Below are 143434 nucleotides of genomic sequence, written 5' to 3'. Positions count from 1 at the left end.
TCGCATGTTCTCCCACTAACTGAAGGCTTACCTCAAATAACTTCGCTTCTCGGACTCCTTCCGTAGCGTAGAAAAGCATCCTCAGCTGTCCCTGTCATCTTTAAAGAGGCGAGTCTTACTTTCCCCCCTTATAAGTTGATATTCCTTTTTTTTTCTCATAAAGAGTTGGCACCTAAGCCCATTAAGTACGCTAATCAGTCCTAATTAATCGATAATGATCCCAATTAGGCTACTGTCAACGGATGTGCTGATGACGTTAATGAGTAACGTTATTTTATTTTATTTTTTTTATAACTACCCTTTCAATCTTATTTTTTTTTTTATTACAAAGTATACTGTATACCTCTAAGTCTGTGATTTTTTTCTCTCCTTGAAAAGTGTTTATCTACTCCAAACATTTTTTTTATTCATAGATGTAAGACTTTTCTTAAAGTCCAGCGCGATTACAACATGAAAAGATACAGAAATATTCGTCTTGCTTATTACGCAATTCCTTACTTCCGAGACAGCGGAGACAAGCTTGCTCCTCGCTGTAGGTCAGTTCAACGTGGAGCATTTTGACTCCTAATACTTGACTCACCGTACTCATCATGTCTTCCCCTTGACAAACTTACTCCTCGTTGTAGGTCAGTTCAGCGTGGAGCATTTTGACTCCTAATACTTGACTCACCGTACTTATCATGTCTTCCCCCTTGACAAGCTTGCTCCTCGTTGTAGGTCAGTTCAGCGTGGAGCATTTTGACTCCTAATACTTGACTCACCGTACTCATCATGTCTTCCCCTTGACAAGCCTGCTCCTCGCTGTAGGTCAGTTCAGCGTGGAGCATTTTGACTCCTAATACTTGACTCACCGTATCATCATCAACCTGTGTCCTGTACTTTGTGTGTCAGCTTTCACATCTTTGAGTCGTGCATCTGATACACTCTTCAGTATTCACCTGCACCCATTCAACCTCGCTACATCCATGCAGGACAGAACAAAACGAAGCCTGTCCATTTTCTGTGTTCATTCTTTAATATAGGCACTGTACAAGATGCACTGTTATGTAATGCTCTGTGTGTGTGTGTGTGAGGGGCTGTGGGGAGTCACTGTGGGTTTGTAAACATGCTGTGGGGGACATGCTGTGGGGCTGTGGAGAGAGAGAGAGAGAGAGAGAGAGAGAGAGAGAGAGAGAGAGAGAGGCTTGAATGAATGTGTGAAGAGAAGCAGATGTTGCTGAGTGTTGCTCATCACAGGAGAGGTGTTGCTGAGTGTTGCTGATGCAGGGGAGAGGTGTTACTCAGTGTTGCTCATCACAGGAGAGGTGTTGTTCATTGCAGGTGTGGGAAGACAGCATGTTGAAGCAAGACGGTCACTGTGGAGTGGACAGCTGCACCACCACCACCACCACCACCAATGGATTCTTTCACTACTGCTGCTGTTCGTCTCCTCCCAGCACAGCACCTGACTCTGGGGTCCTGCCACGGTGGTGCTGCCTCCTGTGGTGTGAAGGGAGACATTTCTACCCTCCTTACATCCCAGACACATGCATGGACTTCTGTCTTGGTAATTCACTACAGCAAACCCAACATTACCCAATTTAAATCTTATCGGAAGATTTAAGATATTTTAACGGCTGAAAATCTGCTCTTGAATTTTGTGTCCAACTCCAACCGGGTCCTTTAAGTGGACGGGTCTCCAGTCTGTAGTGAGAATGCCACTCCACCCAGATCTGTGAAGGAGAGGAGGAGTCAGTTGGTGATGAGAAGAACAACACTAGTAACAAGATGTAGTGATGCAAGCCACTTTGATATTAATGAGAGAAAACAAGGCAGTATTTTTTTTATATATGTAGGAGTGACACTGGCCAAGGACAACAAAAATCCAATAAAAAAAATGTCCACTGAAATGGCAGTCCCATAAAAGGGTAAAAGCAGTGGTCAAAAATTGATGAATAAGTGTCTTGAAACCTCCCTCTTGAAGGAGTTCAAGTCATAGGAAGTGGAAATACAGAAGCAGGCAGGGAGTTCCAGAGTTTACCAGAGAAAGAGATGAATGATTGAGAATACTGGTTAACTCTTGCGTTAGAGAGGTGGACAGAATAGGGGCGAGATAAAGAAGAAAGTGTTGTGCAGCGAGGCATGCAGTTAGCAAGATCAGAAGAGCAGTTAGCATGAAAATAGCAGTAGAAGACAGCTAGAGATGCAACACTGCGGCGGTGAGAGAGAGGCTAAAGACAGTTAGAGGAGAGGAGTTGATGAGATGAAAAGCTTTTCATTCCACCCTGATGATGAGAGTAAGATGATGTAAAAATAGGGTGAGCTAAGAAGTAGTGGATTCATTGTAGAAAGGGTTTGCTGTAGTAATTCATGAGCGTTCCAGTCTCTTCGTTAAGTTGTGTCTACAGTTTGCACAGTTATTATCTCACTTTGAACTATTTCCTAACACGTGTATTGAATGTTGTCTCTCTAATACAACCAGAACATCGCTCGGCCAGCCTTGTCGCCCATGACAGTGTGACGCTCTGTTGGGTCATGGCTTGGTAACAGGCGACAGAGAGTGCTAATAAACGGCTCGAAATCCGAGTGGGGTCATGTCATTAGTGGGGTGCCACAGGGATCAGTATTAGGGCCATTATTATTTCTTTTATATATCAATGACTTGGATAGTGGAATTAGTAGCGATGTTAGTAAATTTGCGGATGACACAAAGATAGGTAGATTAATTAGGTCAGAAGCGGATGCCATCGCCTTGCAGACAGACTTAGATAGAATGAATGAATGGACGGATAGATGGCAAATGCAATTTAATATCAATAAATGCAAAGTGCTTAGCGTAGGTAGAGGAAACCCACACAATAGGTACACATTAAACACCCAAACTCTGGTAGGTACAGGGTACGAGAAAGATTTAGGAGTTATAGTTAGCTCTGAACTCCGTCTAGGGAAACAATGCATAGAAGCCAGAAACAAGACAAATAGGGTACTAGGATTCATTTTTAGGAGTGCTAAAAGTAGAAGGCCGGAAGTAATATTAAAGTTATACTTGGCGCTGGTCAGACCTCATCTAGACTACGCTGTGCAGTTCTGGTCCCCACATTACAGGAAAGATATAGGTCTATTAGAATCAGTACAGAGGAGAATGACTAAAAGGATACAGGGGATGAGGAGTATTCCTTACGAAGCGAGGTTGAAGCGGTTAAATTTACATTCTCTAGAGAGACGTAGGTTAAGAGGGGACCTGATAGAAGTCTTTAAGTGGTATAAGGGTTATAACAAAGGAGATGTAAGCAAAATTCTTAGGATCAGCAACCAGGGTAGAACAAGAAATAACGGGTTCAAGCTTGAAAAATTTAGGTTTAGGAAGGAGATAGGAAAAAATTGGTTCTCAAATAGAGTGGTAGATGAGTGGAACGGACTCAGTAATCATGTAGTTAGTGCTAGGACACTAGAGAGCTTTAAGAGAAGATTAGACAAGTTTATGGATGGGGATAACAGATGGAAATAGGTAGGAGTGTTTCATACAGGGACTGCCACGTGTAAGCCTGGTCGCTTCTTGCAGCTTCCCTTATTTCTTATGTTCTTATGTTCTTATGAATCGACACTGGCATTGTATAATTTTTTGTAGTGTCGAGTACAATAATTTCGGATTAGTGATGATTATAGATAGAGTTTCTTTATAGCGGTAAGTTCGATAATTACAGAATAGTTTACCACTTCCAACGTAATCGCAGAATAATTCCTCTTGGAAGTTGATAATCTGCGTATAGTGTCGTACAATAATCACACACCAGTTCCTTTAGGTAAACTATTTGTTATATTGGCTAATATGATAATTATAGAATGGTCACTCAACAATGTTTCCACTAGGACGAACAACCCCACTCGCTTATGAAACCTCAGTTCCATGGTATAGCAGGTCGACGTTTTACTTAAAGAATATCCACACCTTTCCAGTTTTGGATGCTAACCGGGGTAACTCAATCATTTTTTAAGACTGAATAACATTATGCTTGTGGCGCTTCCTGGCTTTCCACTTTCCCTTACATATCCAGTCACGCGGCAATTTCAAAATACACGTTAGAATATTTTCGCGAACGGTGAGTTTATTTGACGGTTTAAAATTGTTTGGATTTCTCTCTTACTTGAATCACGGTTGGTAAAATAAAGTGAGGATGTTGTGAAAGAACAAGAAAAGAATGTTCACTCGTGCAATTGTGGGGCGTGTGGAGGCACCTGGCAGCTCCCCTACTCCCCTTCCTTTAGTCTCCACCTCACGTAGTCACTGCTGCAGACGATGGGAGACGGCAGAGTTCATGCTTACAAACCACAATGTAGTTTTATAACATGCTTTCAATATGAACCGTACTGTTTTCAGTAAAGTAAAGGAGCAAATGATAGTATACTAAATAATATAGTACGTGTTCACTAACAAACTTAGGTACCTTATTCCCATCACACACACACACACACACACACACGATTGTTAGCATACATCATATGGAAGAACATCTAAGGGCCGTATTGTTAAATCTCTTCGTATCACCACTACCTAATCTACTCACCAAAACACCAGTACATGTTCCTCGCTTGGCACCACCCAGATGGATCACCGGGCAGTGTTGGTGTCCTTCAGCTGACACACACGAGCGTTCACTGGGGCTGAGCTCTCCCAACTAACCCTGCCATGACCCTCAGCCTGCACCTCGCCTGTCACCTTTCCCCCCCTCCCCCCCGCCAGCCATTCTATTCGGGTAAGGCACATGACAAGAATAGCAAGGAGATGAAGTATCAAGAGACTTGTAAGGTCCAGCACCCAGGCCGAGAAATCTTAAGTCATCATGAATTGGCGGATGTATTTACTTATCAATTCACTTAATATTATTATTATTATTATTATTATTATTATTATTATTATCATTATTATTATTATTATCATTATTATTACTTCGAGGGATGGAACACCGTATGAGGAGGTAAAGCCTACCTTAATGATATCGAAATACCTCTATCGTATCACCACGCACCCTACACCATTCCAGTGACTAGCTTTTTTTTTTTTTTTTCAGTCCCTGGATCATCCTAGTCACTCTTTTTTGCACAGCCACAACTGTACACCGTAATGTAAGAGAGGCCTTATCAAAGCACTAAATGCACTGTTTTATAGGCCGCAGACTTGTAGTATCACTTTGTTTTCTCTCTCTCGAAGATTTAGCTATCTCCCTGGCCTTTAAGCTGCTGTTATATATTGTGCATCCCTCTCTCTCTCTCTCTCTCTCTCTCTCTCTCTCTCTCTCTTACTTCTTACGTAGAGAACGCTACCTCATTGATATCGAATTTCATTTCACACTTTTCTGTCCAATCATACTTTCTATCCAGTCCTGTCTTATCTTCGTAATTTGGTGTCATTCGCAAATTTACTGACGTCACTACTTACTAGTAATTCCGGAATATAATGATGCTAATAATGGAGGAGGAGGTGAGAAGAAACACAAGTGCTGGGAGGATAGTTTATTCCCGACTAGCTTCGCACAAGCTTCTTCAGGGGAACTAGTCGGGAATAAACTCACCTCCCAACACTTGTATTTCTTCTCACCTCCTCCTCCAGCTTGTCGGAATGTCTGAACAACAACAACAATAATAATAATAATAATAACAACAACAATAATAATAATAATAATAATAACAATAATTATAATAATAATAATAAGAAGAAGAACAATAATAATAATAATAATAATAACAATAATTATAATAATAATAATAATAAGAAGAAGAAGAAGAAGCAGAAGAATAATAATAAGAAGAAGAAAAAAAAAGAAAAAGAAGAAGAAGCAGAAGAATAAGAATAATAAGAAGAAGAAAAAGAAAAAAAAGAAAAAAAAGAAGCAGAATAATAATAATAATAAGAAGAAGAAGAAAAAAAAAGAAAAAAAAGAAGAAGCAGAAGAAGAAGAAGAAGAAGAAGAAAAAGAAGAAGCGGAAGAACAAAAAACAAGAAGAAGAAGAAGAAAAAAAAAAAAAAGAAGAAAAAGAAGAAAAAGAAGATGATGATGAAGAAGAAAAAAATAAATAAATAAATAAACAAATGAAAATAACAATGAATTCAAGGACATTAGTTACTCATATAACTTCTAAGATTTGTTCTAGAGCAAACATAAAGTGACCTGAAAAAAATAAATAAATGCAGCAGCTCAGTGATCCAAGACGGAGGGCAGTCCGATGTGCTACTGACAGACTGCGAAATTACTTCCACACACGAGCAGACAAAATGTGAACAAACTTGTAACTTTAAAACTTTTTTCCCTAAACCCTTGAAACAGCTATTCTTTGTCAAATGAACGGTTGCCACTCAACACTGAAGAACCAGTGCCAGGACCTGCTGAAGCTGTCGGTGGTGTTCCCAGTTTTTACAAGTCTATCAAGACGGCTGCCATTCCTACGATGCTCACTCTGAGCCTGAAAGAAAGAAAAGGAACAAACGCAGAAGGAAAACCTTGGAAGTAATATAAAGCGATATATGGAAGAAACAAAGATGTAAATATTTGCCATCATGCTTACCACGTCATCAATATTCTCCTAATTATTATAAATTCTTGTTATAGTTAGAATAATGCTGGAAGAGAGATTTATAGTTACAATAATGCTGGAAGAGAGAATTAATAAGAAGCAGCTACAAGGAGCCAGTAGGCTAGTAGTAGTAGTGACAATGTGCATATAAAGTATACACACTACAATCAATTTCCAATTATTTATTTTATTTATTTTTTCTTAAGCCCCAGTTAAATCTGCACACACACGTGCACTCTCTTTTTTTATGCTGCTGCTGCTTCACTTTCTTCTTCTTCTTAAAGCCACACCTTCCTGTTATGGCAAAACAGCCCCTCCAAACAAACCTTCCACACACCGTGCCTTCTCTCTCCTCACCCTTCACGCCCCAAACCTGCGATCCCTTCCTCACCATCTCTCTTCACTCAATCTACAAATGTCTTGTCGCACCGATGAGGATCACAATAAGGATTTAATTTTAAAATCGTTTTATACGATAAAAAGTTTGTTTACCCCAACGTCCAGCTCTCGTAGCAGGAGGGGGTGAGGATCGCACAGACCAGGGCGAGGTTCCCCAAGTGGGACTCAGCCCAGCAGTATGCCTGCACCAGGGCAGAGTCGGCCGCTGCCAGGGACGACTGATAGTTTAGGGACTAAATTATCAGTTCAGGGAGTCACGAGGCAAGCCACCAGGGAACAGCAAAACTAGAATAAACTAAGAGAAAATCTGACGCATCCTCACACAATAGACACGATGGACGTCATCCACTTCGTGAAGGGCGTCCTTCAGTGAAAACACAGAACATTGGAAAGGAGACCGTCAAATGAAAAGAAGGAGTACTCCTGAACCACAGCACCTCAGTGGAGGGAGAATGATATTGGAAGTCAATTCTGCGGAACGGGCCGGTGTCCACCACCACCACCTGTCCTGCAGGATAGGTATCCACCGCCACGACCATCACCTGTCCTGCAGGGCGGGTATACACCGCCACCACCTGTCCTGTAGGACGGATATCCACCGCCATGACCATCACCTGTCCTGCAGGACGGGTATCCACCGCCACCACCTGTCCTGTAGGACGGGTATCCACCGCCACCACCTGTCCTGTAGGACGGGTATCCACCGCCACCACCTGACCTGTAGGACGGGTATCCACCGCCATCACTTGTCCTGTAGGACGGGTATAAACCGCGACGACCATCACCTGTCGTGCTGCACGAGTATCCACCGCCATGAACATCACCTGTACTGCAGGACGGGTATCCACCGCCACCATCTGTCCTTGTAGGACGTGTATTCACCGCCACCACCTGTCCTGTACGAAGGGTATCTAGCGCCACCACTGTCCTGCAGAGCGGGTATCCACCGCCACCGCCTGCCCTGCAGGACGAGTATCCACCGCCACCACCTGTCATGCTGGACGGGTATTCACCGCCACTACCTGTCATGCTGGAAGGTTATCCACGGCCACCACCTGTCCTGCGGGACGGGTATTCACTGCCATCACCTGCCCTGCTGGACTGGTATTCAATGCCATCACCTGTCCTGCTAGACGGGTATCCACCGCCATGACCACCACCTGTCCAGCTGGACGGGCATCCACCGCCACGACCTGTCCTGCTGGATGGGTATCCACTGCCACCACCTGTCCTGCTGGACGGGTATCTATTGCCACCATCTGTCCTGCAGGGCGGCGGGTACCCACCATACCCGCCGCCATGACCATCACCTATCCTGCTGGACGGATATCCACCGCCATGACTGCCACCTGTCCTGCTTGATGGGTATCCCCCGCCACCACTTGTCCTACTAGACGGGTATCCACCGCCATGACCATCACCTGTCGTGCTGGACGGGTATCCACCGCCACCACTTGTCCTGCTGGACGAGTGTCCACCGCCAGACCATCACCTGTCCTGCTGGATGGGTATCTACCGCCATAAACATCACCTGTCCCGCTGAACGGGTATCCACCGCCACCACCTGTCCTGCAGGGCGGGTATCCACCGCCGTGACTATCACCTGTCCTGCTGGACGGATATCCACAGCGACCACCTGTCCTGAAGGCCGGGTATCCACCGCTATGACCATCACCTGTCCTGCTGGACGGGTATCCACCGCCACCACCTGTCCTGCAGGGCGGGTATCCATTACCACCACCTATCCTGCTGGACAGGAATCCACCGCCACCACCTGTCTTGCTGGACGGGTATCCACCGCCACCACCTGTCCTGCTGGATGGGTATTCACCGCCACTACCTGTCATGCTGGAAGGTTATTCACGGCCACCACCTGTCCTGCGGGACGGGTATTCACTGCCATCACCTGTCCTGCTGGACTGGTATTCCATGCCATCAACTGTCCTGCTAGACGGGTATCCACCGCCATGACCACCACCTGTCCAGCTGGACGGGCATCCACCGCCACCACCTGTCCTGCTGGACGGGTATCCACTGCCACCACCTGTCCTGCTGGACGGGTATCTATTGCCACCATCTGTCCTGCAGGGCGGGTATCCACCATACCCGCCGCCATGACCATCACCTATCCTGCTGGACGGGTACCCACCGCCATGACTGCCACCTGTCCTGCTGGACGGGTATCCACCGCCATGACTACCACTTGTCCTGCTGGACGGGTATCCACCGCCACCACCTGTCCTGCAGGGCGGGTATCCACCGCCACGACAATCATCTATCTTGCTGGAAGGGTATTCACCGCCAAGACTACCACCTGTCCTGCTGGATGGCTATCCACCGCCACCACCTGTCCTACTGGATGGTTGTGCAAAGCCACCACCTGTCTTGCTTGACGGGTATCCACCGCCATGACTACCACCTGTCCTGCTAAACGGGTATCCGCCGCCACCACTTGTCCTTCTAGACGGGTATCCACCGCCATGACCACCACCTGTCCAGCTGGACGGGCATCCACCGCCACCACCTGTCCTGCTGGACGGGTATCCACTGCCACCACCTGTCCTGCTGGACGGGTATCTATTGCCACCATCTGTCCTGCAGGGTGGGTATCCACCATACCCACCGCCATGACCATCACCTATCCTGCTGGACGGGTATCCACCGCCATGACTGCCACCTGTCCTGCTGGACGGGTATCCACCGCCATGACTACCACTTGTCCTGCTGGACGGGTATCCACCGCCACCACCTGTCCTGCAGGGCGGGTATCCACCGCCACGACAATCATCTATCTTGCTGGAAGGGTATTCACTGCCATGACTACCACCTGTCCTGCTGGATGGGTATCCACCGCCACCACCTGTCCTACTGGATGGTTGTGCAAAGCCACCACCTGTCTTGCTTGACGGGTATCCACCGCCATGACTACCACCTGTCCTGCTAAACGGGTATCCGCCGCCACCACTTGTCCTTCTGGACGAGTATCCACCGCCATGACCATCACCTGTCCTGCTGGACGGGTATCCACCGCCATGACTACCACTTGTCCTGCTGGACGGGTATCTACTGCCACCACCTGTCCTGCAGGGCGGGTATCCACCGCCACGACAATCATCTATCTTGCTGGAAGGGTATTCACCGTCATGACTACCACCTGTCCTGCTGGATGGGTATCCACCGCCACCACCTGTCCTACTGGATGGTTGTGCAAAGCCACCACCTGTCTTGCTTGACGGGTATCCACCGCCATGACTACCACCTGTCCTGCTAAACGGGTATCCGCCGCCACCACTTGTCCTTCTGGACGGGTATCCACCGCCATGACCATCACCTGTCCTGCTGGATGGGTATCCACCGCCATGACCATCACCCGTCCTGCTGAACTGGTATCCACCGCCACGACCTGTCCTGCAGGGCGGGTATCCACCGCCATGACCATCACCTGTCCTGCTGGACAGGAATCCACCGCCACCACCTGTCCTGCTGGATGGGTATCCATCGCCATGACCATCACCTGTCCTCCTGGACAGTCATCCACCGCCACCACCTGTCCTGCTGGACGGGTATCCACTGCCACCACCTGTCCTGCTGGACGGGTATCCTTTGCCACCACCTGTCCTGCAGACCGGGTATCCACCGCCATGACCATCAACTGTCCTGCTGGACAGGAATCCACCGCCACCACCTGTCCTGCTGGACGGGTATCCACCGCCACCGCCTGTCCTGCAGGACGAGTATCCACCGCCACCACCTGTCCTGCTGGACGGGTATTCACCGCCACCACCTGTCCTGCTTGACGGGTATTCACAGCCACCACCTGTCTTGCTGGACGTGTATCCACCGCCATGACCATCACCTGTCGTGCTGGACGGGTATCCACCGCTACCACCTGTCCTGCAGGGCCGGTATCCATTACCACCACCTATCCTGCTGGACAGGAATCCAACGCCACCACCTGTCTTGCTGGACGGGTATCCACCGCCACCACCTGCCCTGCTGGATGGGTATTCACCGCCACTACCTGTCATGCTGGAAGGTTATTCACGGCCACCACCTGTCCTGCGGGACGGGTATTCACTGCCATCACCTGTCCTGCTGGACTGGTATTCAATGCCATCACCTGTCCTACTGGGCTGGTATTCAATGCCATCACCTGTCCTGCTAGACGGGTATCCACCGCCATAACCACCATCTGTCCAGCTGGACGGGCATCCACCGCCACCACCTGTCCTGCTGGACGGGTATCCACTGCCACCACCTGTCCTGCTGGACGGGTATCTATTGCCACCATGTGTCATTCAGGGCGGGTATCCACCATACCCGCCGCGATGACCATCACCTATCCTGCTGGACGGGTATCCACGGCCATGACTGCCACCTGTCCTGCTGGACGGATATCCACCGCCATGACTACCACCTGTCCTGCTGGACGGGAATCCACCGCCACCACCTGTTCTGCAGGGCGGGTATCCACCGCCACGACCATCATCTATCTTGCTGGAAGGGTATTCACCGCCATGACTACCACCTATCCTTCTGGATGGGTATCCCCCGCCACCACCTGTCCTGCTGGATGGTTATGCAGAGCCACCACTTGTCTTGCTGGACGGGTATCCACCGCCATGACTACCACTTGTCCTGCTGAACAGGTATCCGCCGCCACCACTTGTCCTTCTGGACGGGTAGCCACCGCCATGACCATCACCTGTCGTGCTGGACGGTTATCCACCGCCACCACTTGTCCTGCTGGACGAGTGTCCACCGCCATGACCATCACCTGTCCTGCTGGATGGGTATCCACCGCCATGACCATCACCTGTCTTGCTGAACGGGTATCCACCGCCACGACCTGTCCTACAGGGCGGGTATCCATCGTCATGACCATCACGTGTCCTGCTGGACGGGTATCCACCGCCACCACCTGTCCTGCAGGGCTGGTATCCATTACCACCACCTATCCTGCTGGACAGGAATCCACCGCCACCACCTGTCTTGCTGGATGGGTATCCACCGCCATGACCATCACCTGTCCTCCTGGACAGTCATCCACCGTCCTGCTGGACGGGTATCCACTGCCACCACCTGTCCTGCTGGACGGGTATCCTCTGCCACCACCTGTCCTGCAGGCCGGGTATCCACCGCCATGACCATCACCTGTCCTGCTGGACGGATATCCACCGCCACCGCCTGTCCTGCAGGACGAGTATCCACCGCCACCACCTGTCCTGCTGGACGGGTATTCACCTCCACTACCTGTCCTGCGGGAAGGTTATCCACGGCCACCACCTGTCCTGCGGTACAGGTATTCACTGCCATCGCCTGGACGAGTATTCACTGTCATCACCTGGACGGGTATCCACCGCCATGACCATCACCTGTCCTGCTGGACGGGCATCCACCGCTACCACCTGTCCTGCTGGACGGGTATTCACTGCCACCACCTGTCCTGCTGGACGGGTATCCACTGCCACCACCTGTCCTGCTGGACGGGTATCCATTGCCACCACCTGTCCTGCAGGCCGGGTATCCACCGCCATGACCATCACCTATCCTGCTGGACGGGTATCCACCGCCACCACCTGTCCTGCTTGACGGGTATTCACCGCCACCACCTGTCCTGCTTGACGGGTATTCACAGCCACCTCCTGTCTTGCTGGACGGGTATCCACCGCCATGACTACCACCTGTCCTGCTGGACGGGTATCCGCCGCCACCGCTTTTCCTGCTGGACGAGTATCCACCGCCATGATCATCACCTGTCCTGCTGGACGGGTATCAACCGCCATGACCATCACATGTCCTGCTGAACGGGTATCCACCGCCACCACCTGTCCTGCAGGGCGGGTATCTAGCGCCTTGACCATCACCTGTCATGCTGGACGGGTATCCACCGCCACCACCTGTCCTGCTGGACGTGTATCCACCACCATGACCATCACCTGTCCTGCTGGACGGTTATCTACCGCCACCACTGTCCTGCAGAGCGGGTATCCACCGCCACCGCCTGTCCTGCAGGACGAGTATTCACCGCAACCATCTGTTCTGCAGGGCGGGTATCCACCGCTATGACTATCACTTGTCTTGTTGAACGGGTATCCACCGCCACCACCTGTCCTGCTGGACGGGTATCCACCGCCATTACCATCACCTGTCCTGCTGGACGGGTATCCACCGCCACCACCTGTCCTGCTGGACGGGTATCCACCGCCATTACCATCACCTGTCCTGCTGGACGGGTATCCACCGCCACCACCTGTCCTGCTGGACGGGTATCTACTACCACCACCTGTCCTGTGGACGGGTATCTACTGCCACCACCTGCCCTGCTGGATGGGTATCCACTGCCACCACCTGTCCTTCAGGACAGGTATCCACCGCCATGACTACCACCTTTTCTGCAGGACCGGTATCCATCACCATCAATACATCCCAACACCACACCGCCACGCTACCTCCCACCCAGTCCAGTCACGATTGAACCGAAATATTTCTAGAATTCCGAGTGATAAAAAAAAGTCTATTGCAATATTTTTCTTGTATAGTTTAAATCATCATTCTCTCTCTCTCTCTCTCTCTCTCTCTCTCTCTCTCTCTCTCTCTCTCTCTCTCTCTCTCTCTCTCTCTCTCTCTCTCTCTCTCTCTCTCTCTCTTTCTCTCTTGCTTTGAACTTTCGCTTCTCAGGCTCCGGTTCACTCACGGTTCAAGTTCCAGCCAAGGCGAGGACAGAATGCCAGGTGTGTGCGCTGCAGGATCCGAATCCAGCGTCCTCCGTCAGATGAGACTATGCGTGCGGTGCGTGGAGGGAGATAAAGGGAGGGTGTCGTGAGGTACAGGTAAGTAAACAACTCAAGTACACTACTGTGGCACTGATGAAATAGTGACGCGACCGACAAAAAATATTAGAACAGTACTATCCAAATAGTTATGATTTCAAAAGGTATAGCGAACAACCTTTTTTAATTATAAATTCTTATTTGCAAGAAATCAAGTATATAAAAAGACCTGAATAAAAGGACTTACTAACATCATAAGAAACGTATCATTAAATTTTGCCTTAATAGTCAAATTTCGTTCTACATGAAGTGTGGACGTACTTACCGTAAGTCTTCATGTTGGAAGAAAGGCTGAAAACCCGGGAAGTTAATTTTTGTGTAGTCTCTTGAACAGCGTCACTTGACACTGACTCTTCCGGTCCATCACACTCCGCTTTCCTGGAACATTCTTCGTCTACATTTACCATTACGGAATCATGATCATTTTGCTTTAAGTCTTCTGATTTAGGATCTCGACCACTACAAACTTCATTCTGGTCTACTGTCTGTTCTTTTCTTAAATCTGAGTCGCAATCACTGTCGACGTGGTGCCGCGACTTGGCTTTTGGCTCCTTGACATTGCCGTCCCCACAACCTTCAGCATCACACCTGCCAGCCTCACCTCTGTCATCCGTGACCTGAGTCTCCTCGTCCTGCTTCTCCTGCTTGAAGTGAACGAATTCTAACGATATGTCAGATTTGGTAGACTTGACTTCCCCATTAACTTCCCAATGTTGCTTGCCCTGATTTTTCCAGAGCTTCGTCTCCCACTCGAGGGCTGTAGAGATAATTGGCACATGTAGGCTCACCTGCCAGTGTTTTCTGAAAGTTAAGAGAGGACTCATGGTTATAAACAATTGTCTAATGTAATCTATCAGTGCTTGAAAAGACATTTTACAGAAAACTTTTTTTCGAAACAAATGAAGTATTGGCACCTTCAAACACATGACTGCAAACCTACCCAGTGTGTGGCGTGACGGTGAGGTTCAGGAGACGCCGACGCTTCCCCGGCATCAGCGAGTCCACAGATACGCCAAAGATGGATTCAGAGAACTGAGTGCGCACCACCACGCCCCGTCCTGCCTCGGTTCCGGCTGCGTCTCGCTCTATACGAGGTATAAACAATCCTTTTAATTCGTTGCCTCAAGGTATATCATAGACTCCTTTATAAAGAAATCTATGGTTGCATCTTTTAGAAAGGAAAATTACGACTCCGACTATAGCAATGCCTTTCATATTTTATGCAATTTTTATTTCTTCCTTTTTCTTTTTCTTTTTTTTCCCATCCTAACATTAAATTTAACCGAAAAAATCTTAACTAACGGTCATATCTTGCGCAGTGCTATTTAATTTTGATTTGAGATAATGAAAAGCAATATAGGTTTGCAGAGGATCTAAACCACCAAATAATAATAATAATAATAATAATAATAATAATAATAATAATGATAATAATAGTAATAATAATAATAATAATAATAACAATAATTCCCTGTTTAATAAAAATGTATACGTACACTCAATACACTGCGAGGCCCATCAGCTCCACCTCTTCACACACACACACACACACACACACACACACACACACTTACACACCTTGGTCAAGCTGAGGCGGCGCGGGGTCACCACTGGAGGCCTTGCCGCGCTCTTCCTCACCGCCTCTCAACCACAGCCGCCACCACTGCCCCGCCTGGCCCTCATGCCCGCTGGCCAGGCTGAGGGTGGTCCTGGGAGCCGCCATGAACAGCATCTAGAGGAAGGAATAGTGTGACCTCATCTCTTTTATTTCAAAGTGGCATGACAAGAATTTTGTATGTTTTTTTTTTTCTATAGGAATGATGAAGCAATGGTAGTATGTAATATATGAAGATAATAATGAGATGCAAATGTTAAAGATCAGATTTCTATTGCTGTGGTACTTTGTAAGCAGAAACTATGGATATTTAAATAGTTTTTTTTTTTTTTTTGCCTTTTGCAAGTCTTCCTCACGCATACGCATTAAAAGAAAATAATGAATAAATATATTAATAAACTACCAAATAAAAATAAATATAGGAAGACAAGGCAACAGATAAAACTAAACATGACATACAGGAAAAATAAAAAAAAATAAAGACAAAACAATATATATATATATATATATATATATATATATATATATATATATATATATATATATATATATATATATATATATATATATATATATATATATATATATATATATATATATATATATATATATATATATATATATATATATATATATATATATATATATATATATATATATATATATATATATATATATATATATATATATATATATATATATATATATATATATATATATATATATATATATATATGTATATATATATACTCGTATTTGAGTACGACCCGGAGACCAAACGCCAGAGCCTTCAATGGAAGAGTCCGGCGTCGCCACGGCCGAAGAAAGCAAGGCAGTCCAGGTCCAGCTTCAAGGTCATGTTGATCGCTTTCTTCGATGTGAGGGGCATCGTCCACTGCGAGTTCTTGCCACAGGGCCAGACAGTCAACCAACATGTGTACAAAGAAGTACTGCGGCGTCTGCTTCGTGCAGTGCGCGAGAAGAGGCGGGAGTTGTGGCAGGGCAACTCGTGGCTGCTTCACCACGACAATGCGCCTGCTCACAATGCCCTGAGCATCAGAGAGTTCTTGGCCAAGAAGAACATCGCCGTGCTGGAGCAACCGCCCTACTCACCTGACCTCGCTCCGTGCGACTTCTTCCTCTTCCCCAAGCTCAAGGAGGTCATGAAGGGGACCCGTTTTGATGATGCGGACGACATCAAAAAGGCCGTGACGACGGAGCTGAGGAGCATCCCGCAAGAATCCTTCCAGCAGTGCATGCAAGCCTGGCAGAGAAGGATGGACAAGTGCATGCGGTGCCAGCGGGATTACTTCGAAGGAGATAACCTATAGTTTGTAGCCTGGATGTGAAATAAAACTTGTGTGGCACCAGTCCTGGAACTTTAATGACACACCTCGTATATATATATATATATATATATATATATATATATATATATATATATATATATATATATATATATATATATATATATATATATATATATATATATATATATATATATATATATATATATATATATATATATATATATATATATATATATATATATATATATATATATATATATATATATATATATATATATATATATATATATATATATATATATATATATATATATATATATATATATATATATATATATATATATATATATATATATATATATATATATATATATATATATATATATATATATATATATATATATATATATATATATATATATATATATATATATATATATATATATAATAATAAAAATATAACAAGAAAATCTATAAGGTAATATTCTCACGCTCTCTCACCTCTTCCTCGGGGTGCCACGCTACGCTCACCAACTCCTCAGCTGATCCAACGCCCCCCACATGCTGGTACCTCTGCGCCACGACTTTGAGCGCATCACCTGTGTAGCCACCTGTCACCTGGAGGACGCGACCTGAGTAATTCCCGGTGACATTGCATCCACAGTTAGTCAGGTCAGTCTGTGAACAACGACATCTTACATTAGGCGAGTGAGAGGAGGTGTGTGTGTGTGTGTGTGTGTGTGTGTGTGTGTGTGATGTATTCCAGCAGGTGTTCATCTTGAGTCTTAATTTGAAAAAAACGTCATTAAATTTAGTTAGTGTGATTGTTGGGTCCGAAACATAATGATACGTTGGTGGGTTTATTCGGGGTTCAATTGAGTTACTCAGATGTTCGGGGTTTTGGGGTTTCACACTGTGTATTTTTAATCTGTGTCGAAGCCAATGAAATAAATAGCAGGTGTGGTACACTTTAGTTCTGCTCCAGCTGTCTTAGGACTCACACGTTTTATTCCCTGTCCTACTCGCCTAATACACATTGCTAGCAAGGATGGCTCAGAGTTTAACAGGTTATGGGCCCAGGAACAGACTGTATTTTGACGGTGATGAGCGCAAGTACGAGTTATGGGAAGTGAAGTTTTTGGGCTACATGCGGCTACAGAAACTGCATAATGTGATTGATCCTCCTGCATCAAGTACGACTGCTGCAGACGTTACCAAAAATGCCGAGGCATTTGCGGAGTTGATTCAGTTCCTGGATGACCGTAGTCTATCCCTTGTGATGCGTGATGCGAAGGACGATGGACGTGAGGCACTGAGGATTTTACGGGAACACTACTTATCGAAAGGTAAACCCAAGGTCATATCACTGTACACGGAGCTCACAACGTTGCTTAAGGGAGAAAACGAGAGTGTTACAGACTATGTGATTCGAGCCGAGACGGCGGCAACTGCACTTAAAACGTCTGGTGAAACTACTCGTATTAGTGACAGCTTGTTGGTGGCAATGGTGCTTAAGGGTTTACCTACGGAATTCAAGCCATTTATGACTGTAATTACACAAAGAGAAAAGGCATTGACATTTGCTGAGTTCAAGGTGTCTCTCAGAAGTTTCGAGGAGACAGAAGTCGTGCGGCGACAAAAGTGACAGTGACAGAGTGATGAGGATAGAGTCTCGTAAATTCAGTGGTACGTGTTTCAAGTGCGGTCTTCAGGGTCACAAATCGGTCGACTGCCGTGTCTCTAGACCGAACCAGACTTTAAGAAGATGGTGTGAGAACTGCAGGAATAACTCCCACGATACGAAGTTTTGTTGGAAGAGTTCGGGGGGTAACAGTGGTAAAGACTCTGCCAGGAACGTAAAAGATTATAGTGATGATTATGACAGTCAGAGCCACAGTTTTGTGTTTAAAGTGGGGCTTCGGAGATCAGAGACTGAATCATGTGTTGTGGTTAACAAGTTAATGGTGGACTGTGGTGCAACTACTCATATAATCAATGATGACTCCAAATTTGTGTGTTTTGACAAGCAATTTGATCCTGAGAGACATTTTATTGAACTAGCTGATGGTAGTAGAACAAATAATCTGGCTAAAAAGAAGGGTGATGCCTGTGTTACCCTTGTAGACTCTTGTGGTAATGTTCATACAGCAATTCTGGAAAATGCTCTCTATGTACCTTCCTTCAAGCAAGATATTTTCTCGGTTCAAGCTGCCACTGAGAAGGGTGCATCAATCGAGTTTAAACCAAATTCTGCAGAGTTAACATCTACAAACGGTACAAAGTTTGACATAGTTAAGCATGGTAGACTGTATTTCTTAAACAATACTGTGTGTTCAAATAGGGCGTCCTATACATTGAGACAGTGGCATGAAATTCTCGGTCATTGTAATGTGAGTGATATTTTGAAACTTGAAGGTGTAGTGAACGGGATGAAAATTAGTGACAAAAAGGACTTTGATTGTGGCATTTGTGTTAAAGGGAAAATGACTCAGTTTTCTAAACTGACAAGCTGATGAGCGTTCAAAAGCTAAACTAGATATGGTACACTGTGACCTAGCTGGTCCCATTGATCCTGTTGCCAAGGACGGTTTTAAGTATGCACTCAGTTTTGTTGATGATTACTCCGGTCTTATCATGATATACTTCCTCAAATATAAGTGTGACACCTTACAGGCAACTAAGCATTTCATAGCAGACATTTCTCCCTATGGCTCAGTGAAATGTCTCAGAAGTGATGAAGGTACGGAATTTACTTCTAATGCATTCGCAGATTTACTCGTGGAAAATAAAATCAAGCATGAAATGTCTTCTCCCTACTCACCTCACCAAAATGGTACCGCTGAAAGAGGCTGGCGTACTCTTTTTGAAATGGCCAGATGTTTACTAATAGAGTCTGGTCTGCCAAAGTTTCTGTGGACGTATGCCGTTATGGCCTCTGCTTACATTAGAAACAGATGTTATAACCTTAGGATTAAGAAGACTCCATTCGAGGCTTTTGCAGGTAAAAAGCCAAATATTAGTAATATGCACATTTTTGGTTCTGTATGTTATGCCTATGTACAACAGAAGAAAAAACTTGGTGCCCCGAGTGAGGATGGAATTTTTGTAGGCTATGATAAGTCTAGTCCAGCATACCTTGTATATTTTCCAAAGACTGGTACAGTAAGGAAAGTTGGATGTGTCAAATTTACCAGGCCTAGCGTAGATGTAAGTTCAGATGTAGCATGGGGTAGTGAATGTGACTGGACTACAACACGTAGTACTGACACTGAAGCTAGCCCAGAAGTTGGTAACCAAACAGAGGACAGTGTGTGTTTAAGGCGGTCAGAAAGAGTAAAACGTAAACCCATATATTTTGGTGACTGTATTGTTGGTGATGAAATGGATGAGGCTTTGGATAGTATTGTGAATTGTACTGTTGACTATTGCTATAAACTAGCCAGTGTACCTTATACATATCAAGATGCTATTGCATCTCCTGATTCTGATAAATGGCGAGAAGCTATGGAATTGGAAATGAAAGCTCTAAAGGATAATGAGACTTTTGAGCTTACTACTTTGCCTGAAGGTAGAAAAGCTGTGGGAAGTAGGTGGGTATATGACCTGAAGTTTAACCCTAACAATGAGACAAAGTACAAGGCTCGTTTTGTTGCTAAGGGTTACTCTCAGGAGGCAGGTATAGATTATCACGAAACATTTTCCCCAACTACTAGGCTGTACAACATGACCTGGTTGTTCATCAAATGGATGTAAAAACTGCCTACTTAAATGCACCTATTGATTGTGAAATTTATGTTGAACAACCCAAGGGTTTCTGTGTGGAGGGTAATGGTGGCGAGAAGTTGGTGTACAAATTAAAGAAATCCTTGTATGGTCTCAAACAAAGTGGTAGAAATTGGAGTTCACTGTTGCACTCATATTTGGTTGACCTAAGTTTAACTCAGTCATTTGCTGACCCATGTCTTTATACCAGAATTACTGATGATGAGGTAACCAATATATTAGTTTGGGTTGATGACATAATAATTGCGGCCAGCAGTGATGCAAAATTGAAGAACATGAAGGAAAGTCTGGGTGATAAATTTAGGATGAAAGATCTAGGCAAAATTTCCTGGTATCTAGGTATACAGTTTGTGTGTGATGATAATGTAATTAAAATGAATCAAACTAAATATGTGGAAAAGATCCTTGAGAAATTTGGTATGCAACATTGTAAACCTGCCTATACTCCTTGTAACATGGATGTGAACAAAGTATGTATTAGTTCTAGTGAATCAAAACTGGCTGATATCAATATGTATAGAGGATTAGTTGGAAGTCTGATCTATGTAATGACATGTACTATACACTGTGATAACCAAGGTGCCATAAAATTAGTTGAAAACCCTGTCCAGCATCAGAGATCAAAGCACATAGATATTAGATACCATTTTATTAGGATAGAGGTTCAGAGAGGTGTAGTGCAACTTAACTATGTACCATCTGATCAAAATATTGCTGATATGTTCACTAAACCTGTACCTAAAGTAAAGCTTTGTGATTTCAGTAAAGTTATTATGGGTGTGTAGATAGTTAAAACAGGAGTGTGTATTGATTTAATGTGTGTTGTATTGTATATACCCATCATTAGTTTCAGTGGGGGTGTTGGGTCCGAAACATAATGATACATTGGTGGGTTTATTCGGGGTTCAATTGAGTTACTCAGATGTTCGGGGTTTTGGGGTTTCACACTGTGTATTTTTAATCTGTGTCGAAGCCAATGAAATAAATAGCAGGTGTGGTACACTTTAGTTCTGCTCCAGCTGTCTTAGGACTCACACGTTTTATTCCCTGTCCTACTCGCCTAATACACATTGCTAGCAAGGATGGCTCAGAATTTAACAGTATGTCTATACCACCCACAGTCACGCAGGTAGAGGTTGGAGGACAGCTAGGTAACAGTGATCATAGGGAAATCAGGTACAATTTAAAATGGGAAGAAACTTTTAGAAGCAAAAACACTAGTAAAATACTTGACTTTAGGAGAGCAGATTTCGAGGAATTAAAAAGGTACCTCCAAGGAGTGGACTGGCAACGGATGCAGGGTGAGTTCAGGTCCGGAATGGAGTTGAGAGAGAGAAGGCAAGATGAGAGAGGTGAGGTGAGGTGTGAGAGTGTAGGACAAGAGGAGGGAAGATGTGTCCGCAAGGGGCGGAGGAGAGAGGGAGGGGGAGATAGGTGTGAGCATGTTGGAAGGTCAGGTTATGCTGAAATGAGAAAGGTGAGGTCGAGACGAGTAGATGAGGGAGTGGGGAGGATGGTAAGGGCCGAGATGAGGGGATTAGGTGAGGTAAATGTAGATAAATTGTGTAGATATTTCGTAGATAAAGTTCATACAGGTCAGTTAGCAAATATCCCTGTAGGGCAATAAGATCACAGAAGAATGACTCAAAATGGATGACTGCTAGGTTAAAACATTATATAGGGCGTAAGAGAAGTATAATATAAGAGATTAAGGGCAGGTGAAGAAGTTTTAAGGTCACAGTATAATGAATTAGTTAAAACAGTCAGGAAGTTAACGAGGAAAGCTAAGAGCAGTTATGAATTAAAGGTAGCCAGCCAGGCGAAGACGGATCCCAAGGTACTTTATCAGGTATACAGGACGAAGAATAAGGATACAGTAGGTCCATTAAAGGCAGCAGATGGGGAGCTGGTTATTTCTGGGGAGGAGATTAGTAAACTTCTGAATGAGTATCTATTAACTATCTTCACCCAGGAAAACATGCAGGATATGCCAGATAGTGAACAGATGTTTAGAGCAGATGAGAATGAGAACCTGACAGATATTTCCATAACTAGGGAGATAGTGGAACAGGAGATAGATAGGCTAAAAAGTTCAAGACACCAGGACCTGATGAAATATATCCCAGAGTACTTAAGGAATGCAAAGAGGTTATTAGTGAGCCGTTAGTTTGTCTTTAGGAAATCACTGAGTCAGGTGAGCTACCAGTAATGTGGAGGCAGGCTAATGTAGTACCCATCTTTAAATAAATAATAAATGATTGGCACCTCGAGGCACCGTGGGAAAGAAAATGGGAATAATTTACTCGATTTAGTGAGGCTCCCCCTTAAAACTCCCGGGACGGAAAGAAAAACGTCAGCTATTTCAGAGTATTAGAAGGGAAACTCGCGTAAAATATCTTCTATTGAAATGTAATGCATTATTATGTTCAATATTGGTAGGGAGAATTATTATAATTTACTTACCCTTAAAACTTCCCTGTAAAACCAATGGAGGGTTAATTTTCCGCCTAAAATAGATAATTAATTTATTTGGATTCCTTTTGAGCTATCGCAGTCGAGAAAATGGATGGATATTTGAATAATTATAAGGAACCTTACAGGAATGTCAGCCGTAGTCTTCTGTTTGGTGAATTTAGATTGCAGATCGTGGGGTGTCGCGCCAGCCACAGCCAGGAGGCGCAAATCGGGGCAGAGAGAGGTGGTGTATTGCGAACGGGTCCTCTTCCCCATCCATGCTCCGTGTACACCTACAGCAATACTAAACAATTTAGACTGTTTGATCGCAGCATTGAAGGAAAAAAGTTAGTGCTATGAAGGTGCATGTGTGTCAGCTCGTGCCACCACCCATGACTCAGGAAGTACAAGCAAAAACACTTGACTGAAACGAGCATTTAATGAAATGGGGTGAAGCTAATGGAATAAATACCATTAAAACTGCCCCTGCATTCATACTTAGCACAGGTGAGGTTGATGATGTGTGCTTTGACATGGAAAAAAATTCCCACCAGAACTGAATAGGCTGGGTGTAATCAAGCTACTGAGCACCATTAAAAAGCAACACCCACACTTCTGTCTTTGCACACACTGGGAAGAAGTCAAGAAAAATATTAATGAAAAAAATATTAACACACATAAAGCACAACGAAAGGAAAAAAAAGGTCCGTGGATTGCGACAACTCCACACTGGGAACCAGAGCACCTGCTGAGAACGCTGAGCACCGCCCATTATCCCAAGAACGTCAGGCTGCCTCACGCATTCACATCAGGCCAAGTCAACAAGGCAGATCATACGCCCGCAACGCCTCGACTCACAGAGCTCCCCAGAGCTCCCTCACTACCTCCCAGCCCCGCCCTGCATTCCAACGACGAGCCCCTTTCTATTATAAACCCAGCAGGCCAGCGACAAAGGGAGCAAGACATGATGGGGTAACGAGGAGGGCGCCCCTACTACCAGTACATACACACACAGCGGCGGCGAGGCGGTGTATGTATCTATGTATTTATGTATGTGTATGTATCTATGTAAAGAATGTCTTAACACTCAATATCATTAACTTGAACGTCCCCAAACAAGTGGACATTGAAGATTTCTGGAAGCAGCCAGCCATAATAATTGGTTGCATGTACCCACACTGTAAAGCCTCTGCCACTGCTTTTGAATGCATACAAGACATGTTTAGATTAATTAGTACGAAGAATAAGACATTCTTTATAATGTGTGATTTCAATGACAACTTACTTGTTGGTAATAGCAAGATATCTAAGATCATAAAGAGCAACAAGTTAACTCAAGTAAATGATAAACCAACGAGGGTTACGCCAACATCTTCAACTCTTTATCAGATCTTGCTATTACTAACAAGCCCGACACTGTATGCTCCTGTGATGCTGTGCCACAACAGACTGCTGATCATCACCTCACAAGTATTATGACAGATATCAGCAAACCTAAGAGATCGCCAGCTATTCCAACATTTCCACACGTTGGTCATCATACCAAAGAGAAATTTTGTTTTAGGCTTCTTCAGAAGACGCACAATTTTCATATGGTTTTAAGTACAGACGACGTAAATACGCATGTAGATATTTTTAACGCAAATTTTATTAACTGTTTAAACGAATGTGCCCCTTGTTACTAAAGAAATCACAAGACCATTTGCACCATGGACGAGCAACTCAATCCAGGAAGCTATGAATATTGGAAATATTACTCGAGCAAAACTAAAATACGATGGGCATAACGCTCATCTGCAACAACAATACAAACAGGAAAACAAACCAGTTAAAACCCTCATTGGTGAGTGCAAAGCAAAATATTATCACGATGACTTTCTCAACAATAAAGGCAGCATTTAAAAAAAAAACATGGAAAACTATTACAGAAACAGTCCCTAACACTAAAAACATTTCCATTACCTCTAATTTTGATAATGTACTCGACAAAGCCAAGAAATTTAATTCTTATTTTGCTAATGTTGGTAATAATTCATATACTAAAACTCAGGAACTCATCCACTGTGAAAATGTGCAATATTCTATCTGTGAGAATGTAGCCTCTGGGATGAGTGGTGAGGACAGCACCTTCAGGCCTCAACCAGCAGACACTGACACTGTTATCCTCATGATAAAAGACATGAACGAAACCAGTTCTGTTTGCAGTGATGGCATTCCCAAGAAATTTATAAAGGATGCTCTTTCTATAATAGCCTCGCATATTCCTTGAATAATCACTACCTCAGTAGTTAAAGACGTCTTTCCCACAGCCTGGAAACATGACCTTATAATCCCCATTTTTAAGAGCGGAGACTCGAGCGACCCAAGCAATTTTCGGTTAATTTCACTCTTATCCATTGTCTCTAAAATATTAGAAAAAGTACTTGCTAATCAGGTAATTAAATTTCTGGAACTTAATCACTTGATATCTAACACACAACACGGATTTTGGCCAAAACTATCAACAGAAACTGCTCTCTCTACTATCACTGATAAAATATGTGGCAACATGGACCAAAAGAAAGTAATAATTTTGACTTTGTGTGATCTGTCGAAAGCCTTTGACAGTGTTAGCCACGAGATTCTACTAAGTAAATGCATTAAACTCAATACAGACAACGTCTGGTTTAAGTTACATGAAAGACAGAACACAGTCGGTACGCTTGAGCAACACAGTCTAATAATCTAAATGTAGACTACGAGATTCCACAAGGCTCAGTGCTTGGCCACATTCTGTTCTCGATTTACGTTAATTACCTGGACGACAAATTAAACGTGTGCTCACTAATCCAGTGTGCTGATGATACCCAGTTTGTACAGGCTGACACTGTCAATAATCTCAGGGATCTCATCTCTAAAACTGAAGACACACTACACAATGTGAAGCAATATTTTCTTAGTAATGGTCTTATGCTAAATCTAAAGAAAACACAATGTATCTTTATTGGCAATAGGCAAATTCTATTACGTATTCCCACAAACACATTCATTAACTGTGAAGGCAACCATATCCACCCGGTGACGCATGTGAAGAACCTGGCCGTTTTTTCCACAGATACATGCTTCTCCATGTACACATCACCGAGCTTTATAAGAAAATCATTGGAATACTGATGTATAGCAACAGAATGAGTGACAATTTTCATAAACCAAGTATGGCATTAATTGTAGAGTCTGTGGTGCTCAGCCTAATAAATTATTGCATTAGTATATGGGACTCCACAAATAAAACTGCTTCTAAACATACAAAAACTGCAAAATTTAGCAGCTAAAGTAGCTACTGGGGGGCGCAGAAAATATGATTACGTCACTCCCGTATTTAAAGATCTACAATGCATGACAGTAAAAGACAAGCACACTTTTGAAAAATGTACAACAATGTATAAAGTTGTATATGGATTATATCCTGAATGGCACATGAAATTTCCCAGTGTCATGGAAAAAACAAGCAGCACAACAAGGCAGCTCAGTGACTTGCACACACCCAAAGCCAGCACTGACTCAGGGGCGAGGGCCACTGCTGTGTCAGGGCACAAACTTTGAAACAATCTGCCCTCTTCTATCAACAACTCGGGAGCCTGCAAACCTTTAAATCTAAATTGAATTTTTTTTTTTTTTTATCTTAGATCATCTTTTATCTTAGGTAGGTCTTTTTATTTTAGGCACCTCATTCTTTTCTTTCTTTTTTTATTTGTTTTATTTTGCACCTTATGTAAGAATAACAAAGAATAACCATGTTACATGAAAATATAGAATTATTATTATTATTATTATTATTATTATTATTATTATTATTATTATCATCATTATTATTATTATTATTTCTCTCTCTCTCTCTCTCTCTCTCTCTCTCTCTCTCTCTCTCTCTCTCTCTCTCTCTCTCTCTCTCTCTCTCTCTCTCTCTCTCTCTCGTAGTAGTAGTAGTAGTAGTAGCAAATAAATAAATAAATAGATATATTGGCAGACAAACAGACTGATGAGAGAGAGAGAGAGAGAGAGAGAGAGAGAGAGAGAGAGAGAGAGAGAGAGAGAGAGAGAGAGAGAGAGAGAGAGAGAGAGCACACCGTACTTTCATCACTATTTTAACATTTAATGGGAAGACCAATAAAGGCAAAATAAAGTAAGATAAAATAAAAAAAAAAAACTTCCCACCGTCATGTACTGTACTTGAAAACTTCAGTGCCTTTGTTTCTCTCATAAACTTTGATATGAAGCATTAAGTTAATTCCTTTGAAAACTGCAATTGTTCTTCACTCAACTTAACTTCATTTGAATAGAAACTTTAAAACTCACGAAGGTACAGAGAGAGAGAGAGAGAGAGAGAGAGAGAGAGAGAGAGAGAGAGAGAGAGAATCTTCCTCTGCTCTTCCTTCACCAGATGTTGCGTGAAACGTAGCGAGAGGGAAAGAGGAGGAGGAGGAGGAGGAGGAGGAGAAAACACGGGAAAGAAGGAGAAAGAGGAAAGTGGAGGTAGAAATGAAGGAAGGAAAGAAGATGGAGGGCAGGAACGAAGGAAGGAAGGGAAATGAAGGAAGTAATTAGGGAAGGATGAAGGAATGAGAGAGAAATGAAAAGTCAGTTGGAAAGGAATGGAGGAAAGAAAAAAAAAGGCAAATGAAAGAAAGGAGGAAAGGAGAGAATGAGACGGAGGGAAAAGAAAGAAGGCAATAAGGAAAAGAATTAGTGATGAGAACAAAGGCCGGAAGGAGGAAGAGAAAGATGGAGAGAGGAATGGAAGAAAAGTTAAAAAGGTAGGAGGAAAAAGAGGTGAATAAAAGAAAGGAGGGAAGGAGGGAATGACACAGAGGGGAGACGAAGGAAAATAATCAGTGAAAAGAAAGGACGGATGGAAGAAGAGAAGGATTTAGAGGAGAGGAAGTGAGTGAGAGAGAGAGAGAGAGAGAGAGAGAGAGAGAGAGAGAGAGAGAGAGAGAGAGAGAGAGAGAGAGAGAGAGAGAGAGAGAGAGAGAGAGAGAGAGGGAGGGAGGGGGAGGGAGAGGGGAAGGTTTCAACACTAAGGAAACAAACATGAATTGCAATGAGGGTTCCTTTGCTAATCGGTAAAACAGGATTCGTGTTTCCTTAATTTCTCATTTAATTTCATAATGGTCGGCTTTTGCTTCGCCTTGCCGCTCACGACACGCGATCAGCGAGACTCAGGCGTGCCGAGTGAAGATTTGTGTTCAGTTTATCGATGACGTTTTTAAATTAACTTAACCTGAACTGAACAAAACTAAACTATCCTGATCTAATCTAACTTAATATAAACTAAACTAATCCAAACTATCCTGATTAACCCAACCTAACCTAACAAACCTGACCTGAGCTGACCTGACCTCACCTTAATTAACTTAACCTAACCAACCTAACTTAACCTAACCTAACCTAACTTATCTTAATCTAACTTAACCTACCTGACCTTAGTTAACGTAACCTAACCTAACCAACCTAATTTAACCTAACCTAAAATATCCTAACTTAACTTGACCTACCTGACCTTAATTAACCTAACCTAACCTAATCATCCTAACTTAATCTAGCCTAGCCTAACGTATCCTAATCTAATCTAACTTAACCTACCCATCATTATGACTTGTTGCTTGTTGTTACTCAGATTTTTATGATACTTTCTCTTTTCATTTCCTTTTATTTGATTTGCTTCTTATTTAGGCTGAGGTGCATTAATTCACGCCGGAACGCATGAGGCACGGAATGTTTTGCTGGCCTGGAGCGTGGCAGCGGGAGTGCCAGAGGGCCAGTGGACGCAGCCACGGGTGCCAATACCTTCCCTCACAAGTATCGCTGGCGCTGACAACATCGGAGCATTGTACGAGTTTTTATCTTGCATTTCTTCCCCTCGCTTCTGTCCGTACCAGCCACAGCGCTCCCCTCAGTCCTTCCTCTCTCCCGATCACCCTCTTCCCCTCACCTCGCCGCCTTACCACTGTCCACGACTCAGCTCTCCCCTCACCTCTCTCCAACTTCAGCTCTCCCCTCCCCTGTGTCCCCTGTCACTGTTCCTGCCTACCCCTCTCCTCTCCCATGTCCCCTCCCCACTTCTCGTACTACCTACATTCTCCCGTATCCAGCTCTTCCCCTCATCTCTCTCCCATAGCCTCCCCTATCCTGCTACTAACCTTTTCTACCCATCTCTCCCCTCACCTCTCTTCCTACTACCTACCTCTTCCCATTTCCAGCTCTCCCCTCTCCCCTCAAAGGACAAAAAATGGAAAAACAGTGTCCCACGCAATATATCTGTCTATAATTGGATCGAACACTTTTCCCTCTCTTTCGAATTTCTGTTCTTTAAATCCTTTACCTACCGGCGCTCTTAAATACACAACGATTTTATGATTGTATTTAGGAGATATCTAATGTTTCTCTCTCTCTCTCTCTCTCTCTCTCTCTCTCTCTCCCTTGACGTGCCACTGAAGTAGGAACAAAGTCGACAAACATCCGGAAATTGCCTCAATCCCGGGCCACGCCACGCCACTCGCCCTTAAAGAAATGGGAGAAAAATACCTACGTGTCGATATGATTTCCATTTAGTTTTTTGGCATTTGGCATGCTGATGATATGAGTGACTGAACTAAGGTAGAGTTTAAAAGTAAATATTCTTGAAGGGAAATGTGGAGTGTAATGAAAACTTTAGAATATCGAAAAAAAAATATATCGATACTTGGTTTAACGAGGAGAGATAAGAAAAAAAAATGGATTATGCAGCAAGTGAAGTTGGGGAGATTGTATAAATGAGATGAAAGTAAAATGGAGATGGACAGGACAATTACAGTAAGAGAGTTGCAGACTAGAGATGTTCAAACAAAACAGGACTGACAAGGAACTCGATGACATGTCATTATTATTATTATCATTATTATAATCATTATTATTATTATTATTATTATTATTATTATTATTATTATTTTATTATTATTATTATTATTTATATTATTATTATGATTATTATTATTATTATTATTATTATTATCATTATTATTATTATTATTATTATTTATAATATTATTATCATTATTATTATTATTATTATTATTATTATTATTATTATTATTATTATTATTATTATTATTATTATTATTTATATAATTATATAAATATTTATTTATTTATTTCACGAGCAGAGCGAGGGGGTTCTAATTTTGTTATCACATATCTCCATGACCCACCGCTCCGCCTGGCCCCTGGAGAATCTGGCCAGGAGCACCTTTTGGTGTCCATCGCATACAAAAATTGCGATTTCAGTCTCGGAAACACCTCCCATTAGGAAACTTTTGACGGCGCATCTTTCATATGACATTTCTTCATCAGACTCACTGCTTTGCCGTGTTTTGCACATTTCAAGTTATCGTGCGCGCAAAATGTGTGAATTATATGCTATAATTCACTGCATATACTTCCTCTCCCTTCACTGACCATCCTGGTGAACTAGCCTACAACTTTGCTATCCTCCATGACCTAGAGCAATTGGTGCAACACCCTACTCGTATTCCTGACCGTCTTGGAGATACGCCCAACATTCTTGACCTTTTCCTGACCTCTAATCCTTCTGCTTATGCTGTCACCCTTTCTTCTCCGTTGGGCTCCTCCGATCACAATCTCATATCTTTATCTTGTCCTATCACTCCAATCCCTCCTCAGGATCCCCCTAAGCGAAGGTGCCTCTGGCGTTTTGCCTCTGCTAGTTGGGGGGACCTGAGGCGGTATTTTGCTGATTTTCCTTGGAATGACTACTGCTTCCGTGTCAGAGACCCGTCTTTGTGTGCTGAGCGCATAACAGAGGTGATAGTGTCTGGCATGGAGGCGTACATTCCTCACTCTTTTTCTCGTCCTAAACCTTCTAAACCTTGGTTTAACACAGCTTGTTCTCGTGCTATACATGATAGAGAGGTGGCCCACAAAAGGTACTTAAACCTTCCTTCACCAGAATCTCATGCACTTTATATTTCTGCCCGGAACCATGCCAAGTCTGTTCTCCAACTAGCCAAAAACTCCTTCATTAACAGAAAATGTCAAAACCTTTCAAGATCTAACTCCCCTCGTGATTTCTGGCATCTAGCCAAAAATATCTCTAATAACTTTGCTTCTTCTTCTTTCCCTCCTCTACTTCAACCAGATGGCACCACTGCTATCACATCTATTTCTAAAGCTGAACTCTTTGCTCAAACCTTTGCTAAAAACTCTACCTTGGACGATTCTGGGCTTGTTCCTCCCTCTCCTCCACCCTCTGACTACTTCATGCCTCGTATTAAAATTCTTCGTAATGATGTTTTCCATGCCCTCGCTGGCCTAAACCCTCAGAAGGCTTATGGACCTGATGGGGTCCCTCCTATTGTTCTCCGAAACTGTGCCTCCGTGCTTGCACCTTGCCTAGTCAAACTCTTTCAGCTCTGTCTGTCAACATCTACCTTTCCTTCTTGCTGGAAGTTTGCCTACATTCAACCTGTTCCTAAAAAGGGTGACCGCTCTAATCCCTCAAACTACCGTCCTATTGCTTTAATTTCCTGCTTATCTAAAGTTTTTGAATCTATCCTCAACAGGAAGATTCTTAAACATCTATCACTTCACAACCTTCTATCTGATCGCCAGTATGGGTTCCGTCAAGGCCGCTCTACTGGTGATCTTCTGGCTTTCCTTACTGAGTCTTGGTCATCCTCTTTTAGAGACTTTGGTGAAACTTTTGCTGTTGCCTTGGACATATCAAAAGCCTTTGATAGAGTCTGGCACAAAGCTTTGATATCCAAACTACCCTCCTACGGTTTCTATCCTTCTCTCTGTAACTTCATCTCAAGTTTCCTTTCTGACCGTTCTATTGCTGCTGTGGTAGACGGTCACTGTTCTTCTCCTAAATCTATTAACAGTGGTGTTCCTCAGGGTTCTGTCCTGTCACCCACTCTCTTCTTATTATTCATTAATGATCTTCTAAACCAAACTTCTTGTCCTATCCACTCCTATGCTGATGATACCACCCTGCACTTTTCCACGTCTTTTCATAGACGTCCAACCCTTCAGGAGGTAAACATATCACGCAGGGAAGCCACAGAACGCCTGACTTCTGATCTTTCTAAAATTTCTGATTGGGGCAGAGCAAACTTGGTATTGTTCAATGCCTCAAAAACTCAATTCCTCCATCTATCAACTCGACACAATCTTCCAGACAACTATCCCCTCTTCTTCAAACTGTCCCCCTCTTCTACACTGAACATCCTCGGTCTGTCCTTTACTTATAATCTGAACTGGAAACTTCACATCTCATCTCTAGCTAAAACAGCTTCTATGAAGTTAGGTGTTCTGAGACGTCTCCGCCAGTTTTTCTCACCCCCCCAGCTGCTAACTCTGTACAAGGGCCTTATCCGTCCATGTATGGAGTATGCTTCACATGTCTGGGGGGGTTCCACTCATACTGCTGTTCTAGACAGGGTGGAATCAAAAGCTTTTCGTCTCATCAACTCCTCTCCTCTAACTGACTGTCTTCAGCCTCTCTCTCACCGCCGCAATGTTGCATCTCTAGCTGTCTTCTACCGCTATTTTCATGCTAACTGCTCTTCTGATCTTGCTAACTGCATGCCTCCCCTCCTTCCGCGGCCTCGCTGCACAAGACTTTCTTCTTTCTCTCACTCCTATTCTGTCCACCTCTCTAACGCAAGAGTTAACCAGTATTCTCAATCATTCATCCCTTTCTCTGGTAAACTCTGGAACTCCTTGCCTGCTTCTGTATTTCCACCTTCCTATGACTTGAATTCCTTCAAGAGGGAGGTTTCAAGACACTTATCCACCAATTTTTGACCACTGCTTTGACCCTTTTAGGGACTGGCATTTCAGTGGGCATTTTTTTTTATTAGATTTTTGTTGCCCTTGGCCAGTATCCTTCCTACATAAAAAAAAAAAAATATATATATACTGGATAACCAGCTTTGGTGGACACCACCAGACTCACCAGTGAACATAAAATCAAAATGTATGATAAAAAAAAAAAATAACAAAACAAAAAGGAAAATGGTATTACGATGAGTTGAACTGTGAAGATTTATGTGTTTTAAGTATGCTCGCTATTTTCAACAATTTAGCATTGAATGCTGAAATATATTATTACACTTAAGTAGAAAAAATACTCTCGTGAACATGATAGCGCGATCAGAATGAAGATAAAACTCCACATATTGAAAACACAGAGTCATTTATAGCAACATATCACTCGCCGCAACCATCACGACGGCGCGACTGTTGGCGTGGCGTGTGGAGGCGAGCTCCGTATGACCAAGTCTGCGACGCGTTTAATAATCAGATGCCCCCCGCCGCTCCGCAGCTTAGAGCATCTATTATTTATTTATTTATTTATATATTTTATTTATTTATTTTATTTATTTTTTTTTTTGTGGTGTGAAATAGACAGACAGCCGACAAAAAAATGAACACAGCGGTAACATAGATCAGGATGATGATGATGATGACTTGTAGATCTTGAGGAAGAAGAGACTAGCGGCATATCAGCGTCCATGGCTGGAGACAGTTGGGTCTAGGAGGTGGAGTTTGTGGCTTAACTCGCCCGAAAACTCTTATTTAAATATTTATGTGCACAAAATAACTTTTCTTTTTATTATTATTTACAAGCTTTATCACCAAGAAAGTATGGTTTTGTGATGCATAAAGTGAAATCTTGCATGGAACACTGAAAACGAAGCATGAAAAGGAAGAGGCTGATTTGCCCCACACGTGCGCGCTCCCCATTCCGCCTCGCAGCAATAAGTTTGTATTGTGATTAAGTATTGTTTTCGTCGCTTCTCCTGCATATATTGGATATTTTCTTTGCATACTTCCACGTTCGTGCCTTGAGGCGAGAAAGGCGCTTTTGGAATCGCCTTGATTCCTTGGCATTGAGTGATAATGAGCTGATGCTCAAATACCACTTCCCTAGGCAGTTGCCAGTGGGTCCTTCCAAAACGTCATTGGAGACACTGCAGGTAAGATGATACTGGTGTTGCATGCTTCATTCAGCACAGGGGCTGGCTGTTGTGGAAATTGTCAGGGAGCCCTTTCCCTGACCTCATTACTGGTCTATTCTCTTACATTCTTCGCATATACCTTTAGGTACACAAAACATAACTTTAAGGCGAGGAAGAAGTGACCCTGTTCTTCAGGGGGTTCAGGGGATGGGCGAAGGCCACCCAGAGGTTAACAGTGGTTAGGTTAGTCACCGTACACTTTTATATGAAACATTACCTAATCTAACGTAACCACGGGGGCTAGACCCACCCTTAAGGACACTAATATAAGTTAGTATAACTTCTGGAACACCCCTAAAGGATGGGGACACATCTCCCCCAACCTTATACTATATTTCAGGTTTATCAAGAGGTATATGCGAAAGAATGGAAGAGGATAGACGTGTAATAAGGACAAGAGGGGACTCTAAACAATTACTACTATTTTTTTTTTTTTTTTTTTTTTTTTTACAAATTGCACAATATCCCATTAATAACTTTTGTAGGTGAATAAACTGATGTTCAGTATGGTGAATAATATTTAAGTGTGGCTGACTTTCAAGGGTAAAAGGCATAAAAGTCAATCTACTGCATGCCACGGTTTATAAAGTTGTAATCCAGTGTTAGGAATATGTCAAGATTAGTTCCTAGTGTCAAAATATGTGAATGTATAATCAATAAGGAGGGATGAGGGATGATGCTAACCTTACCAAACGTGCCATCAAGTACACCTGGGTGTACTTGAACGGTGCACTACATATAGAGGGATCATTGAATTTATGTTGCTGATTTTTTTTTTTTCTTTTTCTTTTTTCTTTTTTTTTTTTTTTTTTTGCTTACAGCAGAAAGATGTATCTTATTTAAAATAAATAAAATGAAAACTAATGGCTTATAATCTGCTTTCAGGACTTACGTAAGTGTCAGCAGGGTCTTCGAGTGTGTGTGCATTGTGTTGAGTGATAAGTCGGTGCAGGAAATCAAGATGCCTTCAACACACCTTGATCAAAGGAGAACTGCACAGCAGTTCTTCAGGATCAAAAATTTCTTAAGAGTTATTGGGACCATTGATGGTAAGATTAACAATAATATATTTTGTTTAAAATTTATTGCTATTGTTATAATCTATCACTTCATCGGTGTTTACTTTGAGTGAAAGGTATCTCACAGCCTCAAGTTCTTGTTAAGCATTAAAAAGTTTTCATATCTTATGTATATTGTGTGCATATCCAGTGCAGGGATGCTATATATATATATATATATATATATATATATATATATATATATATATATATATATATATATATATATATATATATATATATATATATATATATATATTAATGGTAGATATATGTAGCTACTGTGTATCATGATCATCCAATACATTCTTTTGTGTGCACAGGCACCCACATTGCCATCAAGGCCCGAAGAGTGGACGAGGCCCTCTACTTTAACTGGAAAAGCTATCACTCCCTCTGAAAATCCAACTTGTTTGTGATGTGAATGGAGTGATCCTCAGCTACTGCTTCAGATTCCCAGGTATATAGTATTATTGCATTACATGTTTACCCAACCATGTATTTTATTGATTTTCATGTGACTGCAATTGGTTACTGGTATTACATAAGAAAACAGTGTGACAAACCTTGACATTAGTTATAGAAGGAGGCAGTAGACACCTGCCAAAACGATAATTACTCCCAGTGAGGTCTAAAGCACTATTCAGGGTGTGCTGTGAACTTATCATTAAACCCAGCTGTGACCTCACTGAACGTTTCCCTTTGTGTCTCACAACACAAGGAGGCAGTCACAGCCTGCCCTCTAAAGACAACTCTCTTCCTCCACACAAAACTACAAGCACCTAAAAACACACACACCCTTCACTCAAAAATTTCAAAATCATCATGGCGACTCCTACACCAGCCTCCGAGTCCCCATCTGGGGAGGGGACCATAAATGTGCCTAGGTCGGACTGCCTTTCTGTTAACGACCTTAAGTGTCTTGACACCCCCCTCAACGTTCTCTTCATTAACTTCTGCAACATTCGCAGTCTAAGATCTAATTTTCAATCTGTAGAACACCACCTCTCCTCTTCTAAACCTCATCTTCTTTTCCTCCCTGAAAATCAGGTGTCTGAGACAACTGACAGTAGCCCCTTTTCTGTTCCCTCCTACTTTCTCTATCCTCATTTTCGATCCAAAGCTGGATGTTGCCTTTATGTGTGTAATGACTTAACATGCTTTTGTGCCCACGCTCTTGAATCTTCCGAGTTTTCCACCATCTGGCTACGAATACAGAGTCACTCTCAAACTAAATTTATCTGTGCTGTATATCTCTCACCTAACTCCTCTGACTATAAGAAATTCTTTGACTGCTTAACTTCCAAAGTGGAGCACATTCTGACCCTCTTCCCTTTTGCAGAGATCTCCATTCTTGGAGACTTTCATGGACTCTCCCCAATCACTGTTCACCTCAGCCCCCTTGTGTCAGCACTAGAGGCCATCCATACAATTAATACAACAGACCTGCTCATCTCAGCCACTACTGTCAGCACTAGAGGCCATCCATACAAATTAATGCAACAGACTTGTACACCTCAGCCACTACTGTCAGCACTAGAGGCCATCCATACAATTAATGCAACAGACTTGTTCATCTCAGCCACTTCTGTCAGCACTAGAGGCCATCCATACAATTAATGCAACAGACTTGTTCATCTCAGCCACTTCTGTCAGCACTAGAGGCCATCCATACAATTAATGCAACAGACTTGTACACCTCGGCCACTGCTGTCAGCACTAGAGGCCATCCATACAAATTAATGCAACAGACTTGTACACCTCAGCCACTACTGTCAGCACTAGAGGCCATCCATGCAAATTAATGCAACAGACTTGTACACCTCGGCCACTGCTGTCAGCACTAGAGGCCATACATACAGTTAATGCAGCAGACCTGTTCATCTGAGCCACTTCTGTCAGCATTCCTTATAGTTGTTGTGATGCCAGACACACATTTTTCTCAGAGTGATGAAAATCTGGAATTTTCTTGCTAACAGTGTGCCTGAATCTAATTCTGTTGATGGTTTTAGGTACAGTTTGTCCAACTTCTCAGGTGTACATCTGTTTGATTCTTGCTGGTGACATATACGCTGTGCTGCTAGTCAGATTTATTATTTATCTTGGGCTGATGGCACACTTGCCAGGCAGTTAGATAAGCATGTACAGACTTTGGTGTCTTTTTGATAGTGGTGGTGAGCTGACCCTGAACTGGCCCTGAAGGGGTTCTCTCTTGTGAGACCAGCCAGGTAAAAAATATGTTGAAATGTAGCCACATTTACTATTGTGAAGTGTTTACTATTCTTTTCATTTCTTCTCTGTTCACAGGTGCTCTGGAAAATCAATTCAAGGCTAATTATTATTTTTTCTTTATTCATTATCCACAGTTGCCTTGGAAAGTGCATTCCTGGCTGAGTGTGGTGCGTGTGCCTGCTATTCGTGTGGTGGTGCTGCTGCTGCGTGAAGCCTCTGCCGTGGGAACCCACCACAAATAGCTAATGGATTCTGTATGACGGGATCAGCAGCAGACAGAATTGCAGTGATGTATTAACATGCCTAGGTTTGGTCCTAAAGGATTGATTTGATGTTGTATTTACTACTCATTTGTCTGTAGTCTATATAGTTTTACTACTACTGGAGTAGTAGTAAAACTGGGGCTTTTTTTCTTTTTTTATTCAAAATTTTTGTTGCCCCTGGCCAGTGGCCCTCTTACAGGAGAAAAGTAGTAGTAGTAATATTTATTTTTGTATGTGTTTGTGTCTATTATAGTATACTGCACTGTAGGAAAAGTTTTGTGAGGAACACATGTTAATCTTGACAGTCATTGGTTTGAACCTGAAGCACAACTTTCCAGAAACAAGACCTTGCATTTAGTATACAACAAACTAACTTACCAGCTTCCTGTGTTAGCTTAATTCTATCTTGTTTGTATTCTTAATGCTTTGCTTTCTCATTAAAAAAACATTTTCAAAGGCCATACAGATGATCACCAAAATTCTCATGGGGCATTTTCTTTTTCTCTTGCAAAATCCTTGCATTGTCAGTCATGAAAATGCCCCTGGAGACCACAACAACACCACCTGAGTAAAGATAAAGGTGAAAATAATGATAGTGGTTGTGGCAGTGGTGGTGGTGGTGGTGGTGGTGGTGGTGGTGGTGGTGGCGGCGGCGGCTCTGAGGAGAATTAAGTACTAATATCAGAAGGATGTGGTTTTCATGTTGCAGAAGAAACCAGATGGAAAAAAAGTGTGTGTGTGTGTGTGTGTGTGTGTGTGTGTGTGGGAGAGAGAGAGAGAGAGAGAGAGAGAGAGAGAGAGAGAGAGAGAGAGAGAGAGAGAGAGAGAGAGAGAGAGAGAGAGAGAGAGTGGCTGGGTTAGGGAGAGAGAAGAGAAAGAGGTAAGTGGAGATATGGAGGCAAGGGAGAAGGAAGAAAAAGCAGAGGAGTTATGGGAGAGATGGAAGAAAGGGAGGAGGAGGGAGGGAGGGTAGATGAGCAGTATGTAAGTGAGTGTGAGTGGAGTCAGCATATAAAAGGGAGAGAAATGAATACTCTAAGGAGGGAAGAAATAAAGAATTCATGAAAAGACATTATAGACATATGTAAGGATGAACCAAGGATGTTCTATAGAATGGTAAAATGAAGAATAAGAATGGGTTCAACAAACTGAAAATAAATGGCAAACATGTTGAAGAAGAAGCACAAATTGCAGAGGTTTTGAATGACTTCTTTCAGTGTCTTCACTGGAGAGGGAACATTTGGTAGACCGGTGACAGAAGATGTGAGAGTAGAAGAGTGAGTGAGATTGAGGTAACAGTGGATGAGGTAAGAATAATGATGGAAGACTTGGATGTGAGGAAGGCACAGGGACCTGATGGAGTGTCTGATTGGGTGGTGAAGGAATGCAGAGATCAACCTGCACACATGATTTACAAACTCATCATAACTTCATTAAGGGAAGGAGTGGTGCCCAGCATTGGAAAAAAGCATGTATAGTCCCCATATATAAGAGTGGAAGCAAAGAAGAACCATTTAATTATAGACCAGCATCATTAACAAGTGTAGTGGCAAAATTGTGCCAAAGAATAGTGAAGCAAAGATGGAGTGAATATCTGGAAAAGAGAGAAATATTAACAGACAGACAATTCAGATTTAGGAAAGGAAGGTCATGTATAACAAATTTAAGGTGTTTCTACTCCAGTCATAGATATGGTACAAGAAAGAGAGGGATGGGCAGATTGTGTTTATTTTGATAAGGTGCCTCACAGCAGACTGTTGTGGAAATGAGAAATGTCTGGTGGGCTGAGAGGAGCACTCCTACATTGGATCAGTGACTTTCTGAGAGGAAGGGAAATGAGAACAGTGGTCAAAGATAAAAAGTCATCATGGAGAGAGGTAGTTAGTGGTGTTCTGCAGGGTTCAGTACTACCACCAGTCATGTTTGCTACCTGTGTGAATGATGTGATGGAAGGGGTGAATAGTTACATGAGTCTATTTGCTGATGATGCAGAATTGATGGGAAAAGTGGAGAGGACAGAGGATTGTGAAGCTCTACAGTGAGATCTGAATGTGATTTGGGATTGGAGTGACACTTGGAAAATGGAGTTTAACATAAAAAGATGAGGAGTGTTGAAGTTTGGGCATAGTTGTGTGATGCCAGTCTTCAGTTATAAATTGGGTAATGAGGAAATAAAAGTGAAGAGTGAAGAGAAAGACCCTGGAATTACTGTCACTGATAAGTTGTCCTCAGAGGTACATGTAAGAAGAAAGACAGGGGAAACATATAATCTGGTGAGAAACATAAGAACAACATTCAACTACCTGGATGAAGAGATGATTAGGGATGTAACTGACAATGATAAGACCTAGTTTGAAATATGCAGCAGCGATGTGGTCTCCCAGCACTAAAAGGGACATAAAGAAATTAGAAAGAATACAATGAGCAGCGACAAAGTTGCCTCTGACCCTATCAGACTTATCATATGAAGAGAGACTAAAACTAAACCTACCCACCCTTGGAAGAGAGAAGAGAGAGAGGTGATCTGATGGCCTTATATTGGATTTTGTCAGACTGTGAAAAATTGGACCAGAGTAATTTGGTGGTGAGAGACTTTAGAAGCACGAGAGGGCATGAGAAGATGAAGAAGAAGGGTGTGTGTAGGATGATATTAAGAAAACCATTTGAATCACAAAAACATCCTTGCAAACCCTGACAGCATCCACTAAAACCTGTTAAACTGTCACTAGCCTTATCAAACCATTACTTGATCATGAAAACACCCTTGAAAAACCTGGTAACATCCATTAAAGTCTGTTGAACTATTACTGACCTTATTAAACCATTACTTGAATCATGAAAATGCCCTTGAAAACCCTGATAACATCCACTAAAGCCTTTTAAACTATCATTTCAATCAGGGGAGCTCCAAACACCATTAGAGCCAGTTAATAAAGAAAAGGCACTGAGATATTAGGGATTGCACATTTCAAGCTGTAGCCTTACCTCACATCCTTAACTCCCATAACAGGGCCTTTGTTGGAAGCATCCCCTGTGATATAGTGGACGAGAACCTGGAGCTCTATGACACACTGACAAGGGAGAAGGTTACTTGTCGCTCCAAGGCTAAGCTGGTTGGCCCCATGAACGCCACTGTCTACGTTACTGGAAGAGGGGCATCTGAAGTGACCAAGACAGGAATGTATGTGGACTCCCAGGACAGATTGTACCAGTTCCATACATATGCTGGTGTGTACATATAGTATGCCTGCACATGTATGCATGTGGATCTAGTCTTACCTTATGTGATCAGTGACTTTATCCTGACTATTGGAAATAACTGTATAGGAATTAAGCTTATAATGCCCTGTGTTTTAGTAGTAGATTGTTGTGTTTTTCTTAGTTTTTACATGGTGTCCTCCAAGTTTAGGTACACTTTGGGATTTGATAGTTCAAGTAATTCTAAATTGAAAATACTCTATACACATATGCTGTGTTTTGCTTTATTTTGTGAGAAATTAATGTGTAGCTAAGTTGTGAATTGCGGGAGCTGCTTGCCTGGGTGTGCCTCCGTCTCTTTCCTCCCTCCTTGGCTCATTACGTGGCTCATTACGTACTCACATGGTGCTGCACAGCATTAAGTGATATTTTTTTGTGTTCAACATATGCAGTCAAATCCTTACAGGAAATAACAAATGACATTAAATTTTTGTATGTGTCTGAAGAAAATGTGCAGGTAACACAGCAATACAGTGGTTATTCAGTGCTGCTTTTTAAAACATACATGGCAGTTCACTGCAAATGTCATCCCCTTTGACAGTCATCATCTTGACATTTAAATGGTAAGCCTTGTCAATCAAGTGACTGCCTAAGTGCATCATTTCGCTCCTTTCATTCCTTATCTGCTCTGCTGCTTCCTCGGTGGGGTGAATCAGCTCCACTCTGTAACATGATTTGTTCTTGTACACCAAGGATTTCATGAGTCCCCAAAGGAAAGAAATCCGTTGGTGTTAGGTGAGGGGATCTTGCTGGCCATTCCTGTGGGCCTCCATGACCTATCCATCATCAGGAAACTGATCCCAGGCAAGCAGCTCCCACAACACACAACTTACATGTTAATTTCTCACAAAATAAAGCAAACAGCGTGTGTGTGTATAGAGTATTTTTGACCCAGGATTACTTGAACTATCATATCCCAAGGTATGTACCTTAATTTATGGGACACCCTGTATTGTTAGTACACACACACACACACACACACACACACACACACACACACACACACACACACACACACACACACACACACACACACACACACACTGTGCCGCCCAGCTAATTGGACACATCCACAGCAGCTCTAAGGAGTTACCTAGGTTTTGGTTGTACAGGGGAGCTGAGCTTGAGTCCTGTCTCCATAATAGGGAATTGTGTGATGTGTGAGTGCAGGGGAAGTGAAGTGTAAATTGGGAAGTGGCCGAAAAGGTGATTGGGAGAGTAGTGTACAGGTAAACATTGTCTTACCAGGGAATATTAAGAAGGAAGATGTCAGTGGACATGGCAAATATTTTTGAGGGTTTCAAGGAAGAAGACCTCAGTGTAGCTCATACAAATAAACGAATGTGGAAAATTGAAGAAAATGTCAAAATACAAAAAGAAATACGTAACTTAGCAGTGATAATAAAGACATGAAAGGAAGAGAGAGGGAGGTGGGTGGTGACAATGTAAAAAAGATATCCAGTGATATAATAGAGATGAAGAAGAAGATGGAAAAAGAAAGGAAAACAAAGAACTTAGAGAAGAGGTGACAAAAATAGTGACTTAAACAAGAAGTACTATAAAGAAATCAAGAAACTCAAGGAAGAGAACAAGGTGTTAAAGAAAGCTTTACAAAAGAGAGAGAGAGAGAGAGAGATTAAGGATGGGAAAGTGAAAGGGTAGTGACAGCAGAAGTCAAAAGTTGAAAAGAAGAGAGAGAACAACAACAAAAGGCAGATATGGAAGAGATAATAAGGCAACAGCAACAGGAACACAATAAGGACATGGAAAAGCAAGTGATTAAGATAATAAAGGAAAAAAGTAATCTTGTGAGAGACATGGTACAGAGAAAGATGAATGTGATGGTATTTGAGGCCAAGGAGAACCTACTCATGAAAATAGCTACAGAGAAAAAAAAAAGAGGCAAAAAGGGTTAAGGAGATTATAGCAGAAGTGGCAGAGGAAGGAGAGGAGATAGTTGAACAAATTGAAGAGGTTTACAGGATTGAAAAAGTACAACAAAAATGGAACAAGACCAATGAAAATAAGATTCATGTCACAAACAGCAGCAAAACATGTCTTGCAAAGAACAGGAAAATTGGTAAAAGTAGAAGAAATTAAGGAAATGTGGATAAAAATGAGACATGAACAAAGGAGAGAGAAGTAAACTGAAAGAGTTGAGAGTAGAGGCCCAGTCAAAAAACAAGGAGAGAACACAAGAACAAGCGAGGAGATTCATTTTGAAAGTTCTGGACATGAAAGTGAGGAAATGGTGCCACAAAGATGCCACACAAGATCACCAGGCAGAAGTTTAAAGATTATGTATACTAATATAGATGGTTTGGTGTTGAGCCTATTGGAACTTAAAGAATACCTAAAGAACAATAAATCAGATGTGGTATGTTTAATGGAAAACAAACTAAAACAGGAAATAGAGTTGGGATTTGCAAAGGAAGGTTATAGTGCATGGAGGAGAGATAGAAAAGGAAAGGAAGGAGCAGGAGCAATGATATTGGTAAAAGAGGATATTGTTGTTGATGAAGTTGAATATGGTGATGAAATGGCAGAAACTTTGAGTGTTGTGATTAGGATGAAATGAAGTGAAAAAAAAGGAAAGTTACTGTGATGTACATACCACCGAAAACTAATGCATGGGAGACCAATAGATATAAAACTATAAAACTAGAAACAAGAAATAGCACAGAGGAAATGATAAGAAAAAGTAACAAAGTGCTCTTAGTAGGCAGCTTCAACACTAAAGGAATTAAACTGGAGGAGATGGAAGTGAAAGAAAATGTCAGGTCATGGAGTGAAGAACTTATTTTTTTTATATATTTACTTATTTATTTATTTTTTTATGTAGGAGGGACACCAGCCAAGGGCAACAAAAATCCAGTAAAAGAAAAGCCCACTGAGATGCCAGTCCCCAAATATGGTCAGAAGTGGTAGTCAAGAATTGAAGGATAGGTGTCTTGAAACCTTCCTCTTGAAGGAGTTCAAGTCATAGGAAGGTGGAAATACAGAAGCAGGCAGGCAGTTCCAGAGTTTATCAGAGAAAGGGATGAATGACTGACTGAGAATACTGGTTAACTCTTGCAGTAGAGAGGTGGACAAAGGGGTGAGAGAAAGAAGAGAGTCTTGTGCAGCGAGGCCATGGTAGGAGGGAGACATGCAGTTAGCAAGATCAGAAGAGCAGTTAGCATGAAAATAGTGATAGAAGATAACAAGAGATGCAACATTACAGCAATGAGAAAGAGAATGAAGACAGTTAGTTACAGGAGAGTTGATGAGATGAAGAGCTTTTGATTCTACCCTGTCTAGAAGAGTGGTATGAGTGGAACCCTCCCAGACATGTGAAATATACTCCATACACAGACAGATAAGGCCCTTCCACAGAGTTAGCAGCTGGGGCGGGTGAGAAAAACTGGCGGAGATGTCTCAGAACACTTAACTTCATAAAAGATGATTTAGCTAGAGATGATATGTGAAGTTTCCAGTTTAGATTATAAGTAAAGGACAGACCGAGGATGTTCAGTGTAGAAGAGGGGAACAGTTGAGTGTCAATGAAGAAGAGGGGATAGTTGTCTGGAATGTTGTGTTGAGTTGATAGATGGAGGAATTGAGTTTTTGAGGTATTGAACAATACCAAGTTTGCTCTGCCCCAATCAAAAATTCTAGAGACATCAGAAGTCAGGTGTTCTGTGGCATCCCTGTGTGAACTGTTTACTTTCTGAAGGGTTGGATGTCTACAAAAAGACGTAGAAAAGTGCAGGGTGGTATCATCAACATACCATGCATACCATGATAGTCAATACAATCAGACAGTGGGTGAATGAACCTACAAGATACAGAGAAGAACCATCACAGCTGTACTTAGTTTCTACAAAAATCCCAGAAAGTAGACCAAGTATTCATTGAGTCCACTGGAAAGAAATGATCATGTGACAATAGAAATAGTACCATAGTAGGAAAAAGTGCTGCACAGGAATTAACAATTTAGAATGGGAGACAGAACTATGCTAAGGCAAACTTTGCAGAACCTAATAAAATTTATGGAAAAAAGAACTGGAAAGAGCTATTTAAAGGTGAAGTAGTGCAAGAAAAATATGAGATACATTTGAGCAAGTATAGAGAGGGGGTGCAACAGTTTGTGCCAAGTTATAAAGTGAAAATTTGGAAGCATGAATGGTATAATGGCAGGTGAGTAGAAGCAAAAAAGAAAAAGGACAGGGCATGGAGGAAAATTATGAGAAAACTGAACACAAATACTAGGGGAGAATGCAGAAAGGCAAGGAATGAATATGGTATAATAAGAAGAAAAGAAGAAAGAAATTTTGAAAGTGAGATAATAAGAAAATGCAAGGAAGAGCCCAAACTCTTTTACAGTTACATAAATGGGAAAATGAAACAGGGATGACATAAACAAATTAAGAAGAGAAGGAAGAATTTATGAAACTACTGAGATGAGTGACCTAATGAATGAGAGTTTTCAGTCTGCATTTAGAAAGGAAACTGATTTTATGATATTGAAAATAGTATCACAGAATGAGGGAATACAGGAGATACAAGTAAAGGGGCAAGAAATCAAGAAACTGCTGGAAGAGCTGGATTTTAGAAGAGCTATGTGACCAGATCAAGTAACAATCAAGTAACAATCAAGTAACAATCAAGTAATGATAATTACTCCCAGTGAGGTCTAAAGCACTGTTCAGGGGGTGCTGTGAACTTATCATTAAACCCAGCTGTGACCTCACTGAACATTTCCCTTTGTGTCTCGCAACACAAGGGGGCAGTCACAGCCTGCCGTCTAAAGACAACTCTCTTCCTCCACACAAAACTACAAGCACCTAATAACACACACATCCTTCCCTCAAAAATTTCAAAATCATCATGGCGACTCCTACACCAGCCTTGGAGTCCCCATCTGGGGAGGGGACCATAAATGTCCTCAGGTCGGACTGCCTTTCTGTCGACGACCCTAAGTGTCTTGACACCCCCCCCCCTCAACTTTTTCTTCTTTAACTTCTGCAACATTCGCAGTCTAAGATCTAATTTTCAATCTGTAGAACACCACCTCTCCTCTTCTAAACCTTATCTTCTTTTCCTCACTGAAACTCAGGTGTCTGAGGCAACTGACAGTAGCCCCTTTTCTGTTCCCTCCTACTTTCTCTATCCTCATTTTCGATCCAAAGCTGGATGTTGCGTTTATGTGCGCAATGACTTAACCTGCTCTCATGCCCACACTCTTGAATCTTCCGAGTTTTCCACCATCTGGCTACGACTACAGAGTCACTCTCAAACTAAATTTGTCTGTGCTGTATACCTTTCACCAAACTACTCTATAAGAAATTCTTTGACTACTTAACTTCCAAAGTGGAGCACATTCTGACCCTCTTCCCTTTTGCAGAGATCTCCATTCTCGGAGACTTCAGTGCTCACCACCAGCTTTGGCTTTCCTCTCCCTTCACTGACCATCTTGGTGAACTAGCCTACGGTTTAGTATCCTCCACGACCTAGAGCAATTGGTGTAGCACCCTACTCGTACTCCTGACCGTCTTGGAGATACGCCCAACATTCTTGACCTTTTCCTGACCTCTAATCCTTCTGCTTATACTGTCACCCTTTCTTCTCCGTTGGGCTCCTCCGATCACAATCTCATATCTGTATCTTGTCCTATTGCTCCAATTCCTCCTCAGGATCCCCCTAAGCGAAGGTGCCTCTGGCGTTTTGCCTCTGCTAGTTGGGGGGACCTGAGGAGGTATTTTGCTGATTTTCCTTGGAATGACTACTGCTTCCGTATCAGAGACCTATCTTTGTGTGCTGAGCGCATAACGGAGGTGATAGAGTCTGGCATGGAGGCGTACATTCCTCACTCTTTTTCTCGACCTAAACCTTCCAAACCTTGGTTTAACACATATTGTTCTCGTGTTATACATGATAGAGAGGTGGCCCACAAAAGGTATTTAAGCCTTCCATCACCAGAATCTCATGCACTTTATATTTCTGCCTGGAACCATGCCAAGTCTCTTCTCCAACTAGCCAAAAATTCCTTCATTAACAGAAAGTGTCAAAACCTTTCAAGATCTAACTCCCCTCGTGACTTCTGGCATCTAGCCAAAAAATATCTCCAATAACTTTGCTTCTTCTTCCTTCCCTCCTTTATTTCAACCAGATGGCACCACTGCTATCACATCTGTTTCTAAAGCTGAACTCCTCGCTCAGACCTTTGCTAAAAACTCTACCTTGGACGATTCAGGACTTGTTCCTTCCTCTCTTCCATCCTCTGATTTCATCATGCTACCTATTAAAATTCTTCGCAATGATGTTTTCCATGCCCTTGCTGGCCTAAACCCTCGGAAGGCTTATGGACCTGATGGGATCCCTCCTTTTGTTCTCCGAAACTGTGCCTCCGTGCTTGCACCTTGCCTAGTCAAACTCTTTCAGCTCTCTCTGTCAACATCTACCTTTCCTTCTTGCTGGAAATTTGCCTACATTCAGCTTGTTCCTAAAAAAGGTGACCGTTCCAATCCCTCAAACTACCGTCCTATTGCTTTAATTTCCTGCCTATCTAAAGTTTTTTAATCTATCCTCAACAGGAAGATTCTTAAACATCTCCCACTTCACAACCTTCCAAACTACCCTCCTACGGCTTCTCTCCTTCTCTCTGTAACTTCATCTCAAGTTTCCTTTCTGACTGTTCTATTGCTGGTGTGGTAGACGGTCACTGTTCTTCTCCTAAATCTATTAAAAGTGCTGTTCCTCGGAGTTCTGTCCTGTCACCCACTCTCTTATTATTCATTAATGATCTTCTAAACCAAACTTCTTGTCCTATCCACTCCTACGCTGATGATACCACCCTGCACTTTTCCACGTCTTTTCATAGACATCCAGCCCTACAGGAGGTAAACATTTTACGCAGGGGAGCCACAGAATGCTTGTCTTCTGATCTTTCTAAAATTTCTGTTTGGGGCAGAGCAAACTTGGTATTGTTCAATGCCTCAAGAACTCAATTCCTCTATTTATCAACTCGACACAACCTTCCAGACAACTATCCCCTCTTCTTCAATGCCACTCAACTGTCCCCCTCTTCTACACTGAACATCCTCGGTCTGTCCTTTACTTATAATCTGAACTGGAAACTTGACATCAAATCTCTAGCTAAAACAGCTTCTATGAAGTTAGGCATTCTGACACGTCTCCGCCAGTTTTTCTCACCCCCCAAGCTGGTAACTCTGTAGAAGGGCCTTATCCGTCCATGTATGGAGTATGCTTCACATGTCTGGGTGAGTTCCACTCATACTGCTCTTCTAGACAGGGTGGAATCAAAAGCTTTTTTGTCTCATCAACTCCTGTCCTCTAATTGACTGTCTTCAGCCTCTCACCACTGCAATGTTGCATCTCTTGTTATTTTCTATCGCTATTTTCATGCTAACTGCTCTTCTGATCTTGCTAACTGCATGCCTCCCCTCCTCCTGCAGCCTCGCTGCACAAGACTTTCTTCTTTCTCTCACCCCTATTCTGTCCACCTCTCTAACACAAGAGTTAACCAGTATTCTCAATCATTCATCCCTTTCTCTGGTAAACTCTGGAACTTCCTGCCTGCTTCTGTATTTCCACCTTCCTATAACTTGAATTCCTTCAAGAGGGAGGTTTCAAGACACTTATCCATCATTTTTTTACTACTGCTTTGACCCTTTTATGGGACTGGCATTTCAGTGTTTTTTTTTTTTATTGGATTTTTGTTGCCCTTTGCCAGTGCCCCTCCTACATAAAAAAAAAAGGATGGATATTAAAAGAATGCAGAGAACAAATGGAAGACCCCATATGGGATATAATTAACAGCTTGTTGAGAGAAGGAAATGTAGCAAGGGAATGGAAAAAAGCTAACATAGTGCCAGTATACAAAGGGGGAAATAAAATGGAACCATTTAAATACAAACCAGTGTCTTTAACAAGTATTGTAAGCAAGCTTTTTCAAATAGTAATTAAAGACAGATGGGTGCAGTATTTAGAAGATGAAAAGATAATTACAGAAAAGCAATTTGGATTCAGAAAAGGAAGATCCTGTGTCACAAATCTACTGAGCTTCTATACAAAAGTAATAGATGGAGTGCAAGAGAGGGACTGATGGGTTTGTACGGTACACCTGGATCTCTAAAAAGCATTTGATAAAGTTCCCCACAAAAGTCTTATGTGGAAATCAGAGAATGGAGGAGGGCTAAAGGGAGCAACATTAAGATGGATGAAGGATTATTTACAAGGGAGGGAAGTGACAACAGTGATCAGAGACAATAATTCAAGTTAGCGCAAAGTGACAAGTGGGGTACCGCAAGGATCTGTGTTGGCACCTATTATGTTTCAAATATATGTAAATGATATGACAGAGGATCTAAATAGTTATATAAACCTTTTTGTTGATGATGGAAAAATAATGAAAATAATAAAGGATGAAAATGACTGCAAGGAGTTACAAAAGGATATTGACAAGATACTCGTACATGCATGAAGCCAAAGATGGAAACTAGAATTTAATGCTTTCTAGTATTAAATTCTAAATTCCATGTGTTGGAAATAAGAAAAAGTAAAAAGAGACCTTCATGGAATTACAAAATGGGATGAAAAATAATAAAAAGTAATGAAGAAAAGATTTGGGAGTAATGATTCAGGACACACTATCACCTGAAAGCCACATAAACAGAATATTTGGCTCTATATACAGCTTGTTAAGACATTAGGGTGGTGTTTAACTATTTAGATAAAGAAATTATGAAGAAAATTATAACAAGCATGATACAACCTAAATTAGAACATGTAGTTTAGGCTGCGCATAGAAAAAAAAAAAAAAGATATACAGAAACTGGAAAGAACACAGAGGATAGCAACAAATTTAGTACTATAATTGAAAGACTTAAGCTATGAAGAAAGACTTGAAGAGATGGGATTACCAACACTACAAGAGAGAAGAGAAAGAGGAGACCTGATTACAATGTACAAATTAGTAATAGTAAACAATATAGAAAGAATAGACAGAAATGACTTGGTACCACAGATGGAGGAAGGAGAGAGACAGATGAGGCAGCATGGGAAGAAAATAAAGAAGAGTGAATCTTAAGCAACATCAAAGAATACTGCTTCTCATATTGAACTATTGAAATCTGGAATGATTTGAAGGAAGAGGTGGTTGTGGTAAACAATGTACACATGTTTAAAGAGAAACTGGATAAATATGGTTATTGAGACAAGGCAAAATGAGCTTTCGTTCGTGCCCTGGACAATACAACTAGGTAGACACGCATACACACACACACACACACACACACACGATCAGCATGAGTGTTTATGTAGATGCAAGGGACAAAAAAAAACAACAACTGAAGGAGACTTGTCCATGACACCAACCCCTCATTCTAGGCAAACAGCAAAAGAAGTGTGTATGTAGTAGTGCAGTGTGGAGTGGCTAGCGGAGTGACGTGGTGTGTCTCCATGCAGGTATGCGCAATGTGAGTCCTCTCAGGGGGTCCTCTCAGGGCGGCACGCTGTTCACTATTGATGGTGCTGGCTTTGACCCATACAAGGAGCAGACCAAGGTACAGCAACAGTGGTGCTGGCTACTCCTTCACTACCCTGTGTTTCTGTATTGCAATGCACCTGTGGGAGTGCCATGAGTGATGAGGTGTGATGTTCTTGGCTTTGACTCATACAAGGAGAGAGTGCTGTGAGTAATGAGGTTTATGCTGCAGGTGTTGGTGGGGGGTGCTCAGTGTGCCATCCAGGACATCACTGATGAGCAAATTCGGTGCCTCACTCCAACCCAAGGGAAGGCCTCGGCCGGCTCAGGTCAGTTCACTGTCTTGCTGGTCATCACTGTACAGGGAGTCCTCAGTTTACAGTGATCTCAGTTTCTGCCGTTTTGGGGGTGCGATGCAGGCAGTTCTTCCCCCCCCCTTTTTTTTTTTTTTACTGATTTATTTCATTATTTTTATTTATTGTATGTCCTTCATGTGTTTTCTTTACAGGTACAGTAGTTATGTTTAAAAAGTCTTGATTAAGTTATTTAGGTTTTTTCAAAGGGGAACAGTGGTAGTTTGAAAGGTTCTAGTGTTAGTTATTTAGGTTCTTCAAGAGGGCACAGTGGTAGTTTGAAAGGCTCTAGTGTAAGTTATTTAGGTTTTTCACGGGGGCGGACTGCTAGTGTAAAAGGCTCTAGTGTAAGTTTTTTTTTTTCAAGTATTTTATAATTCTGATGGTAGATTAAGAAGGGCAGTAGTAATTTAACAGACTCTATTGGAAGTTATTGCGGTTTTCGAGGGTGTTCTGTCATGACTTACTGTAGGTACTTACTACTTAGGCTGGTTCAGACCTACACTCAAAACTAGTTTATGACATGGCATAGGAACTGAACTCCATCTTAACTCAAGGACCTCCTGTATTTTGAAATGCTGTCCATTCATTAGGGTTGTTTTTACAGGCCATAGAGAGGATTGATCAAGTTCTCATTTTTTTTTTTTTTTACCAAATGATGCAGAATCTGTTGAAGTATTACTAGAATCATGAAAACACACATGGAAACCCTTATAACTTGTGCTGGAATCTGTTAAATTATCACTAGCCTTGTTTAACTATCAAGAAAATCACAAGTAGTCTTGAAAACCACACTGGAGCCTGCTAAACTATCACTACAATCACACACGCACACACACACACACACACTTCATCCTTTCCATGTACAGGTGAGCACAGGTTACTTGTTGAGCTGTACCAAGGAGAATACTTTGAGTCCAACTTCCTGGAGGAGACAAGCTGGGCAGCCCTGTCTCCCTCCCATGCTGGCTACAAGGCTTTTGTCCCTCAAGATGCTGAGCTCAAGTTTCCCATTGAGGTGACCCGGGATACTGTGGGCACTCTGAAAGGTGGGACTCCTGCTTATGTGTGTTATAGTGATAGAGGAAGTGTGTGTCTGTGTTCCCTTATGACTCAATGCAAGATAAGTGATGTATTAGTTCTTCCTGATGGTATTGTGTGCATTTGAGTTAGTGTGTGTCCCCTGCATTCTCTCAGAACTCAGTGCAAGTCTTGTTTTGCCTGTAAGAAAGATAATATATTTAATCTTCATGATGATGAAGAAGAAATATAAAAGTGACACACACACACACATAGACACACACACATACAGACATTCAACCATAATATTTTCAGTTCTTTTTAATGCTGAAGAAGGGATACAAAGGTAATACACAGACATACAAGCATAATATTTTCAGTTCTTTTTAATGGTGAAGAAGGAATGCAGAGGTGACACAGACATGCAACCATAATATTTTCAGTTCTTTTTAATGGTAAAGAAAGAATACAAAGGTGATGCACCGACATACAAGCATAATATTTTTAGTTCTTTCTAATGCTTAAAAAGGAATACAAAGGTGACACTCAAACATACAACCCCATGATCTTCCTGCACAGGGTACCTACATCCACCACATGATGGGACCTACTCTCTATCAGTTCAGGTTGGTGAGCGGATGCTTGTGATGCTGGCAGCCAATGGAGATTCAGACAGCGAAGTAAGACAGACAGAAACACTACTTATTCCATGTCTTGATGAGTTTTTTCACATTGCTTGTCTTTATTTTGAGAAGTTTTAAGAAGAAAAAATAAAAATGTGATCTTTTTTTTTCTTTGTATAAGTGATTGACATGATTTATTTTGTTGCTCATTTGCATTTTGAGAAGCTGGGAAGCTTCTGAGAAAAGTAGAAATATAAGCTTTATTATTATTATTTTTTTTTGTGTATGTAAATGATACACATGATTTATTTGATTTAATCTATACATGGCCTCCCTATCTGTATGTATGTGTGTGTGTGTGTGTGTGTGTGTGTGTGTGTGTGTGTGTGTGTGTGTGTGTCTAGTGTTTTACTTCCACAGTTTGAAGTTATGCAGTGGCAAGAATTTGAACTTAAGAAGGGAACACCTGCTTATTTAGAGATACGGTTCCAGACTAGAGGTTGTTATTGTTACTATTATTATCATTACTATTATTATTATTATTATTATTGTTGTTGTTGTTGTTGTTGTTGTTGTTGTTGTTGTTGTTGTTCACATTCTGTGCATCTTTTTTTCAGCTATACCAGAATTTTTTTTTTTTCTTATGTAGGAAGGACACTGGCCAAGGGCAACAAAAATCCAATAAAAAAATATGCCCACTGAAGTGGGCCTATTTTCCCATAAAAGGGTCAAAGCAATGGGCAAAAACTGATGAATAAGTGTCTTGAAACCTCCATCTTGAAGGAATTCAAGTCATAGGAAGGTGGAAATACAGAAGCAGGCAGGGAGTTCCAGAGTTTACCAGAGAAAGGGATGAATGATTGAAAATACTGGTTAACTCTTGCATTAGAGAGGTGGACAGAATAGGGGTGAGAGAAAGAAGAAAGTCTTGTGCAGTGAGACTGCGGGAGGAGGGGAGGCATGCAGTTAGCAAGTTCAGAAGAGCAGTTAGCACGAAAATAGCAGTAGAAGACAGTTAGATATGCAACATTGTGGTGGTGAGAGAAAGGCTGAAGACCGTCAGTTAGAGGAGAGGAGTTGATGAGACAAAAAGCTTTTGATTCCACCCTGTCTAGAAGAGCAGTATGAGTGGAACCCACAACGACATGTGAAGCATACTCCATACATGGACGGATAAGGCCCTTGTACAGAGTTACCAGCTTGGGGGGTGAGAAAAACTGGTGGAGATGTCTCAGAACGCCTAACTTCATAGAACCTGTTTTAGCTAGAGATGAGATGTGAAGTTTCCAGTTCAGATTATAAGTAAAGGACAGACCCACGCTCTTGAATCTTCTGAGTTTTCCACCATCTGGCTACGACTACAGAGTCACTCTCAAACTAAATTTATCTGTGCTGTATACCTCTCACCTAACTCCTCTGACTAAAACAAATTCTTTGACTACTTAACTTCCAAAGTGGAGCACATTCTGACCCTCTTCCCTTTTGCAGAGATCTCCATTCTTGGAGACTTCAGTGTTCACCACCAGCTTTGGCTTTCCTCTCCCTTCACTGACCATCCTGGTGAACTAGCCTACAACTTTGCTATCCTCCATGATCTAGAGCAATTGGTGCAACACCCTACTGGTATTCCTGACCGTCTTAGAGATACGCCCAACATTCTTGACCTTTTCCTGACCTCAAATCCTACTGCTTATGGTGTCACCCTTTCTTCTCCGTTGGGCTCCTCCGATCACAATCTCATATCTTTGTCTTGTCCTATCATTCCAATCTCTCCTCAGGATCCCCCTAAGCGAAGGTGCCTCTGGCATTTTGCCTCTGCTAGTTGGGGGGACCTGAGGAGGTTTTTTGCTGATTTTCCTTGGAATGACTACTGCTTCCGTGTCAGAGACCCGTCTTTGTGTGACGAGCACATAACAGAGGTGATAGTGTCTGGCATGGAGGCGTACATTCCTCACTCTTTTTCTCATCCTAAACCTTCTAAACCTTGGTTTAACACAGCTTGTTCTTGTGCTATACATGATAGAGAGGTGGCCCACAAAGGTACTTAAGCCATCACCAGAATCTCATGCACTTTATATTTCTGCCTGGAACCATGCCAAGTCTGTTCTCCAACTAGTCAAAAACTCCTTCATTAACAGAAAATGTCAAAACCTTTCAAGATCTAACTCCCCTCGTGACTTCTGGCATCTAGCCAAAAATATCTCCAATAACTTTGCTTCTTCCTCTTTCCCTCCTCTATTTCAACCAGAGGGCACCACTGCTATCACATCTATTTCTAAAGCTGAACTCTTCACTCAAACCTTTGCTAGAAACTTTACCTTGGATGATTCTGGGCTTGTTCCTCCCTCTCCTCCACCCTCTGACTACTTCATGCCACCTATTGAAATTCTTTGCAATGATGTTTATGGAGCTGATGGTCTCCCTCCTATTGTTCTCCGAAACTGTGCCTCCGTGCTTGCACCTTGCCTAGTCAAACTCTTTCAGCTCTGTCTGTCAACATCTACCTTTCCTTCTTGCTGGAAGTTTGCCTACATTCAACCTGTTCCTAAAAAGGGTGACCGTTCTAATCCCTCAAACTACCGTCCTATTGCTTTACTTTCCTGCCTATCTAAAGTTTTTGAATTTATCCTCAACAGGAAGATTCTTAAACATCTATCACTTCACAACCTTTTATCTGATCGCCAGTATGGGTTCCGTCAAGGCCACTCTACTGGTGAACTTCTGGCTTTCCTTACTGAGTCATGGTCATCCTCTTTTAGAGATTTTGGTGAAACTTTTGCTGTTGCCTTGGGCATATCAAAAGCTTTTGATAGAGTCTGGCACAAAGCTTTGATTTCCCAACTACCCTCCTACGGTTTCTATTTTTCTCTCTGTAACTTCATCTCAAGTTTCCTTTCTGATCGTTCTATTGCTGCTGTGGTAGACGGTCACTGTCCTTCTTCTAAATCTATTAACAGTGGTGTTCCTCAGGGTTCTGTCCTGTCACCCACTCTCTTCTTATTATTCATTAATGATATAATCCAAACTTCTTGTCCTATCCACTCCTACGCTGATGATACCACCCTGCACTTTTCCACATCTTTTCATAGACGTCTAACCCTTCAGGAGGTAAACATATCACGCAGGGAAGCCACAGAACGCCTGACTTCTGATCTTTCTAAAATTTCTGATTGGGGCAGAGCAAACTTGGTATTGTTCAATGCCTCAAAAACTCAATTCCTCCATCTATCAACTCGACACAACCTTCCAGACAACTATTCCCTCTTCTTCAATGACACTCAACTGTCCCCCTCTTCTACACTGAACATCCTCGGTCTGTCCTTTACTTATAATCTGAACTGGAAACTTCACATCTCATCTCTAGCTAAAACAGCTTCTATGAAGTTAGGTGTTCTGAGACGTCTCCGCCAATTTTTCTCACCCCCCCAGCTGCTAACTCTGTACAAGGGCCTTATCCGTCCATGTATGGAGTATGCTTCACATGTCTCGGGGGGTTCCACTCATACTGCTCTTCTAGACAGGGTGGAATCAAAAGCTTTTCGTCTCATCAACTCCTCTCCTCTAACTGACTGTCTTCAGCCTCTCTCTCACCGCCGCAATGTTGCATATCTAACTGTCTTCTACCACTATTTTCATGCTAACTGCTCTTTTGATCTTGCTAACTGCATGCCTCCCCTCCTTCCGCGGCCTCGCTGCACAAGACTTTCTTCTTTCTCTCACCCCTATTCTGTCCACCTCTCTAACGCAAGAGTTAACCAGTATTCTCAATCATTCATCCCTTTCTCTGGTAAACTCTGGAACTCCCTGCCTGCTTCTGTATTTCCACCTTCCTATGACTTGAATTCCTTCAAGAGGGAGGTTTCAAGACACTTATCCACCAATTTTTGACCACTGCTTTGACCCGTTTATGGGACTGGCATCTCAGTGGGCATTTTTTTTTTATTAGATTTTTGTTGCCCTTGGCCAGTATCCTTCCTACATAAAAAAAAAAAAAAACCTATAGATATGTGAGTAGTAGTAGTAGTAGTAGTAGTAGTAGTAGTAGTAGTAGTAGTTGTTGTTGTTGTTGTTGTTGTTGTTGTTGTTGTTGTTGTTGTTGTTGTTGTTGTTGTTGTCATCATTGTTGCTTACTGACACAAGTAATACAAAAGTTACAATATCATTTTTTTTTGTCCAGCTGAAATAGAAATTAAAATAATCTCTTGTGGATGTGTAATAGCAGAGTCAAACCAGGCATAACACACACACACACACACACACACACACACACACACACACACACACACACACACACACACACACACACACACACACACATGGAGCATTCATGGCTTTAAAGATGAATATGACAAATTAACTTTAAAAGACAGAACATTACAAGGTTGACTCAATCATATAAAATTGTAATTAGTTAAGAACAACACACACACACACACACACACACACACACACACACACACACACACACACACACACACACACACACACACACACACACACACACACACACACACACACACACTTTTTTGTATATTCTAAGCAAGATATATACATGAGAGACACAGATGGAGAACAAAACTACTAACATTACTTTCTCTTACACACTTTTTATATTCTCAGCAAGGTACAGCAGAGAGAGAGAGAGAAAGAGAGAGAGAGAGAGAGAGAGAGAGAGAGAGAGAGAGAGAGAGAGAGAGAGAGAGAGAGAGAGAGAGAGAGAGAGAGAGAGAGAGTAACATAACTAAAGCCACATTCTCATATACACTTCTGTGATTTAAGTAAAACATGTTTATGAGAGAGAGAGAGAGAGAGAGAGAGAGAGAGAGAGAGAGAGAGAGAGAGAGAGAGAGAGAGAGAGAGAGAGAGAGAGAGAGAGAGAGAAAGCCAGAAATATAATCAACACGACACTCTGTCCTCAGGTTTGCTTTGCTGTGAGGGGCAACATGCAGGGCTCCATGTCAGTCCAGTACCTGGTGAGGGACAAGGAGGGCAATGAGGAGGAGGAGACTGTGCTACTGGAGCGTTCTTTTCCAGCCAACCGGTAGGATGTTAGAATGAAAAGTGTTCTGTGTAGCTCTGTCCATGCTGAGTGTTCTGTAGCATGAAGAAAAGGAATACAAAAGTGAGGAGGTAAAGGTATCAGTTGATGAAGATATCATATCTGCTTCCTTCTTCTTGTCTTTTTAACCATTAATATATGGTGATTGTCCATGAATGACTGTATCGTGGGACGATGATCATTCTGGAAATCATGAGAAATCATGATTTTTCATGCCACACGTTTGTATTTTCCTCCTGCTTACTCAAATCGGAAGGCTGTTGTAAGTATCTAGCAACTCTCTTCACTAGCTGAGTTGCCGCTGTGACTATTTCAGTTTGGTCTCACTAAGCTTTTTTTCCCTCCTGGAGATAACATCTGGTAACTCCCATGACACTGAGGGTGGAACACACCCACTGAGTGAAGGGAGCAATGTGGATAGTGACCTAAACATGTCATCTGGGAGTGATGCGGATATTACTAATGAGAGTGAAGACAGTTTATGTTTACAGTAAAATCCCTCTCATCTGGCATTCAAGTATCTGGCAGCTTCAAGTATCCGGCACATTTTTCCCCGAGCCTTAAAATCAATAAAAAATCAATGTGTACTCATAAAATCGATTAAAGTTCCCACGCGAGGCATACTTTGTCCCCTCGCCACCAGAGCGCACTGCTTCGCGCCACCCACGGCCCACTGCACTGTGTTTATTCAGTGGCTCAGTCCCGCGTGTGCACTGTTTATCGCCTGACACCTTCATCATGCCTAAAGTTGTAGAAAAGAGTAAGCGTGTTGTGCTCACACTTAAGCAGCTGATCAGATCAGCTGCTGATTAAGATCAGCTGATCTTTGTTATGGTAAGATGCGTGAGTGTAGGGTGGTGATAGTGGATATAATTTCACTTCTATTCAAGTATCCGGCAATATTCAAGTATCCGGCATGTCGGTGGTCCCGTTGATGCCAGATAAGAGGGATTTTACTGCACTAGCCAAGTAAAAAAAATTTACAAGCTACCTTTGTGTATGAGAGAGAGAGAGAGAGAGAGAGAGAGAGAGAGAGAGAGAGAGAGAGAGAGAGAGAGAGAGAGAGAGAGAGAGAGAGGGATGGGTTGGAGGAAAAGGGGAGGGCTTATCAAGTGATGTTTGACATGACAAGCCTAGTCTCTGTACACCTTATAGCTGAGAATTCCAATTGCATGTGCGCACACACACGTGTGTGTGTGTGCGTGTGATAAGACCCTCTCGTATCACTCACGCTATTTATTTGAAATTGGAGATGGAGGAAGGGTAAAAAGGCACCACTTCCCTCCTCTGACAGTCACAGTGGACCTCTGTGGCCACCTCTCAAACTTCCATCTCTCTCTCTCTCTCTCTCTCTCTCTCTCTCTCTCTCTCTCTCTCTCTCTCTCTCTCTCTCTCTCTCTCTCTCTCTCTCTCTCTCTCTCTCTCTCTCTCTCTCTCTCTCTCTCTCATTGGAAGTACAATTTTTCAACCCAAATGAAATGCCCAAAAGGAGAGAGAGAGAGAGAGAGAGAGAGAGAGAGAGAGAGAGAGAGAGAGAGAGAGAGAGAGAGAGAGAGAGAGAGAGAGAGAGAGAGAGAGAGAGAATTTGCGCAATGTTATCGCACTTCAAGTTATTTCTGCTCGGCGGGTTACACCGCGCGTCAGGGAAGGAACTTTTGATATGCTTTAACTTTACTTTCAAGGGTCATAGTGTGATGGAAAGTACATCATTGCATTCAGAATTACAAAGAGAAATTAATTTTTAAAATAAAATTATCTTCTGGCATTTTCTAAGTTTGCCATATTTACCCAGAGATGGAGATGGAAATTAACTTAAGGGGTTAAAGTTTCTATACAACTTGCTTCTATTGAACATGCAATGTGATATTAAAGGAAAGAAAACAGAAGGTAAAACAGGTCAATAAAAGAGATAAAAGATAGGAAAAAAGTGCCTTATTTTGTTTTTTTGATCTTCAGGTGTTTTTTTCCCACAAATGATGGTTACACCTCACTTCTACACTGCAGATCAATAGTTACACCTTTCTCTTCTTTTATAGAGCAAATAGTCTTCCAGCATGACCTCACCAACAAGCAGTTTAACCTTTCCCTGCAAAGAATAACACCTGTACACACCTTCCTCCTCCACATTATACAATACCTAGCCAGCTTCTCTCTCAGTCTATCCATCTACCATCCATCCCACATGGGTTGGACCAGATGAAGCTCCACACACTCAACATGCCCTGCCAACCACTGGTGGAAAGAGACAGTCTTGTGGACCACCTTATTACATCCCAGGAGCTTCAGCATAGCACAGCTGGCCATGTACATCCATAGCAAGGCCTGGCACCATACATTGGATAAGTACTTTTGAATCATGTAATAATAAAACCAAAAAACTTTTATAGGAGTTAAAAACAAGTATTGCTGTTTTCATTCTGTTCATTAATGCCCACAGCTGGACGTACCACTGTGAGGATCTGATGGAGGCAATGGTCAGTTCGGAAAGATCCATTTACAAGACAGGAGACACATTGCTGGTGAAGAGTGTGAGTCTCCCAAAGCCTGCAGGAGTGACTGATGATGTGTATGTTGATGAGGTGGCCTTCCTCACCACCCCAACTTCTGGTAAGTGTGAGGGAATCCATACATCTGCTGTTCATACTCTCTAATAGTAAAACGCACACACACACACACACACACACACACACGTTGAGAGCAGACGTGTCAGGAGCAGCTGCGCAGACTTGCCTATTTGTGGGTACAGGGTCCGAGGTATTTTCTTAGCCTGGCTCCATACAAAAGTATAAGAAAGTGCACAGTGTGGGGTGGAGTTTTTATGGAAGTAGAAAAAGATCGGAGATGGAATAGATGAAGTGAAAATTGTGGGTGAAAGCACCGAATCCAAATTGGTTGTAAACAAAGCGTGATGGCGGCCGCCGCCGCGTCGCCGTCGCCCAGAGGCACACCAAAATTTGAAGGATTTAGTGAAAAGGATATACAGGTAGGCAAGTTAAATGCAAGATTATGGAAATTAGAAGAAGAGAATGAAAAGATAAGAGAGGAAATAAGAGGATTGGTGACATTAGTCAGAGGAAAGGAGATAAGGAGAAGGGACTTAAAGACACGAACGACATTGTTGAAGAGCTGGAAGAGTTGAAAGGAAGGGAGTTAAAAAGAGAAAGGGAAAACAAGAAACTGAGAGAGGAAGTGGAAAAGATAGTGGATTTAAATGTAAAGTACAGTGAAGAAATACAAGAACTCAAAAAAGAAAATGGAAAGTTAAGGAGCATGGTGGAGAAGGAAGAAGTTAGGATAGATGAAGGCAAAATCCAGAGTGAAGTAAAAGGCTTAGTTGAAAAGGAAGTGAAAAGTTGGAAAGAAGAGAGAGAACAAGAGAAGATAGATATGACAGAAATAATAAGAAAACAGCAAGAAGAACATGATAAAGAGATGGCGAAAAAAGTAGTGAAAATCATTAAGGAAAAAGATAACATAGTAAGGGATACGGTACAAAAAAAGATGTGCCTGATGGTGTTTGGGGATAAAGAGAAGACCATATCAAATAAAGTTCTAAGAGAAAGAGAAGAATTACAAAGAGCAAAAGAAATCATTGGGAAAATTGTAGAAGAAGGAGATGAAACGGATATACAAATAGAAGTGTACAGGATTGGGAAATATTCAGAAGGGGGGAAACGTCCCATGAAAATAAGACTTAATACCCAAGCGGCAGCCGAACACATCTTGAAAAGAACGAGTTTGTTAAGAAAGATAGAGGGTATGAAGGATATATATATATATATATATATATATATATATATATATATATATATATATATATATATATATATATATATATATAAGAAGAGAAATGAATGAGGAGGAAAGAAACAAGGTGAAAGAGTTAAATATATATATATATAAGAAGAGAAATGAATGAGGAGGAAAGAAACAAGGTGAAAGAGTTAAAAGAGGAGGCCAAGACAAAAAACGAAGAGAGAACACAGGAACAGGCAGAAAGGTATATATGGAGAGTGATAGACATGAAAATGAGGAAATGGTGGTTAAAGAATGCGGGGCAAGAAGTAAGACAACAAAGAGAGAACACAAAAGAAATGGGTCCACAATAAATAAAATTAAAGTTATGTATACAAACATAGATGGATTAGTGTCCAGCCTAAGGGAACTAAGAGATTATTTACATGAAAAGAAACCAGAAGTGGCATGCATTACGGAAACAAAACTAACAAGGGAGATTAATGTTGAATTTGAAGAAGAAGGATATAACACATGGAGAAGAGACAGAAAGAATAAGGGAGGAAGAGGAGTGATGATTCTAGTAAGAAAAAATATCTTGATAGAAACAGTGGAATATGGTGAAGGGAGGTCAGAAACATTGAGAGTGGAGATCAAGATCCAAGGACAAGAAAGCAGAAAAATTATTGTTGCATACATGCCTCCAAAGACCAACACTTGGGGGACTGATGATTATAAGCACATGCAAAGCGAGTTCATAAAAAGTATAGATGACATGCTAAAGATAAGAAACAAGGTGTTACTAGTAGGAGATTTTAATAGCAAGGAGATAAACTGGGGGGAGATGGAGGTGACAGGGATTGCCAGTACATGGAGTGAAGAATTTTTACAGACTATGATGGTAAACACGATGGATCAATGGGTGAAAGAAAATACTAGGTACAGAGGGGAAGATGAACCATCACTCCTAGACTTGGTTTTTACAAAAAAGCCAGAAAATGAACCAAGTATAGAATATTTGTGTCCAGTGGGAAAAAGTGATCATGTGAAGATGGAGATAGAGATCAAAGAAGAAGTGCCAAAATTCAATGAGGAATATAAAAATGAGAGAAAAAATTATGCTAAGGCAGACTTTACAGGGTTAAAGAAATTCTACGGAGAGCTTGATTGGAGTAATTTATTAAGAGGTATGGAGGTGCAGAAAAAAATATGAAGTGTTTTTAAGCAAGTTTAGAGAAGGTGTTGAAAGATATGTGCCAAGATATAAGGTAAAAGAAAATAAGAAAGTGTGGTTTAATGCAAAGTGTGCAGAGGCAAAAAAGAAGAAAGAGAGGGCATGGAAAAAAATGAGGAAACAATGGAATGAGATAAATAGAGAAGAATACAGGACAGCTAGAAATGATTATGTTAAAATAAGAAGAGAAGAAGAAAGAAATTTTGAAAGAGATGTAGTTGGAAAGTGTAAAGAAGAACCCAAACTTTTCTATAGATATGTAAATGGAAAAATAAAGCATAGAGATACCATTACAAAGCTGAAGAAAAATAGAGAAATTTATGAAACCACACAAGAGATGGCTGAGATACTGAATAAAAGCTTTAAGTCTGTATTTACAAGAGAAACTGTCTTTGCATCACTGGGAGATGAGGAACAACAGAAAGGAATAGCAAACATACAAGTGGAAAGAAAAGAAATGAAAAGACTACTGGAAGAGCTAGATACTAGGAAGGTGATGGGACCAGACGAAGTAAATGGATGGATATTGAAAGAATGTAGAGAGGAACTGGAAGAACCAACATGGGAGATAATTAACAGTTCTTTGAAGGAGGGAAAAGTACCAAAGGAATGGAAGAGAGCAAATATAGTACCGTTATACAAAGGAGGTAATAAAATGGAACCACTGAATTACAGACCAGTCTCACTCACGAGTATTGTAAGTAAACTCTGTGAAATAGTCATTAAAAACAGATGGGTGCAATATCTTGAACAAGAAAATATAATAACAGAAAAACAATTCGGTTTCAGGAAAGAGAGATCTTGCGTAACAAACTTACTGAGCTTTTATACAAGAGTAATAGATAAACTACAAGAGAGAGATGGTTGGGTTGATGCAGTCTATTTAGATCTGAAAAAAGCTTCTGATACAGTTCCACATAAAAGTCTCGTATGGAAACTGGAACATCGAGGAGGGCTAAAAGGAAAAATACTTAAGTGGATGAAGGATTATCTCCAAGGTAGGGAAATGAGCACAGTAATCAGAGATAATAAATCAAGTTGGTACGAAGTAACAAGCGGAGTACCACAAGGGTCTGTGTTGGCACCTATAATGTTTCAGGTCTATATAAATGATATGACTGTGGGTTTAAATAGCTACATTAACATGTTTGCAGATGATGCAAAATTGATGAAAGTAATAAAGAACCAAGAGGATTGTGAGGAACTACAGAGGGATATTGATAGAATTTATGAATGGAGTAAACGATGGAAATTAGAATTCAATATAAAAAAGTGCCATGTAATGGAGATGGGAAGAAGTAAAAGGAGACCTTCATGGGAGTATAAGATGGGAGGAATCACAATACGAAAGAGCAAAGAAGAAAAAGACTTGGGAGTAATAATTCAAGACACGCTATCACCAGAAAAACACATCAATGGAATATTTGGCTCTACATATAATTTGCTAGCAAATATCTGGGTGGCATTTAATTACCTAGACAAAGAAATGATGAAGAAAATCATAGCACACATGATACGCCCCAAACTGGAATACGCAGCAGTGGTATGGTCTCCACACAAGAAGAAAGATATAAGGAAATTGGAAAGAATACAAAGAACAGCTACGAAAATTATACCTGAATTGGAAGACCTAAGTTATGAGGAAAGACTGGAAGAAATTGGATTACCAACACTGCAAGAAAGAAGGGAAAGAGGAGACCTGATAACAATGTTCAAATTAGTAAATGGCATGGAGAAGATAGACAGAGATGACCTAGTTCTAAATGTGGAGGAAGGAGATAGACGTACAAGGGGACATATGAAGAAATTAAAGAAGAGTCATTGTTTGGGAGATATTAAGAAATACAGCTTTCCGCATCGAACGGTTGAAATATGGAATAACTTAAAAGAAGAGGTGGTTGCGGCAAAGAGTGTGCACATGTTTAAAGAGAAATTGGACAAATTCGGGTATGGAGACAGGACTAATTGAGCTTTGGCTCGGACCCTGTACTATACAACTAGGTAAATACAACTAGGTAAATACACACACACACACTAACCCTTACTGCCTCCTCCCCTGCCACAGTGACACAGATGTACCCGCCCGCCCTCAAGCAGAAGGGAATCCTTATTGAGGATGTGGCAGTCAAGAAGGTGACAGAGAATGGGTACTCCCTGGAATTCCAGACCACAAACTGCAAGACTGGAATGCCCCTCCTTGGTCTCCTGCAGGTGGAAGGTAAAAATAATGAAGAAGGTGAAATGTTTATCCTGTTTTGTCCTCCATGTTTTTTTCTTTTTTTTTTTTTTTCCCGTCACTCTGTTTCCTCTTCTTATCTGCTTTTTTTTTCCCCATGGAGTTTGTGGTATTTTTACTCTTTTTTTATTTTAATTTATTTATCTTTTTTTACTTTGTTTAGTAGTGTCATGATGCTGGATGTGTGTTATTGGATCATGAGATGAGAGAGAGAGAGAGAGAGAGAGAGAGAGAGAGAGAGAGAGAATCATAAGAAAAAGATGCCTTATCATCCACATTTACATTCAACAATAAAGGAAAACAATGCAGCTTAATATATTTTCCTTTTAGTCTTAGGTAACCCATTGACAAGTCTGGGGACTGACACCTTTAGTGGGCCCTTTTCATTTGTGTTCCATCATATTGTTGCCTTAAACAAAGCCACCCACATACTAAAAGAAGGAAAAAAGACAAAACTTAATACACACTGCCATAAAACCCACAGCATTAATCAGTACTTTTCCCACTCTCTCTCCCTCTATCAGGTCCTCCAGCAAGCTTTGACACTCAGGTGACAGTCACATGCTCCTCTCAGACTGCCACGGGTCCCCTCGCTGGCAACTGGGACCTCGGAATTCAGGGGCAGGTTGTAAAAGGTTTGTTGGGAGACTGAACTATGGATGTCACAGGCCAGTGTTCCTATATGTCTTGCTGTCTTATCTTATTTTCATTTTAACAGGCTGCAGTGGAGGTTTCCTCAGGCTTTTAAGAATGCCAGTGGTAGTTCAAAAGGCTCTAGTGGAAGTCATTTAATTTTTCAAGGGTGGTCAGTGGTAGTTTGAAAGGCTTTAGTGGAAGTTATTTAGTTTTTCAAGGGTGAAGTGAGAGTTTAAAAGGCTGTAGTGGGAGTTATTTAGGTTTTCAAGAGTGAAGTGGTAATTTTTAAAAGGCTCTAGTGTAAGTTATTTAGTTTTTTCAACGGTGAAGTGGGAGTTTAAAAGGCTTTACTGGAAGTTATTTAGGTTTTTCAAGAGTGTTTTATAATTCTGGTGCAAGCTTAAGAAGGACAGTAGTAGTTTAACAGGCTGCTGTGGAGGTTATTTGGTTTTCAAGGTGTTTTATGATGCTGATGATAGTTTAAGAGGGGTAGTGGTAGTTTAGTGAAGTTTTCAGAGATATTTTTCATCACTAATGACAGTTTCATAAGAATTCTGCACTTTTAACAAGCTGAATTTTGGAGATTTTCAGCTGTTTTTCATAATGTTAATGATGGTTAAGGAAAGATTCTGCATCGCTCACTCACTCACTCACTCACTCACTCACTCATTTTGGCAGACATTCCAGCAGGTGTTGACCCAAAGGTCCTGGAGGGCATTCTGGAAAGTGCCCTGGGAACTGATCTCACAGTCCAGTACTCCGGCTCCTGCAAGAACTACCACTACTACATTGAGTGGGAGGAAGATCCCGGCAGAAAGGAGCTGGTGGAGATACACACAGATAACCTGATGTTTGATGGGTGAGGGATTGGAAGTATTTGTTGCTCTCTCTTCTGTTTATTCCCATATTTATTTAGAGTTAGATGTGAAAAACCTGTATTCTTTGGTGGCAGAGTTACGAGATTTGTCTCTTCTGTGTGGAATAATTTTCTCTCAGCCTTGGCATATGTATGTATGTATGTATGTATGTATTTTCAGCTATCTTCTTTCTTTACACTGTCATATTTATTTAACCTATTCCATGGTATCTGTTTGACCTAATCCTTTCTTCTTTGTAGGGTCATTTTCCTTACTGTATCCTATCCTATCTTTTTGACTTACTTGCTTCATTATTCGGGTATTTTCTTTATGCAATCTCTATTTAACTTAACTGTCTCTCATTTGTTGGGTTATTTCCTTTGTCCTATCTATATGTTATGGGGGGAAACAGCCTTGGCATATGTATGTATGTATTTATGTATGTACGTATGTATGTATGTATGTATTTTTAGCTATCTTCTTTCTTTACTCTGTCTTATTTATTTAACCTATCTATCTGCTTTTTCTACCATTTTTGTTATTCTGTTATTGCCCATCTGTTAGGTTAGGTTAGTCCATTTGTTCAAGTTAGGCTAGATTTGTTCACATGTTTAAGTGAGGTTAGGTCAGTCCATTTGTTTAAGTTAGGTTAGGCTAGTCCATATTTTTTTTTTTTTTTTTTTTTTATGTAGGAAGGACACTGGCCAAGGACAACAAAAATCTAATAAAAAAAAATGCCCACTGAAATGCCAGTCCCATAAAAGGGTCAAAGCAGTGGTCAAAAATTGGTGGATAAGTGTCTTGAAACCTCCCTCTTGAAGGAATTCAAGTCGTAGGAAGGTGGAAATACAGAAGCAGGCAGGGAGTTCCAGAGTTTACCAGAGAAAGGGATGAATGATTGAGAATACTGGTTAACTCTTGCATTAGAGAGGTGGACAGAATAGGGGTGAGAGAAAGAAGAAAGTCTTGTGCAGCGAGGCCGCGGAAGGAGGGGGGGCATGCAGTTAGCAAGATCAGAAGAGCAGTTAGCATGAAAATAGCGGTAGAAGACAGCTAGATATGCAACATTGCGGCGGTGAGAGAGAGGCTGAAGACAGTCAGTTAGAGGAGAGGAGTTGATGAGACGAAAAGCTTTTGATTCCACCCTGTCTAGAAGAGCAGTATGAGTGGAACCCCCCCAGACATGTGAAGCATACTCCATACATGGATGGATAAGGCCCTTGTACAGAGTTAGCAGCTGGGGGGGTGAGAAAAATTGGCCGAGACGTCTCAGAACACCTAACTTCATAGAAGCTGTTTTAGCTAGAGATGAGATGTGAAGTTTCCAGTTCAGATTATAAGTAAAGGACAGACCGAGGATGTTCACTGTAGAAGAGGGGGACAGTTGAGTGTCATTGAAGAAGAGGGGATAGTTGTCTGGAAGGTTGTGTCGAGTTGATAGATGGAGGAATTGAGTTTTTGAGGCATTGAACAATACCAAGTTTGCTCTGCCCCAATCAGAAATTTTAGAAAGATCAGAAGTCAGGCGTTCTGTGGCTTCCCTGCGTGATATGTTTACCTCCTGAAGGGTTGGACGTCTATGAAAAGACGTGGAAAAGTGCAGGGTGGTATCATCAGCATAGGAGTGGATAGGACAAGACGTTTGGTTTAGAAGATCATTAATGAATAATAAGAAGAGAGTGGGTGACAGGACAGAACCCTGAGGAACACCACTGTTAATAGATTTAGGAGAAGAACAGTGACCGTCTACCACAGCAGCAATAGAACGGTCAGAAAGGAAACTTGAGATGAAGTTACAGAGAGAAGGATAGAAACTGTAGGAGGGTAGTTTGGAAATCAAAGCTTTGTGCCAGACTCTATCAAAAGCTTTTGATATGTCCAAGGCAACAACGAAAGTTTCACCAAAATCTCTAAAAGAGGATGACCAAGACTCAGTAAGGAAAGCCAGAAGATCACCAGTAGAGTGGCCTTGACGGAAGCCATACTGGCGATCAGATAGTAGGTTGTGAAGTGATAGATGTTTAAGAATCTTCCTGTTGAGGATAGATTCAAAAACTTTAGATAGGCAGGAAATTAAAGCAATAGGACGGTAGTTTGAGGGATTAAAATGGTCACCCTTTTTAGGAACAGGTTGAATGTAGGCAAACTTCCAGCAAGAAGGAAAGGTAGATGTTGACAGACAGAGCTGAAAGAGTTTGACTAGGCAAGGTGCAAGCACGGAGGCACAGTTTCGGAGAACAATAGGAGGGACCCCATCAGGTCCATAAGCCTTCCGAGGGTTTAGGCCAGTGAGGGCATGGAAAACATCATTGCGAAGAATTTTAATAGGTGGCATGAAGTAGTCAGAGGGTGGAGGAGAGGGAGGAACAAGCCCAGAATCGTCCAAGGTAGAATTTTTAGCAAAGGTTTGAGCAAAGAGTTCAGCTTTAGAAATAGATGTGATAGCAGTGGTGCCATCTGGTTGAAATAGAGGAGGGAAAGAAGAAGAAGCAAAGTTATTGGAGATATTTTTGGCTAGATGCCAGAAATCACAAGGGGAGTTAAATCTTGAAAGGTTTTGACATTTTCTGTTAATGAAGGAGTTTTTGGCTAGTTGGAGAACAGACTTGGCATGGTTCCGGGCAGAAATATAAAGTGCATGAGATTCTGGTGATGGAAGGCTTAATTACTTTTTGTGGGCCACCTCTATCATGTATAGCACGAGAACAAGCTGTGTTAAACCAAGGTTTAGAAGGTTTAGGACGAGAAAAAGAGTGAGGAATGTACGCCTCCATGCCAGACACTATCACCTCTGTTATGCGCTCAGCACACAAAGACGGGTCTCTGACACGGAAGCAGTAGTCATTCCAAGGAAAATCAGCAAAATACCTCCTCAGGTCCCCCCAACTAGCAGAGGCAAAACGCCAGAGGCACCTTCGCTTAGGGGGATCTTGAGGAGGGATTGGAGTGATAGGACAAGATAAAGATATGAGATTGTGATCGGAGGAGCCCAACGGAGAAGAGAGGGTGACAGCATATGTTTAAGTTAGGTTAAATTAGTCTGTTTGTTTAGGTTAGGTTAGTCCATTTAAGTTAGGTTAGGCTAGTCCATATGTTTAAGTTAGGTTAGGTTAGTCCATTTGTTTAAGTTAGGTTAGGTTAGTCCATTTGTTTAAGTTAGGTTAGGTTAGTCCATTTGTTTAAGTTAGGTTAGGTTAGTCCATTTGTTAAAGTTAGGTTATGTTAGTCCATTTGTTTAAGTTACCCATTGCTCCTTCACAGAACTCTAAAAACCAAGATCATTCGTGACTCAGCCAGAGTCCTTTGGCACAGCCCTCTTGAGACAGACTTTGTGACCACTCATAGGGACTCTCCTCATGTAAGTCCTTGCTGATTGGCAGAGAGAGAAAGAGTGAGAGAGAGAGAGAGAGAGAGAGAGAGAGAGAGAGAGAGAGAGAGAGAGAGAGAGAGAGAGAGAGAGAGAGAGAGAATATAGGCATGGATCACTAATGATAATGATATTTTTACTGCAAGAGGGACATTGACCAAGGGCAACTAAAAGAAAAAAAAAGCTCAGTGAGTGCCAGTAACCTACAGGAAAGTAAAAAAGGATCATCCAAAACTGGAGGATAAGTGTCTTCAAACCTCCCTCTTGAAAGAGTTGAAGTCACAGGAAGAGGGAAATACAGAAGCAGGCAAGGAGTTCCAGATGATGAGGATAACTAATAACATGATCTTGCCTCATTGCTATCAGGTGACAGTACAAGTGAATGGTTACTTTGGTGCATGTCTTGGTGCCTGTGCCTTCACCTACAATGATGCCACCACTCCCATGCTGACTGGCATGTAGCTCTGCCTCTTCCCTGGCTTTCCTTCATCAGGTAAGGGCCCATGGCATTCCCTCACCCTCACCTTCACCATCTAATTTAACTCATTCCAAACTTGTATTTTTCCTGACAGGCAAGGGGCTGCAGCACACCCTCACCCTGAGTGGCATGGCCATCACTGCCACCCAGCTCACCTGCACTGTAGCACTGTGGGGCGGCTTGCATTCAGTGGCACTCAGCATGCAGCCGGCTGGCTCGGCACTGCTCCCCTCCCCCATCATCTACATGGTGCCAGTCACCGTGGTTGCACTCAGCATCACGGAGGGAAGCACTGGTGGACAGTATCCTCTCACTGTGACTGGCACTGGCTTCCCAGACAGTGATGGGTGGGAGGCTGGCAGTGCCATTATGACTCTGGGTGGCAAGAAGTGTGTGGTTATCTCTGGTGGACCCACAGAGGTCACCTGCACAGTGCCTGCTGGTGTGAGTATAAAGTGTGTGTGTGTGTGTATTTACCTAGTTGTATTTACCTAGTTATGCTTTATTGGAAAAGAGTTATGCTTGTGCTGTCCCATCTCCATATCTTTTAATATCCAACTTAGCCTTGAATCCATGTATACTTTCTTCATTTACTATCTCCTCATCCCAACTGTTCCATACATCAATACTTCTATATGGGAAACTATACTTTTTGGTGTCTCTTCTACAAGCACTCCTCTTCAGCCTCTTTCCATGTCCTCTAGTGTCCCGTGTATCCCAGACCATTAAGTTGCTCCGGTCCACCTCCTCTACTCCCTTATATGCTTTATATATCGCAATCATGTCTTCCCTTTCTCTCCTCTTTTCCAACGTTTGTAGATGTATCCTTTCCAGTCTCTCTTCATATGACAAGTCTCTGATACTTGGTACCATCTTCGTAGCTGCTCTCTGAACTCTCTCCAACTTACTTTTATCTTTTTTCTTGTATGGCGACCACACTACTGCTGCATATTCTAGTCTGGGTCTTATCAGCGACACGATCATCTTCCTGACCATCTCTTCATCCATATATGCAAAGGCCTGCCTTATTCTTCTCAACAAGTTATAGGTTACTCCTGTAATTTTGCTAATGTGTCTCTCCGGGGTCAGGTTCCCAGTCACTGTAACACCGAGATCCTTTTCCTCTTCTGCTCCACTCAACCTTACACCATTCAACACATAATTTCCTTTTACTCTTCTTGTACTTTTTCCAAATTCTATTACTTTACACTTCTTTAAATTAAATTCCATTTCCCATCTATAACTCCACTCTGATATCTTGTTCAGGTCTTCTTGTAACGTTCCACAGTCCTCTGCACTCTCAACTTTCTTCAGCAACTTTGCATCATCCGCAAAAAGGCTCATGTAGCTTTTCACCTTCTCCGTCATATCATTTATATAGACTGCAAACATGATTGGTAAGTACTGAGCCTTGGGGTACTCCACTTATGACTTCCCTCCATGATGATTTTTGATCTTTTACCAAGTTTCTCATTTTTCTGTTTGTCAAGAAATTTTCCATCCATCTCAGCAAGCCCCCCCTTAGCCCACCATTATGCTTTAACTCCACAACAATTTCCTGTGTGGCACTTTATCAAAGGCTGCCTTCAGGTCTAAATAAACACAATCAGCCCATCCATCTCTTTCTTGCATTATATCCACCACTCTAGAATAAAAACTCAGTAAGTTTGTAACACACGATCTCCCTCTCCTAAATCCAAATTGTTGCTTTAATATCACTTCATTTCCTTCTAGATACTGCATCCATTTATCCTTCACCAATCTTTCACACATTTTGCACACCACACTTGTTAGAGACACAGGTCTATAGATTAAGGGCTCCTCTTTACTACCACCTTTGTAGATTGGCACTATGTTAGCTCTCTTCCATTCAATTGGGACTCTACTTTCAATTAGGGAGCTTTCTATAATATTATGTATTACCTATGTCAACTGCTGATTGCACTCTTTTAGTATCCATCCTGACACTCCATCAGGTCCAGGGGCCTTCCTAACGTCTAGTTCCTCCATCTGTTTCTGGACATCCTCTTCAGTCACTTGGATTTCCCCGAGACCCATTTCCTCACTCATCTCACTCTGGTACACAAATGTTTTCTCTTTTGTGAATACTGACTGAAAACTCCTGTTCATTATCTCTGCCAATTCAGCCGGATCCTCACACATTTGACCATTCACCTTCAATCTGCTTATTCCTTCTCTATTTTTCATTTTGCTGTTCACATATCTGAAGAATAGTTTTGGTTTCTCTTTGCATTTGTCCATAACATCTTTCTCATAATTTTTTCTTTCTTCCCTAATAACCTTTACATATTAATTTCTTGTGGTTGTGTAGTTTTGCCACAGCTCCTGCTTTTTTTTTCCTCCGCCATCTATTCCATGCCGTTTCCCTCTCCTCCCTAGCTATTTCACATCTTCTATTATACCAGTCATTGTTATATCTTCTCTTTGTCTCTACTTTTGGTACATATCTTTTCACTCCCTCTTCATAAATATTGATGAAAGCTTCCCACTTCTTTTGCACATTACTTGCTGTGATAAGTGTACTTCAGTCCCCTTCACCAAAGTATCTCCTCATTTGTTCAAAATTTTACTTACCATAATTAAATCTTTCACTTTTATAATCTTCACATCTACTCTCCTCTCTTTTTTCTTTAATACAAAACCTTATCATGACATGGTCGCTTTTTCCTAGTGGACAACTATAGTTCATGTCTTCTATAATATCTGTTTCTTTTGATAATACCAAATTGATGGCTCCTCTGCTCCTCTGTATCTTGTGTTTTCCTCAACCCACTGTGTCATAATATTGTTCATTGCCAGTTTCAGAACCTTATCTTCCCATGAGTCTTCTCCTCCTCTTGTGTTCCACTCCTCCCAATTTATCTCTTTACAATTAAAAATCTCCCATTATAACAATTTTGTTGTTTTCTTTAATTTTCTTTACAAGCCATTCTTTTGTCTCACTCAGCAACTGTTCATGCTCTTGTCTATTCCAGGTCTTTGTTTTTGGTGGGACATACACTACTGTGACATATTGTATTCCTCCTCTTCCATTTATTAGTTGTAAGTTTAGGCCTTCCACCAAGCCTTCTGCCTTTTCCACTCTCCACCCTGATACCCTTTTTAACAAGTATCATCACCCCACCTCCTCCTTTTCCACATCTGTTTCTTATCCACATATTGTACTTCCCCCTCCTAAATTTGATGTCTCTGAATCTCTTAGTTTAGTTTCTACCATTGCCATGATGTCTGGTTCATTTGCTTTCATAAATTCATTCACTTCATCCATCACTGAAACTAAACCATCCACATTAGTGTATGCCACTGTCTATGTCCCTCCCTCTCTTGGAGCTGTGCCTCTGCACCCTTCACTCTTCACATGTACCACTTCCTCAACCTTAGGTCCATTACTCTCCAGAAGAAAGTTCCTTTTCCTCTTGTGTTCTCTGTTCATTCCTTTCTTTTGCTTCACTTCTCAATTCATTAAGTTTCTTCCTTTCTTCCTCATTCATTTCTCTTCTAATCCAGACTTATTTAAACTTGTTACTTTTGGCTAGCTTCCATGCATTTGCCAATGTTTCTTCAGCTGTTGTTTGGGATTTTAGTTTGATTTTCAATGGTCTACTTTTTCCTTGATCATATTTACCAATCCTGTACACCTCTATTTCATCTTCCAGCTTTGTATCCCCTTCGTTTATCACACTCAGTACTAATCGAGCTGTTTTTCTTTGTTCTGCTTCTCTTTTATACCATTTTTTTTTTATCTCACTTTCTTCCAGGCCAAAGATCATTACACTCTTCTTTTTATCTACAGTGTCTCTTACCAGATTTTCCTTTTCCTTTATTACCTTTATAAACTCTCTTGTCAAGCGTTCTTTACCTCTCTGGTCCTTCACTACTTCTCTATAACTCACTTTTTTCTCCAACTGTGTGTGTGTGTGTGTGTGTCAGTGTGTGTGTATGTGTGTGTGTGTGTTTGTTCTTATGTAATTTTATTTTTAAAGAATTTAGTAAAACTTGTAATGTCTTATCTTTTAAAGTTAATTTGTCATATTTATCTTTAAAGCTATGAATGCTTTGTGTGTGTGTGTGTGTGTGTGTGTGTGTGTGTGTGTGTGTGTGTGTGTGTGTGTGTGTGTGTGTGTGTGTGTGTTTAAAGCTATGAATGGTTCCTGCACACATAAATTGGTCAGTCAGTGCCTTCCACTGGCTAATTGCTCTGTCAGGAAAACTATATTTATATCACATACAAGCTGCATCACACGTAGCTTGGGTGATTTGCGCCCACAGCACAGAAAGATAACACCAACAACATACATATGTTGGTGTTACATTTTTTTGGTGTGGCTACTTTTTGCGTATGAGACAGAGCCAAAGCTACATGTGATGCTGCTAAGTGAAAAATGTATTTTAGGATTAGAAATACTATTTTCTCACATTTTCTTTCCTCTTTTGTTTGTACAATTTCTTACTGTAAGAGTGTGTCATGATGGTGTGATGATGGTGGTAGTGGTGTTAGGTTAGGCCAGGCCATCACCTCCTGACCCTCTCCACTCTGGCAGGAGGCACGGTGGATGTGGTGGTGGATGTGGGCAGCACAAGTGGCTCCCTCCCTTCCTCCTTCACTTATGACGTCTCACTGTCACCCACCATCATTGGCCTTTCCCTCCACACCCTCTCCCTCTTTGGTGAGTCTCTTATCCTCCTCCTGTTCCTCCTCCAGTTGTGGAAACAGTGAAGATCTAAGTCATAACAAATATTTTCTCTAATGTGTTTCTGTGTCTTATTTTCTCCTCTCTCACAGGTCAAGAGGAACAAACTTTGGCACTTCAGGATCAGTTCATGTGAGTGTCATTCTGTCCTTCCCTCCCTCCCTCCCACCCAGTAAAAGTCAGGAAAACATAACCTATTCCCTCCATCTCAATCTCAATCTCAATATTTAATGTGTAGGGTGCATATGGGGAGCTGGCTGCAAGGAGATGTCAGAGAGGGAAAAGGTTATTTGGGGGTTGGGTGAGGGGAAAACTAAGTGTCCAGGGTAGGAGTTTTATGTGCATGTTCTGAAATGTGGGAGTGTTAGGTGTTTGAATGCACGTGCTGTGTTTTTGAGGGGGAGTCCGTTCCAGCTGCATGTGGTCCATGGAAGTGTGAGTGCTTGAAAGAGTCTGTGTTATTGTGGTATGTTGAATATTTGTGGTTGTGTGTGTTATGGGTACTAGCTGTGTGTGGTGTAAGTATTCATGTTTGTTGATGTCAGTTTGATGGTTTGTGAGTTTGTGCATTATTGTCATTATTGTTAGTCTGTGTGCTTCTCTGTGAAGTGTGAGGGTGTCCATATTTAATTGTTTAATGCGTGTTGTTATGCCAGAAGTTTGTGTGTAATTGTTTTGTAATGAACCTGGCTGTAGCTATGTTGAGCTTTTCCAGCCTCTTTATATTTGTCTGTGTGTGTGGGTCCCCAAGACAGTGACCTGAGGGACACCTGAACAGACAGGGACAGGGTCAGATGCAACACTGTCAAAAAGAACACGTTAGGTCCTGTCGGAAAGAAAAGAAGTGACCCAGTGAAGAATTGGTCCAGTGCTGCCACAATGCTGTAGTTTCAGAATCAGTCTTTTGTGGAGTACTTTGTTAAAGGCTTTGGCAAAGTCTAGCACGATAGTGTCAACTTGTTTGGCATCACGTCTGTCTGGGTGTCTTGTAATGTCATGGTGGGTAACAGTGAGTTGTGACTCGCATGATAATTTTGGTTGGAATCCATGTCGTGTGGTCTGATAATACGTATGTTGTTTGTGTCAAGATGATTTATTATGTGTCTGTGTATGATGTGTTGAAAGATGTGGGAGATGATAAAGATGGGAGAAATGGGGCAATAATTAGAAGGGTCACTCCAGACACCTGCCTTGAAAATGGGGTGACATCAGCACAAAGCCAGTCAGAGAGAAGAGAGGATGCATGAAGAGGTTGGGTAAAGATCACTTAGAGGATGGGTGGAAGGCTGAGAGCAAGGATGGGGGCACAAGTCTTAAGGAAAAAGGGGGGGGGACTTTTATCAAGTCCAGGTGATCTAGTGGTGTCCAGAGTCTGTGGTGACCTCTGCATTCGGTCTGTCCTGATGTCAAGGGGAGGGAATGGGTGGGTAAGGGCTATTTGGCTTGTGTGGGGTTTTTCTGGATGAATACAGAGTGGAACTGTGTGTTGAGTAAGTGCTCTTTGTGTTCTGGCGTGGTAGCAAGAGTGTCGTCGCAGTCTTTAAGGACAAGTACTGTACTTGATGGCTTATAAGCCATGCCTTTTTACCAAAAAAAAGTCTGAGAAAATAAGCATGCGTCTTATAAGGCCAAGGTTCAGCTTTGGAGCAGTGGCCACTGGTAAGTCTGTGGCAACAGTGGCCTTTAAAACAAACCCCAAACATCTTTGCACATGTAAACAAAGTGATGACCATTTCTACACTTCAAAAACAACTTTTTTTTGGAAGATAACAATGTATAACAGGTGGTACTTACCAGTAATTCACATAAAATAACACCAGTCAGGAAGAAATTAAGTGATGACCCTCACATTGCATGTACCAAAACAAACTCATGGTGGGTCACACACCAAACCTGGTGACACGTGCAAGATTCACTGTGTTCCTTAGTGTGATGCCGTTATTCCTTGAAGTGAGACACACCTTCATACAACTGAAATTGTGCCTATCTTCTAACATTATTAGCTTGCTTACATGTTCAATAAAACTCAAAGCTAATGAGAAACTATTGTTTTTTTAGAAAATAGCTTACTATCTAACAAAACAAAAGGTTTTATAAGTGAAGAGAGCATCATACAAACTTTAGTATCCCTCTGGGCTCTGACAGTGTCTTTGCCTACACCATATTTGTTCACATCTCACAGCAGGATTGGTGTATGGTAGTGTTAGTAGGTCCTAGCAAATATAGAAGTTTTTAAATGTAAAATATTGGGGTCTAATAAGGATCTGAATATGTAAGAGAGGCCTTCAAATTTCAGTTGAAACCTTTCAGTCCATATTCAGAGCATATTTATCTTTTTTTTTTTTTTTTTCAATGCCTGCCCAAAGTGAGGTGTGCCTTATAAGCCCATGCGTCTTATGAGCTGTCAAATACTGTATGTTTGTTTTGTCCTGTCTGCATGCCTTGAGGAATTTGAAGAAGTGTTTGGTGTTGTTTCTAACATTATCTGTGAGATATCTACAAAGGTGTTCACGTTTGATCTTCTTTATGTTTTTTGGCAAGATTCTTTTGGAAAGATCTGAAGGCGGCCCATTTCCCTGGTGTGTTCTGTGATTGTTTGCATCTGTCATCTCTGTTTTCTGTGGTGTTGTTTCCATAGGTTCCTGGAGAACCAGGGGAGTGTATGTCTACATGAGGGTGTTTTCTATGGGCTGTAGTTGTTCATGGTGGTGTGTATGGTGTGTCAGGCTGTTCCAGTTTCTTGGAGGAGTCCAGAGTATGAGTCAGAAGATAGAAAATTGTCTCTGTAGAGCGTTTAATTGAGTCTGTCAGCTCTAGAGTAGAGTAGGATTGACCCACATCTGTGTTTTTGTCTTGTCGGTAGAAGGTCTATGTCAACTGGAACATTGTTGTGGTCATTTAGTCCTGGAACTACCTGGGTGTTTATTATATTGTGTATGTTGTTTTTGAGAAGGTCTAATGTATGGACTGTGGTGAGAAGGCCTCTGGCACCAGAGGGGTGTGTGGCAGCCTGTTTTTGTTGGCTTGAGTACTGTTTGCATGAGTGAAAATGTATTTTTGTTGTCAATTAGTGTGTTGTGTAGCTGGCACCTGTTTGTGTGGGGAATGATAGGGTTGAAGACATCAGTGTCATAGGGATTGGAGGGGGACGTAGTGGTCCAGTTGATGTCAGGGAGGTTGAAATCATGTACAATCCAGATGTGTTTGTCTGGTGTGAGGTGTGAAAGAGCTGTGTGAAGGTTGTGTGAGTATTCTGTGTTGGAAGATGGAGGTCTGTTGAAAGCTGCAAGTAGAACCCCATGGCCTCTCTGCACAAGACTTTCTTCCTTCTCTCACCCCAATTTTGTCCTCCTCTGTAATGCAAAAGTTAATCTGTATTCTCAATCATTCATCCTTTTCTCTGGTAAACTCTGGAACTCCCTGCCTGGCTCTGTATTTCCTCCTTCCTATAACTTGAACTCTTTCAAGAGGGAGGTTTCAAGACATTTATCCTTCAATTTTTGACAACCACTTTTGACTATGCTTGGGGATCAGCACCTCAGTGGGACTTTCTTATAAATGTATTGCCCTTGGCTGGTTTCCTTCCTACATAAAAAAAAAAAGTGAATTACAGTTAGAAATTTTTATGACTGTCTTGCTAAATGGTGGAGGAAAGACTTCTGCAGAATCTGTGTCGGGTGTTAAGCATGTTTTGGTACCTACAGTGAAGTCTGGGTCATTTGTGTGTAGGGCAGGAGAGGCACTGGGAGAGGTTGCTGGGGGAGTTGGGGAGTGGGGGAAGGTTTAGGTGAAGGGGGTGTAAGAGAGGTGAGGGTAGTCATGATGTGCAGGAAATGCCAAAAGCAATGGGAAATGGCCCTGGTTGACAGATTGATGGACTGGTGTTACAAGGGTGTTTAGGTGATGTGGAGCTTGAATGTCTTGTTGTGTGGTGGGATGTGTGGCTAGGTGTTGGTGGTTGTGAGGGTGAGTGTTGCTGGTTCATGGAAGGAAAATGTATATGAGATTTGTTAGTACTGTGTGTGCATAGCAGGTCAAAGGAGCTAGAGGTTGGAATAGGAGGTAGTGAGAAAGAAGATGTAGAGACATTAGGAGAGCCACATCTGCTGCAGATACACACGATACTATTGTTAATTGATCCGTGGTGTACCTGTGCAAACGATCTGATGCAGCCGACATGACACCACACAGCATGCTTGGACCGGTTACAGCAGATATCACATTGGATGCCCCTTTGCCTCACTAAGCTGCTTTGGCACAAACTGTCTTGAATGTGTGTTTGTATTGTTGTGGTGTGTTTTGGAGCAGTGTGAAGCATCTTGGCTAAGTGTGATGTTGGTGCTTGTGGATGATTTGGATGTGTGGTGTGGGGATGTAACTGTTCATGTCTGCACATGGCATATTAGTGTGTGTAGTGTAAGTGCCAAGAGTATTCCTGTTACCATGCTGAAGGCAAGGTGTAGCAGTATGTGGCATCTGTACTGGTGTGTTCTTACCTTCCATGAGAGTGTGCTTGTGTGGTGTTTTCGTGTTGTTGGCCAAAGCAACATTGCTGTTGCTGGTCATGGTGACTGGAACAACTGTTTCTGACATTTGTGTGCTGCCTTGCTGGGAACTTTTTTTTATTCTAAGAAAGTGATAAGACTTATTGAGTTAAAAAAAGTAAAAAAGAGGCCAGAAAGATTTTAGAAATTAAATTGTGTGTCAAAGCAATGTATTGAACATTTATCTGAGGAGAAGGCAGGGCAGGGGAGGGGCCAGGTGCCGGGGAACAGGAACAAGGGTAGGGAGCCGAGGTGGAAATGTCCATTCATCTCAGAGTCAACAACCAAATTCCCTAGTACTGATATAAAGTCACTACTTCCCCCTCTGACCTTCCTAGTAACCCTGACCTAACCTATCACTTTCCCAATACCCCTGACCTGACCTATGACCTCATGCCGCCAGATCGGATCAGAGCTGTGTTATACGACTCATTGGAGTAACATCAGCGTGAGCTGTCTTACCCCGGCACTGTCGGCTGGCACTCATACCCTGGTACTCTCCGCTGATGGCTTTGGTGCTGCTGCCAGGTGGGTGTTTCTCTCTCTCTCTCTCTCTCTCTCTCTCTCTCTCTCTCTCTCTCTCTCTCTCTCTCTCTCTCTCTCTCTCTCTCTCTCTCTCTCTCTCTCTCTCTCTCTCTCTCTCTCTCTCTCTCTCTCTCTCTCTCTCTCTCTCTCACTGATAATAGAGTGACGATGTTGTGGCAGGGAAGTGGAGTACGTACTGCAGGTGACCTCGGCCTCAGCTACCCAGGGGTCAGTGAAGGGTGGCACGCTGGTCAGGCTGGGCGGCACAGGCTTCAGCTCGGATTGTTCCTGCCTCAAGGTGAAGCTGGGCCAGGTGTATGAGTGTGAGGTGCTGCAGTGCTCCGATGAGGCCCTCACCTGCATCACCAGGCCCATCACCACCAACCACAGGATTGTGAATGTTGGCACCAGCTCTGGTGAGGCGCTGATTCATACACACACACACACACACACACACACACACACACACACACACACACACTTGATGATGCAGAATTCCTGTTAAAGTATCACTAGAGTCACATAAACACCCTTGAAAACTCCAATAACATCCTGTGCAGTCAGTTAAACTATCTCTATCCTTGTTAAACTGTCCATAAAATCCCGAAAGTGCCTCTGAAAACCTGCAGTAACTTCCACCAGAACCTGTTAAAAGCAGTCAAGATAAGATGCTGAAACACTGATGAACACAGATGAAGCCTTTATCAAGCACCTCTCACTCACCAAACCTAGTCATCTTAGTACCATTTGTGGACTTCAAGCAACCCCATTACCTTCAATTTTCACAGAGACTGTATCATGGTATCCTCGTGTGCTGGAGGTAGTGGAGGGAGACTCAGTAACCTGGCAGTGGAGTAAGGTGTCTGAGAACTCACAGCTGCAGTACAGAGTGTGTGAGGTGGCCAGCCCTGTGGATAACTGTGAGGACGCTGATGATTCTGGCTTCTTCTCAGGGACACAGACTGTTGCAGGTAAGGACAGAGAGACTGGGATGAGGCGAGGGGGAAATTGAGACAGGAAAGCACAGAAGTGAAGTGAGAGAAATGAAGGGATAGAAGGATAGTGACAAGGAGAGAAAGAGAGAGATTGAAGAGTGTAAACAGGAAGGAAAGGAAGGAGGATGGATTGAAAAGAAAGAAGGAAGAGAGAGAGAAGGATGGAAGTGGAGGAAGAGTGGAGAAAAATGAAAAGAAATAGGCAGGAGGAGAAATATGAGTAGTTTTTTTTTTTTTTATGTAGGAAGGACACTGGCTAAGGGCAACAAAAATCCAATAAAAAAATATGCCCACTGAAATGCCAGTCTCATAAAAGGGTCAAAGCAGTAGTAAAAAATTGATGAATAAGTGTCTTGAAACCTCCCTCTTGAAGGAATTCAAGTCATAGGAAGGTGGAAATACAGAAGCAGGCAGGGAGTTCCAGAGTTTACCAGAGAAAGGGATGAATGATTGAGAATACTGGTAAACTCTTGCATTAGAGAGGTGGACAGAATAGGGTTGAGAGAAAGAAGAAAGTCTTGTGCAGCGAGGCTGCAGGAGAAGGGGAGGCATGCAGTTAGCAAGATCAGAAGAGCAGTTAGCATGAAAATAGCGATAGAAGATAACAAGAGATGCAACATTGCAGCGGTGAGAGGCTGAAGACAGTCAATTAGAGGAGAGGAGTTGATGAGATAAAAAGCTTTTGATTCCACCCTGTCTAGAAGAGCAATATGAGTGGAACCCCCCCAGACATGTGAAGCATACTCCATACATGGACGGATAAGGCCCTTGTACAGAGTTAGCAGCTGGGGGGGGTGAGAAAAATTACTACTAATACTGCCACCACTACTACTACTACTGTTAATACTACCACCATGACCACCACTATTACTATTACTACTACTGCTACTGCTGCTGCTGCTGCTACTTCTACTACTACTCCCACCAGTACTACTACTACTACTACTACTACTACTACTACTACTACTACTACTACTACTACTACTACTACTACTACTACTACTACTACTATTGCTTTCCCACAGGCTCTTTCACAGTGGCCTTCCCCCAGCAAGGCATCCACTATTATGCTGGCCCCACACTGCCTGGTGGTGTGGTGATGCGGGGCCAAGTCAACGTGGTACGGCCACCTCATCAGGCCCTCAGGATGGCCGCACTGCTGGGTGACAAGGAAGCCACCTACCAGGTTGCCGGGAGTCAGGTCGTCAACATGAGTGGCTGTGACCCCATCCTGGAGATGCCTCTGGACAGGTGTGACCTCCCCGACCTGACCACACCAGAAAATGGATACCTGTACTTTCATTTCCACACCTGTCACACACCTGTGGTCTCTGCCCTGGCCTCCTCCACCACCCACACTGTGAAGGGCCTGAGGTGAGGGCAGGCTGGCACAGGCCAGGGTCCCTCTTGCATTAGTGATGGTAATGGTAGTAATGATAGCAGCACCAGTGGCAGTAATAATGGTTCCCCACGCTGAGTGTTTCCTGTTTTCTTTGACACAGTGGCCTGCAGGTGGTGGGCGGCGACTCTCTCTCACCATCACTGGATCAGGCTTTGGTGACCTGGCCTGCCAGGTAGAGGTCAGTGTTGATGAAGCATCCTGTAGTGTGACCTCTGCTTCAGACACCTCTGTGACCTGCGATCTGGACAACCTGGACAACCTGAGGTCGGGTGCATACCTGCCCATCACTGTCAAGGCAATCAACAGGTGAGTGCAGCTAACATACAGACAGACAGATAGACAGACAGGTCAGCACAGATGAGAGAAACTGGATGTTTGAGATGATATGAGAAAAAAAAAAGGAACATGCTTCAATGACAGAAATACAGCTTTGTACCACAGCAGCATCACTACACCACAGCACCACCACACATCACCACACTATCATACATCACATTACTGCACTACACCACCAGAGCATCACCACACAACACCATGGCATTGCCATGCCACCACAGCATCACTGCACCTCACCACACCACCACACCTCACCACGCCTCACCACACCTCACCTGCAGGGGCATAACAGTGACAGACATCGCAGGGTACAGCAGTGAGGGCCGTGTGGTGGTGGTGCCGCAGGTGTCCTCCCTCAGTCCCCTGGAAGGCTCCCTGTGTGGCAGCACCCTGCTCACCATCAGTGTAAGTGGTCTGCAAGGTCTGGTTGCCTCTCCTGTGGTGCTGGTGGGGGGCCAGACCTGTGTGGTGCAGAGTGTCTCCTCCACCACAGTCACCTGCCTCACTCCACCCTCCACCTCTGCCACCGTGGCCACCTTCACTCTGACTGTGGCCGGTGTAAGTGTTGTGTGTGTGTGTGTGTGTGTGTGTGTTTATTATGTAGGATGGACATTGGCCAAGGGCAACACAAATCCAATAAAAAAAAATGCCCACTGAAATGTCAGTCCCATAAAAGGGTCAAAGCAGTAGTCAAAAATTGATGAATAACTGCCTTGAAACCTCCCTCTTGAAGGAATTCAAGTCATAGGAAGGTAGAAATATAGAAGCAGGCAGGGAGTTCTAGAGTTCACCAGAGAAAGGGATGAATGATTGAAAATACTGGTTAACTCTTGTGTTAGAGAGGTGGACAGAATATGGGTGAGAGAAAGAAGAAAGTCTTGTGCAGCGAGGCTGTGGGAGGAGGGGAGGCATGCAGTTTGCAAGATCAGAAGAGCAGTTAGCATGAAAATAGCAGTAGAAGACAGCTAGAGATGCAACATTGCGGTGGTGAGAGAGGCAGAAGACAGTCAGTTAGAGGAGAGGAGTTGATGAGACGAAAAGCTTTTGATTCCACCCTATCTAGAAGAGCAGTATGAGTGGAACCCCTCCAGACATGTGAAGCATACTCCATACATGGACGGATAAGACCCTTGTACAGAGTTAGCAGCTGGGGGGTGAGAAAAACTGGCGGAGACGTCTCAGAACGCCTAACTTCATAGAAGCTGTTTTAACTAGAGATGAGATGTGAAGTTTCCAGTTCAGATTATGAGTAAAGGACAGACCGAGGATGTTCCGTGTAAAAGATGGGGACAGTTGAGTGTCATTGAAGAAGAGGGGGATAGTTGTGTGGAAGGTTGTGTCGAGTTGATAGATGGAGGAATTGAGTTTTTAAGGCATTGAACAATACCAAGTTTGCTCTGCCCCAATCAGAAATTTTAGAAAGATCAGAAGTCAAGCGTTCTGTGGCTTCCCTGCGTGAAATGTTTACCTCCTGAAGGGTTGGACGTCTATGAAAAGACGTGGAAAAGTGCAGGGTGGTATCATCGGTGGAGTAGATAGGACAAGAAGTTTGGTTTAGGAGATCATTAATGAATAATAAGAAGAGAGTGGGTGACAGGACAGAACCCTGAGGAACACCACTGTTAATAGATTTAGGAGAAGAACAGTGACTGTCTACCACAGCAGCAATAGAACAGTCAGAAAGGAAACTTGAGATGAAGTTACAGAGAGAAGGATAGAAGCTGTAGGAGGGTAGTTTGGAAATCAAAGCTTTGTGCCAGACTCTATCAAAAGCTTTTTGTATCCTTCTTGTAGGTTCTCGGGCTACATAAAGTCACAAGTTCCCAGTGCTTTTAATGTGTAGACAGTTACAAGTACGTAGGTGCGAGCCGGTGGCGGCGTGGTACAGAACTCAATGATTAATACAGAGCAAGGGGCGAAGTAAACACTAGTGAAACAGTGAAGCATGAAACCAATACAAACTATGAACCCTAACCAATACAGTGAAGCCCCGTAACAATGAAGCATTCATACTTCACACACTTTTGATATGTCCAAAGCAACAGGAAAAGTTTCACCAAAATCTCTAAAAGAGGATGACCAAGACTCGGTAAGGAAAGCCAGAAGATCACCATTAGAGCGGCCTTGACGGAACCCATACTGGTGATCAGATAGAAGGTTGTGAAGCGATAGATGTTTAAGAATCTTCCTGTTGAGGATATATTCAAAAACTTTATATAGGCAGGAAATTAAAGCAATAGGACGGTAGTTTGAGGGATTAGAATGGTGACCCTTTTTAGGAACAGGTTGAATGTAGGCAAACTTCCAGCAAGAAGGAAAGGCAGATGTTGACAGACAGAGCTGAAAGAGTTTGACTAGGCAAGGTGCAAGCACGGAGGCACAGTTTCAGAGAATAATAAGAGGGACCCCATCAGGTCCATAAGCTTTCCGAGGGTTTAGACCAGCAAGGGCATGGAAAACATCATTGCGAAGAATTTTAATAGGTAGCATGAAGTAGCTAGAGGCTGGAGGAGAGGGAGGAACAAGCCCAGAATCGTTTAAGGTAGAGTTTTTAGCAAAGGTTTGAGCAAAGAGTTCAGCTTTAGAAATAGATGTGATAGGAGTGGTGCCATCTGGTTGAAATAAAGGAGGGAAAGAAGAAGAAGCAAAGTTATTGGAGATATTTTTGGCTAGATGCCAGACGTCACGAGGGGAATTAGATCTTGAAAGGTTTTGACACTTTCTGTTAGTGAAGGAGTTTTTGGCTAGTTGGAGAACAGACTTTGATTTAAGTCTGTTTGGGTATCCCATGATTACTGCCACTGAAAAGTAGAACAGTAAAAAATAACACATACAAGTATACAGTATGCAAAACACATAGAAAGCACAAGAACATTTCACAAAAACCTGAGGAAAACAAATGCATAACATATCTTCTTTCCCTTTTGTTAACTTTTGAGTGCTGATGGCCTGTAATAGCTGCTTGCCTGCACTCACCACATAAAATGTTGTATTGCATTACGTAATAAAAGTTATATGTAAACAGCACACCAAGCAGCTTTGAAGGGTGTGTTTTTTTTTGGCACTGGGACCTTTAAAAGTTATATATCTCATACATCTGGCACACCATTTCATTCTAGGAGCAGCATGTACTACTGCATGAAAATGTGGAAATCCCAAAATGATAAATTTGAGAGCAGAATACTATCTAAATCAAGGATACTGAAGGGCCTTGGTGCACTGATGGGTGTGTGGAGTTCCAGCCAAGGCTGCATGTGTGTGCATATTTTACCTAGTTGTAATTTCCAGGGCCTGAGGTATGCTTGTGTGGTCCTGTCTCCATATCTACACTTGTGCAGTTGTTCCTTAAAGTTGTACACACTCGTTTCCAGTACTACCTCCTCACTGAGCTTGTTCCATACTTCTGGATTTCTTTGTTGGAAACTGTTTCTTTATGTTATTCAAGCATCTTTCTTTTTTTTATTTTTTTGCTGTGGCCTCGTGTGTATCTGGTATTTTCTACTTCTCTTAGCAGCAGTTTCTCATTATCAATTTCTTCCATTCAATTCCACAATTTATATATAGTTATTAAGTCTTCCTGTTCTCTTCTTTGTTCCAATGTGGCAGATTTATCTTCATTAACTTGTCTTCATACGTTAATTCTTCCAGTTCTGGAACCATCTTCATTGCCATCCTTTGTATTCTTTCTATTTCTTTGACATGTTTCATCTTGTGGGAAGACTACACTGATTTAGCATGTTCCAGCTTTGGTCAAATCATAGTGGTAATTATCTTTCTCTTCATACCTTTATCCATGTAGTGGAATGCTGTTCTAATATTTCTCATCGTTCTATATGTATCTCTGAACATCTTCTGTATGTGCATCTCTGATTATTGACTGTCCTGTATATTCACTCCCAGATCTTTCTCTTCTTGTACTTTTATTATTTCTACATTTCCCATTTTCTAGATCCATTTTGGTCTCTTTTCACTTTTTCCCACTTACATTACATGACATTTTTTCATATTAAACTCCATCTCACATTTCTTGTTCCAGTCCCAGATTTTATTCAGATCCTCTTGTAGATTTTCAGTCTTTCATATGTTTTTGTAATTTTGCATCATCTGCAAACAAATTTGTGTAACTCATTACTCCTTCTGGCATATCACTGGTGTAGATAAGGAAAAGTATTGGTGCCAGCACTGATCCTTGTGGTACTCCACTATCTACTTTTCTCCATTTTGACTTTTACATCCTTTACTGCCATTCTCATTTCTCTTCCCTTTAAGTAGCTTTCCATCCAGTTTATTATTTTTCCATTTAATTCTCCAACATTTTCTAGCTTCCATAGTAGCCTGTTGTGGGGAGCTTTGTCAAAAGCTTTTTTTTTTTTTTTTAGTTCTAAATGCACACAGTCTACTCATCCATCCCTCTCCTGCATTATATCAGTCACTCTTGAATAGAAGCTGATCAGATTTATTACACATGATTGTTTTTATCTAAAGCCATACTGCTTTTCTGATATTATATCATGTTCTCTAGAAGTTTTGTCCACTGCTTCTGCATCACTTTTTCACAGATCTTGCATACTATGCTGGTCATTGATACTGGTCTGTAGTTTAATGGCTCTTCTTTTTTTCCACATTGATAAATTGGCACTATACCTGTTCTCTTCCATTCCTTAGGCACTCTTCCAATTGATACTGAGCATTTTATTATGTCATATACTGGTTCAATTAACTGTTACCTGTTAAAATGAAACCTGATACTCCATCTGGTCCTGTTGCTTTTCTCTCTTCCAGTTCCTCAACCATTTAATAAACTTCTTTGATTACTGTAATTTCCCACATTTGTTCTTTTGTGTTCACATCTTGTGGCTCTTTAAATTCTGATTCTTCTGTGAAAACTTGGTGGAACTTTTTGTTTAGCAATTCACTCATGTCTTTTGGATCTTCATATGTTTCATGTCCATCCTTCAACTGTTCTAGTTTTTCTTTGAGTTTAATTTTTCCATTTATGAATCTAGAATAGTTTTGGTTCATCTTTGCACTTCTCAAGTGCATCTTTTACATATCCTTTTTCTTCCCCTCTCCTTATTTACACATATTCATTTCTTGCTATCTTAAAGTCTTTATTTTTTTGGTTTCCACTTCTTTTCGTTGTTATCCATGCTTCATCTCTTTTCTCTTTGCTCTTGCACATCTTGCGTTAACTACACCAGTTTTCCTTTTTCTTTAGGTTTGTATAGTGGGACATATTTATTCACTCCTGCCTTATATAGTCTTATATTGCCTTGCATATAATTTGCTCTCTTCAGCTTTCTCCTGTCCGTTGCTTCATAGAATCTCGTAAGATATTTACGTTAGCTTTTCCATAGTTTCTCCTGTTTTGTTTGTAGGATTCATCATCTGCACTGACATCACTGTCAGTCTCTATTTCTATCATTATATGGTCAATTTTTTCCATGGGGGACATGTACCATTTCTTTAGTTTGGTCAATTCCTTTTGTTAATAATAGGTCAAGTCTTGTTGGTTCATCATCTCTTATATATCTTGTATTTTTGGTCACCCATTGCATCATTGTGTTTTCTATAGTCAGCTTCAGAAATCTTTCTCACCATGCAGTCTTGTTTCCTCATGCCTTGAATGTTTCCTAATTTATTTCTTTGCAATTGAAGTCACCAACCAATAATTCTGTTTTATTACTTTTGATTAATTTACTCAAATGCTGAGTGGTATCTTCTGTTATTTTCTCACAGCCTTCCTTGCTCCAAGAATTTGTTTTGGGTGGTACGTGGGTTGTTATTACCATCAGTATTTCTCCATGATTATCCTCCAAGTTAACAGTCACTATTTCTGCTTTTCCTTCCCCATATTTCATTATTTTTGTCTTCACCTCATTTCTTGTCATTATCATTACACCTCCCCCTCCTTTGCCAATCCTGTCTCTTCTCCACATATTGTAGTTGTTGTTAATGATAGTCTGATTTTCTTCTTGTAGCTTTATTTCCGTTAAACACGCTATCTTCAGATTCTTTTTCTTTTAAATAGTCTTATAATTCCAGTGTCCTGTGTAACAGTCCGTCTGTGTTGGTGTACATCACATTCAGTCCTTCATTTTTGCAATTTTTTTCTTTTACTTTAATTTATTCCTTTTCCTTTATGCACCATTTTTTCACTCTGTCTCCAAAAACTCTCCAAAACTCTAAAAAAAGTTTAGTCTTTTCTTCTGTTCTTGATTAATTTTTCCCTTTAGCCTCTTTGTGTGTGTGTGTGTGTGTGTGTGTGTGTGTGTGTGTGTGTGTGTGTGTGTGTGTGTGTGACATGCAGGAAAGAGCTTTGCTTGTGCTATCCTGTCTCCATATCTATTTTTATCTAACTTTGTCTTAAATTTATGTATTGTATTTGTATCAATGACTTCTTTGTCCAAATCATTCCAGACCTCCACAGTTCTATGTGGGAAGCTATTTTCTTAACATTTCTTCTACATGCATCTTTTTTAAGTTTTCTGCCATGTACCCTTGAGCCTCTTGTATCCCTCATCACCAAGTCCTTCCTATCCAAGTTTTTCATTTCAGTCATCATTCTGTATAGTATGATCAGATCACCTCTCTCTCTTCTCTGTTCTAATGTTATAAGACAAGATTTATACATTCTTTCTTCATACATTAGATCCTCCAAACTTGGAGGTGACTGTTACTACTCTTCCTATTTTCTTATAGATTTCTTGGTATTAGGTGACCATACCACAGCTACATACTCCAATCCTGGGTGTATCATGGTCACAATCATTTTTTTTTTTATCATTTCCTCATCCAGATGTGCAAATGCTGTTCTTATGTTTTTCAGTGTTAATAGGTTTCACCTCTTACCTTGTTCATGTGTTTCTGGTGACAGCTTGTCAGTAATAATTACACCAAGGTCTCTTTCTTCTGTTCTTTTATTGTGTGTGTGTGTGTGTGTGTGTGTGTGTGTGTGTGTGTAGGGTCTGTTTTCTTTCTTATCCTGAGGTGCTGAAAGAAGGCCTTGGTGCACAGATGGATGTGTGGAGGTGCAGCCAAGACTGTGTGTGTGTATTTACCTAGTTGTGAAATACAGGACAAGAGGCACACTAGGCTCATGCTGTTCCATCTCCATATTGACTTTTATCCAGATTTTCTTTAAATTTATGGACTGTCTTGGCACACACAGTCTCATCAATAAATGAATTCCACACTGCTATGCTCCTGTGGGGAAAGCTATGTTTCTTGATGTCTCTTCTGCAAACACTCCTTATCAATTTCCTTCCATGTCCTCTGGTATCTCTCTTATCAGGTATCACAAGATTATCCCTGCCCAATTTTTTCATCCCTTCCAATATTCTGTATAGTGCTATCAAATCACCTCTTTCCCTCCTTTTTTGTAGTGTAGTTGGGCCCAATCTCATAAACTTCTCTTCATAACTATGCCCTCTTAGGCTTGTAGGGATTTTAGTTGCAGCTCTCTGAATTCTTTCTAGCTTCCTGATATCCTTCGTCAAACTTGGTGAGCACACTAATGCTGCATACTCCAGTCCTGGATGTGTCATTGTTGTTTACAATTTTTTTTTTATCATATCATCTTCATTGTCGGTGAATGCCATCTTCATGTTTCTCAGCAGATTGCATGTTTATCCAGTGATCTTGTTTACATGCTTCACAAATGACACTTTATTAGAAATGATTGCTCCCAGATCTTTTTCTCTGATCTTATAGTAATTTTCTCATTTCCCAAATAGTAGATGCCTTCTGTTTTTCTCACATTTTTTCTAAACTTCACCACACTACATTTCTTGGCATTAAACTCCATGTTCCATCTCAACAATCATTTATTTATCTTAATTAGGTCTTGATTCAGAGCTTTGCAGTCTTTTTCATTTGTTACTTTTCTCATAATCTTGGCATCATCAGCAAAGAGACTCATGTGGCTTATCATTCCTTCCATCATGTCATTTACATATATTGCAGAACTTCACTTATTACTGGTTTCCACTTTGACTTATTGCCTCTGATTACTGTCCTCATTTATCTCTCCGTCAAGAAGTTGGTCATGCATTTTAATAACGATCCTCCCAATCTTCCTATATTTTTCAGTTATCCATATTAGCCTTCTGTATGGTACTTTGTATAATGCATTTTGCAGGTCTAAGTACATGCAGTCAGTCCATCCATCTCTCTCTTGCACTATGTCCATTACTCTTGTGTAGAAGCTTATCAAATTTGTTACACAAGATCTTCCTTCTCTGAATCCAAATTGTCTGTCTGTTATCACATTGTTGTCTTCCAGGCATTTCACCCATCTGTTCTTGATGATCTTTTTGCAGATGTTTGGTACCACACTTGTCAGCAATACTGGTCTATTGTTAAATGAGTCTCCTTTACTTCCAGCCTTGTGAATTGGGTAATATTCGCCTATTTCCAATCTTTGGGTACTTTTCCTTCCAACAGGGTGGTGCTAATTATATTGTGTATCACCTTAGCTAGTTTTGGGCTACACTTCTTTAGAATCCAGCTTGACAGACTATCAGGTCCCATTGCTTTCCATACTCCCAGCTCTTCCAATATATTCTTTACTTCTTCTGTTGATGTTACTACCTCTTTCAGACCAGTCCCATTTTCCATCACTATCCTTTCTTCCCTAAAATAATTTTCTTTAGTAAGCAGTGAGTGGAAGTGTCTGTTGAACACTTCAGCCATCTCTTTTGGGTCTTCGACCATTTCTTCTCCAACTATTACTCAGCTGATGTCTTCTTTACTCCTCAATTTTCCATTCATAAATTTTTAAAACAGTTTTGGTTGGTCTTTGCATTTATGCACAACATTCTTTTCATAATTCTACTCATCTCTCTGTATTTTAACATATTCATTCCTCTTTCTTAAATAATTGGTCCACAAGTCATGTCTCTTATATTTCTTCCACATTCCATGCTTTTTTCTGTCTCCAGTCTAGCTGTAGCACATCTCTTGTTACTCCAGTCCTTCTTAAAAAGGTTTTCTGTTGATTTCATAGGTGTCCATTTCCCCTCTCCTTTATTATAAATGTTCAGGAAGGTGGTCCACTCGCCTTCTATATCACCCATTTGAAATACTTTGTTCCAATCCATTTCAATGAAATACTTCCTAAGCTGTCCAAAATTTGTCTCACTGCAGTTCAACCATTCTCTCCTGTGGTCTTTTCTCATATCTATGTTTTTATTCATTACTAAGAACTGAATCAATGCATAGTCACTTTTATCTATTGTTTTTTTGTGTTTTAAATCCTCTATTATGGCTTGTTCCTTCGTAAAAATTAGATCCAGCTTTGACAGTATTTCATTTTCTCTGAATTTTGTGTCTTCTTTAACCCACTACATCAGAATATTCTCAACAGCCAACTCCAGTAATTTGGTCCCCCTGTGATGACTTGCTACGTTATGTGGTCCAATTTTCCCAAGATATCTCTTTACAGTTAAAGTCTCCTGTCACTAGTTCACCTCATTTTCATCCAGCAACTTGGATAAACATGCCTTTATGTCTCTCAGCATTCTCTTGTATTCTTCCTCACCCCTTGAGTTGGAATAAGGGAAACATAGGTCACTGCAGTATTTTGGCATCTTCCCACATTTCTTTTTAAGGCTATTTTCAGTACCTCTGCCTTCCCCTCCCCACATGTAGTAGATTTCACTGTCAATCCTTGTCTAATTAGGAGCATCACACCTAAACCCTGCTTAAATCTTTTATTTCTCATTCAGAGGTTGTAATTTCCATCACCAATATCTAAAACGTCCACATCACTCTCCAGTTTTGTTTCAACAATTGCCATGATATCTGGCTTCTCTTCTCTCTTAAACAGTCTCTAACTTTCAACACTACTGGTATCAGACCATTTAAGTTAGTATACTCCACTTTTAAACCTCCCCTTCTGCATTGTCCTCTTTCCTCTACCACTTTCTCAGCCTCATGTCTGTGACCCTTCAATAGAACCTCTTCTCCACTTCTGGTCTTTTTTTTTTTTTTTTTTTTTTCATTTAATTCTCTTCTTAGTTCATTTATAGTAGCTCTCTCTTCTCTGGTCCTATCTTTTTCATCCACACTTGGTTGTACTCTTCAACTCTGGCCAATTTCTAAACTTTGCCTAATATTTCTTCAGCTGCTGCTTGTGACCTGTGTGTGTGTGTGTGTGTGTGTGTGTGTGTGTGTGTGTGTGTGTGTGTGTGTGTGTGTGTGTATGTGTATGTAGAGTTGTTGTAAGCCAGCTTCTCACTATTTATGAGTTACGTTAGAGCTGTGAAGTCTTTCTGCTCACCAAGTACTGCTACTTCACTCTCATTCCTCAAGTCAAATTACCTAGTGGTTGGCCCAAGGGTTTGAGTGGGGCATGCCATAAACACAGCTCTAAAAGTTCTATAATTATTTATTAACGAGTGAATTATGATCCCAGTCATTACTCCTTAACAGCAAAGTGAGTGATGTGTTGGGCCAAAGCACAAGGGGATGGTTTTGGCTGCACATGTGTTGTCATTCTGAACAGCTGAATGAGGGTTGTCTTGTGAGGCTGAACTGCTTGCATCACCATTACTCTTGTGGGGGGCAGTGACAGATGAGTGAGTGTTGTCTTGTGAGCCACTTTCGCCGTCATTAGTCTTGCATGGGGTGGTGACGGCACTGGTGTCAGTACTATGTCATAGTGTTTTATTTCTATTCCTGAGGTGCTGAGAGAAGGCCTTGGTGCACTGATAGGTGTGTGGAGGTGTGTCTAAGGCTGTGTGTGTGTGAGTGTGTGTGCATACATGAAGTTAAAAGAACACTTGTCTTCACTCTAAACTTGAGGCAAGAGGAACACAGCAGAGTACTGAGTCAGAGCTGCTGCCTGGATGTGTGGTGAGGCACTGTTGGCAGTGGTACTCATGTGTGCATTACTGTATTACCACATGGCACATCTTCCTTTCAGTGCAGAATGATCAAGATGAGTGAATTATTTAAGTCTGTCACCATATCTAAGACTAGATGTGTATCCAACATCAACAGTGTCTTGGCAAAAGACTATATAAATTCCTTTTCTCGTCTCAAACCATAATATGGTAATTTGGTGTCTTTTGAGTGACTAAATCTTAAAAAGCTTAAAAGAAAATCTCCTGCAGGTGCCGGCCAAGATGGACACCCTTACCTTCACCTACAGTGAGGCACTCACCCCTGTGGTCACCAGCATGGCAGTGCAGGGCGAGGAAGTGACATTGTCTGGCCACAACTTTGGCAGTGACAACACCAAGGTCACCATCACTCTGGTGCAACAGTCGGTCCCCCATGGCTGCCGAGAGGTGCCTCAGGAGGAGGAGAAGGAAGACTTGATGGTGGAAGAAAGGGAAGAGTGGTGGTGGTGGTGCTGAAGGATGAGGTTGAGGACTTCCTGGGTGTGGAGGCGGGTGATGAGATGGACTGCCTGGTGGAGACAGTGGCCGAGGATGAGGATAACGTGCTCAGTGGTAAGTACCTGCATGGCCTGGGGCAGAAGGCGAGGCTGTCCCTGGTGGATGTGCTGGAGGCCCCTCGGGGCTTCTGGGGTAGCTTCACTGGCACCAGGGCAGCCACCTTTGAGGAGACGGTGCAGCTGGGTGCCTGGCGCATGGCTGGCATTGGCCCTCTTCCCCACATACTGGACCACAACCCCCAGGAGAGACACCCACAACAGAGTCACTCAACAGAGGACCATCCCACCTCCTACTCCTGCACCATCACCTCTCTCACCCCCACCAAAGTGTCCTGCACAGCAGCCGGCCTGTCCGCAGGCTCCTACAGACCCATGGTGACCATGGCTGGGGCTAGGGCAGTTATGGGCAACAAGGTGACCTCCACTACCCTGCCCATGGCCTCTGCCCTAACACCTCAGTCCGGCAGCATCAACGGAGGTGCGGTGCTGGTGGGGAACAGCTCGGGGTTCATTCCCGGGTACATGATGGTGGTGGTTGGTGGTGCTGAGTGCCCCATGCTGCAGGAGAGTGCCAACACCATCTCCTGCCGCCTGCCACCTGGCATTGAGGGGGAGGCAGCGGTGGTGGTCAGTGTGGCCTGCAGTGAGAATGTGATGGCTGCCAAAGCATTCACCTACGCTGCAGCCGTCACCCCCATGCTTCTCTCTGTCACGTGAGTCTTGATGCCATGCACCCCACTTCACCACACACACACACACACACACACACACACACACACACACACACACACACACACACACACACACACACACACACACACACACACACACACACACACACATCTTCTGTATCACTGGTGTTTTGTTTATAATAATAATAATAATAATAATAATAATAATAATAATAATAGTAATAATAATGATGCTACTACTACTACAACTGATAATAATAATAATAATAATAATAATAATAATAATAATGATAATAATAATAATAATAATAATAATAATAATATAATATAATAATAATAATAATGATGATAATGATGATGATGATAATGATGATGATGATAATAATAATAATAATAACAGTAATGCATTATTAATATTATCATTATTAAATATGTTCACTAATTTCAATGAGAACAAATATTTATCATCATGTTCAAAGTGATTGTGTTGGCCAGCACCCCCACCACCTCATTTACCCAGTGACCTCAGATCTTGATGTTGCAGGTGGCGCAGGATCACTCCTGAGCTGGGTCTTTGTGTTGGCAAAGACAATTCAGTCTTCACTAGGTGAATTGCCACACTCTTGAATCTTCTGAATTTTCCACCATCTGGCTTCAACCACAGAGTCATTCAAACTAAATTTATCTGTGCTGTATACCTCTCATCTAACTTCTCTGAGTATAAGAAATTCTTTGACTAACTTCCAAAGTGGAGCACATTCTGACTCTCTTCCCTTTTGCAGAGATCTCCATTCTTGGAGACTTCAATGTTCACCACCAGCTTTGGCTTTCCTCTCCTTTCACTGACCATCCTGGTGAACTAGCCTTCAACTTTACCATTCTCCACGACCTAGAGCAACATCCTACTTGTATTCCTGACTGTCTTGGAGATATGCCCAACATTCTTGACCTTTTCCTGACTTCTAATCCATCTGCTTATGCTGTTACCCTATCTTTTCTGTTGGGCTCCTCTGATCACAATCTCACTTCTGTATCTCATCCTATTGCTCCAATCCCTCCTCAGGATCCCCCTAAGCAGAGGTGCCTCTGACATTTTGCTTCTGCTAGTTAGGGGGCCTGAGGAGGTGTTTTGATGATTTTCCTTGGAATGACTACTGCTTCCATGTCACAGACTGTCTCTGTGTGCTGAGTACATAACAGAGGTGATAGTATCTGGCATGAAAGCGTACATTCCTCTCTCTTTTTCTCGACCTAAACCTTCCAAACCTTGGTTTAACACAGCCTGTTCTTGTGCTATACATGATAGAGAGATGGGTAACAAAAGGTACTTGAGCCTTCCATCACCAGAATCTCATGCACTTTATATTTCTGCCTGGAACCATGCAAAGTCTTTTCTCCAACAAGCCAAAAACTCCTTCTTAAATAGAAAGTGTCAAAATTTTTCAAGATCTAACTCCCCTCATGACTTCTGGCACCTAACCAAACACATCTCCTATAACTTTGCTTCTTCATCTTTCTCTCTTTTATTTCAACCAGATGGCACCACTCTGATCTCATCTATTTCTAAAGCTGAACTATTTCCTCAAACCTTTGCTAAAAACTCTACCTTGAATGATTCAGTGCCTGTTCCTCCCTCTCCTCCACCTTCTGACTACTTTGTGTTACCTATTAAAATTCTTCACAACGATGTTTTCCATGCCTTCACTGGCCTAAACCCTCAGAAGGCTTATGGACCTGATGGGGTCCCTCCTATTGTTCTCTGAAACCGTGCCTCCGTGCTTGCACCTTGACTAGTCAAACTCTTTCAACTCCATCTGTCAACATCTACCTCTCCTTCTTGCTGGAAGTTTGCCTACATTCAGCATGTTCCTAAAAAGGGTGACCGTTCTAATCCCTCAAACTACCATCCTATTGCTTTAATTTCCTGCCTATCTAAAATTTTTTAATCTTTCCTCAACAGGAAGATTCTTAAACATCTTTCACTTCACAACTTTCTATCTGATCGCCAGTATGGGTTCTGTCAAGGCTGCTCTACTTCTTCTGGCTTTTCTTACTGAGTCTTGGTCATCTCTTTTAGAGATTTTAGAGAAACTTTTGCTGTTGCCTTAGACATATCAAAAGCTTTTGATAGAGTCTGACACAAAGCTTTGATTTCCAAACTGCCCTCCTACGGCTTCTATCCTTTTCTCAGCAACTTCATCTTAAGTTTCCTTCCTGACCGTTCTGTTGCTGCTGTGGTAGATGGTCACTGTTCTTCTAAATCTATTAACAGTGGTGTTCCTCAGGGTTCTGTCCTATCACATATTCTCTTCCTATTATTCATCAATGATCTTCTAAACCAAACTTCTCGTCCTATTCACTCGTATGATGATGATACCACCCTGCACTTTTACACGTCTTTTCATAGATTTCCACCCTTCAGGAAGTAAACAGGTCACAAAAGGAAACCAGAACACCTGTCGTCTGATTTCTCTGAAATTTCTGATTGTGACAGAGCAAACTTAGTATTGTTCAATGCCTCAAAAACTCAATTCTTCCATCTACCAACTCAACACAACCTTCCAGACAAATATCCCATCTTCGTCAATGGCACATAACTGTTCCCCTCTCCTACATTGAACATCCTCGGTCTGTCCTTTTCTTATAATCTAGACTGGAATCTTCACATCTCATCCCTAGCTAAAACAGCCTCTATGAAGTTAGGCGTTCTGAGACATCGCCAGTTTTTCTCACCCTTCCAGCTGCTCTGTACAGAGGCCCTATCCATCCATGTATGGATTATACCTTTCTATGGATTATGCTCTTCTAGACAGGGTTGAATCAAAAGCTTTTTGTCTCATCAACTCCTCAATAACTGACTGTCTTCAGCCTCTTACTCACTGCTGCAATGTTGCATCTCTTGCTATCTTCTATCACCATTTTCATGCTAACTGTTCTTCTCATCTTGCTAGCTGCATGCCTCCCCTCCTACTGCAGCCTTGCTGCACAAGACCTTCTTTTTCTCACTCCTACTCTGTCCACCTCTCTAATGCAAGAGTTAACCAGTAATCTTATCATTCATCCCTGTCTCTGGTAAACTCTGGAACTCCCTACCTGCTTCTGTATTTCCACCTTCCTGTGACTTGAACTCCTTCAAGAGGGAAGTTTCAACACACTTATCCTTCAATTTTTGATCACCGCTTTGGACCCTGTTTGGGGACTTGCATCTCGGTGGGTTTTTTTTTTAAATTGGGTTTTTGTTGCCATTGGCCCGTGTCCCTCTTACATGAAAAAGTTCAACAAAGGACTGTTGTTAAGACACTGCACGTGAGGTGGCCCCCAGTTTGGAAGTATTGTAAATGAATGTTGCGATGAAATAGAATGGGTCTTTGAGACAACAACAAATAAGATGAATGATGATAGTAATAATAATGACAGTGATACTAATACTACTAATATTGATAGTAATAATACTACCTAATAATTATAGTGACAATAATAATAACAATGACAACATAATGTTAGTGCTCACTTTGTTCATTATCTAGCTTGTAGGAATTTTGGGTCAGCAGTCTTCACTTACCTCAAGACTCACAGGTCAACCAAGTGTTCCACCATGGAGGGCATGTCACTCACACCAGTTCTTCAGAATTGTTGTGCTTTAACACAGTCTGTGATGTAGTGGCAAGAAGTGTGTTTGTTGTTCTCAATACACAGCCTGCACTCACTGCTTTCACACATCAGAGCTTGCTGTTGGCCCAAATGAAATTATAGGGGCATAGGATGGGATTATCCCTTAATGAAGCCAACAGGTTGATAATGTCATAATTAATGTAGCCAAGGCCAGAGGCAGAGCCAGAGCCAGCCATTCCAGTTCATCAGCGTGGAGCAGAGCAGCCAGCCTGCCAACCTTCCACAATAGTGTCTGGGCACTAAGCAGAACTGAGTGTGGCCCTTCAGGTGGCCTGATTCCTGTATGAGTAACTTTTTTGTGGGGCCAGCCTGTTCAGGCCACTGGACAGGCCAGCCAGAGCATGCATGCTGGCCTCAAGGCTTAGTTTGGAGGGAGTCTAACGAAAAAAAAAAAAAAGCAACTTTGGAGTGGTAGAATCGCGACACCTTGACCACATATGTAACACAAACTACTTTTGATAAACAAGCATAATCCCTGACTCTCATAGGACTCTGTGGGCTCTCTTCTCTCTCCTCCTCTTGCCTCCTTAAAACTTCATTTCTTCTATAAATAATGTCCACAATGTCAAGTACAGGGTCATCAGTGAGCTCTTATGCTAAGAAGAGTGCTGTGGGCGGCCATTTTTGCTGCTTCCTGCTGATGGACTGCCCCAAACGAACGGGGGTGCAGGGTTAGAGAGAAACTTCCCGTATAATGCACCCCTGGTCTCCTGTCCCCACCCCACCCCTCTTCCCTCCCAACCTCACACTACCCCCTTACTCTCCTGTCAGGCCCTCTACTGATTTGGTGAGCAGCACCACCCTCACACTGGATGGCACTGGCTTCACTCTGTCCGGGGGCACCCCTGAGGTCACCGTGGGGGGCAAAAGGTGTGGCCTGGTCTCCCCTGCTTCCCCCACCTCCCTCCAGTGCATCGTGAGTCAGGGGGATTGAGGGGAAGTGCTGCAGGGAAGAGACTGATGAGTGCCATGAGGGAGTGTGAGGCAGCTTGGGGGGGAAAGTGAGAGGGAACTGAGTAATAATAATAGTAGAGGAAATAGATGTAGTTCTGTAAATGAGTGAGTGACAGGAAAAGTAACATTACTGAATGAGACAATGAATTAAGCAATGATAGATTTGGGTTAGGAAAAGTTTTTTGAATTAGGAAGAATGTTTAATGCTCTTTTTTCTTTCTTTCCCTGGTGGTGGTGGTGGTGGTGGTGGTGGTGGTGGTGGTGGTGGTGGAGACAGGTCCCAGCACTTGGAGGAGGGAAACATGAGGTGGTTGTGAGGGATGCAGTGTATGGAGACTCCAACAACTTGTCCATCTCCCTCATCTTCTCTCTCACCTCACTCACTCCCTCCTCAGGTGTGTGTGTGTGTGTGTGTGTGTGTGTGTGTGTGTGTGTGTGTGTGTGTGTGTGTGTGTGTTTTGTACCTCTCTTTGCCTGCCTGTCTGTCTGTATCTATCTATCTGCTTCTCTCTCTCTCTCTCTCTCTCTCTCTCTCTCTCTCTCTCTCTCTCTCTCTCTCTCTCTCTCTCTCTCTCTCTCTCTCTCTCTCTCTCTCTCTCTCTCTCTCTCTCTCTCTCTGCATGTCTGCCTCTGCCTGTCTGTCTGTCTCTACTTATATGTCTCTGCCGTCTTGTCTATCTTTCTGTCTGTTCCTGATTATACTGTATCCTTCTGCCTGTCTCTGTCTGTCCATCTGTCGCAACCTGTTTGTCTGTCTCTGTGTTTGTGTGTCTGTGTGTCTGTCTCATCCCCCTGACTCTGACTGACCTTACACAGGGAGCTTTGGGGGTGCTAGGATCATGCTGGCAGGTCAGGGCTTTGACCCGGATGGCGGCTCCTTGGTGACCTTGTGTGACCTGCCCTGTGACCTTGTGAGCAGCGACAGCACCACAGCCATAACCTGTGTGGCACCAGCCCTGCCCCACAGTGAGTAGTGGTGGTGGTGGTAGTGGTAGTAGTGTCATTATTACTGTTATTCATGATAATAGCAGTATTATTATCATTAGTAGTATTATGATAATTAATTCATTGATAATGATAATAATGACAATATAACTAATCCTTCCTTTATTTGTCTCTGTGTGTGTGTGTGTGTGTGTGTGTGTGTGTGTGTGTGTGTGTGTGTGTGTGTGATGGTCAGTAAATTATCTCTATCAATAAATTATCTATCTGTACCTATTTACCTATCTATTAATCTATTTACCTACCTACCTATCTATCTATCTATCTATCTACAGTATGTCTACCTGTTTGTCTACCTACCTACCTATCTATCTATCAATCAGTCTGTCTGTATAACTGAATCTGTTAACTAAACCTTCCTTTTATTTGTCTATGTGTGTGTGTGTGTGTGTGTGTGTGTGTGTGTGTGTGTGTGTGTGTGTGTGTGATGATCAATAAACTATCAATCTGCTTTTCTATCTGTCAGTTAACTATCAATCTGTTCATCCATCTGTCAATAAACTATAAATCTATCAATTTATTTATCTATCTCTATCTATCTATCTGTCAATTAATCAATTAATTTATCTATCCATCCATCCATCAATTTATCCATCCCTCAATCCAACCATCCATCCATCTATCCATCTACATGTACCAGGTGAGGCGGATGTGACATGTGATGTGGTGGTGAGCAGCCCGAATGGTTTGTCTGCCAGTCTGCTGGGTGGCTTCACTTACCAACTGGCTCTCACACTCTCCCTCACTGGCCTGGAGCCCCAGCGAGGCGGCACTGCTGGCGGCACCTCCCTCACCCTCACTGGCACTGGCTTTGGGTAAGTACCACAGTGCCTGGTGTCTGTGTGACTTCTGGGTGTCTGTGCTTCTCTGCCTGCCTGTCTGTCTGTCTGTATGCATGCTGTATTTTCTGCCATATAACCTTGCTTAACCTGATCACTGCCCCCTCAGGTCAAGCAGTATTGCAGTGACCTGACCTAACCTTGCCTAACCTTAAGACAAGTGACAACATAGTGACCTGACTTAACCTTGTCTAACCCAGCCACTACCTCCTCAGGTCAAACGGCAACATAATGATCTGACTTGACCTTGCCTAACTTAGACCTTATCCTCCCTAGGTTGAGCGGCAATAAGGTGACCATTGGTGGGTCAGAGTGCAAGGTGACCCAAGAGGGTCCGACCAGCATCACCTGCATCACTGAGGCTCACCAAGGGTCGGGTCAATTCCAGGTCAAGGTCACTGCCCCTGGGAAAGGCTTGGCAGCAGCTGTGAGTGTTTATGTGTTCTTTTGTTTGGTGAAAGTGTTTTGCTCTTTTTCCTTCTGTTTTCTTGCTTAATTTGATGTCTTTTATTAATTTTTGTGTTTATAATTTCTTCATCTCCTGTTTCATCCTTTTAGCCTCATTTTCTCCTTTCCTTTCTTAACTTACCTTCCTTTTTCTATCCCTCTATCCCCTCTGACCCCTTCACCCCTCACCTTTCCTCCCTCACCCCTCATCATTGATCCCTCACCTCTAAAATTCACCACTCAGCACCCTCATCTCATTCTCCTCCTTCACCCACCTCACCCCCTCGCCCCTCACCTCTCACCCCTCATCTCCACAGCAGAACAATAGTGGAATCTTTTCCTACATCGACCTCTGGAGTTCACCATTCACTTGGGGCAGCGAACCGCCACCATCACAGGGGCAGCTGGTGGTGGTGACTCAGGGCAAGACACTGCTGCTGGACCAGTGCTGAAGATGCTGCTGATCCAGGGCGGCCACGTGGTGTTTGATGTGGAGACTGTGGAGGAGCTGGTGTTGTGGGCAGAGTATATTTTGATCGTTGGTGGTGGCTCTCTCAGTATTGGGTCGGAGGATCAGCCTTTCCCTGGTGAGGCCGTCATTGAACTGCACAGCAACACACACTCCACCGAGCTGCCCTTGTATGGTGCCAAGGTGAGAGGCTGAGGGAGAGTGTGGGGGTGCCAAGGGGAGAAGGAGAGAGAGAGGATGCCAAGGTGAGAGGCAAAGGGAGAGAGAAGGATTTAACCAGGATTCTATGCCTTTCATGGATTCTGGTGGAGGCTGGTCTGGTTATCAAGATGCATCCATGATTGTAGTGGTGAGGAGGATGAGTCTGTCTATCTGTCTGTCTGTGTGTCTGCTTGTTTTTCAAGGAATCTAGGCTTTCATTCTGTTGGTTTGTATTGTTGTGATCTGTCTGTATGTTTTGTCTGACAGATAGATCACAACAATATAAACCAGCAGAATATAAGACTAGATTCTTTGACAGACAGACAGACACAGACAGACCACAACAATACAAACCAGCAGAGTATAAGACTAGATTCCTTGACAGACAGACAGACAGACAGACCACAACGATACAAACCATCAAAATGAAAGACTAGACTCCATCCCACTGTGCAGAGAGAGAGAGAGAGAGAGAGAGAGAGAGAGAGAGAGAGAGAGAGAGAGAGAGAGAGAGAGAGAGAGAGAGAGAGAGACAACAATAAAAATAACAACATAAAAGACTGGATTTCTTCCACATAACCTAACCCAAACCCCTTTACCACCTACCCTGACCCATCCCACAGGTATTGGCGGTGCGTGATGGGACGCTGGACCTTCATGGCCGTCACGTCCCCATCACCTGGACCCACCTGGCACACACGGCCTCCCTTGGGGACACCAACCTCACCCTGTCCCTGCCCGTCGCCTTGAGGCAGGGTGACCAGGTTGTTATTGCCACCACAGAGAACAGGTAAAGGAACATTCATGTGCAAATCTCTCTCTCTCTCTCTCTCTCTCTCTCTCTCTCTCTCTCCTCTCTCTCTCTCTCTCTCTCTCCTCTCTCTCTCTCTCCTCTCTCTCTCTCTCCTCTCTCTCTCTCTCTCTCCTCTCTCTCTCTTCTCTCTCTCTCTCTCTCTCTCTCCTCTCTCTCTCTCTCTCTCTCTCTCTCCACCCGTAGAGATGCAGTAGATAAAAAATATCTCTCTACTTCTCTCATAACCATCCTCTCTCCTTCCCTCCCTCTCTCCCTCCTTTCTCTCTAACCCACCAATCCCATCTCTGGCCTAACTACCTCTCTCTCTCTCTCTCTCTCTCTCTCTCTCTCTCTCTCTCTCTCTCTCTCTCTCTCTCTCTCTCTCTCTCTCTCTCTCTCTCTCTCTCTCTCTCTCTCTCTCTCTCTCTCTCTCTCTCTCTCTCTCTCTCTCTCTCTCTCTCTCTCTCTCTCTCTCTCTCTCTCTCTCTCTCTCTCTCTCTCTCTCTCACTACCCCATTCATCTCCCAAACCACCCCCTCTCTCCCTGTCCCTCTCACCCCCCTTCATCCCTCCACAGGTTCTACATGAAGGAGAACGAGGTGAGGACCATCGCATCAGTCTCTGAGGATGGCCTGGAGGTCACACTGACAGAGGCACTGGAGCACACCCACCTCTCCGTCACCCAGACTCTTGGGGGACACACAGTGGAGACACGTGCAGAGGTGGGACTCCTCACCCACAATGTCAAGATCCAGGGAAATGTTGGCACCGACTTCAGTGCGGCTATTGAGGGCTGTGACACTGCTTTTAGGCCTGGTGAGTTTGGTGTTGTGGTGTTGTTCTGTGCTGTATATAGGTTATGAAAGGCTGTGAGGAGGAGGAATAGTGTGTAGGTCTGAGTTCATTGACTTCTGCTGAGTGACTTATTGCTGTTCTGTTGCAGATTCTGAAGGTGTGTTGTGTGTGGGCCGCAAGGAGTAGTAGTAGTAGTAGTAGTAGTGTGTAGGTGTGAGTTCATTCAGTTCTGGTGAGTTTGGTGACTTACTGCCATTCTGGTGCAGGTTCTCAAGGTGTATAGTAGTGGTTGTGAATAGTAGCAGTGGTGTGTGATGGTGCAGATCTGAATTTTAAAGGATTCACCACTCTTAAGTCACAATACTTTCCCTCAGAATCTGTTAATGGTGTAGAATCTTGTTCATTTATGATTACAGTTATGAAAGAACTCTTGAAAGCCACAATACTTTCCACCAAAATCTATTAACAGTATATAATCTTTGTTAACCTCATTACAATCAGGAAAACATCCTTGAAAACCACAACAGTTTCCACCACACTCAGTTAATGGCATAGAATCCTTGTTAGATTGTGAAAATATCCTTGAAAACAACAATAGTTTTCCCCAGATCTAATAAAGGCATAGAATCCTTGCTAACCTTTCACTACTATAATGAAAACATCCTGGAAAATCCCAGTGACTTTCACCAGGACCTGGTAGAAGTGGCTGAGATAAGATGCAGAAACACGAGAATACATCTCTCTTTTTCTTTCTCTCAGTGCATTCTTCTCTCTCTGTTCACTGCCACACACCAACATGTCTCTCTTCTCTTTACCATCCCAGACCAGCACGCCACCCAGTCAAGTTTCAATGGTCGACATGGAGACGAGATTGGCGGTGACCAATTTGGCGCCACCGTGATACTGTCTGGAAAATTCCCTGACCTGGAATTGGTGATGGGACGCATTGAGTACGTGGAGGTGACCAAGACTGGTCAGGTGAGGCTGTGAGAGGCTGGGTCCTGCTGGGCCAATCTGGGTCAGGTCATGTGTGTTGTGGCAGTGGTAATGGTAGTAGTAGTAGTAGTAGTAGTAGTAGTAGTAGTAGTAGTAGTAGTAGTAGTAGTAGTAGTAATGTCACATGTAGTAATTTGAGCAATATGTGTTGTACTTCCACTTGAGAGAGACACATTAGTATCACCTCCACATCCACCCTAATTCATTCACACATCAAAATATCCCTCCACCTCCACTTCAAACAGGCACAGTAACATCACCTCCACTTCAGGCAAGCACAATAACACACCACATCCATTGTAATCCACACACATACACACTTGCCAAATTTCCACCCAGGCATTCCAACTTGGGTGGTACCCACTCCACTTCCACCTGGCTGGGGACATGGGTGGTTCGTACATCCGCGGGTGCTCCATCCACCACACCTACAACCGCGCAGTGACAATGCACTCAACAAACAACCTGCTGGTGGAGCATAATGTGGCGTACAACAACATGGGTCACGCTATCTTCACAGAGGATGGGGTGGAGCAGAACAGTGTGGTGCAGTACAACCTTGCAGTCTACACAGGACCTCCTCTTCCCTTCTTAATGTGGATGTGACACGCTCCTCATTCTGGGTGGGTGTGTGTATGTGATTATCTAGTTGTATTTAACAAGTTGTACTGCACAGGATCCAAGCAAGCTCTTTTGTCCTGTTTCCATATCTATGTTTGCACGATTTCTCTTTAATTATGTGTACAATGCTCTGCTTCAACCACATCTTTTGTGTGTGTATGTGTGTGTGTGTGTGTGTGTGTGTGTGTGTGTGTGTGTGTGTGTGCACATGTGTGCGTGTATAGGGGAAGGAAGCAGGGAGGGAAAAGGTGGGAGGAGGGAGAACAAGTAAGGGATGTCTTCTACTTTCTCTCACCCCTATTCTATCCACCTCTCTAATGCAAGAATTAACCAGTATTCTCAATCATTCATCCCTTTATCTCGTAAACTCTGGAACTCACTGCCTGCTTCTGTATTTCTTCAGTCCAATAACTTGAACTCCTTCAAGAGGGAGGCTTCAAGTTTTGGATGATCCATTGGCCTCTTTCCTTTAGGGACTGACACCTCAGTGGGTATATTTCTTCCTTTTGTTGCCCTTGACCAGTGCTCCTCTTTCAGTAAAAATCAATTAGATGGAAGAATGTGTGAGAGAGAGAGAGAGAGAGAGAGAGAGAGAGAGAGAGAGAGAGAGAGAGAGAGAGAGAGAGAGAGAATCTTCCACACACTCAAAACTCTCAAAGTCTCCACAAGCCACTCTGAGAACCACCTCCCACTCCAGTCACACACTCATAACTCCTGCAATTTTCCACAAACCGCTTACTCACTGATCCACTGTTTCGCTCATCCATCAGGTGGTGAACCCAAACAACATTTTCCGTCACAATGCAGCTGCCAGTGGAACACACTTTGGTTACTGGTACAGGCTGGACCACCACCCCTCGGGCCCATCCACCACCAACATCTACTGCCAGAACACTGAAAAGATGGGACTCTTCTTCAATAACACTGCACATTCCATGGGAAGGTGTGTGTGTGTGTGTGTTTGTGATTGTGTGTTGGCTGGGTAGGAGAGAGAGAGAGAGAGAGAGAGAGAGAGAGAGAGAGAGAGAGAGAGAGAGAGAGAGAGAGAGAGAGAGAGAGAGAGAGAGAGAGAGAGAGAGAGAGAGAGTGGGTGTGTGTGTGTGTGTGTGTGTGTGTGTGTGTGTGTGTGTGTGTGTGTGTTGGGTGAGAGAGAGAGAGAGAGAGAGAGAGAGAGAGAGAGAGAGAGAGAGAGAGAGAGAGAGAGAGAGAGAGAGAGAGAGAGAGAGAGAGAGGATGTGTGTATGTGTGCATGAGTGTTATGGTTATGCTGTGTGTTCTGTGCTGGCTTGAAGTTTACATGATGGGTGGAATAGAGAGAGAGAGAGAGAGAGAGAGAGAGAGAGAGAGAGAGAGAGAGAGAGAGAGAGAGAGAGAGAGAGGATCATAGTACAGAAGGATAAAAGTTAATCTGTTTTCTGGCTATCCATCTGGGACATTGGGACATTTGATGACAACACTGGCCTCTGTTCCAGGTATGGTCTGTGGGTGTTCTCCAATCAAGGATATCACCCAAAGTCCAACATCTGTGGAGGCAGGGATGTGGTAAGTCTGTGTCACGCATCACTAAATACGTATCCATTCATGTGTATGTGATCTGTGTGTGTGTGTAATGATGGGCAATACTGCTACACTCTGTCATTAGGTGTGTCTTAGTAATTCAGGACACAGGAACATGATAACACTGTAACTGACCAAAGCTCTCACTCACTGATCAGTCAGCAAATTCCCATCTTGTCTTGAAATGTGCAGCAGACTGATGTATTTCCGTCAAAACCCATACAGTTTAAATTATGGTTCTGGTAGAAATACAGAAGTTTGCTAACATTTCAAAGTCATATAGAAATTCATAGACCAGTCAGTGATTTAGTACATGAGTCAGTGGCAGTGCTACCATGCTCCTGTACCCTAATTACCTTGCCTAATTACTGATACACTTGATGAAACAGAGCTTACTATTATGAACTATGCTCCTGTAGCCTCACCTGCCTAATTACTGATACACTTGATGAAACAGAGCTTACTATTATGAACTATGCTCCTGTAGCCTCACCTGCCTAATTACTGATACACTTGATGAAACAGAGCTTACTATTATGAACTGTGCTCCTGTAGCCTCACCTGCCTAATTACTGATACACTTGATGAAACAGAGCTTACTATTACAAAATATTACGATCCCACACAGGATAGTCCAGGCAAAGCACCACACACACACACACACACACACACACACACACACACACACACACACACACACACACACACACACACACACACACACACACACACACACACACACTGCTGTGTGACTGTGAACTTATCATTAAACCCAGCTGTGACCTCACTGAACGTTTCCCTTTGTGTCTCACAACACAAGGGGGCAGTCACAGCCTGCCCTCTAAAGACAACTCTCTTCCTCCACACAAAACTACAAGCACCTAATAACACACACACCCTTCACTCAAAAATTTTTAAATCATCATGGCGACTCCTACACCAGCCTTGGAGTCCCCATATGGGGAGGGGACCATAAATGTCCCCAGGTCGGACTGCCTTTCTGTTGACGACCCTAAGTGTCTTGACACCCCCCTCAACTTTTTCTTCATTAACTTCTGCAACATTCGCGGTCTAAGATCTAATTTTCAATCTGTAGAACACCACCTCTCCTCTTCTAAACCTCATCTTCTTTTCCTCACTGAAACTCAGGTGTCTGAGGCAACTGACAGTAGCCCCTTTTCTGTTCCCTCCTACTTTCTCTATCCTCATTTTCGATCCAAAGCTGGATGCTGCGTTTATGTGCGCAATGACTTAACCTGCTCTCGTGCCCATGCTCTTGAATCTTCCGAGTTTTCCACCATCTGGCTACGACTACAGAGTCACTCTCATACTAAATTTATCTGTGCTGTATACCTCTCACCTAACTCCTCTGACTATAAAAAATTCTTTGACTACTTAACTTCCAAAGTGGAGCACATTCTGACCCTCTTCCCTTTTGCAGAGATCTCCATTCTTGGAGACTTCAATGTTCACCACCAGCTTTGGCTTTCCTCTCCCTTCACAGACCATCCTGGTGAACTAGCCTACAACTTTGCTATCCTCCATGACCTAGAGAAATTGGTGCAACACCCTACTCGTATTCCTGACCGTCTTGGAGATACGCCCAACATTCTTGACCTTTTCCTGACCTCTAATCCTTCTGCTTATGCTGTCACCCTTTCTTCTCCGTTGGGCTCCTCTGATCACAATCTCATATCTTTATCTTGTCCTATCACTCCAATCCCTCCTCAGGATCCCCCTAAGCGAAGGTGCCTCTGGCGTTTTGCCTCTGCTAGTTGGGGGGACCTGAGGAGGTATTTTGCTGATTTTCCTTGGAATGACTACTGCTTCCGTGTCAGAGACCCGTCTTTGTGTGCTGAGCGCATAACAGAGGTGATAGTGTCTGGCATGGAGGCGTACATTCCTCACTCTTTTTCTCGTCCTAAACCTTCTAAACCTTGGTTTAACACAGCTTGTTCTCGTGCTATACATGATAGAGAGGTGGCCCACAAAAGGTACTTAAGCCTTCCATCACCAGAATCTCATGCACTTTATATTTCTGTCCGGAACCATGCCAAGTCTGTTCTCCAACTAGCCAAAAACTCCTTCATTAACAGAAAATGTCAAAACCTTTCAAAATCTAACTCCCCTCGTGATTTCTGGCATCTAGCCAAAAATATCTCCAATAACTTTGCTTCTTCTTTTTTCCCTCCTCTACTTCAACCAGATGGCACCACTGCTATCACATCTATTTCTAAAGCTGAACTCTTTGCTCAAACCTTTGCTAAAAACTCTACCTTGGACGATTCTGGGCTTGTTCCTCCCTCTCCTCCACCCTCTGACTACTTCATGCCATCTATTAAAATTCTTCGCAATGATGTTTTCCATGCCCTCGCTGGCCTAAACCCTCGGAAGGCTTATGGACCTGATGGGGTCCCTCCTATTGTTCTCCGAAACTGTGCCTCCGTGCTTGCACCTTGCCTAGTCAAACTCTTTCAGCTCTGTCTGTCAACATCTACCTTTCCTTCTTGCTGGAAGTTTGCCTACATTCAACCTGTTCCTAAAAAGGATGACCGTTCTAATCCCTCAAACCACCGTCCTATTGCTCTAATTTCCTGCCTATCTAAAGTTTTTGAATCAATCCTCAACAGGAAGATTCTTAAACGTCTATCACTTCACAACCTTCTATCTGATCGCCAGTATGGGTTCCGTCAAGGCTGCTCTACTGGTGATCTTCTGGCTTTCCTTACTGAGTCTTGGTCATCCTCTTTTAGAGATTTTGGTGAAACTTTTGCTGTTGCCTTGGACATATCAAAAGCTTTTGATAGAGTCTGGCACAAAGCTTTGATTTCCAAACTACCCTCCTACGGTTTCTATCCTTCTCTCTGTCACTTCATCTCAAGTTTCCTTTTTGACCATTCTATTGCTGCTGTGGTAGACGGTCACTGTTCTTCTAAATCTATTAACAGTGGTGTTCCTCAGGGTTCTGTCCTGTCACCCACTCTCTTCTTATTATTCATTAATGATCTTCTAAACCACCCTGCACTTTTCCACGTCTTTTCATAGACGTCCAACCCTTCAGGAGGTAAACATATCACGCAGGGAAGCCACAGAACACCTGACTTCTGATCTTTCTAAAATTTCTGATTGGGGCAGAGCAAACTTGGTATTGTTCAATGCCTCAAAAACTCAATTCCTCCATCTATCAACTCGACACAACCTTCCAGACAACTATCCCCTCTTCTTCAATGACACTCAACTGTCCCCCTCTTCTACACTGAACATCCTCGGTCTGTCCTTTACTTATAATCTGAACTGGAAACTTCACATCTCATCTTTAGCTAAAACAGCTTCTATGAAGTTAGGTGTTCTGAGACGTCTCCGCCAGTTTTTCTCACCCCCCCAGCTGCTAACTCTGTACAAGGGCCTTATCCGTCCATGTATGGAGTATGCTTCACATGTCTGGGGGGGTTCCACTCATACTGCTCTTCTAGACAGGGTGGAATCAAAAGCTTTTCGTCTCATCAACTCCTCTCCTCTAACTGACTGTCTTCAGCCTCTCTCTCACCGCCGCAATGTTGCATATCTAGCTGTCTTTTACCGCTATTTTCATGCTAACTGCTCTTCTGATCTTGCTAACTGCATACCTCCCCTCCTTCCGCGGCCTCGCTGCACAAGACTTTCTTCTTTCTCTCACCCTTATTCTGTCCACCTCTCTAACGCAAGAGTTAACCAGTATTCTCAATCATTCATCTCTTTCTCTGGTAAACTCTGGAACTCCCTGCCTGCTTCTGTATTTCCACCTTCCTATGACTTGAATTCCTTCAAGAGGGAGGTTTCAAGACACTTATCCACCAATTTTTGACCACTGCTTTGACCCTTTTATGGGACTGGCATTTCAGTGGGCATTTTTTTTATTAGATTTTTGTTGTTCTTGGCCAGTGTCCTTCCTACATAAAAAAAAAAAAAACACAAACACGCACACACACACACACACACACACACACACACACACACACACACACACACACACACACACACACACACACACACACACGCACGCGCGCACACACACACACACACTCACTCACACACGTAGCCCCATCAACCCCTCACTGGAAAGGAACAGTCTTGTGGCTTAGTGAACTGTTACCAAGAAATAAAAATCCCAGTAGTAAGGACAATAAAAAAAATAAATAAATAAAATAAATAAATAAAAATCTTCCACTTTTGGATGAGCCTTTTGACCATTCTTTTGAGCCTGCACTTCAGTGGCCTTTTTTCACCTGTTGCCCTTAGCCAGTGTCCACTTACACACACACAAAAAAAAATAAAAGAAAAGAAAAAGAAAAAAAAATTCCTGCAGGGGGCCAAGTGGGAAAGCTTCACCGCGTGGCACTGTGAGCGGGGTGCCGAGGCAGTATCTGGCACTAAGCTGCAGTTCCACAACTTTGTGATGCTTGATAACCAACAGGCTGGCATGGAGATGGTGTCTGTGAAGGGAGGGTTCGGACAGGATGACAGCCCTGGTGAGTCACTGGGTGGTGATGGGGTGAAGGGGGATGGTGACTGGGAGGAGTGAGAGGTATAGGGAGTCCTCAGTTTACAATGATCTCGACTTCTGCCTCTTGGTAGTTAAACTGGCAGTGCTTGTCCCTGTACATTCCCCTTTGTCCTTTTTACTGATTTATTTATTTTTTATTTATTTATTTATTTTTTTTACTGTATGTCCTAATGTGTTTCTTTTACAGGTACAGTAGTTATGTTTTTATAAACTAGAATATGACTTTACTATAACATTAGCATAGGTGAGTGACATAATGTAGGTACCAGTTCAAACCTATGCTGAAAATCGGTTTATAGGAATGGAACTCCATCATAACTCAAGGACCCCTTGAGGCCTTGTTGAGCTCCCTGACTGATGAAAAAATTATGGTTAAGAGAAGCAGAGTATGCAAGTGAATTAGTGAGAGGTAGTGAGGCCTTGTTGAGTTCCCTGACTGATGAGAAAGTTGTGGTTAAGAGAAGCAGGATATGCGAGTGAATTAGTGAGAGGTAGTGAGGCCTGGTTGAGCTCCCTGCCTGATGAGGAAATTGTGGTTAAGAAAAGCAGGATATGCAAGTGATGAGTTAAATTGCAATGTTAGTTAAGATGCTTGATTCCATTTCTTCCTTCCCTATATCTTGCACAGCTTTTGGAGGGAACATAAATAACATACCACACAGATCTTTAAATAACTGTTATAGCAAAAACAACAGCAGCAGTTAATATAAGTACACTGAATTATATAATGACATAAACTTGGGTAGGTTAGGTTATGTTCAGTTAGGTTTTCTACAGGCACCTTCTATAACAGTATCTTTAAGTACAGTAACCATTTCACACACCAGCAACTCTCTTAAGGATTTTCAAAGGTCACATGTGTGATTAATTGAACTTTCATGGGCCTCATTTTTCCATTGATGATGCTGAATTCCTGCTAAACTATCACTGGAATCATGAAAACACACTTTGAAACACTAATAGCTCTCATAAGGGCTATTTTCAAAGGCTATATGTGTTGAGTTTGAACTCTCAGGGATGTTTTTTCCCAGTGATGATGATGAATTTCTGTTAAACTATCACTGAAATAATGATGCTGTGGAAGGTTTCTACAGCATCAGTTGTGAAAAAAAGAGAAAATAAAGAAAAAACATGAAAACCTGAATAATCACCTTGAAAACAGACCTGATGAGAGAGCAGACCTTTTAGAATGCACACCAAGCTACTCTGACACAAACACCATTTTGTCTCCAGATTAAGTTTTTGTAGGATCATGAGACAATCTTTTATTCATGCTGTTTTGTGCAGGCATCTTCAATTCCCTGGTGGTGACACAAACACCATTTTGTCTCCAGATTAAGTTTTTGTAGGATCATGAGACAATCTTTTATTCACGCTGTTTTGTGCAGGCATCTTCAATTCCCTGGTGGTGTGTCACTCGGCCCTCAACTCCAGTGCCTGCACCTCAGGAACCAGTGGTATTGTGGCGCCCAAGACCCAGATCTTTAGTATCTCCAATGTCACATTTGTTAACTTTGATGAGGGTGGAAGTGCTGCGCTGTCTGGCTGTTCTCAGTGCAGGAACTACCAGGGAGGCTACAGGGCCCAGGTTAAGGGTCTGGCCTTTGAGAATTCACCCAACAAGGTAAGGAAAAACATCTCTTCTTCAGGATGACTCTCTGTACCTCCTCAGTTTTTGCCATATATGCACTTATTTTGCAATGCTTTGTTCTCCCATCAGGACAATTTTCTGAAGCCACAACCATGATTACTGAAGTTCTTATGAGTGTTTCTTCCATTACTGATGGTGAACCATTGTTAAACTAGGAGGAGGCAGTAGACACCTGCCGAAACGATAATTACTCCCAGTGAGGTCTAAAGCACTGTTCAGGGGGTGCTGTGAACTTATCATTAAACCCAGCTGTGACCTCACTGAACGTTTCCCTTTGTGTCTCACAACACAAGGGGGCAGTCACAGCCTGCCCTCTAAAGACAACTCTCTTCCTCCACACAAAACTACAAGCACCTAATAACACACACACCCTTCACTCAAAAATTTTAAAATCATGGCGACTCCTACACCAGCCTCGGAGTCCCCATCTGGGGAGGGGACCATAAATGTCCCCAGGTCGGACTGCCTTTCCGTTGACGACCCTAAGTGTCTTGACACCCCCCTCAACTTTTTCTTCATTAACTTCTGCAACATTCGCGGTCTAAGATCTAATTTTCAATCTGTAGAACACCACCTCTCCTCTTCTAAACCTCATCTTCTTTTCCTCACTGAAACTCAGGTGTTTGAGGCAACTGACAGTAGCCCCTTTTCTGTTCCCTCCTACTTTCTCTATCCTCATTTTCGATCCAAAGCTGGATGCTGCGTTTATGTGCACAATGACTTAACCTGCTCTCGTGCCCACGCTCTTGAATCTTCCGAGTTTTACACCATCTGGCTACGACTACAGAGTCATTCTCATACTAAATTTATCTGTGCTGTATACCTCTCTCCTAACTCCTCTGACTATAAGAAATTCTTTGACTACTTAACTTCCAAAGTGGAGCATATTCTGACCCTCTTCCCTTTCGCAGAGATCTCCATTCTTAGAGACTTCAATGTTCACCACCAGCTTTGGCTTTCCTCTCCCTTAACTGACCATCCTGGTGAACTAGCCTACAACTTTGCTATCCTCCATGACCTAGAGCAATTGGTGCAACACCCTACTTGTATTCCTGACCGTCTTGGAGATACGCCCAACATTCTTGACCTTTTCCTGACCTCTAATCCTTCTGCTTATGCTGTCACCCTTTCTTCTCCGTTGGGCTCCTCCGATCACAATCTCATATCTTTATCTTGTCCTATCACTCCAATCCCTCCTCAGGATCCCCCTAAGCGAAGGTGCCTCTGGCATTTTGCCTCTGCTAGTTGGGGGGACCTGAGGAGGTATTTTGCTGATTTTCCTTGGAATGACTACTGCTTCCGTGTCAGAGACCCGTCTTTGTGTGCTGAGCACATAACAGAGGTGATAGTGTCTGGCATGGAGGCGTACATTCCTCACTCTTTTTCTCGTCCTAAACCTTCTAAACCTTGGTTTAACACAGCTTGTTCTCGTGCTATACATGATAGAGAGGTGGCCCACAAAAGGTACTAAGCCTTCCATCACCAGAATCTCATGCACTTTATATTTCTGCCCGGAACCATGCCAAGTCTGTTCTCCAACTAGCCAAAAACTCCTTCATTAACAGAAAATGTCAAAACCTTTCAAGATCTAACTCCCCTCGTGATTTCTGGCATCTAGCCAAAAATATCTCCAATAACTTTGCTTCTTCTTCTTTCCCTCCTCTACTTCAACCAGATGGCACCACTGCTATCACATCTATTTCTAAAGCTGAACTCTTTGCTCAAACCTTTGCTAAAAACTCTACCTTGGACGATTCTGGGCTTGTTCCTCCCTCTCCTCCACCCTCTGACTACTTCATGCCACGTATTAAAATTCTTCGTAATGATGTTTTCCATGCCCTCGCTGGCCTAAACCCTTGGAAGGCTTATGGACCTGATGGGGTCCCTCCTATTGTTCTCCGAAACTGTGCCTCCGTGCTTGCACCTTGCCTAGTCAAATTCTTTCAGCTCTGTCTGTCAACATCTACCTTTCCTTCTTGCTGGAAGTTTGCCTACATTCAACCTGTTCCTAAAAAGGGTGACCGTTCTAATCCCTCAAACTACCGTCGTATTGCTTTAATTTCCTGCTTATCTAAAGTTTTTGAATCTATCCTCAACAAGAAGATTCTTAAACATCTATCACTTCACAACCTTCTATCTGATCGCCAGTATGGGTTCCGTCAAGGCCGCTCTACTGGTGATCTTCTGGCTTTCCTTACTGAGTCTTGGTCATCCTCTTTTAGAGATTTTGGTGAAACTTTTGCTGTTGCCTTGGACATATCAAAAGCCTTTGATAGAGTCTGGCACAAAGCTTTGATTTCCAAACTACCCTCCTACGGTTTCTATCCTTCTCTCTGTAACTTCATCTCAAGTTTCCTTTCTGACCGTTCTATTGCTGCTGTGGTAGACGGTCACTGTTCTTCTCCTAAATCTATTAACAGTGGTGTTCCTCAGGGTTCTGTCCTGTCACCCACTCTCTTCTTATTATTCATTAATGATCTTCTAAACCAAACTTCTTGTCCTATCCACTCCTACGCTGATGATACCACCCTGCACTTTTCCACGTCTTTTCATAGACGTCCAACCCTTCAGGAGGTAAACATATCACGCAGGGAAGCCACAGAACACCTGACTTCTGATCTTTCTAAAATTTCTGATTGGGGCAGTTTTTCTCACCCTCCCAGCTGCTAACTCTGTACAAGGGCTTTATCCGTCCATGTATGGAGTATGCTTCACATGTCTGTGGGGTTCCACTCATACTGCTCTTCTAGACAGGGTGGAATCAAAAGCTTTTCGTCTCATCAACTCCTCTCCTCTAACTGACTGTCTTCAGCCTCTCTCTCACCGCCGCAATGTTGCATATCTAGCTGTCTTCTACCGCTATTTTCATGCCAACTGCTCTTCTGATCTTGCTAACTGCATGCCTCCCCTCCTTCCCCGGCCTCGCTGCACAAGACTTTCTTCTTTCTCTCACCCCTATTCTGTCCACCTCTCTAACGCAAGAGTTAACCAGTATTCTCAATCATTCATCCCTTTCTCTGGTAAACTCTGGAACTCCCTGCCTGCTTCTGTATTTCCACCTTCCTATGACTTGAATTCCTTCAAGAGGGAGGTTTCAAGACACTTATCGACCAATTTTTGACCACTGCTTTGACCCTTTTATGGGACTGGCATTTCAGTGGGCATTTTTTTTATTAGATTTTTGTTGCCCTTGGCCGGTGTCCTTCCTACATAAAAAAAAAAAAAGTCTTATATGCATGGAAATACTTAAAAACTCACAAATAACTCATAAGAACTTTTTTAATGCAGAATCATCATTAAACTGATGAGAATCTTGAAAACATTTACAAACACCAGTAACTCTTGTAATGACTGTTTTCAAGGGCTGCATATATAGATTCTCATGGATGTTTTTTTCCAGTGATGATGGTGAATTCCCTGTTAAACTATCACTAGAAAAGCAATGGTTCTACAGCATTATAGTAAAGAAGACCCATGAAAACGTGACTAATCACCTTGAAAATAAACCTGATGGCAGAGCAAAGTATTCAAGAATACACACAAAGTTGCTCCTTGACACAGACACCATTCTGTCTCCCACATCAAATCAGGTTTCAGTGGGAACACGAGACAATCTGGATAGACGCTGATGGCTCTCTGACGGGCGAACCGGAGGCGAATGTTGTTCCCACAATGGGCATCTTACCAACTGATTCCTGCACTCAAGAAGCAGCATTCTCTGTCACCAAGAATGTAGGTATAAGGCAGAATATATTTGTGGGTTTATAGATATTTTCCCCTTCCTTCTTTGAGATTTTTTTCTCTCTCATTGATATGCTTCTGGTCTTGTATTTCTTTATTATTTATTGTACCTGGATAAATGCTGATTAACTTGTATGTTTTCCCTTCCCTTCCTTGTACCTTTATCTTATATACTGAGTCATTTCTAGGATGCCATTTCTTTTTTTTTTATCTTTTTTCTGTGCCTTTTCTCCAGGGGTCAATGGGCCTAAGAGTGTGAATGATGTGTGTTTGAGTGTGAGGTGCTTTGGGTCACCTAGTAAGGGATTATCAGCCTGGTGTATAAACAGATAGATAGATCTCTTTTCCTCCGCATATGCATGTATGTGTATCTAATCACAGTACACATCACTACATTAGGGAACTTTAAAAGATTAGACAAGTTTATACATGATGATGATAGGTGGAAATAGATGGGTATGTTTCTTAGAGACTGCCACGTGTAGGTCTGGTAGCCTTTTGCAGCTTCCCTTATTTTCTTATTTTTTGTTAATACAAATTTCACCCCATAGTATAAGCAGTCTTATCACTTCCATCACTCCTTTCCTACCTGTCTTTTACATCAGGTATACATCTGTGTATGCATATGTGTATATCTAATCACAGTAAACATCACCAGTACTAACCCCAACAACAGAATAACCAACTCATGGTAAACTTTGGAATTCCCTGCCTGCTTCTGTGTTTCCTTCTTTCTATGACATGAACTCTTTCAAAAGGGAGGTTTTGAGACACTTGACCTCCAACTTTGAATGATCTTTTTGATCCTTTCCTTTAGAGACTGGCACCTCATTGGACCTTTTTATTTGCTCTTTTTGCTGCCCTTGGCCAGCACCCTTCTTACATACAAAAAAAAACAATAATAACCATTCCTTTGTCTGTCATCACTATAGGTGCCAGGATCAGTTTGCCGAGGGGCCATGAAATTCCTGCGAGTGGCCGTCACCAATCCGAGCCCTTCCTCACTGCTTGGCAAGGACCTGGTGGTGAGCAACGACTTCGGCGCCACCCACATCCCTTACCTCATGCTCCATTGGTGGTGCTGGCTGGATGGGGCTTGTCTACACTGGTGCCACCTTTGACTTCAACTTTGAAAATGCTAATCAAGTGAGCTCTGGGTGTGGCGGAGGCTAAAGGGAGAGGAGCACAGCAACACAGGGGAGTGGTGGAGGCTAAGGGGGACATGTGAGCACAAGAACACAAGGATAGCTGCAAGTAGCCATCAGGTCTACAACTGGCAGTCCCTGGGATATAAACTTTCTCTCTCTGACAAACACACACACACACACACACACACACACACACACACACACACAGAGAATAGAATAAATATTATCTTTATGCTAAGTTGTTTATGCATTCAGATGAAAATTAGATTATTATTATTTTATTTTTATTATTATTATTATTATTATTATTATTATTGTTATTATTATTATTATTATTATTATTATTATTATTATTATTATTATTATTATTATTATTATTTTTATTGTTATTATTATTTTTACTGTAATCATTATTATCACAGGTTTATGCATATGATAATATGAATTGTGTTTTGGTTCCATTTTTCTCCCCATCAGTTCGTCAACATGTCATACAAGACTAACACAAAATTCATGACAAGAAATGACTACTATTTTGTGAAGCACACACTCACCCAGACACCTGACAGAATTGAGTAAGTGTCCCTGTGAGTTTGTGTGTGTGTGTGTGTGTGTGTGTGTGTGTGTGTGTGTGTGTGTGTAGTTGTAGTACAGAGGGTGTTCGAGTTACAAGCAAGATATGTTCCGGAAGGCTGCTTGTAAGTCATTTTCCTCGCAACTTGTCATCATAATTTTTCAGAACCAAAAAAGAATCATACGTTCTGCAAACAATGTAATGCTTACTTACTTGATACTTGGTACCATGAGAGAGAGAGAGAAAGAGAGAGAGAGCACCTTGCCTTATGGGTGATGTGATACCACCAAGAAGTGACAGTCTTGAGGTTTCTGCCAAATGCAAGACTCAGATATGCCAGGCATACAACTCTCTCTCTCTCTCTCTCTCTCTCTCTCTCTCTCTCTCTCTCTCTCTCTCTCTCTCTCTCTCTCTCTCTCTCTCTCTCTCTCTCTCTCTCTCTCATGTACATTTTTCCTTTCTTCCACTCTCCCTCTCAGGTTATGCATACCTTTCTTCATGTAATTTATTAAGATGGCTGGCTGAAACCATAAGACAGGTTTGTTTGCCTATTTGTGGACTTAATGTAATGGAGCAGGGTTTCTACACCATGCAGCACAACTCTCCTGTCTCTTTGCCTCTCAGAAGCAGACTGGCAGAGGTCTGTGCACTTTGGAGTCTCAAGGCAGACTCACTGTGGTGCAGTACAATATGTTTTTAAATTAAATTTAAATTTTAAACTAGCATCTCATAATAAACTGCTACAGGGCCTGTGTCCTGGGCCAGTAGGCGGTCCTCTGCTATGCTGCTGCACTGCGTAGTTAGTGGCAAAGCAGCGTGCTGTGTGCCAAATTTGAATGTTTGGTTAGCAAAGGGAACATTATCAAGAGTACATTTTCTTTTTGCAAGTAGACTGCTCATATCAATGAACATTCGTAACTCATTACCTCGTAACTTGGACACCCTCTGTATACAGGGTCTGTGGACTGCCACTTATAGACCTAATGGCTTCTTGCAGTTTTCCATGTTTTCTTATGTTCTGTGCTACAATCAGACACTCGTTCCTTTCTGTGTGTTTATATCTCCTTAGATTTTCCTTGGCTTGATGTACTTGAATTCCTTCAAGAGGGAGGTTTCAAGACACTTATCCACCAATTTTTGACCACTGCTTTGACCCTTTTATGGGACTGGCATTTCAGTGGGCATTTTTTTTTATTAGATTTTTGTTGCCCTTGGCCAGTGTCCTTCCTACATTAAAAAAAAAAAAAAAAAATTCCTTTGCCTATATCACCTGTTCTTGTAGTGTGTGTGTATTTACCTAGTTGTGTTTACCTAGTTGTATTGTACAGAGCACAAGCCAAAGTTCATTTTGTCTTGTCTCCATAACTATATTTATCCAGTTTCTGTTTAAACATGTGTACACTGTTTGCTACAACCACTTCTTCCTTCAGATCATTCCAGATTTCAATAGTTCTGTACGGGAAGCTGTATTTCTTGATGTCGCTTGAACATCCACTCTTCTTTATTCTCTTCATATGCCCCCTCATCTGTCTCTCTCCCTCCTTCATCTGTGGTAACAAGTAATTTCTGCCTATTCTTTCTATATTGTTTACTAACTTGTACATTGTTATAAGGTCTCCCCTTTCTCTTCTCTCTTGTAGTGTTGGTAATTCCATCTCTTCAAGTCTTTCTTCATAGCTTAAGTGTGTGCGTGTGCCTGCACACACGTGTGCTTCCATCTTGTACATTTTCTTTTATTAACCCCATCTCCTCATTTCATTAATCCCAAACCTCTATTTCTATGCATGTCCGTGTGTGTGATCTAACCTGACCTAATGTGGCATTGCCTAACTTGACAGGACGACCAAGGGTGAGAGGGAGAGCCTGGAGTCCCTGCCTGACCCCACCACAAACATTCATGGGGACTTCTACTGGGACACAGACTCAAAGGAACTCACATACATGGGTAAGAGCAAGGTCAGAGTGTGTTGAGAGTGGTGGGTTGGGTGACTGAGCTGCTGCTGGTGTTGTGTTGTGTGTTGTGAGTGGTACCGTTGCTGAAAATTCTCTCATTGCCTGAAATCTGCTGTGGAAGAGTGAGATGGTGATGTGTTGGGAGTGGTGGCTGGGTGAGGTGACTGTGCTGGGGTTGTGTTGTTGTGTAAATTAAAATCTCTCCTTTGTGTTTCAATGCCCAACTGTACTGTTCTCCTTGTGATGGTCTTGCCTGCAATATAACTTCTCCTCTTGCTATTTCAGTGTCCTACAATATTCTTCTTCTGTTATGGTTGTTGCCAGCAGTATTGAATTTCCTCTTCTCTCCCTGTCCTGTCCTACAATTCTGCTCTTCTGTTATGGTTGTTGCCAGTGCCATTAACTCTCCTTTTCTCTCCCTGTGTTTCAGTGTCGCACAGTAAAAAGACTACAAAAAGGCATGGCAACATGGTCTTTGATGACCGAGTTCCTGGTCAATCAAGGCAGATCAGTTTCAGTGTGTATAAGTATGTATTTGTGTATTTCTATTTTTATTGCATTGAGTTAAGTTTCCATGTTCCATTTGTGTGTGTGTGTGTGTGTGTGTGTGTGTGTGTGTGTGTGTGTGTGTGTATTTACCTAGTTGTATTTACCTAGTTGTGTTTTACAGGAAAAAGAGGTATGCTCGTGCTGTCCTGTCTCTATATCTATAAGCATCCAGCTTAACTTTAAATTCATGAATATTTTTTTATTGTACCACTGTTTCATCTAAGTTGTTCCATATTTCTATGCTTCTATTTTGGAAATATATTTCTTGACATCTCTTCTACTTGCTGTTTTCTTCAGTTTCACTCCATGTCCTCTTGTAGCTCTTGAGTCCCACACAAATAAGTCTTCTTTGTCAACTTGATCCTTACCCTTTAAAGCTCTGTATATGGCTATCAGGTCCCCTCTTTCTCTTATCTCTTGTAATGATGGAAGCTTTAATCTCCTTAATCTTTCTTCATAGGTTAAATCTCTCAAACTTGGTACCAGTTTGGTTGCAGCTCTTTGGATCCTTTCTATTTTCCTTATTCCCTTTTTATTATGGAGTGACCAAACAATTGTGGCATATTCCAATTTTGGTTGAATCACATATTCCATCAACTTTTTCATCATCTCTTCATCCATAAAAGCAAATGTCCCTTTCATTTTTCTTAGTAACTCATAAGTTTCCCCAAATATTTTGTTTACATGTTTTACTGGTGATAAATTATCACTTATTGTAATTCCCAAGTCTTTTATTCTTTGGTTTTCTTAATTTCCATTTCTCCTGTGGTGTAGGAACTTGTCAATCTTCTTTTGCCTTTTCCTAATTCCATCACCTTGCATTTCTTTGCATTGAATTCCATTTCCCATTTCTTACTCCATTTATATATCTTTTTTAGATCTTTCTGTAATATTTCACAATCCATATTGTTTTCCACTCTTTTCAATAATTTTGCATCATCTGCAAAACAGACTTATATAACTGTCAACTTCATCCATCATATCATTGACATACACCAGAAACGTTATGATGCTAAGACTGTCCCCCTGTGGTACTCCACTTGTAACTCTACACCATTCTGATTTTTCTCACTTTATTACTGTTCTCATTTCTCTATCCCTCAAGAAGTCTGTAATCCAATTCAGTGTGTTTCCTTGCAAACCCCCTATATTTTGAATTTTCCATAGCAGTCTCTGGTGTGGTACCTTATCAAATGCTTTTTTTTTTAGCTCTAAATAAAAATAGTCTACCCAACCCTCTCTTTCTTGAATTATATCAGTTGCTCTGCTATAAAAGCCCACTAAATTCGTGACACAAGATCTTCCACTTCTGAAACCAAATTGTCTGTCAGTCAATGTATGTGTTTCTTCTAAATATTCCATTCATCTGTTTTTAACTATTCTTTCTGCTATTTTTGCCACCACACTTGTTAGGGACACTGGTTTATAATTCAATGGATCTTCTTTATTACCTCCTTTAAAAATAGGCACAATATTGGCTCTCTTCCAGTCTAGAGGAATTTTTCCTTCCTTAAAAGAACATACTATGGTATTGTGTATACCTTCTGCCAGTTGTTCACAACATTCCTTAAGTATCCAGATGGACATTCCATCTGGTCCTTGAGCCTTATTTATATCCAAGTCTTTCATAATCTTTTTAATTTCACTTATGTCCACCTGTATCTCTCTCACCACATTGCCTCTGTGCCATGCTCTTTCTCCTTCAAATTTGCTTTCTCTGGTAAATACTGACTGGGAGCACTTGCTCATTAATTCTGCTTGTAACTGTGTATCTTCGTATGTAATGTCATTTTTGTTAATTTATCTGTTGTTTACTTGTTTTCATCTTCCCATTCACATATCTGAAGAATAACTTCGGCACACCTTTCCATTTGTTAACTATATCTTTCTCATAATTCCTTTTTTCACCTCTCAGGATTCTGATATATTCGTTTCTTGCCTTCTTGAAATCTTCCCATTTCTCACTTCCTCTTTTTTCTCCATCTATTCCATGTTGCTTCTTTTTCTTTTTCTTGCTGTTATACATCTCGTATTAAACCAGTTTTTTTTCTTTTTCACTTCCTTTGTTTTGATCTTTGGTACATATCTACTGACCCCTTCATTAAAAATTTCCATTAATATGTCCGACTTTTCCTGCGTACTGCTTGCCGTGAACAGTTGTTTCCATTTAGCCTCTGCAAAATATTCCCTCAACCTGATAAAATCTGCTTTCTTGTAATTATATCTCCCATTCTTGTAAATTTAATTCCTGTTTTCTGTTGCACCACTGCCTATGCTGAATTCAATTAACAGATGGTCACTTTTACCTAGTGGGCACTGATAATTTATTGCTTCAATGATGTCCATTTCCTTTGTAAACAAAGTCTAGCCTTGATGTCGCTTCATTACCCCCAAATCTTGTATTTTCTCCAATCCACTGGGTCATAGTATTTGTCATTATTAAATTTAGAGGCATATATCCCCATGACTCTTCTCCCCGATCCATGGTCCACTCTTCCCAGCATACCTCCTTGCAATTAAAGTCACCCATAAGTGTTATATTGTTACTCTCTGCCAGTATTCTCTCCAAACGGTTACTAGTATCTCTTAACAATAATTTATAATCCTCTTGTGTCCATGCATTTGTCTCTGTGGGTACATAAGCCACTGCAAAATCTCTTCTTCCTTTTCGTTTCCTTTTTGTTTGAATTCTAATTACTTCCGCCATTCCTTCTCCTATTTCAACCTCTTCCACTGTTATACTCTTCTTTATAAGTAACATGACTCCTCCCCCTTTCTTAATATTTCTATGTTTTATCCACACATTATAATTACTATTATCAATTCTTATATTTTCTGTTGTCTCATTTAGTTTAACTTCAGTAATACCCATGATGTCGGGCTGCTTTATCTTAATATAATTATTCAATTCTCGCAACATTGATATTAAACCATTTATATTTGTATTTGCCACTGTCCACTTTTTATTTTTCCATACATTATTTACATTTTCTATTCTTTTTTTTTTGTCAGATACCACTTCCTGAGCCTCTTGTCTTTTACCTTCCAATAGAACTTTTTTTTCTCTTCCTCTGTTCTTTTCTCATTTTTTGCCTTTGCTTCTTTTATTAGATCGCTTACCTTGAGTCTCTCCTCCTCATTCATGTCTCTCTTTATCCAAACTTTCCTGTATTGCTCTGTCTTGTCCAGTTTCCACACATTCAATATCACTTCCATGGCTGTTGTTTGTGCCCAAAATTTTACTTTCATTGGTTGTTCTCCTCCTTCTATATACTTCCCCAGTCTATGTATTTCCTCAATTTCACTTATCCAGTCCTCCCCTTCTCTCTGTATATTTTTTACAATGTCCTCTGCTACTTTTTTTTTGTTCTTTTTTCCTCTTGTATCTTACTGGGTCAGTTTCCTCTTTTAATCCATATATAACAATACATTTCTCTTTGTCCATTGTGTCCCTTACCATCGATTCCTCCTGTTTGATCACTTTCACAATTTCCTTACTTAAATCTGTCTTTTCCTTCTTTTGCGCTTCTATGATTTCTGTAAAGTTAACTTTTTCTTCCTTTTTTCCTTCCTCCAGATTTGATGTTCACTTTTCATCCCTATCACTTCATTTTCCTGTTTTTTAATAATATCGTTGTTTTCCTTCAATTTTGTTTTTAGATCAGCACATGGTCCTCAATTCTTTGTTTTCCTCTTCCAGGTCATGTTGTTTTTTTTCTAATTTTTTTCACTCTTTCAGTGAGGTCACTGATCATCCCTTCCATCAAAGCCACTTTCCTTCCTTGCATTTTATCATGTAGTTCATTATCTTCCTCAAATCCTGGGAATGGTGACCCCGTTGGCAACACTCCACTCCCACCTATGGCGTCTGTCTTGCTGGAGCTTTTACTCATTTTATTACCTCTGTTATTACTTAAATTTTCCCTCATTTATTTATTTCTGGAGACAGGACAACTCTACTTGAACCCAACTCCTACCTGGGAACACATTCTAGGCTCCTAGTGGTGGCTGTGGTCAAACAAAATCTTTCTCTGCTGGAGCTTGGATTGCTGCTTGTTTACTCGACGATGACGTGTGTGTGTGTGTGTGTGTTTGTGTGTGTTTGTCTATCTCTTTGTTGAAATCAAGTCATTGTTATGTCTTGGAGGGAATGAGAAGAGTGTGTATGTGACTATCTATCTGTTTCTGTCTTTATCCTTCCATCTATCTATCTGTGTTTAAATAAAGTTGTTGGTAGCATCTGAGGGAATGAGATGAGTGTGAGCTCAGTATGATGTTGTGCGAGGAGTTTATGGATGTTTTAATATTATTTTGTAATATATCTAAGTATTTATTAGTGTGTATATCTTTGCATGCAAGATAATTGTAATACTTTACTTTATCATTTTGTCTGCATCTAACATACAATCTCTCTCTCTCTCTCTCTCTCTCTCTCGGTGTCAGCACAAAGGATGTTCTGCGCCTGACCCTAGACCAGTCCCCACAACACATCCAGACGCACCTTTCCGCTGGTCTGATGTGGAGACGTGGAAGCATATGCCAGTCAGTACTGGTGGCCACCCAACAGAGGCAGAATACAGCCTGCCCGTGGAGGGAGATGAGATTGTGATTCCTGAGAGTAAGTGTGTGTATTTACTGTTGTATTTATATGGGAAACTATACTTTTTGACATCTCTTCTACAAGCACTCTTCTTCAGCCTCTTTCCATGTCCTCTAGTGTTCCGTGTATCCCAGACCATTAAGTTGCTCTAGTCCACCTCCTCTATTCCCTTATATGCTTTATATATCGCAATCATGTCTCCCCTTTCTCTCCTCTTTTCCAACGTTTGTAGATGTATCCTTTCCAGTCTCTCTTCATATGACAAGTCTCTGATACTTGGTACCATCTTTGTAGCTGCTCTCTGAACTCTCTCCAACTTCCTTATATCCTTTTTCTTGTATGGCAACCACACTACTGCTGCATATTCTAGTCTGGGTCTTATCAGCAACACGATCATCTTCCTGACCATCTCTTCATCCATATATGCAAAGGCCTGCCTTATTCTTCTCAACAAGTTATAGGTTACTCCTGTAATTTTGCTAATGTGTCTCTCTGGGGTCAGGTTCCCAGTCACTGTAACACCGAGATCCTTTTCTTCTTCTGCTCCACTCAACCTTACACCATTCAACATATAATTTCCTTTTACTCTTCTTGTACTTTTTCCAAATTCTATTACCTTACACTTCTTTAAATTAAATTCCATTTCCCATCTATAACCCCACTCTGATATCTTGTTCAGGTCTTCTTGTAATGTTCCACAGTCCTCTGCACTCTCATCCTTCTTCAGCAACATTGCATCATTCGCAAAAAGGCTCATGTAGCTTTTCACCTTCTCCGTCATATCATTTATATAGACTGCAAACATGATTGGTAAGTACTGAGCCTTGGGGTACTCCACTTATGACTTCCCTCCATGATGATTTTTGATCTTTTACCAAGTTTCTCATTTTTCTGTTTGTCAAGAAATTTTCCATCCATCTCAGCAAGCCCCCCCTTAGCCCACCATTATGCTTTAACTCCACAACAATTTCCTGTGTGGCACTTTATCAAAGGCTGCCTTCAGGTCTAAATAAACACAATCAGCCCATCCATCTCTTTCTTGCATTATATCCACCACTCTAGAATAAAAACTCAGTAAGTTTGTAACACACGATTCTCTCTCTCTCTCTCTCTCTCTCTCTCTCTCTCTCTCTCTCTCTCTCTCTCTCTCTCTCTCTCTCTCTCTCTCTCTCTCTCTCTCTCTCTCTCTCTTGTCTCCTTGGTACTGAAACTAATTTTTTCTTGGGTGTAAGCATAAATTATCTACACTCCTTCACCTTGCCACACTAAACCATGTTCAGTAATACCCAGTAAACACTACACTACACCCTGTCTCACCAAACTACACTCAGTTACACCTTATGACATTTTACTCAACTACACTTGATCATACACTGGTATACCCTACAGGCATGTGACTAGTTGTGGACACGGCCACACCCAAGCTTGGCCGTGTCTTTGTGTATGGCACCATTGAGTTTGATGACACGATGGACCACAGATTTGAGGCCACCATTATTTACATCCAGGTGAGTAGCAGTGATGGAGGTCAGCACCTGTGACTGCCTTGTAGGTACCTGTGTTGTTAGCTGGTTGTGGTGTACAGGGCATCAGCTACACTCCTCTGGTTGTCTTTGTATCTCTGTTTGTCCAGTCTTCTCTTTAGTTAACACTCCTCGCTTCTGTCACCCCTCGCTTCTGTATGTGAGTGTGTTAGTTATATACATACAGAGCCTAAGCTACACTTCTCTAGTCTTGTCTCTGTATCTCTGCTTAGTCTTCACTTCAGTTAACACTTCTTGCCTCTGTCACCTCTTCATTTTAGTGTTGATGCATGTTTTTTTTTTTATGTAGGAGGGACACTGGCCAAGGGCAACAAAAATCCAATAAAAAAAAACCCCACTGAGATGCCATTCCCATAAAAGGGTCCAAAGTGGTAGTCAAAAATTGAAGGATAAGTGTCTTGAAACCTCCCTCTTGAAGGAATTCAAGTCATAGGAAGGTGGAAATACAGAAGCTGGCAGGGAGTTCCAAAGTTTACCAGAGAAAGGGATGAATGATTGAGAATACTGGTTAACTCCTGCAGTAGAGAGGTGGACAGAATAAGGGTGAGAGAAAGAAGAAAATCTTGTGCAGCAAGGCTGTGGGAGGAGGGGAGGCATGCAGTTAGCAAGATCAGAAGAGCAGTTAGCATGAAAATAAGGGTAGAAGACAGCTAGAGATGTAACATTGTGGCAATGAGAGAAGTCTAGAAGAGAAATGTCTAGAAGAGTGGTATGAGTGGAACCCCTGCCAGACATGTGAAGCATATTCCTTATATGGGTGGATAAGGCCCTTGTATAGAGTTAGCAGCTAGGGGTTGAGAAAAACTGGTGGAGATGTCTCAAAATGCCTAACTTCATAGAAGCTGTTTTAGCTAGAGATGAGCTTTGAAGTTTCCATTTTAGATTATAAGTAAAGGACAGACTAAGGATGTTCAGTGCAGAAGAGGGGGCAGTTGAGTGTCATTGAAGAAGAGGGGATAGTTGTCTGGAAGGTTGTGTCAAGTTGATAGATGGAGGAATTGAGTTTTTGAGGCATTGAACAATACCAAGTTTGCTCTGCCCCAATCAGAAATTTTAGAAAAATCAGAAGTTAGGCATTCTGCGGCTTCCCTGCGTGAAATGTTTACTTCCTGAAGTGTTGGACATTTATGAAAAGACGTGGAAAAGTGCAGGGTGGTATCATCAGTGTAGTTGTGGATAGGACAAGAAGTTTGGTTTAGAAGATCATTGATGAATAATAGGAAGAGAGTCGGTGATAGGACAGAATCCTGAGGAACACCACTGTTAATAGATTTAGGAGAAGAACAGTGACAGTCTACCACAGCAGCAATAGAATGGTCTGAAAGGAAACTTAAGATGAAGTTACAGAGAGAAGGATAGAAGCTGTAGGAAGGTACTTTGAAAATCAAAGCTTTGTGCCAGACTCTATCAAAAGCTTTTGATATGTCCAAGGCAACAGCAAAAGTTTCACCAAAATCTCTAAAAAAGGATGACCAAGACTCAGTAAGGAAAGCCAGAAGATCACCAGAAGAGTGGCCTTGACAGAACCCATACTGGCGATCAGATAGAAGGTTGTGAAGTGATAGATGTTTAAGAATCTTCTTGTTGAGGATAGATTCAAAAACTCTAGATAAGCAGGAAATTAAAGCAATAGGATGGTAGTTTAAGGGACTAGAATGGTCACCCTTTTTAGGAACAGGCTGTATGTAGGCAAACTTCCAGCAAGAAGGAAAGGTAGATGTTGACAGACAGAGTTGAAAGAGTTTGACTAGGCAAGGTCCAAGCACAGAGGCACAGTTTCAGAAAACAATAGGAGGGACTCCATCAGATCCATAAGCCTTCCAAGGTTTTAGGCCAGTGAGGGCATGCAAAAACATCATTGCGAACAATTTTAATAGGTAGCATGAAGTAGTCAGAGGGTGGAGGAGAGGGAGGAACAAGCCCTGAATTGTCCAAGGTAGAGTTTTTAGCAAAGGTTTGAGGGAAGAGTTCAGCTTTTGAGATAGATATGATAGTAGTGGTGCCATCAGGTTGAAATAAAGGAGGGAAAGAAGAAGAAACAAAGTTATTGGCAATTTTTGGGGGCTAGATGCCAGAAGTAACAAGGGGAGTTAGATCTTGAAAAATGTTGACACTTTCCATTAATGAAGGAGTTTTTGGCTAGTTGGAGAACAGACTTGGCATGGTTCCGGGCAGAAATATAAAGTGCATGAGATTCTGGTGATGGGAGGCTTAAGTACCTTTTGTGGGCCACCTCTCTATCATGTATAGCACGAGAACAAGCTGTGTTTAACCAAAGTTTGGAAGGTTTAGGTCAAGAAAAAGAGTGAGGAATGTACGCCTCCATGCCAGACACCACCACTTCTGTTATGTGCTTGGCACACAAAGATGGGTCTCTGACATGGAAGCAGTAGTCATTCCAAGGAAAATCAGCAAAATACCTCTTCAGGTCCCCCAACTAGCATAGGCAAAACACCAGAGGCACCTTTGCTAAGGGGGATCCTGAGGAGGGATTGGAACAATAGAACAAGATACAGATATAAGATTGTGATCGGAGGAGCCCAACGGAGATGAGAGGGTGACATCGTAAGCAGAAGGATTAGAGGTCAGGAAAAGGTCAAGAATGTTGGGCGTATCTCCAAGACGGTCAGGAATAGAAGTAGGGTGTTGCACCAATTGCTCTAGGTTGTGGAGGATATCACAGTTGAAGGCTAGTTCAACATGATGGTCAGTGAAGGGAGAGGAAAGTCAAAGCTGGTGGTGAACATTGAAGTCTCCAAGAGTAGAGATCTCTGCAAAAGGGAAGAGAGTCAGAATGTGCTCCACTTTGGAAGTTAAGTAGTCAAAGAATTTCTTACAGTCAGAGGAGTTAGGTGAGAGGTATACAGCACAGATAAATTTAGTTTGAGAGTGACTCTGTAGTCGTAGCCAGATAATGTGTAAACTTGGAAGATTCAAGAGCGTGGGCACGAGAGCAGGTTAAGTCATTGCGCACATAAATGCAGCATCCAGCTTTGGATTGAAAATGAGGATAGAGAAAGTAGGAGGGAACAAAAAAGGGGCTACTGTTAGTTTCCTCTGACACCTTGGTTTCAGTGAGGAAAAGAAGATGAGATTTAGAAGAGGAGAGGTGATGTTCCGCATATTGAAAATGAGATCTTAGACTGCGAATGTTGCAGAAGTTAATGAAAAAGTTGAGGGGGGGTGTCAAGACACTGAGGGTCATTATCAGAAGAGCAGTCCGACCTGGGGACATTTGTGGTCCCTTCCACAGATGGGGACTCTGAGTCTGGTGTAAGAGTCGCCATGATAATTTCAATTTTTTGAGTGAAAGGTGATTGTGTGTGTGTGTGTGTGTGTGTGTGTGTATTATTAGGTGCTTATACTTTTGTGTGGAGGAATAGAGTTGTCCTGCCCCCTTGTGTTATGAGACACAAAGGGAAATGTTCAGTGAGGTCACAGCTGGTTTTAATGATAAGTTCACAGCATCCCCTGATCCAGTGCTTTAGACCTCACTGGGAGTAATTATCATTTTGGCAGGTGCCTACTGCCTCCTCCTGTGTGTGTGTGTGTGTGTGTGTGTGTGTGTGTGTGTGTGTGTGTGTGTGTGTGTGTGCGCGCACATGCATGCATGTGTGCGTGTGTGCGTGCATGTGTTAATCTAATCTTAGTTAACACCCCTTGCTTGTGTCACCACTTTTCTAGTGTATGTGTGTGTTAATCTAATCTTCAGTTAACACTCCTTGCCTGTATCACCTCCTCATCTCTCCACACACCACACCCTGCACTAAGATTAAGACACCTAACCAACTCTGCTGCTCCATCACCACCAGGGAGGCTCTTTAGTGGCTGGCTACTCCTCAGACACTCCCTTCACCCACAGTCTCATCATTCACCTGATGGACCCTGAAGATGTTGATGCCTATAGCATGAACCTGGGCTGGAAAACTATAGGTATGTGCTGGAACACTGTGGAAGGGTGCTGGAAGGTTGTATAGGAGAGTTGAAAGATTGTTGATGATTCTAGAAGGTTGTAAAGGAGTTTGGAAAGGTGTTTATCTATTAATGGTGCTAGGAGATTGCAAGGAAAGGGCGGTAGGTTGTAAGGGGAGTGTTAAAAGCCTGTTAGTGATGAACAGAGGTTGCAAGAGAAGCTCAGATGGTTGTAAAGAAGTATTTTTAAGGTCATTGATGATACTGAGAGGCTGCAAAAAAAGAGGCTGGCAGGTTATAGAAGATTATTAAAAGTTGTTATATTATTAAAAGTTGTTATTGATTCTCAAAGGTTATGATAAAGGCTAGAAAAACACTAGTGACAGAATAACAGTTGACACAACGAAGGAAGACTGCTGATAAGGTAATTAACAATGCATTAACTCTCTCACTGAGATAAACAACAATGCACAGCGCCAAGAATGATGTACAAAATCTTTATAAACATGTACAAGGAAAAAGGAGATAAAAGAATGGGTTTTGCAATTTGTAGTCCCTATAATGCTTGGAGGCAGCTTGTTCTTACCCGTGAGTGTCTTGTTGTGGGTACCTGTGACTTACTTGTTGTTGCCTGTGAGTGTTTTGTCTCAAAGTAGCTGGTGATGGAGGAGAGATGTGGCAAATAACAGTGAGAGGCTGAAGAAAATAAGAACATAAGAACACAAGAGAAGCTGCAAGAAGCTGCCTGGTCTACACGTGGCAGTCCTTGTACAGAACATGCCTATCTATTTCCACCTATCACCCAATCCACAAATTTGTCTAATCATCTTTTAAAGCTCCCTAATGACTCGGCTCTAACAACCTGATTACTGGGTTCATTCCATTCATCTACCACCTTATTTGAGAACCAGTTCCTTCCTCTCTCTCATTGAAATATTTTCCAGCTTGAACTCATTATTTCTTGTTCTATCTTGATTACTGACCATGAAAATTTTGCTTATATCACCCTTGTACCCTTGTTATAAAGATAGCTACAGGTGTGAGATGAAGGTCTGGTATGTTGCAGGTGTGTTTGGCTATCTCAGGCTGCATGGGCAGGTGTGGGGGAGATCATGGCACAAGCTTGGGGCCACAGTGGAGGTTGGGACCAGCCACATAACTCTGGCCGAGGATCCTGATGCTTCCTGGCTCAATAAAGAGGTGAGTGGAGGGGTGTCAGATGAGGTGAGATCAGGTTAGGTAAGGTCAGGTCAGGTTAGGATATGTAAGGTTAAGTTAGATTAAGTTAGGATTGGTAAGGTTAAGTTATAAGTTAGATTAGGTTAGGTTAGATTAAGAGGCAGAGAGAAGGAGAAGGCATAATAAAGATACAAAGTTAGATTAATTACGTTCAGGTAAGATAAGCTTAAGTTAGGTAAGACTGAGAGGCAGAGAGAATGGGAAAGCTGAATGAGTAGGTTAGGTTAGGTGAGGTTATTAGGTTAGGTTAAGTTAAATAAGAAACTTAAGGTAAGATTAAGTTAGGTGAGATACATGGTAAAGTAAGGTGAAATTAAGTTAGGATAGATTAAGAGACAGAGAGAAGGAGAAAACTGAGTGAGGGGATGCCAGGTTAGATTGGGTTAGGTGAGGTAAGAATAGGTTCAGTCAGAAGGCTAGAAGATCGGAAGGAAGAAGAGGAAAAGCTGTAGTTGTTGGACAGAAATTTTGCATTGGTATTGTTTATTGTATTTTACTAATATTTCAGAGGTAGTTTGGGAAGGGGAGAGAAGGAAGGAGAAGCACAGGGAAGGAAAGGGAAGGAAAAAGAAGAGTATAATTGGATCATCTATTATATCCCCTTCTTCTTATTCTCTATTTCTCATTATTTTATTCTGCTTTACTCTCTTTAAGTCTCTCTCTCTTTCCCATGTCTTAGTCCAACTTCTCTTCTTTTTCTTCCATTTACCTCTTCTCAGATTGTCCCTTTTTCATACTTCTCTCCCCCTCTGCTTTCCTCTCTTCCCCTTCCATTTATCTCTCCTTAGATCATGTCCCTTTTCATATTGTGTTCCTCTCCCATGCCTTGCTCTGCCTCCCATTCTCTCCCTTCACCTCTCACCACACTGCCATTCAGGTGGGTGTGACAACAACAGGAAAAGAGGCAACAGAGAGCGAAGTGAGGCGAGTGGTAGCAATCAATGGTGCCACACTCACCCTAGACTCAGCACTCAAATTCCAGCACCTTGGTGAGTGTTTTGCTCCTTGTCTTTCACTCACTGAAACATTAGTTTAGTCTACACTCCCACCTCTTCTCCAGAATTCCATCTAGCACTTGGTGGAAGTAAGGAGAATGCATAACGTTTGTGGTATATATCAGGTTAAGGAGAAGGAATGCAATGTGTAGTGCCTGAGGGTGTCAAACACAGCATTCTTTGGTAGTCTGATCTTGTAGGAAGAATGGTAGAGAGTAAGATGAATAAGTGAGTGTATGTGAGTGTGACATGCAGTGGGTGCAAGACAGTGACCTGCAGTGAAATGGGAAATCAGAGTGGCTGGAGTATTAGAGAGAATGAGTGAAGTAGAGCATGTAAGGACAGGAATATTTGAGTGTGGTAGATGCAGTGGGTGCAAGACAATTACCTGCAGTTGAATGGGAGGTCAGAGTGTTCAGTATGGGAGAGAATGGATATAGAAGAGCTTGTTAGGACATAAATAAATGAAGCACAGTGGTGGAGGCTTGAGAGAAGGAGATGAGAGGAGAATGAAAGAACCAAAACATATGAGGATAGAAATAAAAAGAGATCCTTCTATCACAGCATTCCATAAACACAAGCATCTGGTATAAGTAGAAAGTAAGTTTGTCATCAGTGAAATCTCTGTCTATTTATCAAGAGAAGACAGAATGAGAAAATTAGAACATGCAAGAAATAAATAGACACTTTTATGACAATCCATAAACACAAGCATCAGATATGAATAGACAGAAGCAAGTGTGTAATCAATGACAGCTTTCTATCTATCAAGAAGAGACAGAATGAGAGGAGTAGAACATGCAAGGAATAAATAGAGACTCTTCCTTCCCAGCAATCCATAGGCACAAGCATCAGGTACAAAGACACACATGCAAGTTTGGCATCAATTAAATCTGTGTCTCTCCACCCAGGGGAGATACACACGCTGTCAGACGGCACTTCCATCACACTGGCTGGGGAGGTCAGTCTCCTGAGCCGGAACATTGCGGTGGAAGGAACCACGGAGAACAGCAACGGGGGAAGAATTCTGGTCTCCACAGTCTTCCAGAATGGCAAGCATTATGTTGGTGAGTCTGGAAGATAAGCTGACTGGTGAAGCTTTGGTGAGTCTGGAAGATAAAGCAATAAAGCTTTGGTGAGTTTGGAAGATAAAGCAATAAAGCTTTGATGAGTCTGGAAGATAAACTAGTTGGTGAAGCTTTGGTGAGTCTGGAAGATAAGCTGATTGGTGAAGCTTTGGTGAGTCTGGAAGATAAAGTGATAAAGCTTTGGTGAGTCTGGAAGATATTCTGGTTGGTTAAGCTTTGGTGAGTCTGGAAGATAAGCTGATTGGTAAAGCTTTGGTGAGTCTGGAAGATAAAGTGATAAACCTTTGGTGACTCTGGAAGATAAACCAGTTGGTGAAGCTTTGGTGAGTCTGGAAGATAAGCTGATTGGTAAAGCTTTGGTGAGTCTGGAAGACAAAGTGATAAAGCTTTGGTGAGAATGGAAGATAAACTAGTTGGTGAAGCTTTAGTGAGTTTGGAAGATAAGCTGATTGGTAAAGCTTTGTTGAGTGAAAGATAAGCTGATTGGTAAAGCTTTGGTGAATCTGGAAGATAAAGTGATGAAGCTTTGGTAAGTCTGGAAGATCAAGTGATGTTGTTAATGATGATTTGTTCCATTTTCTTTGAATGCTTACTACTGCTACTACTACTACTACCATTACCACCACCACTGCCACCACCACCACCACTACTATAACAACTACTGCTAAAACAATTACCACCACACTCCCTGTACCACACTAAGGAAACGCTTCCCTCTCTCACCATGACTGCTTTCAAAGGCCACTGAGATGACTGATCAGGTTCTCAAGAGTGTTTCTCCTGCTGTTAATGTAGGAATCTTGTTCATTTCTCACTAGAACCATAAGAACATCCTTAAAAACCTGTGTAACTTCAAGTACAGCCTTTTCAGAGCAGAGGTGCAGCCAGAAGTTTTTCAGAGTGTGGTCCTTAACATGCACCACCACTAATAAAACCATTACTACTCTACTATTACCACTACATTCCATCCACCATGACCACCACCAATACCATCACCACTACTCCTTTCTGTCCCTCCTTCAGGTTCGGCCCAAGTGGATGGCGTGGAGTTCCGTAACATGGGGCAGGAAGGCTTCACCGACATCACTGACCCACGCTACTCCATTGCCTTCCTGGGCCTTGATGCCATTGGTGACCATTCTAGCTACGTCAAGAGGTCATCATTCAATGTCAACTATAATGTGGCTGTTGGGCTCATCAAGACCTTGAACATGGTAGTGGAGGAGAACGTTATCTATCATGTGCTGGATTCAGGTGTGTGTATTTACCTAGTTGTATAGTACAGGGTCCAAGCCAAAGCTCAAACCCTGTACTATACAACTAGGTAAATACACATACCTGAATCCAGCACATGATAGATAACGTTCTCCTCCACTACCATGTGTGTGTGTGTGTGTGTGTGTGTGTGTGTGTGTGTGTGTGTGTTTTATTTATTTATTTATTTATTTATTTATTTATTTATTTATTTTATTTATTTATTTTTTTATGTGTGTATTCATATGGTTTTTCTAATTTATTTACTTATCTATTTATTTGTGCTAGATTCAGGTGTGTGTGTGTGTGTGTGTGTGTGTGTGTGTGTGTGTGTGTGTGTGTGTGTGTGTGTGTGTGTGTGTGTTTGTGTTTATAGTTTTTAATTAATTATTATTATTTATTTATTTATTTATTTATTTATTTATTTATTTATTTATTTATTTATTTATTTTATTATTATTTTTATTATTATTATTATTTTATTTATTTATTTTTATGTAGGAGGGGCACTAGCCAAGGAAAACAAAATTATAAGAAAAAAGGGCCCACTGAGCTGCTGGTCCCCAGAGTAAAAAGTAGTTGTCAGAAATTACAGGTTAAGTGTCTTGAAACTTTCCTCATCAAAGAGTTCAAGTCATAGGAAGGTGGAAATACAGAAGCAGGCAGGGAGTTCCAGTGTTTACCAGAGAAAGTGATGAATGATTGAGAATACTGGTTGATTATTGCATTAAAGAGGTGGACAGAATAGGGATGAGAGAAAAAAGAGTCTTGTGCAATGAGGCTGTGGGAGGAGGGGAGGCATGTAGTCAGCAAGATCAGAAGAGCAGTTAGCATGAAAATAGCGGTAGAAGATAGCTAGAGATGCAACATTGCGGCAATGAGAGAGAGGCTGAAGACAGTCAGTTAGACGAGAGGAGTTGATGAGACGAAAAGCTTTTTACTACCTTTCCTTTAATTAATCATACATGTTTAGTAATTTGTGTAACAGAAACCATTCATAAAGTGGAAATTCATTAATGAAGTCACTAGTGCACTTCCTCTTCTCATTTCCCTCTCATTTTCCATCCCTCTGGCAGGCATAAGAGACGAGACAGGTTCCAACACCTACAGGTGGAACCTCATCACAACTGTGTTCTTCCTGGGGACTTATGAAGACAGACAGGAAACAGAGAACTTGAATTGGAGTGGTGCCTTTCAGCTGGACAATGCACCCAACACTGTACTGACTGGCAATGTTGTTGCTGGTACATAACAACTTCTGTGTCTTGTGTTGGTGAAGGATATTGGGGAATGTGTGTCAAGACATTGGTTATTTGTTGTGGTGTGTTTGTCTTTTTTAGTCCTTGTGGTGCTGACTCTTGTCTCTCATGGTGTTGTACAGGTGCAGAACAGGCTGGCTACAAGACCCTTGGAGAGCTGTGCAAGGACACAACTCGGTGGATGGGGAATGAAGTGCACAATGCAATTTATGGAATCATGATGAGAGACGGAGACTGAGAGGTGCAAGAATAATTTATAGTATTTTTAGTGCTGCCATACACTGCTGCAAACTTTGCATTGTTGTGTGCAGGCATAGAGAGAGAGAGAGAGAGAGAGAGAGAGAGAGAGAGAGAGAGAGAGAGAGAGAGAGAGAGAGAGAGAGAGAGAGAGAGAATGAGACAGTGTGAGAGATAGAGAAGTTTTGGTGCTACTAGTGCTACTGTACCTTGTTCCTGCCACCTTTTTGTTGCTGTGTGCAGATGTAGTGAGAGAGAGAGAGAGAGAGAGAGAGAGAGAGAGAGAGAGAGAGAGAGAGAGAGAGAGAGAGAGAGAGAGAGAGAATCAGTAGCATTAGCAGTGTTGTCCTAACCCTTGTATACTGTGCAGCTATGGAAGAAGGGAGGCACGGGGCCACTGACAGACTGCTGCAGACTCAACAACTTCTACATCTGGAGAATCTCAGACACAGGCTTCTATGTCCAGCACTATGCCAGCTCCCTCATCACCAATGTAAGCTGGAGGAAGAGGAGGAGGAGAGACACTATAAATTCCAAAATTGCTGTAATATATTGTCCTTAAGACCCCAAGACCTAAGAGAAAATTTATAGATGCATTGAAGGAAGACATGCTTGCACTAGGTGTGACTGAGGAAGGCTTCTTCTCTCCCAGGTTGTCTCTGTGGACAGTCCCCTGGGAGCAATGCAGATCATCTATGAGCCAGATTCACTGAGTCACAAGTTCCACCCCAAGACAGCCAATGCCAGTCACTCCCTGTTTGTGGGTGTCTCCCCATCACACACTTGTGAATACCAGGCATCCAAGTCCCGGCTAATGAAGTTCTATGGAGATAAATTTTTTGGCGGAGGTGTCGGCGGAGGAAACACTGGCATCCTCTTAGCATCATTCACCTCTGGATCTAATAGTAAGTTGTAGGGCTGGGCAGGATTCTATAAAACAGGTAATCGCAAATCTGATTACTTGCCCTATTGGATTCGTGAGATTCGAACCTTCCATGAATCCTATATACTCTTAAGTTCTTAACAAGCCCCAGGCACCCGAGATTCTTCCTATTGTCTGCCAGGCACGAGATTCATTGGTGTTTGCAAGGGAATCCAACCACGGAGAGAATCCAGGATTCCCCTCCACCTGTTACAAACATCACGACTCTCTCCCTTTGGCTGGAATTTGCCGAGATGCAGACTGTGTTTCCCATGATGCTTACCAAGGATATATATATATATATATATATATATATATATATATATATATATATATATATATATATATATATATATATATATATATATATATATATATATATATATATATATATATATATATATATATATATATATATATATATATATATATATATGAAGAATTCCATGATATAAATATGCAATCATGAAAATACATGTGCAGTTATAGTTAAGTGAGACACACTTCAGCAAGGTGAAGGACGCACACTATAAGTAACCATTCAGATTGCTATTACTTTCATTAATTTACTTTAAATGATACAAGGATGTTATAGTTATTCATACACATTTATGATAGATTTTCCATTTATTGACAAATAAGGTACATTATTTCTAAATGTTTTCTTGATACATTAACATTATTTTTGGCATCATAATTGTTTTTGCTATTTTAAGAATAACAGTAAGAAAGTAGTAACAAAAGAGTCCTCCTCTACTAAAGTTTGGAAATGAGAAAAAAAAAATCATATTGTTCCAGACATCACAGCGTATTTCCATAAATTAAAATACTTCTCTCCTTATCACAGTCAATAATTTCCTTAATATTGCATTGGATTTCATTACATTAATTTCCTTAATATTTCCTTACAATTACAATGGATACTAGATAAGCATATGATTACATCCATACATGATTTTGCATTCAGATAACATTCAACTTAACATTTTATGTATTTGATGTTAACAAGTGGAAAATAAGAAAATATATACAATAAAATCATGTCCATCACAGAATGTATTATCACATCAGTTCCGTAAAAAAAAGGAAAAAAAAAATCTTTATCACAGAAAATAATTTAATTAGTACTACAGTATGACTAGTAGTATGACCACATAAAAGTTTCCATGAAAACAAAATGCATGCAATACTATAGAACAAAAAGGCATCTAGAAGGATATCACTTGGCACTGGTAGGAAGCGGCTCTTCACATGTTCTTATTAAGGAAGAGAATCATATTTATATTCCCTTCCTTAAGGCTGCTCTGCCTGTGGGAGATAAGCTCCCCTGCCTTGGAAAAGAGTCTTTCTGAGGGAACAGATGAGGCAGGAATGAATAAAAATTTCTTGGCCACTTCACTTAACTTGGGGAAGAGGGTTTCGTGTTGCTTCCACCACGCCAGTGGATTGCTGTCCCTGCATAAATGAGGCTCCTCAAAGTATCTTCTCAGCTCAATAGAAGGGCCTGTGGATGGCTGAGGTGATGAACATGCCAGATTATGCATTTTCAAATCAAATTTACACCAGTGATTTTTTCTTTGGTTTTGTTGTGGCAGTTACTGGCTTTGGTACTGTAGTGACCAAACATATTGCTTGTTTTGGAATTGATAGCTCCACATAATCCCAAATGGGCGCATTTCTGCCACGCTTGGCTGCCATCATGCAGAACCACTGTTTTTTATTAAATTCAGGGTATTTACAGAAAGTCCCTTAAAACAAAAGTAGACTACTCAACTCAAGATGCACGGCTTTGGGGAGACCTACATAAAAGCAGGATAGTTACTGAAATAAATTTTGGCTATTATTATGCAGGTAAAAAGTTGCTGTAAAACAGTGTTAGAAGTAACTATACATAATCATATTAGGTATGCATATACCCATGGAAACAACTACCATAGGTTCCCCCCCATCAGTCCTCAACCTTGACTGATAGCTCTGCCCACGTCATGTCCTATATGTATGCCATGGTATGACGTTACATGAAATTGGCGTATCAGTTCCAACGAAAGAGATGGTGACTTTAGCAACACTATAAGCTTCGACATGTTGCTAGCGTACACAAGTAAATTTCATAACTAGTCCCTCAGACCTCATTGTTTATATGCTCCAAAAGCATGATTAATAACATCATACAGACTATATTAATGAACAAATCAGTTTACTCTTACGTTGTTCTCCATAACTATTTTTACTCACGAATTAAGAGACCTCGTCTGAGGACTGGATTCTACACCAGATTCTAGAATCCTGACGCAGTAATTGGATTTGTATTGCTTCTCAGGATTTTACAGATTCGGATCCAGTAATCATCTCCCGCCCAGCCCTAGTGAGTTGGGTGTTTGTTGCGAGAACTTTTGTTATGTATCCATATGTAGTGTCTATGATATCCATGCTCTGACATAAGAAAAGGTGTGATGGACTCTTCCTCTCCTCCTGTTCCTGTTATTTTCACTTGCATAGAACCAGAATGGCTTCTAGAGAGGAGCATGAAGACACCTCAGAAAATAGATTAAACTTTGGGCTTGATAAAATTACCGAAGCTTACTCAAATAAAATGTGCCATTACAAAGTGATAGTTATATGGTCCACCCTAATACACCCCAGGAGCTCAGGCACAGCACAGCTGACTACATCTGATCCCTAAACACTTGACACTTGCATTCCCCCACAGTGGCACCTCTCATGACCTTCAGTAACGCTGGCACTTACCCAGCACTCTACGGCTCCACACACTTTGAGGGTCTCACGTTCCACAACTTCCGTGACACCGACTGCGGGCGAGGCATTGCTCTCATGGTGAACCCTCAGTCAGAGGACGCCAACCACCCCGCGTTTGTCAAGGGTCTCTTGTTCCTCAACACACCACAGGAGAACTACATGTACATTCCTAGGCCCAACTTGAGCAGCATTGATCCGTCAGACTGTGTGGATACGGACTGTGATGGACTAAAGAAGGTGGTGGTGGCGGATGTTGATGGATCTCTGCTGGGTTAGTGTGGATTTACATGTGTGTGTGTTAATATAGTTTTAATATAGTTTTGGTATACTGGATTTGAACTACACTGTTCTTTATGTATATCATTCTAGTTTAGCCAATGGACACTCTATGTATCTATCATCTCCAGTACATTCCAAGTATCTGTATTTCTTTGTAGTGAAGCTGATCTCTATCTCAGCTATTTCTTATATCCTCTTAAGTATCTAGAATCCCTTTGTTACTGGATTAACATCTCTTTTTTTATCCATTTTTCCTTATACATCCACCTCTCCCTCACATCACATTCTCTCTCTCTCTCTCTCTCTCTCTCTCTCTCTCTCTCTCTCTCTCTCTCTCTCTCTCTCTCTCTCTCTCTCTCTCTCTCTCTCTCTCTCTCTCTCTCTCTCTCTCTGCAGGTGAAAAGGATGCCACAGTAATCTCTCAGGCTGACTGGGAGTGGGACGGAGATCCTCGGAGGGGCATTGGAGATTACCGCATTCCTCTTCCAATCAGACAGAATCCTGACGGATCCCAGATTGAGGCAGCTGACAAGTTTCCGAATAAAGGTACAGTGTGTGTGTGTGTGTGTGTGTGTGTGTGTGTGTGTGTGTGTGTGTGTGTGTGTGTGTGTGTGTGTGTGTGTGTGTGTGTGTGTGTGTGTGTGTGTGTATTTACCTAGCTGTATTTACCTAGTTGTATTGTACAGGATACGAGCTAAAGCTCATTTGAGGGCATCAGGACCATAGAGACTCAAGTGCCATTTTTTTTTAAATTGAGAAAACTGTATCTAAAGTTTATCAACAATAACACCACTTCTAAGAAAGATATAAATTTCAACTAAGTTTCAGATAAAAACCCTGGTCTTCAAAATTTTTTTACCTAAAATTTAAAAAAATCATAAGTTGCATATGCACACTGGCATGTAAAATATAACTCCTCCCTTTAAGTTTGTGTATATATTTTTGCATGACCTGGAATTTGAACCTTAATGAAATGTTTTACCTGAAGTAAATAATGAAATTATTAACATCTTCCTGATATCACAAGAAAAAATAAAATAGTATGACAATAGTAATAATAATAATAACAGTAATAATAATAATAATAATAATAATAATAATAATAAATAATAATAATAATAATAATAATAATAAATAATAAATAATAATAATAATAAAAGTATAATAGACTCAGAGTTTTGAAAAAATAGTAAATACTAGTATTGGTACTGCAGTACATTAGTTACTTAAAAGAAAGTAACAAATTGAAGGGTGAATGAATGTTATGTTAGAGGAAGTCATGAGTTAGTAATAATAGTGAGACAAAGGATTAACAGGTGGCACTGGTTAGTCACAGGTAAAGATTGGTATGAAGGAGGTTTGGGCAGGACTGTGTGAGGAAGCGTGAGGAGGGGTAGTAAGCAGTGCAGTGATTGACTCCGGGTGACGTGTTTCTTCTGGAGAAAAACACTGATTGAGCAAGAGATGGTTATGCACTGTGCATCACACACTCCCACTGGCTGGCTCCCTCTCGCTGGGCTTGAGCCTGGCTGGTCTTGAATGAATGCACCCCTTAGTTCAACCAGCCCACACAACACTTGAATCCCATATCAATAAGTTGTTGTGACTCCATTTGCTACTTCAGGACCTTCAACCATATGGAAGCTGAAAAACAGTGTTGCAAATGTCATAGCTGGACAGAGGAAGAGTTGCTAATTCTTTTGATGTATGTAACTCCATATTTGGGGAGGTGATGCTTGAGCCCCTATGGTCCTGATGTCATTTGACCTGTCTCCATAGCTGCAGTTATCCAGTTTCTCTTTAAATTTGCTTACACTAGCAACTGTAAAACTATTACAGCTTAAACTATTCCAGAGATCAGTGCTTTGGTATAGGAAACTATATTTCTTGATGTCACTGAGACATTTACTCTTCTTAATCTTTTTGTATGTCCTCTTCTACATCTTGTTCCCTTATTTACATGTATCTCCAAAACTTGTCGGTCTAACTTTTCCATACTGTTTATTGATTTGCACACTGTTATTAAGTCTCCCCTTTCTCTTCTCTCTTCCAGTGTTATTAATCTCATTCTTACAGTCACTCCTCATAAGTCTTTTCCTTCAATTCTGGCACCATCTTTGCTGCTGTCCTCTGCATTCTTTCCAGTTTCCTCAGTTGCTGCAGCGTACTCTAACTCAGGGCATAATCATGGTTGTAATTATTTTTTTCGTCATATTCATGTCCATGTAGGTAAAAGCCACTCTAATGTTACTAAAAATCCTCTATGCGTGGCCAAAATTCCCACATGTGCTTCTCTGGTGACAGTGTGTCCTGGATAATCACCCACAAATCCTTTTC

General features: G+C 42.0%; 6 protein-coding genes across 14 annotated transcripts; 5 read left to right on the top strand and 1 right to left on the bottom strand.

The window, feature by feature from the left end:
* Positions 1-1139: 1139 nt before the first annotated feature.
* LOC135097171 (uncharacterized) lies at positions 1140-15536 on the bottom strand. Of its 2 annotated transcripts, none has more exons than XM_063998939.1 (5): positions 15360-15536; positions 14722-14866; positions 14047-14582; positions 13646-13729; positions 1140-1712 (listed from the first exon to the last, which is right to left on the bottom strand). In XM_063998939.1, the coding sequence occupies exons 1-5, from the start codon at positions 15511-15513 to the stop codon at positions 1663-1665; spliced, it is 969 nt and encodes a 322-aa protein (XP_063855009.1). In that variant the 5' UTR covers positions 15514-15536; the 3' UTR covers positions 1140-1662. The 2 variants fall into 2 exon arrangements, with proteins under 2 accessions (XP_063855009.1, XP_063855008.1); XM_063998938.1 differs by lacking the exon at positions 1140-1712 and adding an exon at positions 13230-13438.
* Positions 15537-33399: 17863 nt separating this feature from the next.
* Positions 33400-59687, top strand: LOC135097172 (fibrocystin-L-like). 3 transcript variants are annotated; one of them, XM_063998940.1, is made up of 12 exons: positions 33400-33958; positions 34886-35049; positions 35382-35518; positions 37425-37597; positions 40564-40781; positions 50280-50377; positions 50531-50627; positions 51521-51700; positions 52251-52351; positions 52715-52793; positions 57214-57335; positions 59550-59687. In XM_063998940.1, exons 4-11 carry the CDS (start codon positions 37590-37592, stop codon positions 57288-57290), a joined length of 858 nt encoding a protein of 285 aa, XP_063855010.1. In that variant the 5' UTR covers positions 33400-33958; positions 34886-35049; positions 35382-35518; positions 37425-37589; the 3' UTR covers positions 57291-57335; positions 59550-59687. The 3 variants fall into 3 exon arrangements, 2 of the variants coding, with proteins under 2 accessions (XP_063855010.1, XP_063855011.1); XR_010265428.1 differs by lacking the exon at positions 59550-59687 and having other exon boundaries at positions 33401-33958; positions 52699-52793; positions 57214-57283; XM_063998941.1 differs by lacking the exon at positions 52715-52793 and having other exon boundaries at positions 33403-33958.
* Positions 59688-59815: 128 nt separating this feature from the next.
* Positions 59816-74584, top strand: LOC135097174 (uncharacterized). Of its 3 annotated transcripts, XM_063998942.1 has the most exons (7): positions 59816-59960; positions 64388-64540; positions 65083-65193; positions 65873-66053; positions 69313-69409; positions 69785-69911; positions 69991-70126. In XM_063998942.1, exons 1-6 carry the CDS (start codon positions 59816-59818, stop codon positions 69878-69880), a joined length of 783 nt encoding a protein of 260 aa, XP_063855012.1. In that variant the 3' UTR covers positions 69881-69911; positions 69991-70126. The 3 variants fall into 3 exon arrangements, 2 of the variants coding, with proteins under 2 accessions (XP_063855012.1, XP_063855013.1); XR_010265429.1 differs by lacking the exons at positions 69313-69409; positions 69785-69911 and adding an exon at positions 74459-74584 and having other exon boundaries at positions 69991-70340; XM_063998943.1 differs by lacking the exon at positions 69785-69911 and having other exon boundaries at positions 69991-70158.
* LOC135097164 (fibrocystin-L-like) lies at positions 70266-93665 on the top strand. The gene is made up of 9 exons (XM_063998930.1): positions 70266-70340; positions 71211-71293; positions 74701-74740; positions 79556-79680; positions 79858-80093; positions 80466-80648; positions 81698-82046; positions 82175-82380; positions 93528-93665. The coding sequence occupies exons 1-8, from the start codon at positions 70266-70268 to the stop codon at positions 82248-82250; spliced, it is 1167 nt and encodes a 388-aa protein (XP_063855000.1). The 3' UTR covers positions 82251-82380; positions 93528-93665.
* On the top strand, positions 82609-119487 carry LOC135097163 (fibrocystin-L-like). The gene is made up of 19 exons (XM_063998929.1): positions 82609-82968; positions 93528-93642; positions 93681-94527; positions 98950-99094; positions 99410-99527; positions 99949-100098; positions 100775-100949; positions 101250-101400; positions 102714-102880; positions 103461-103699; positions 104502-104656; positions 105014-105276; positions 106137-106238; positions 106768-106837; positions 111306-111360; positions 112784-113019; positions 116608-116778; positions 119134-119149; positions 119465-119487. Exons 1-19 carry the CDS (start codon positions 82609-82611, stop codon positions 119485-119487), a joined length of 3558 nt encoding a protein of 1185 aa, XP_063854999.1.
* LOC135097170 (fibrocystin-L-like) lies at positions 118408-137818 on the top strand. Of its 4 annotated transcripts, none has more exons than XM_063998935.1 (14): positions 118408-118510; positions 120348-120454; positions 120893-120989; positions 125462-125629; positions 127001-127119; positions 130968-131088; positions 132134-132267; positions 133184-133295; positions 134213-134368; positions 135413-135643; positions 136720-136887; positions 137025-137143; positions 137510-137632; positions 137792-137818. In XM_063998935.1, exons 5-12 carry the CDS (start codon positions 127081-127083, stop codon positions 137138-137140), a joined length of 1077 nt encoding a protein of 358 aa, XP_063855005.1. In that variant the 5' UTR covers positions 118408-118510; positions 120348-120454; positions 120893-120989; positions 125462-125629; positions 127001-127080; the 3' UTR covers positions 137141-137143; positions 137510-137632; positions 137792-137818. The 4 variants fall into 4 exon arrangements, with proteins under 4 accessions (XP_063855005.1, XP_063855004.1, XP_063855007.1 ...); XM_063998934.1 differs by having other exon boundaries at positions 125455-125629; XM_063998937.1 differs by lacking the exons at positions 137025-137143; positions 137510-137632; positions 137792-137818 and having other exon boundaries at positions 125455-125629; positions 135413-135603; positions 136720-136861.
* The last annotated feature ends 5616 nt before the right edge of the window (positions 137819-143434 follow it).

Source organism: Scylla paramamosain, unplaced genomic scaffold, assembly GCF_035594125.1.
Source record: "Scylla paramamosain isolate STU-SP2022 unplaced genomic scaffold, ASM3559412v1 Contig13, whole genome shotgun sequence".
In the NCBI taxonomy this organism is placed as follows: domain Eukaryota; kingdom Metazoa; phylum Arthropoda; class Malacostraca; order Decapoda; family Portunidae; genus Scylla; species Scylla paramamosain.
Note: the sequence above shows the minus strand (reverse complement) of the source record. Positions and strands in the feature narration are given on the sequence as shown.

Excerpts from the sequence above, each read along its gene's own strand:
- LOC135097171 (XM_063998938.1), bottom strand. The coding sequence starts at position 15,513 with ATGCTGTTCATGGCGGCTCCCAGGACCACCCTCAGCCTGGCCAGCGGG. Across the intron at positions 13,730-14,046 it reads TTCCAACATGAAGACTTACG|TCTCATCTGACGGAGGACGC; the intron begins GTAAGTACGTCC and ends CCGCACGCATAG. Across the intron at positions 13,439-13,645 it reads CCTTGGCTGGAACTTGAACC|AAATATTTCGGTTCAATCGT; the intron begins GTGAGTGAACCG and ends TCGGAATTCTAG.
- LOC135097172 (XM_063998940.1), top strand. Across the intron at positions 50,628-51,520 it reads GAAGGCCTCGGCCGGCTCAG|GTGAGCACAGGTTACTTGTT; the intron begins GTCAGTTCACTG and ends TTCCATGTACAG. Across the intron at positions 52,794-57,213 it reads GATACGGTTCCAGACTAGAG|GTTTGCTTTGCTGTGAGGGG; the intron begins GTTGTTATTGTT and ends CTCTGTCCTCAG.
- LOC135097174 (XM_063998942.1), top strand. The coding sequence starts at position 59,816 with ATGGAGGCAATGGTCAGTTCGGAAAGATCCATTTACAAGACAGGAGAC. Across the intron at positions 65,194-65,872 it reads TCAGGGGCAGGTTGTAAAAG|ACATTCCAGCAGGTGTTGAC; the intron begins GTTTGTTGGGAG and ends TCATTTTGGCAG. Across the intron at positions 66,054-69,312 it reads GATAACCTGATGTTTGATGG|AACTCTAAAAACCAAGATCA; the intron begins GTGAGGGATTGG and ends GCTCCTTCACAG.
- LOC135097164 (XM_063998930.1), top strand. The coding sequence starts at position 70,266 with ATGACTCTGGGTGGCAAGAAGTGTGTGGTTATCTCTGGTGGACCCACA. Across the intron at positions 80,094-80,465 it reads GAATGTTGGCACCAGCTCTG|AGACTGTATCATGGTATCCT; the intron begins GTGAGGCGCTGA and ends CAATTTTCACAG. Across the intron at positions 80,649-81,697 it reads AGGGACACAGACTGTTGCAG|GCTCTTTCACAGTGGCCTTC; the intron begins GTAAGGACAGAG and ends GCTTTCCCACAG.
- LOC135097163 (XM_063998929.1), top strand. The coding sequence starts at position 82,609 with ATGGCATTGCCATGCCACCACAGCATCACTGCACCTCACCACACCACC. Across the intron at positions 100,099-100,774 it reads GGCACCAGCCCTGCCCCACA|GTGAGGCGGATGTGACATGT; the intron begins GTGAGTAGTGGT and ends TACATGTACCAG. Across the intron at positions 101,401-102,713 it reads GGAAAGGCTTGGCAGCAGCT|GTATTGGCGGTGCGTGATGG; the intron begins GTGAGTGTTTAT and ends CCCATCCCACAG.
- LOC135097170 (XM_063998935.1), top strand. The coding sequence starts at position 127,081 with ATGGACCACAGATTTGAGGCCACCATTATTTACATCCAG. Across the intron at positions 127,120-130,967 it reads CCACCATTATTTACATCCAG|GGAGGCTCTTTAGTGGCTGG; the intron begins GTGAGTAGCAGT and ends CATCACCACCAG. Across the intron at positions 135,644-136,719 it reads CTATCATGTGCTGGATTCAG|GCATAAGAGACGAGACAGGT; the intron begins GTGTGTGTATTT and ends TCCCTCTGGCAG.